The following is a 114,239-nucleotide window of genomic DNA, read 5'->3' as shown; positions in this document are numbered from 1 at the left end:
AGCCAGTATGAATCAGCAGTGAGATTAAAATCTCTAATCTCATTGGTAATTGCTTACATTACAGAACCTCCCCAAATCAAACTAATCCAGCTCCAATAGGGCTTTAGATTACTGGAGAATGGTATTAACAGAAGTCTATTAGGCCTAATTTTGTCTGAAATCTTGGGGTCGTTTCCTCCCACTGTTGGTTCACATGTTGAGTTTAGTTTAGTCTCTATCAATATACACACTTCCTGGTCAGGACATGGTGAACTTCTGAAAACATGGTGAACCTTTTATTCACCATAAGTGTTCAAGGACTCTACATGGAGATGGAGAGGAGTCAAGACGACTTCGGACGTCAGCGGAGATGGAAGGCTGACCGAACCTCAGTTGTTCATGCAACTCTGTCAAAAGCTGATGGACGTAAACGGACTTCGAACGGCAGGAGCCGAGCCGCTAGGCTGGAACTACAGCCGGAGCGCGTCAGCTGAGAAATGAGGCGGATCGTTGGCGTGATCTGAACAGGCTATGACACACTGTTGCCATACAGACTTTGCTAATTGTAAGTACTGGTTGGTCGTTGCATTAATAAGTTGTATCTTGAGCCGAATTTCGATCCGAGGAGGATAGAAAGCAGAGTTTATCCACGTTTTAGCTGCTCTTGACAAACTCCAGACATGCAGACAAACAGCTGTAAAGGATCAGACGCCCTCCCTCGTGACTGCGTCCGCGGAGAGGATGGTTATTATGTCTAATCCTCGTCACTCATTCGTGCAGCTCGACTGCAGTAACGTCTACTGGAGGAAGAGAAAAAACTCTCTGGTTAAAGTGTAAGTCTTCGTATCTGATCTAGAAGGACAGAGAAAAAAGAGAGAAAGCCAAAGAGAAAGCTGTTCTTGCTTACCTGATGGGTTAAGAAAGAACAGGTTTGCAGAGTGAGGATGAGAGAATGTCAGTGTAAAAGCTTCTGACTAAAGAAACACAGTAAAGACGAAGGGCTTTGTTAACAGAAGGCTGAGAGAGGTGAAGTGTGTGAGACTTTTAGTGTGTTAGAATGAGAAAGAAAGCTTTAGACATGTTGAAGAACGCTCTACAGGTGTAAAAGAGTCAATAGACTAGAACTTCAAAGGGGAACTCCACCGACTTTTCAAAATTTCTGCATAATTCAGTGTGTGAGATGTAAACAGAGTGATTCAGAGTGGTTTGGTGTGAAATGGTTCAGATGTCTTTACAGTGGTGGTGATAGGAACCAGGGGTCGCCATGACTACAACACAAATATAGACATTTTATTTACTATCCAGAACCACCAGTGTGAAATTTACACACCATGTAAAGGGCAACAGGCACTTTCAAACTACATCAAAAACTGAAAAACAACAAAAATGGAGATACGATGTTTTCTTCCAACAGCAGCGATATACATACATACATATGTGTGTATATATATATATATGTGTATAGAGGCATTCAACTCCTCAGACGTCTGGATTCTGTCACCACCACTGTAAACCATTTCACATCAAACCGCTCTGAATGACTTTATTTACATCTTGACCATTTAATCACACAGAAAATTAGGTGGAATTGACCTTTAAGCTGCTCTAGAGGCCGTGTACAAACTCAGAAAGAGGAGTAGATGGACTAACTCTATGTAATTACACCATATCTTAGTGAATAAGTGTGTAGTATGTAGTTTTCAATTTCAGACACAATGAAAGAAACCTGGGCAGTTGTTGCATGGATTATTTGCTTGTTTGACTAATGTAGGGTCAGTTTTGGTCAGTTTTGATTTAGTCCACCTTCATACTGACAATGGCATTAGATCAGCGCCTGCTACACAGATTAGATCCTGGGACTTTGTGTTAAATTCTGAAAATTTGGTCTGTTTTTCTTTTCCAATTGTAACTATATTAGTGTTAATTGTCAACACTGATGGGATGGAAATTCATCCTGTATATGGTGTTTTTGTTCATGAGGCTGGGGTGGGCTGTAGATGAATCTGCATAAAATGTGCAGATTCTAAACCATATTTTCAAAAACAAACACACACAAAACACATCTTAGATTCCAGTGTGGAAAATATAATACAATACATGTCAATCTTTTTTATAATAATATAATATTAATGTTCAAATCTTTCTTCAAAGCTGCACTACAGACAGATTTTTTTATTAAAATTTTGTAAAAAGTTTGTGCACTGTGGCGAGTCGCCCTATAAAGCCTAAAATAATCAAAGTCAGAGGAGCGGGGCGAGTTTTTCAGACCATGCAGTGCATTTTTACGTGTTAACATCACACAAACAGACTCGAGCACTGCAAAAAATAGTATCTTGTCCAGTGAAATTATCTTAAATCTAGTCAATATATCCAGTATTTCTCCAATTCAGATTGTTGTAAACTTTTTTTTAACTTTTTTTAACTTATTTCTAGACATTTTTGCCTGTTTTAAGTGATTTTAATAAGTAGAATTATTGAATTATATTGGCAAATAATTTTGCTTGTTTTTAAGAAATTTGAGAATTTTACTTAATAAAATTACTTTAAACAGGTCAAAAATATCTAGAAATAAGCTAAATAATCTTACAATAAGTGCATAACCATCTCAAAATAAGAAATATTAGATATATCGACTAGAATCAAGATCATATCACTTGGAAAGATACTATTTTTTGCAATGAGAAGAAGATCCGGCTCAAAATTTAGGCCTCAAATCAACATTACACTGATGATACTTGACCAAGTTTTGACTTGATCAAGTTTAGAGTTCTCTTCAAATTCTAAAATCAGAAAAAAAAAAAAATTTTCATTGTAAAATTTGAATAGTTCAATATTGCAGCATGATAATATTCCACCCGCCCACTGTACGACTATCGTATGATTGTTTATAACGCTGGTGTGCTCTGATATCTCCTATTACGTAAAGTACTGTAGGTTTGTGTTGAGCAGACGCCAAAAACTACAACAAAAAATAAGAAACGCGATTGTATGTCGTCTTTTTTAATGTACAGTATCTGTCATTTCGACGAAATTCTGTATGTATTTTCTATCCACTGTTTACAGCTGCTTTCTTTAATAACGTCACACTAATATTCACCAGATTTGAACATCTGAAATGCCATAGTTAGCTACTCGATCATTCCTCTTATTTTGTATTTTTTTATTGTTATTTATTTTAGGTACCTTAAAAGCCAACAAATGTATTTCATTTTAATTTCTAGTTTTCTTGTTTATTTTTCTACATTTAAAGAAATCTAGAATTTATTAGGCCTAAATGCTGCTTACGATACTTAGTTCTATAAATCATGGAAATGAATGCGGATATTTATTAACATTTATATTGTAGGACATATAAAATGTTGCAGTAGCAAAATCCTGTCCAAAGACGATGCGATGGGCTATTTTATGTTATTTAATTTGAGCAGGTAATAAAATAATGTACAATAAGAAATAATGTACCCCCCAAGCTGTATATACTAGATTTTCTTTCCTTTGCATTACAGTGTCTTGAGGATGAGGGGATTCCTAATGTCTTATTTTCTGTAGCTTTTTTTAAATTAAAGTTTATCATCTCTCACAATTTCAAGCATTTTTTCTGAAAAAAGAAAAGCGAATTGTCAAGTTGTACTAGGGGTGGGCGATACGGAAAAAATATAATATCGCGATACTTTTCACGATATACAAATTATCACGATATTCTTTTTTCCAGACGTCTGATCAAAGCAGATAAAAAGAACCAGTAGTGCCACATTTAAAAAAATACTATCAAAAACTGTGAACACAATGATTTTTATTCAATATTTGACACTAAATCCAGTTAAACTGGACAAATTTTGCTTTTTTATTAATACAACATGTAGTTGGTCAGTGTTCTAAGTACACAGTATGTTCAGAAAAGCATATTGTGCCATAATTCATCACGATAATGATATATATTGTCATATCGCCCAGCCTTACGTTGTACAATAGACACCATAACCTCCACTGTTTTGAATGAATCTGCATTGCAGTGTTGCTAGGCAGGAGCGATGCTGTAGATTTGCTCCAGTTTCATGCTGCTGCTCTTCATACTGAAGCTTACCGACTTGTTCAGTGCACATTTAGACTAGAAACAGTGCTGTTGTACATAGTCCGCATGTGACTGTCCTGAAATAAGCTATCACACTGTCCTTTTCTTACAGCGACCTGATTAAAGACTCAAACTGAATCATACAGAGTTGTTTCAGACTCGTTTGTTCACTTGAATTTCTGGGCGACTTTTGGACTAATTTAAGGTGTGTTTGGTCAGTTTTCCCCTTCAGACTGACCATGGGGTTAGATCAGGGCTCGCTACATGGATATACACCAACCTGGCCTAACATTATGACCGCCTCCTTGTTTCTACGCTCATTGTCCATTTTATCAGCTCCATACTTTGTTAGCCCCCTTTTACCCTGTTCTTCAGTGGTCAGGACCCCCATGGACCCCCACAGAGCAGGTACTATTTGGGTGGTGGGTCATTCTCAGCACTGCAGTAACCCTGACGTGGTGGTGGTGTGTTAGTGTGTGTTGTGCTGGTCTGAGTGGATCAGACACAGCAGTGCTGGTGGAGTTTTTAAACACCTCAGTGTCACTGCTGGACTGAGAATAGTCCACCAACCAAAAATCCAGCCAACAGCGTCCTGTGACCACTGATGAAGGACTGGAGGATGACCACACAAACTGTGCAGCAGCAGATGAGCTATCGTCTCTGACTTTACATCTATAAGGTGGACCGACAAGGTAGGAGTGTCTGATAGAGTGGACAGTGAGTGGACACAGTGTTTAAGAACTCCAGCAGCACTGCTGTGTCTGATCCACTCAGACCAGCGCAACACACACTAACACACCACCACCACGTCAGTGTTACTGCAGTGCTGAGAATGACCCACCACCCAAATGTGTTGTATATGGTTCTATATAGGACCCTTTGAAAATCGTTCTATATAGCACCAAAAAGGGTCACAAGCTTGCCATTGTAAACAACAGAGGTGCTATCTTGGTGCTATAGAACCAGTCTGAAGAACAAATTTCATCACGCCAAGAACCATTTAACCATGAAATTCTAATGGTTCTAAATAGAACCATTCCCTTTACTGAAGAACCATCTTTTTTAAGAGTGTAAGTTGCAGCTGTTGTTCAGACTACACACTTTAAAAAGATGGTTCTTCAAGGGTTCTTTAGCAAAGAAAATGGTTCTATATAGAATCATGAACGCTCAAAGAACCCTTTGCATGATTCTTTAGATTGATGTGAAATGTGTTGTCTATGGTTCTATATGGAACCTTTTTGAAAATGGTTCTATATAGCACCAAAAAGGGTCAGAAGCTTGCCAGTGTTAACAACAGAAGTGCTACTGTGGTGCTATAGAACCATATACAACCCATTCTCCATCAGTCTGAAGAACGATTTTGTCATGCAAAGGACCATTTAAGCACGGAAATCTCATGGTTCTAAATAGAACCATTCCCTTTACTGAAGAACCGTCTTTTTACGCGTGTAGGTTTGTATAAGGTGGCGAACGGCTGCTGTTCAGACTACACACCTCAAAGATGGTCCTTCAAGGTTCTTTACTTCAGTAAAGAAAATGATCCTGTGTAGAACCACGAACAGTCAAAGAACCCCTTGATTAAAGGGTTCTTTGCATGATGAAAGGGTTCTTCAGATTGATGGAGAATGTGTTGTATGTGGTTCTATATAGCACCAAAAAGGGTTCTAAACGCTTTATATTGTAACAATAGAAGAACCTTTTTGTTGCTATCTAGAACTGTTTTCAAAAAGGTTCTATATAGAACCATATCCAACACATATTCCATCAACCTGAAGAACGCTTTCACGATGCAAAGAGCCCTTCAACCATGCAAACGGTTCTTTGCTAAAGAACCTTAAAGAACCATCTTTTTTAAGAGTGCAGGTTTATAGAGATCAGGGCTGTTTGTTTTCAGCGCTGTCAGACCTGCTAGTCCTCCAAAATAGTACAAATTTTAATATTCTCTTTAAATCATGCTGGATTATGTGGGATCTTCATGAGCCCCAAAATCTACATATTTAATCGTTAAGTACGTTTGCACAGCTGACAAGAAATTTTGGGGGGTAAATAATTTTAGAACGACAGAGGATTAAAAAATAAAGAAAGATTAGTAAACGATACAGATATATAGAGAGAGAGAGTGAGGGAGGATGGGAGGGAGGGCCAGGCTGTTACTGTGGCCTGGGACTTGTTAATGTCACTCACTCGTTCATGTCTCTCTCTCTCTCTGAGAAGCACTCGAGCACTCGGGGTTCTGTTTCTTCACCCCCCGCTTTATCCAAACTTCAAAGCTGTCCCGGAGCGCGCCTTGTTCTGCTAAATGCAATGAGTGTAAATGTAATTCCTAAGGGCAGAGCTTCACAGTCCCCCTCTCTCTCTCTCTCTCTCTCTCTTTCTCTCTTTCTCTCTCTCTCTCTCTCTCTCTCTCTCTCTCTCTCTCTCTCTCCTCCTCCTCCTCCTCCTCCTCCCTCTGTATCTCCTCTGTATTCACCTCACGCTGCTTCTCCAACAGTCTGACTGGCACTCTGCAGAACGTGTGAAAAGCATGATGCTGTAAATCCAACACTGCCCGAGAAAAACTTCCCCCAGGAGTTCAGCTCAGCTCCTCTCTCTCTCTCTCTCTCTCTCTCTCTCTCTCTCTCTACATGCATCCAAAACAGGCTCACAAAGGAAAGAAATAACAGGCCGGTGTGGGTTTGTATGATTCTTTTCAAAAGCTTCTGTAATCTTTGCTCTTTTTGGACGGTGCAGTTTTGACCGGGAGCTTTTAGAGGTCATGATCACCTTCAGTTAAAATCACAATCAGGTTTCTGTTCAAAGGCCTCTTTTATGGAGTGCCTGTTCAAGTCTATACTGTGACGATGGTACGGTGAGCAATGGAGACACCCAGTGGACATTCTTAGAACTGCAACATCTTTATCTTTCTGGCTTCTATGTGGCAGAAATCTATTCAGCGTTTAGTCCATTTAAAGTGAATAATAATAACTACTACTACACTCTTAAAAAAGATGGTTCTTCAAGGGTTCTTGAGTTCTATTTAGAACCACGAGATCTACATAGTACTATCTGCATGCTTAAACGGTTCTTTGCATGGTGAAATGGTTCTTCAGATTGATGGAGAAAGTGTTGTGCATGGTTCTACACAGAGCCATTGAAAATGGTTCTAAGTAGCACCAAAAAGGTTCAATTGTTATGATGTCAAGGCTTTTTGGAAATAAAAAGAACCATATTCAACACATTCTCCATCAATCTGAAGAACCATTTCACCATGCAAGGAACCAGACATGGTTCTACATACAGTGGTGCTTGAAAGTTTGTGAACCCTTGAGAATTTTCTATATTTCTGAATAAATTTGACCTAAAGAGATCAGATTGTCCCGATAGCAGATAAAGAGAACCACATTAAACAAATGAGACAAAAATGTTAGACTTGGTCATTTATTGAGAAAAATGATCCAATATTTCTACCTGTGAGTGGCAAAAGTATGTGAACCTCTGCTTTCAGTATCTGGTGTGACCCCCTTGTGCAGCAATGACTGCAACTAAATGTTTGCGGTAACCGTTGGTTAGTCCTGCACATCAGCTTGGTGGAGTTTTAGCCCATTCCAGCATTACAGCTTCAACTCTGTTATGTTGGTGGGTTTCCTCCCATGAACTGCTGCTTCAGCTCCATCCATAATATTTCTATAGGATTAAGGTCACGACTTTGATTTGGCCGTTCCAAAACATTAACTTTATTTTTCTTTAACCATTCTTCGGTAATTTGTTGGTATAATTCAGAGTTTATTGTTCCATCAATGATGGCAAGCCGTCCTGGCCCAGATGCAGCAAAACAGGCCCAAACCATGATACTACCACCACCGTGTTTCACAGATGGGATAAGGTTTTTATGCTGGAATGCAGTGTTTTCCTGATGAAGTTAAATCTATGTAGAAATATAGAAAATTCTAAAGGGTTCACAAACCTCCAAGCACCACTGTACAAACCATTCCCTTCACTCCCTTTATTCCCTTGAAGAACCATTTTTAAGAGTGTTCTACAACTAATAATTAGTGTCAACAGAAAATCACAGAGAAGTCTCAACAACTAAATATCAGCTGTGTGAGTGTTCAGTGTGTCACGCTTTACCTTTATTCCAGCTTCCATTCTTTTCAGGAGACTTTCAGCTTCTCAAAGAATCTGCAGACACACCTCCAAAGTTCAGCCTTAGATGTTGGTTTAGCATTTTCTGCTCCTTGCCATCCAAATAATCAGTTAAAAATTTAGACTCATCTGCTCAGAAAACCTCACTCTTGGGCCCAATTCCATTTCACCCCTCGCCCCTACCACTTAGCCCTACCCCTCTGTTTTGTGCGTTCACGTCTAGGGGTAGGGTGTCCTGATTCTTGTTGAGATAGAGGGGTAGGGCGAAGTGTTAGAGCTACATGACCCTCCAAACGGAGGCTTTTCAGAGACTCCAAACAGAGTGATATAGAAAAAAAGAAAAACCTGTGTTCTGATTATTGTGCTACCTTGTCGAAAAATCCTATTATACCGCATATTTTTAGGTAGCACTCTACATAAAACTGTAGGTAGGATATTTGGATGGCCTAAATGACCCTATCAGAAAATGCTACCAGCACTGAAATCTACAGGTAAGATAATTTGATAGCTTAAGGCCCAATCCCATTTCTTATTTTTACCCCTACCCCTTGTTTTCGAGTGTCACCCTAACCCCTCGGAACTGAGTTACAGGGTAGTGGTTGAAATCTTCCCTCTGAAATGGGACCCTCAAATAAAAAGAGCATCACTTCATTAACAGCTACCAGAGCTGCTCTGTAGGCGACCCTGCCAGTCTGCAGTGACGGCAGAGGAGGGTAAAGTTCAGCTCCTCACTGCTGGGCTTTAGTTACATTTAGGGCATCATATGAGGGGGGGGCAATTATTTATTATCACCCACCCCTGATTCTTCGTGTTATGAAGCTGAAGTCAGATATTCACCAGCTTCTCGTTCAAATTTTCCCGTTCCACCTTAAATGGTGCAGCAGTTACATTCTGGCGCTTCAGGCATCAGAACTGCTGGACTATTTAAGGTGGAACAGGAAAGTTAGCTAACTAGCTACCGAGACATGATTTTTAATGCTTGTTATGAAGAAAAAGACCATAATACGCTGAAATGACATTAAACTAAGATAATAAGATGATTATCATAAATTTGTAATGGAGAAAATTCTCACATTTGTGGGTTTCTTTGGTCTCTTGCTCAGCCATCTTGCTGGTTTTTCTTTTTTTCCTCATAACACTCTGTTTGGAGTCTCTGAAAAACCTCCGTTTGGAGGGTCATGCAGCCCCAACACTTTGCTCTGCCCCTCTATCTCAACAAGAATTGGGACACCCTACCCCTAGACGTGAACTCGCAAAACAGAGGGCTAAGTGGTGGTGGCAGGGGTGAAATGGGGCTGGGCCTAAATCTCCTTATCAGAAAACGGTACCAGCATTAATAGAATAATTTTGTTCGCCTAAATCATATTATCAGGGAGTAATCATATTAAGCTAAGTACTGAATTAACAGTAAAAACACAAACGTTTGAAACATTGTTACTATGCTACAGTAATGATATGCGCATGCTCAGTAGGACCACTCGATGAGTAGGGCGATTTGTTAGCACACCAGCAAGATGGCGGCTCAAACGACTAAATAAACCCATAAATGTGAGAATTTTCTCCAGCAAAAACCTATGATAACTATCGTATGGTCTTAGTTTATGTCGGTTCAATGTATTATGGTGCTTTTCTTCATAACAAGCATGAAAACTCGCTAGTAATATCGCGTTGCCTGTTCTCTATCTGAGGCGATATGTCTGCGCGTCCGCCATGTTGGAGAGGTCAAGGTCCACATGTGAACAAATTCGCTTGTACTGAGAGACGAAGAGTCTCAGGATTAAATCAGCCACAACTTCCTTATTACTCAACCGATTTTCACCAAATCTGTTTTGTTATAATCCTCAGACACAGATTAATCCAAGCTGCACGGATCTGCTCTCGGTAGCTTTTATTACTGTAATAACTGATCGTGATAATTAGCCGTCCGGACCAGCAGGAGAGTATTCAGTCTGCACCTGACGTTAAAAACACAGTCAGTAAATCCATCAATGTGTGGATCACTTCTAATCTTTATACACCGAAGGATGAAGCTGAAGTCGGCTTCCTGTTCGCGTTTTCCCGTTCCACCTTAAATGGTGCAGCAGTCACTTTCTGATGCCTGAATCTGCACTATTTAAGGTGGAACAGGAAAAATCGAGCAAGAAACTGGCAAATAAGAAGCTAACTTAAGGTCTGTGTAAGGTGCTAACGCTAATCTATTATGAATATCTGCACGGATTAGAAAGTGCTATAACTACAAGCATTAAGTATCATTGTAAATAAATAACTTCTACATAAAGTTAAGACCCCCTGAATAGACTATTAAATGAAATGAGCTTAATATAAAACCAGAGGAAAAACAATCACATCAACAGGTTCTCTGAGCCTCATTAACCACCATATCTACATAAACACCACACAAACAATACACATCACACAAACGTGAGTGTGGATCACTGCGTTCCCTCCGTTATATAATCCTATCCCACTTTCTGAGTGTGATATTCCTTAAATAGTGTAAATGTGGACAGTATCGTTCTTAAACTGCCGCCCTGTAATGGTACTGAATGCAGTCCAGCAGCGATGTTGACCTCTCTAAAATGGCGGCAGCGTTGACGTGCCTGGCTGGACCCAACACGGCATCTAGGTATATATATATGTTCTGGCGCCTCAGGTGTCAGAACTGCTGCTCCATTTAAGGTGGAACAGAAAAATTAGCTGGTGAATATCTGATTTCAGCTTCATATCACTGAAGAATTAGTGGAGGGCGATAATAAATAATTGCCCCCCCCCCCCTCTTTGATGCCCTAAATGCTGAACTTTAGCCTCCTCTGCTGTCACTGCAGACTGGCAGGGTCGCCTACAGAGCAGCGCTGGTAGCTGTTAATGAAGTGATGCTCTTTTTATTTGAGGGTCCCATTTCAGAGGGAAGATTTCAACCACTACCCTGTAACTCAGTTAAAAGGGGCAACACTCGAAAACAAGGGGTAGGGGTAAAAGTAAGAAACGGGATTGGGCCCTAGTTTTGGTGTACCAGTCCAGCAGTCCAGGCTGAAACATTGCTTATAACTTCAGCGTGAGTGGGCGGAGCTAAACTGTATGTAAATGAGTTGGTTCTCGTGACATCACAGAAACAATTCAGAATGGTCTGTTTTTGCTGTGTTATATTCATATGGACTGAGAAGTAGACAAGAAGCAAACTTTAACAGTGTTTACATTCTGCATCAGACTCTTATTTTGAAAAAGCGATGTGGGTCATTCTCCATTTGCAGTGGGAATTCAGATTTTTAAAATACATTTGATATAAAAAATAAGTGAATGTGTTTTATGCAAATTCCTGAGTTAAACCTTTGAAAAATATTTTTTTTATATTAAAACAATTTAATTTTTTTTGATGAGCTGTTTTACAGATGCAGAGCGACTATGAAACAGGATAAAACATTAAAAATCAGAGAATCATAAGGGAAAAATGTTATTTAATCTTAGGTCAGCTGTGTAAATATACATACCTACTTTTGGAGCCGCACCTGATATTTTGAGCATCTTTTTCAGCCCTGCAACCTTTGTGGCACGGCCTCCCACTGCAAATGGAGAATGACCCATTTATTTGTCCATGATATGGGCCCTTTAAATAAATGGGGGGGGGGGTCTCTGAGTTTTGCACAGTACTGTATAAAGCTGACGCTTCACCCACAAAGCTTATGTTGCACTTATTATTATTATACTACTAATATAGCAATGATAATAATAATAGCATAGCAATAATAAATCTGAGGTTAAACATATATATTTAAAACTAATACATTGTAGTAGATTTGAGTGAAAATGATAATATTATTTAATACATCAGAAGTCCTCCCGAATTCTTTCCTGTGGTCTTTATTGAGACGTGGTGATGTAATAATTCTGATTCTAACTCATTTTGACACTCAGGTCAATGCGCGTACACGTCAGTACATCAGACACTGTAACACACCAGATATGAACGTATTGTGCGTGTATTTGAAATCAGACACTTATTAAAAAACAACATTTAAAACATTAGTGTCGTTCATGCTGATAAAGGTGCACATATGCGCGCTCTCCATACAACATTCTCATCTTTGACTAAAAAAATACAATGAAATAATAAAAAAAAAATCTTTAAATCTGCAGTTCATTCAGCAATTTTGCACATGTTGATCGGCCTTTCTGAGTCCGAGCTTCTGCAGAGGCTCTATTTACACTAGATCAGCTTAAAGCAGTTTAACACAGCGGTCAGCCTTCTGACCTAAAACCCGTTTCACCAGAAACTTTCATTGCAGACAGACAGAAATGGGTGATTCTCCCCTTTTAAAGGAAACCTTCAGATTAACCTCCATAAAACTCTGCCGTATTTATCTGGACACTGTAATGAGCAGAAAAGCTGGTCACTCAAAACTCAGAACAGAAGCCAATGAGCAGCTGCTGAAATTAGTGAAGGTTTACGAGGTGATTCATTGCTATTGTAACTAGGGGTGGGCAATACGGCGATATCTTATCGTTATTATGATAAATTATGTCACAATACGCTTTTCTGAGCATATCGTGGACATCGCCAGAGCTACGTTTCATTACAGAGTGAGCACAGTTAGGCCTGATTAACTGGATTTAGTGCAGAGCAGTTTGTAAAACATTAAATAAACACTATGGGTGTAGATTTATTATTATTATTATTATTAATATTATTATCATAACTTTGTTGTTTTTTTACTGAGGTACTACAGGTTCTACTTTGTCTGTTCCAACTCAGAAAAATGAAATGCTGTGATACATATTGCGTATCGTGAAAAAGTATCGTGATACATGTTTGCCGTATCGCCCACCCCTAATTGTAATAAAACCTCGCATCTCAGAAAGGTGCCCTCTACAGGAGAAAGAAAGAAGCTTTTTTTTGTTTTCGTTTTTAACTTTCATGTATGTTAATGTGAAGAGATTTACTATTCGTTTTGGAAAATTTCTGCGGAAGCACTGAAGGGAAAGAGGAAAAACACCCGGAAGTGCATTCCTGTGTCTCCTCCACTTTTTTTTTCCGCGACTGGAAAAAATATTGGCTAGTATTTAGCATGTTACACTCTGGCTGTTTTTGGTTTTTCCCTTACCCCTCAGGGACCAGGTGGAAAAATAAAATCCTGGGTAGCTAACAGGCTAACAGTTAGCATGCTAATGCTAAACCATTTTGTCACTTGAGTTTGGAGTGAACAGGTTTTCTGTTCCGTACAGAGAAACCTGCTGAAATGATTGTCCATTGTAATCAACAGTAAGACACAAAATGCAGCAGACTGAAAGAGGTTGGCGTCTTCCTTTAAAGGTGCAGTGTGTGAGATTTAGGAGGCTCTATGAGCAGAAATGCAATATCTATTTTTATCAGTGTAAATCACCTGTAACTATGAATCGTGTTTTCGTTAGATTAGAATGAGCTCTTCATATCTACATAGGGAGCGGCCACCATGTTGAGCCGCCTTGTTTCTGCAGTAGCCCAGAAAGGACAAACAAAACTCTGACTCTAGAGGGCGCCTTACGTTACATTTGGTGGCGCTGTAGCTCCAGTTGGAAGACGTAGAAAGAAGAATCAGTGGTTGCCGCCGGTGCCGTTGACCATTTTGTGTCATGAGAAGTTTGAGAACCCTAATTTTGACAAATGGAGGATCAGACTTATCATTTAGCACAAGAAAAAGCGAAAGAGGGTGAACCCTCGTCACCAAAGAAGCGAAAACATGAAGAAGCAAAATGAAATCGGGACAGACGACGGCAGAAAACCTGCCGGCCACCGTAGGTTCTACTACACGTTTGGAAAGGGAGGGGTGAGGGAGGGTGATTCAGTTGGTTGCAATCTCCAACCTCACCACTAGATTCCACTAAATCAATTACACACTGCACCTTTAACTTCAACACTGGTGCATCTGAAGGTGCTGATGGTCATCTTCTGGGTATCCCATGCACCTGCCAGCATGCAAGCCAGCAAAAATAAAACTAGACTGATAAGAAAAGATACTATAAAAAATAAAGCTCTTTTATATATAGTCACATAATGTCATTTTTTATGGCTAATACAAACACCTTCTCACCCATTCAGACTTAAAAAAACTGTTTTGGTTGCAGCGTTTGTGTAAAACAGCGAGAGCCAGTGTTCTCTTTGATTTGGTACATTCATTCTGCATTTACATAAAGCAGGCGGGCTTCACAAGGCACAGCTGACGGCGCTGGACAACGACACAGCAAGAATAACAGTGTTTAGCCAGATTTACATTCTCAAAAACACATTCTTTGGCTGCGAAGGATGAGCGCGCTTCTAATTTTCACTACTAGCAACAGAAAAAGACACAAGACACCAAAGAGTCGCTGTGCAGCATTCGCTAGAGGAATACTCCAGTCAAAACTTCTGCATCGCTCAATTATTAAGATGTAAACAGAGTCGCTCAGAGTGGTTTGGTGTGAAACGCTCTGTTCTAGAGAAACTTACCGAGTCAGAACTGTTCACAGTGGTGATGATAGGAACCAGACGTCCACCTCTAAAAGCTCCTCACAGAAAGTTACTACATGGTTATGAATTCACTGCCTGATGACTGAGACACTGTTTTACAATCATTCTGAGAAGGTTTTGGCCTAAAATCTCTTTTTAAAAACCCAGTCATGGTGGAGGGCAAAGAAACTTGTTTTTTCAGATTTATGTCTATTTTCCCATCATAAACGTTCCATATAAACTCAGAAGACTCGTGTAGGTTCACTGGTGGTTCTGGATAGTAAATAAAATGTCTATATTTGTGCTGTAGTCATGGTGACCCCTGGTTCCTATCACCACCACTGTAAAGACATCTGAACCATTTCACACCAAACCACTCTGAATCACTCTGATTACATCTCACACTACAAAATAGTTGTGTATCTCTTGTCAAGTCTAAATCTTGACAAGTAAAATGATCTTAACTAGTCAATATTTCTCCTGTTGAGATTGATGTAAGCTTACTTTAAATAATTTACCTTATCTTATTTTTACTTGTTTTAGGTCATTTTATCAAGTAAAATGATCTCACTATATAGGTAGATAATTTTGCTTGTTTTAAGAAATGTGCTTGGAACCACCAAAATGATCTGCCAGTATAGTGAGATAATTTTACTTAATAATATTACCTAAAACAAGTAAAAAATGTCTAGAAATGAGGTAAATAATCTTACAATAAGTGCTCAAAATTGGAAATATTACATATATTGACTAGATTTAAGATCATTTCACTTGACAAGATACTAATTTTTGCAGTGCAACCATTGATTTATGCAGAAATTTTGAAAAAAAAGGGAAATTTTGAGAAATTTTGCTTTATCTGTTGTATACAGTCAGTTAGTACGTACAATAGGAGCCAATGTACAAATTATACTATTAGCAAATTACCACTAATAATTTTCTTTGCCCACTTTTTTTGAAAGCCTGAATTATACAGAGTTAAAGCTGAATTTAAAAATACCTTTGACTGAAGTGTTTTACTCTGATAAACTTTACCTGACAGAATTGAGAAACTGCCCAAACACTTCTATTATAAGTCAGTTTCAGCTCCACAGGTTTTCTCTTCTTTTCTACAGCAAAACGTGACAAAAATATTTTCCATGATAACTGACTCTGCACAACTGATGCAGCAGATAGAGCATAAGTTGAAAAATTCTGGAGTATTCCTTTAAATTCCCAAATCCAATTTCCCAAATCTCTACATTAGGTGCAGTTTCCACATTGAACATTACTGTGCTGTTTATCATACGCAGTACAGATTATGAGTATACAGACTCTCCCCACAGTGCATAGCTGTGATTTCTTTCACAGGCGCTGTCCATCACCATCGCAGTGAGCCAGTGTGCCCACGAATCAGAACAGCCCCCTACAGTACAGCAGCGAACACTGAGGACTGGGCCACCGAGACTTTACAGAGTGTATGAAAATAATGTGCGTTATGACCGTAACGGGTCTGTTCACAAAGCCGCTCCGAAAGGCACCTAAACAAGATGCCCGACATGCAGCAAAGTGCTTCCAGTCGAGTTCTCTGAGAGTCCCACGAAACGAACCCTGGGTCGGAACGTCCTGCTGGACCAGGCACGACTCCAACTGGACTCCTCTCTCCTCGTTTCCGCAACATGTCGTCGTTACTCGTCATTCTGTCATAACGTCTTTTCTGCTTCGTCCTGCGGGAAAAAATGGAGCAAAGCTTTAAAGATGAGCGAGTGAAGTTAATATAAACTCAGTCAGTAAAGCTCTACTGGAGCTGGATTAGTTTTACCTGTGTAAGATTACCAACAAGATCTGCGATGTTAATCCAGTAGTGTGTGTAGTTTTACAGTCTGACAGTAATAATTTGAGTGATTTTAATCCAGTATGAATCTGCAGTGTGTGTAGTTTTACAGTCTGACAGTAATAATTGTGGAGTGATTTTAATCCAGTATGAATCTGCAGTGTGTAGTTTTACAGTCTGACAGTAGTAATTGTGGAGTGATTTTAATCCAGTATGAATCTGCAGTGTGTGTAGTTTTACAGTCTGACGGGAATAATTGTGGAGTGATTTTAATCCAGTATGAATCTGCAGTGTGTGTAGTTTTACAGTCTGACAGTAATAATTGTGGAGTGATTTTAATCCAGTATGAATCTGCAGTGTGTGTAGTTTTACAGTCTGACAGTAATAATTGTGGAGTGATTTTAATCCAGTATGAATCTGCAGTGTGTGTAGTTTTACAGTCTGACTGTAATAATTGTGGAGTGATTTTAATCCAGTATGAATCTGCAGTGTGTGTAGTTTTACAGTCTGACTGTAATAATTGTGGAGTGATTTTAATCCAGTATGAATCTGTGATTATATGATACAGTAAGAGATGTGAGAGAAATCTAAAATTACTGAAACTGGACAGAAAGCAGAACCTTCGTAACAGTTTCAGTGAAAAAGCTCTTCTCAATTTGAGATACTTTGAAGAAAAAGAAATGTATGACAATTTAGATTTCCCTTTTAATAATTCACATTCTGTAGTTCTCTAAACATTTCTGCTGTCATATTTCTAGTTGTTTGAGCTGGAAAATCACCAAACTGTGCTGGACTCCCTGCAGTAACCCAGCAGATGAGGAAGCTGGGCGTGTTTACCTGCCGGAGTGAGGACGAGGGCCTGGAGGATATCAGACAGTGAGATGATTCCTTCAATGCTGGAGTTTTCATCCACCACCACCAGCCGGTGCACCTGGACAACAAACAGCTCTCAGCAAACTTACAAAACATTTGTTTTCATTTCATACACTCACACCTTCCTCTAACATTGTCTTCTTTTTAAACTTAAAGGGGAACTCAACCAACTTTTCAAAATTTCTGCATAATTCAGTGTGGGAGATGTAAACAGAGAGATTCAGAGTGGTTTGGTGTGAAATGGTTCAGATGTCTTAACAGTGGTGGTGATAGGAACCAGGGGTCGCCATGACTACAACACAAATATAGACATTTTATTTACTATCCAGAACCACCAGTGAACCTACACGAGTCTTCTGAGTTTATATGGAATGTTGATGATGGAAAATAGTGTAAATCTTAAATAATATGTTTTGTTTGGGGACCACGTAATTATGCAGAAAATTTGAAAAATCAGTGGAGTTGTCCTTTAACTATTAGAACTAGGTGACAAATCTTTTAGCAAAATACTTTAATAACAATAAATGTGATGATAATAAGGAAACATCAATTACTGGTGCAGCAATAAGGGGTTCTTTGGGGTCCTCAGAATTGACCCTCCCCACCCCAACTACAGCGCCCCCTGGGATTCAGCAAAGCCTCACCTCAGCCTTGACGATTCTGTCCACGATGGTGTCCAGCGTTTCGTGCCGTTTGCACTTCATCACTCCCTCGAAGTACTGCGAGCGGTGCTGCAGAGCCTGAGTGACCGTGATGTCCAGGTTGTTGTAGGTCTTCTCTGCAGCCAGGTTCTATACACACCCACAACACTAATGAACAGAGTAACACTAAAGCCTCCGCCTCATACGCCCACTGCTTACAACATACTTATTACATGCTTACTACATACAGACCTGCACCGTTCTGAAAAATACAATCACTGCTATGACTCTGAGTGACACGGAGATACATAATAGATGGATACACAATCTAACCATCATTCTTTTCTAATAAACGTGTTTATTCTCATGCTGCTGATGGGTGATACATTGTCTGTGCCAGTATTGGGATCATACGACAATACTGATTTTTAGCTTTGGCCATTATTACAGATAATAAGCATTATATACACGTTAACATTATATTCCATAGAAATACTGGCGTTCCTGTTGCTAAGCAGTTTGTTTTTATATATATCTTTATTCTATTTTGTGCATTTTACTCATGATACACAAACTGTCATCTGCTGGGTGTTTAAAATCCATAAAAAACACTTAACTGGTTTATTAATATGTCATTAATATGCATTATGTATACATCAACCAGCCACGTCCTCCTTGTTTCTACACTCACTGTCCATCTTATCAGCTCCACTGACCATATAGTTTCACTCTGTAGTTCTACAGTTACAGACTGTAGTCCATCTGTTTCTCTGCATACTCGGGTACCCTGTTCTTCGGTGGTCAGGACCCCCACAGCACCACCACAGAGCAGGTACTATTTGGGTGGTGGATCATTCTCAGCACTGCAGTAACACTGACGTGGCGGTGGTGGCGTGTTAGTGCATGTTGCGCTGGTCTGAGTGGATCAGACACAGCAGTGCTGCTGGAGTTTTTAAACACTGTGTCCACTCACTGTCCACTCTATTAGACACTCCTACCTTGTCAGTCCACCTTGTAGATGTAAAGTCAGAGACGATAGCTCATCTGCTGCTGCAGTTTGTGTTGGTCATCCTCTAGTCCTTCATCAGTGGTCACAGGACGCTGCCCACAGGACGCTGTTGGCTGGATATTTTTGGTTGGTGGACTATTCTCAGTCCAGCAGTGACACTGAGGTGTTTAAAAACTCCAGCAGCACTGCTGTGTCTGATCCACTCAGACCAGCGCAACACACTAACACACCACCACCATGTCAGTGTTACTGCAGTGCTGAGAATGACCCACCACCCAAATAGTACCTGCTCTGTGAGGGTCCTGTGGGGGTCCTGACCACTGAAGAACAGGGTGACATAGTATGCAGAGAAACAGATGGACTACAGTCTGTAACTGTAGAACTACAGAGTGAAACTATATGGTCAGTGGACAAAGTAAGCAGTTAATGAAGTGGCTGGTCAGTGTATACGTTCGCTAACCAAAACAACAACCAAAACACTGAACTCCAGCATGTAAATAAGCAGTACAGTACAAAACCTGAAACTGGTGCTACATCTGTATTACATCACACAGGATTACAAAAATGGAAGAAAAGACTTACTATGACGTCGAATTTGGAGTAAATATCCACAACCTTTCCTGCATGAAAGAGAAGTGATATAAAATCAGTGTCGGTGCTCAAAACTGTCTAAGACTCAATAAAACTTCACATGTATTTTTGGGGCATACAGTAAAGTGCAGCTCACAAACAGCTTATTTATTGGTCTGAATTAAATGCAGAGTTTCTCTACTCAGTCTAACAGCGTTTGCTGCTAAAGTTAGCGGAGATGTTTACAGACGGATCGTGTTTTATTCTGGGGAAAGCCCTTCCCGAAGCTCTCCACACAGCTGTAGAGATAGATTACAGCTCTTTGGAGAGAGACGCGGGTTTGTTTTTAGTGCTCGTAGGCAGTCAGATCAGCCATGTGCCATAAAACTGTATCTGCTGTTGAGGAAGCTCGTTACTCCACAGCAACATTAACAAGCATTCAAGTAATTAATTGGGACTAATTGCATTATTTTGTGTAATTGTGATGAATGGCATTGGTTTTATTTGCTCAAATTTGTCCCTAATTTCTGTTTATTTAATATTTGTATTTATTTTTATTTTTTATTTAATTATTTACTTCATTTATATATTATATATTCATATATATTACAACTTGGACCACTCTATTAATTACATTACGAAATAATACTGTAAAAAAATTGTAAAAAAATCCAATCCAGGCATATTTCACTTTCATTTTTCATTTTTTTTGTAAACAACTACAAAAGTTCTGCTTTGTTCAGGGTTGTATTACCGGTGACGTCCACCACGGGCAGCGCAGACACTCTCCGCTCCACGAAGATGTTGAGGGCTTTGATGATGGGCGTGTCCGGGTGGATGAAGGCGATGTTGGAGTAGGTGCCTATGCCCAGCTCCCCCAGCGTCCGCTTCATAAAGGCCGGCTTGGGCATCTCGCACACCTGAGAGGAGCACGAGGAGGCAGTGTGAAGTGTGACCGTTCTTTTAGAACTCACAATCACAGAACAGCAGTGCAGTACTTAAGTATTCGTGACAGGTATGAAAACAACCTAAGAACCCTTGGCTGGAGAACCTCAGTGCTCTAGCATTCAAATATGGGACTATTATTATTATTATTATTATTATTATTAAGGGATGATCTGGTCTGAAAGATCCACTGTTGTAAAGGTGACACAGCTTCATCCACTTTCTGAAGTTAATAAAGTGTAAATGTCTGCAGTGAAGCTATTTTTAGTGTTGCACTGATACCAATACTGTACTGGTATCAGCACTGATACTGGCACTTAAACGCAGTATCGGTATCGTGATGGGGACACCGATACCTATGACTGATACCACAGAGCAGTTTGTGATGCATGCATTAGCGCCAGTAGCCAGAACTGAACACCACGTTGATAGTGTGGAACAACAAGCAGCAGTAAAAACACTCATGGCAGAATCTGTAACGGCAGTTTTTGGTGTTAAGAACACGCTAACGGAGCCGCTGACCTGAACGGCTGAGCTGCTTCTTTCAGTGATCGCTCGTCTGCCGCTGTGTGGTCACTTACAGTCTGCGTTAATGTTATTGAGAGAGCAGAAGGAACTGCCGGACTTTAGGTGTAATGATCCTTTAGCCTCGATTTAGCCTTTAGCATAGCAGCCCGCTAGCCGGGCCTGTGCGTCCACTAGCCCCGCCTGCAGTGCGCCTACGTCGGTCAGCTGTATCACTCAGCAGCGGCGTCTCTGAAACACTGAAAGATGCTGATACTGACAGCGAGAATGACGGTGATATTTACTGAACTGATGCTCAGAGATGCAGCGTGAGCCAATAAGACGCACGTCTGAGACAAACGACTCGAGAAATTTGGACGCGAAACATCATTCAGCTCTGTTTTCAAGCCAGAGAAGCTGCTGTGTGCTGCTGTGTAAACACCACAGGTTTAACTGTTTACTGCTCAGCTCTGTTTTTAACTCTTTTGCACAATAAAGATATTTTACTTTTACTTAAGTTGTTAAACATGGTTCTTACTACTACTTATATAATAGTAAACACTAAATATGTACAGTGAATAAACAAAAGTAAGTTTTCTAAGCATCTAATAAACATAATCCAACATGTAAATACCATCTAGTCAAGCTGAGTGTGTTTTAATTGCGATGCAAAACAGAGATTTAAGCAAAATAAAATATGTTAAAATGTAACTGTATAAATATCAGGAGTTATAGATGAGTCAGGTTAGACCGAGTTAGTATTGGTATTGGTACTTTGTATCGGCTGATAATAAAGGACCGGGTATTGTATCGGTGCAACTCTAGCTACAGTGATACAGTGTTTTTATTGCATTGATGTTTGATTAATGAAAATGATTAAAGGGAAGCTGTGATAATGGCCTTTTTAAAGCTGAGCTATTCGACTTGCTTCTCCTTGCTACCTAAACTAGACTAGTTTAGCTGATACACCTGCGCTCTGCACTGCACTGTGAATTATACATATGAATATTTCAGTATTTATCTGAAATATGGAAACAGAAATACTCAGGTTGGGATAGAGGCAAATAAAACACATGATCTGCTGTCGGGGTGCACCGAAGAACTGTTACAGTCCACTGTGATTCCTTTACAGCCAAATTAGCAAACTTAGCTTTTGTATTTACCTTCTATAAGCTCTCAGTGTGTGGGCTGAACAAGCAGAGTTACACAGATCAGCCAACGTCAGCATCACACACTGTCTGACTGATTGTTGTCAAAGCTCGTCTGGCTCTGCTAATGCAGTGTCTAGAACGTGCTCGCGCAGTGAGAGAGCGAGACAGGCTGCTCACTCCGTCATCTTCACTTACAAAGAGCTGCAGAAACTTGAGGATCCTCTTGTGGGTGAGGATGTAGAGCGCGTTCCCTGTGACCGGATCAATCACCGGCAGCCGGTGGATCTTGTTTTTGATGAGGGAGTAAACAGCATCGAACACGCTGGAAAAACAACACAAACACACACAAACACACACACACACACACACACACACACACACATCACACAAACACACACACACACACATACAGACACACACACACACAGACACACACAGCACACACACATACACACACACAGACACACACAGCACACACACACATATACAAACACACACACACACACACACATACAGACACACACATCACACAAACACATACACACACACATATACACACAGATACACACACAAACACACACACACACACATACAGACACAAACACATACACACACACATATACACCCACACACACACACATACAGACACACACATCACACATACACACAAATAGACACACACAAACACAGACACACCCACACACACGAAGGTGAGAATCTCAAGAGCATGTTATAATTTCTGCAGTGAGAGATGATAAAGAGGGAGAGAGAGATACAGACACAGAGAAAGAAACAGAGAGGGAGAGAGAGAGACATACAGACAAACAGAGACATACAGAGGGAGAGAGACATACAGAGAGAGAGAGACATACAGAGAGAGAGAGATGCAGAGACATACAAAAAGAGAGAGACATACAGAGAGAGAGAGACATACAGAGAGAGAGAGATGCAGAGACATACAAAAAGAGAGAGACATACAGAGAGAGAGAGAGAGAGAGAGATGCAGAGACATACAGAGAGAGAGAGACATACAGAGAGAGAGAGACATACAGAGAGAGAGAGATGCAGAGACATACAGAGAGAGAGAGACATACAGAGAGAGAGACATACAGAGAGAGAGAGATGCAGAGACATACAGAGGGAGAGAGATGCAGAGATATACAGAGAGAGAGAGAGAGATAGAAAGAGATACAGAGACATACAGAGAGAGAGAGATAGAAAGAGAGATACAGACAGAGAGAGAGAGATAGAAAGAGAGATACAGAGACATACAGAGAGAGAGAGATGCAGAGAGAGACATGCAGACAGAAAGAGAGAGAGAGCTCACCTGGCGTCAGGAGAGATGTTCACCAAAGGCTTGAACGTCTCCTGTAAGTAAAGTTCTGCCAAAAGGAACAAAGAAAACTCTGGTCTAGTTTTCCTGACAAACATCTTAAAACTGTTTACTCACTACTGTTAAAAAGTCTGGAATCTTTTGTCATATTAACAGTTTTTGTTATTTTACATAGAAAAATAACTTAAACAGGGGTTGGTCTAGAACCCTTAGTTCCAGTGAAGGGAATCTTAATGACTCAGCCAACCAAGACATTTTGGACAACTGTACACTTCCAACTATGTGGGAACAGTTTGGGGAAGAACCTTTCCTGTTCCAGCATGACTGAGCCCCAGTACACAAAGCAGCTCCATAAAGGCCTGACTGAGTGAGTTTGGTGTGGAAGAACTTGACTGACCCTCACAGAGCCCTGACCTCAACCCCATCTAACATCTTTGGGATGAACTAGACTGGAGACTGTGAGCCAGACCCTCTCGTCCATCATCCGTGTCTGACCTCACAAATGCACTTCTGGATTAATGGACAAAAATTCCCACAGACTCTCTCCAACATCTTCCCAGAAGAGTGGAAGCTGTTAGAGCTGCAAAGGGGGACCAACTCCATATTAATGCCTATGGATTTAGAATGGGATTCATAAAAGCTCCTGTAGGTGTAATGTGTAGGTGTCCCAATACTTTTGCCCATATAGTGTATTAAAGGGGTCCTATTATGCTTTTTTCAAAGTTCATAATGTTATTTTTGAGGTCAAGAATAGATCTGCATGTTTCAATGTTCCAAACACATTATTATCTCTATTCACCCTCCGTCTGAAATGCTCTGTTAGAGCTCCTATGTCTTTAAGCCACACCTCCTGATGAGCCCAGTGTGCTCTGAGTGGTCAGCTTGCTCACTCAGTTCTGACTGGTCAACCACCAGAGCGGTTCTGCCCCTACATGTTCCGCCCCTGTCTTGCAGTCTGCAGACCCACTGATTCCAAACTTTTGAACGGTCATGTTTATCACTATAAACTGTAATATAGTTGTCAGCAGTGACGGTTACCTCTCCACGTCTCAATCTTATGTTCCTCCAGCTCATAAATTTGTACCTGTGAAGGCCACAGTAATAATTCAGTTTTCCAAAAATTCAAAAACATTTCTTTAAACTGTGTATGAAAACGTGAAAATGTTTGAAACACCTACTAAAGGTGACTTGTAGTATCTGTGCAGTATGATGATGAAGTCTGTGATGGTCAGCATTCCTAATGCGAAAAACATATTATTTACATAATTAGTTTGCAGTGTGAATGATAAACGGGGTATCCGAAGGTCGTTATAAAGCTGTGTTAAGCAGTATTAAGATCTCCACAAGGGGGAGCTTTTAGCATTCAAATTGCTTTTGAAAGAGAGGAAACCCACACCAGCAGGATCCGACATGTTTGTAGCTACAACAGTATGTGAAGTAAAGTGTACACAGTTACAGTGTATACAAAGTGAAGTGTACACAACGTTACAGTGTATAAGGAATAAGGTGTACACAGGGTTACAGTGTATATAAAATAGTGTATACAATGTTACAGTGTATAAGAAATAAAGTGTACACAGTTACAGTGTATACAAAATAGTGTACACAATGTTAGTGTATACGAAATAAAGTGTACACAACGTTACAGTGTATATGAAGTAAAAGGTTTTGTTTAAGTAAGTCAGACAGCTAACACACTTCTCCAGTAATACGGTTGGGCTTTACTGCTGAATTCACTGTAAATCTGCAATATAAGAAGTAAAAATGCATATATGATGTTATAATCAAGCAAAATACCAAATATTTTGACGACTGACTAATCAATTTTTTTAAAAAGGCGAAAAAAATGAAAAACAATAAAAAAAATGGTCCTAATCGAGCAACAGTACTCCAAAACATACTATACAGAGCCTTCCAAAGTTATTTTTAATAATAATAAATCTTTGAGCCAGTCATTCTATGAACTTGTCAGGCTGCGAATATTGTTGTACACACTTCAAGATGGTTCTTCAAGGGTTCTTTAGTAAAGGCAATGGTTCTATTTAACACTATAACTTCTATACAGAACCATTTGCATGATTAAGTGGTTCTTTGCATGGTGAAATGGTTCTTCAGATTGAGGGAGAAAGTGGTGTATCTAGTTCTATATAGTACCATGAAGAGTTCTGCTATCGTTACGATGTCAAGGTTTTAACTATAGAAGAAGCCTTTCTGGTGCAAAAGAGAACCATTTTCAAAAAGGTTCTAGATAGAACCATGTGCAATATATTCTCCATCAATCTGAAGAACGATTTCATCATGCAAAGGACCATGTAAGCATGCAAGTGGTTCTACATACCCATCCATATGATACAGCGCATACACATTTACACACGTCTAAGGAAATTTCAATGTTATGTTAGCAAGCTGACCTGGACAGTACTAAACCCCGTGCAGGGAATATGAATGTTCCTCATGACTAGCCTGGTGCTAACATAGCATTGTAATTCTCATAGATGTGCAGATCTTTGGAGGGAGTCTTTGGCTCTGCATACATAGTATGTCATTACTGCTCAATTGGCCCCATTTTCACTGTTTTTCCTTTTAAAAATAGCACTAATTACTGCATTAACTGTCATATACTTGGTATATCACCAGATTATGTGACTGTATGAGTGTCTGTAATGTCTGGCCCACACGCCAGGCATGTAAACAAGCATGCGTGTGTGTGCATACTAAAAGTTCTTACCCACAAAGCTCTGCTTTTTCGTCTCCCACAGTGGAGCAGCTCTTACTCCATTGGCAACCAAAGCAAAGAAGGCTTTCTTTACCTGAAGGCCAGAGGAGGAGAGGAGAGGAGTCACCCTGCACTTCACGTTTAACTAAACATTTTCTACCAGTTCACAGACACAGATGCTCATGTATTCATAACGATCACATCCTCTCAGCTCTGCCTTTGTTTGTGTTTGGTAAATGAACGTATGTGTTTCTATCACTGCATTATTAAATCTGCAGGTACACAGGTTTAGCTCTGCTATCATTTAAGCACCTTTAGCTCCTCCAGATTCAGCTCGGTGGGCCGAGGGGTCAGCATTCCCTCCATCACGCACTCCAGAGTCACACGAGCTGCTTCAGAGACTGAATCACACAGTAGAAACTGAACTGGCTTATTAATACTATCTATTACTATCGAATACTATTAATACTATTAACACTATCAATACAACAGGGCTGAGTATATTTGAAGGGTTTTGTTGCAAAATGCATTCGAGAATATTTTCACAAATTTTCTGTTCTTTTTTCTTTGATATATGTTGCTGGGAGAGGACTCTATGCATATAAGCATACATATATTTTTTGACAATAATAACAAAAAACAGAAAACATTTTATTTCTCTAACAAAGGCAGTATTAATCATAATAAAGCATTAATATTTTTATATGCATAAAGCCCTCTCCCGCCAACATATATCAAAGAAAAAAGAACAGAAAACTTATGAAAATGCATTTTGCAACAAAACCCTTCAAATATACTCGGCCGCTGTGTACTGATAGTTTTAATAATATTAATAGTATCACATAGAAATAGATAGTTTTAATAAGCCAGTGCAGTTTATGCTGTGAGAGATTCAGTTTCTGAAGCAGCTCTTAAGCAATTGTGACTCTGGAGTCCATGATGTGGGGAATGTTTATATATATGCATACATGAATATTCATTATATGCATATGAATTATGCATAATGTTATTCTTTTCAAAAATTCAAAATTGCCCCAAATGGATACACAGCATTTTTGGAACAAAAGCTTTCATTTTATTATTATTAATATCTTAAGCCCTTGTTAGACTAATACTTCACCAAAATGCATTTCCGTCCTCACCCACCAGATGGTGCGGTTTCCACACTTGGTGCTGTTTTCTAAAGTTCAAATCAGAGTTTTTGTGACATTTAATCTGTTCCATTTGGTTTGGCTGGTTTCTCACTAATTACACATGTGATTGGCCAGATATGACCACTCTTACTTTCACATTAGAGCCAAAAAATGACCATGTTTAACTCTTACTAGCCCATCACTGTATAAAACCCAGATCTGTCCCTCACACGTATTTTTGATATAAATGCATCATCTCTCCTGCTTATATAAATAATAAAAAATAGACATTTAACAAGCATGAATCACAACACAAATAATAAACAATACTTTACATTTGATTGGTTTGTCAGTTTGAATTTAACCAATCAGGCTCATGGATTTTTGTGCCATATATCAGTGACCTCACTGCCTCACTGCCGTCTGCCATTATTGGCAGAAACATTGAGCGTCTTAATGCCTGTCCAACGCTACAGGACTTTAAAAAACCCAACTGATGTTGAAAACGAGAGACTCCACACACACATAACGACACTTTTCACCGAATTTGTTTGTCCCTGATCGCTGTTAGCCATCAAAGTCTCCACACTACACGATCTGCCCTGAATGAATCATCACACACTTACAGATCGCGAGATTTCTTGCAAACTAACGTGACTTTAGGTCTAAACTAACACGGCGGATGACAACGAGGTTACTGCTATGCTGGTGGTGCGTTGCCTTCTGCACAGAAAAAGCATTCAGCTTGTTTCTCATTGGTTGATGATCTTTCATGACGTCAACGTCGCATTTCTCACCAGGGAATCAGCTTCTACACACAACAGGATTCTGAGTCGTACGTACTGAACACGTTTACTGTTTACGGTTCACAATCAGGGCCCGGACTGCGCTAGGAGTGGATTGGAGGAGTAAAGACTGGATTATAGACGCCCAACACCACCACGGAATAATCTGGGAGGATCATTGTTTCGGATCACCCCGATATCTGGAGACCTTCTGAGGATGTCCGGAGGAGCAAATCGGCCTCAAAATGGACCTGATTATCCTGTAGTGAGCAGGTTTTGTTAAATATGTTAAGATAAAAGCTCTTTTGAATGACTTTTAAAATAAAGTTGCTAAATATAAGTTTTGTGAACCACCGTTAGCTTGGCACTAACTTAACACTGCATATCCAACAGAATGCTAGCTGAAATTAGCATTACTGTAGTGTAATGTAGTGATGTTACAGATTGAAGGGTTCTAGCGCTTGATGTAGAACCAGTGAGGGAACAAATTACAATGACAGCACTCTACTATCTCGCCTCTCCCTCTCCAGGCCTTCTCTCCACAGTGACTTCACGCTCAGTGTGATGTCAGAGGGGGTTCAGGGGAGGGGCTGATGGGTGAGAAAAGCTCACTGTAGCAGTAACTCTAGGCTGGACAGCCTGTCTGGAGCATCTGAATATTCAGGACTTTTTTTATTATATAATGTATAATAAACCATATTAGCTGCCAACAGTGTTTTACCCAATGTGGGAAAGTCAATGTACACCACCGTTAGCTTGGCGCTAACTTAACACTGCGTATCCAATAGAATGCTAGCAGAAATTAGCATTAGTGTAGTGATGTTAGAGTGTATGAAGTGTAATTAAGTGTAATTAATTTTTATAAAGATTTATAACCATGTTTATAATGCCTTATGAACGCATTATAAACACACTCAAACACATAAACACAAACACATTCATGACTCATAACTCAGGGGCTCATGGGTATTTGGTTTGCTGTGATGTAATGTAACATTTAAAGTGAGAGCGCTGGGTAAGAAAAGCACATTGTAGCAGTAATTCTAGGCTGGACAGCCACTTTGGAGCATCCAGGGTGTAAATAAATGTATTTGTCTTTAACTCTCCAAGCTGGGACTGACTTCTTTGGCACTGACAGCATAACATGTTATTAACACTACTTATAATGTATTATAATAACAATTCATAATGTATAATAAACATGTCTATAAAGTGTGATTCAGTGTAATGCATTTTTATAACCATATTTATAATGCCTTATGAATGCATTGTAACATGTTATAAATGTGTTTATAGATTCTTACAAACGTGACATTCACAGGAAGTGTTACCAAAATTTTTCAAGCTATTTTTCAAGATCACTGTAGAGTCGCATTGAGTGTTGTGATTTATCAAGCTGTGGGGAAAACAGCTGCGTAATAAAACTCACACTTTTTCTTTCTTTCACAATTTCTGTTTATTTGCTGAGTTTAACATGTTGGTCAAAAGAAATAAAACATAAAATATAAAATGTGTCACAACTTTCACACAAGCCACTTTTTATAGGAAGTGAAATTCAGCAAATAAACAGTAAAAACAGTTACTGTTTATTTACTGAATTAACATATGGAATGTGCAAAACTTATGGCACTCCTCACGTTGTATGTTTTATGTTAAATTCAGTAAAACAGACAGTGACTGTGCACTAAAATGTGTCTGTAGAGGATGTTTTTCAGTTATTTACACTTACAATGTGATTTGACCTTTGACGCAGAGGAAACAAATGGACTAGTACCTGCAGTGTGGTATCAAAGACCACTAGCTTTGAACTGGTGGGAATGAGGTCATAGCACTTGTGGGACTTCATAAAGCGCACGTACATATCACAGTCTGGCTCCTCTGACGCTGGAAGGACAGATGAGAACATTTTAAACTGACCATCACGACAAAGTCCTTCATAATAACTCATTTAACAGGATAGAAAAGAGTAAAAAAGGCAGGAATCTTACAAAACAGGGTTCTTTTTTTTTTGGGAAGTCCCTTCATCTGATTTAAATTATTGCATATAGTTGCTGCTGGAACAAAACCTCGTATCTCCAAGTTACCGACTTCACAGGAGAAGGAAAAACATTATTAACTTGGAATGAAAGGAAGTCATTTTGGACCGTTTCGATTGGTCAGTTCATCATGAAAATGTAACCCACGGTAAGTCAAATGGAGATAAGAGGTTTCTACACGTCAGCGTCACTCTATTTTTGTTTTCAGTCACTCACCTTCATCGTCGAGTTCAAGTTTCTCCAGCATGCCTTCAGCTACACTGCAGGACTGTGAGAGAAAAGAAAGGCAGGATATTAAACCACCAGAGGAAACATACAGGAGAGTGAGCCGACCTCCAGCTCAGCAGCGTAACGCTGAGAACCTAATAAAACAGCACCTTCCTCCTCCTGAACGCGCTCTGCTGACCACGCTAAAGGCCAGCAGAGCTCAAGGGCAGAGAGCAGGTTACCTTGTGAAGTTCTCTCACTCCTGAATTTGTCCTTGCAACTCCACATGTGGCACATACTCCACACAGCAGGTCAAACATTCACAGAGGACATGCCCACTCGGCCGGGACAAGCCTTTGATCTTAAACCACCAGCCTTGTTTAAAGAGCAAAGACGCCTGAAAAGGGGCGACTTTGATTCCCGTCTCTCAAATCAAAGGTCTGCGTTTAAGAGCCAATATTGAGAAAAACATTGCTTGAATTGAGTTTTTGTGATGTCACAAAAACCAACACATTTACACATTTGCCTAACCCATCTACAGCAGTGTAGCTCCGCCCACTCACATTGAAGTTATAAGGAGTGTTTCAGCCTGGACTGCTTTTTGAATGATGCACAATGCAGGACAGCCAATCAGAGCAGAGCTCATTTACATACATCAGTCTTAAAGGCACAGTAAGAAAAACACCCTATTTAATACTAAGAGATACAAAGAGGGCGGAAAACGGTCATCCAGTAATAAATTAAGCGTGTTTCTGGTACAAAAAAAAACAAAGAAACCTTATAAGTGAAGCTCAGAAAAAAAAAAAAATATTTCTAATTCATAAGCACATTAATTCAAATATACACAGATCAGGCATAACATTCTGACCACCTCCTTGTTTCTACGCTCATTGTCCATTTTATCAGCTCCACTTACTATATAGGAGCACTTTGTAGTTCTACAGTTACAGACTGTAGTCCATCTGTTTCTCTGATACTTTGTTACCCTGTTCTTCAGTGGTCAGGACCCCCATGGACCCTCACAGAGCAGGTACTATTTGGGTGGTGGGTCATTCTCAGCACTACAGTAACACTGACGTGGTGGTGGTGTGTTAGTGTGTGTTGCGCTGGTCTGAGTGGATCAGACACAGCAGTGCTGCTGGAGTTTAGGGGGACTACAGTCTGTAACTGTAGAACTACAAAGTGCACCTATATAGTAAGTGGAGCTGATAAAATGGACAATGAGCACAGAAAGAAGGAGGTGCTCATAATGTTATGCCTGATCGGTGTATGTAAAAAGTAGGAGCTGTGTAAGGAAATGCTCTCCGGCTCGTGTTCATGGAGGCTTGTCAGAAACAAATTTACAGAGAAGAGAAGCTGCTGACGATAATTCAATTCTCTCTCCACATGTTTAGCGTTATTGTCCAGGCGATTTGAATTGTCACCCTGAGCAGCCGGTGCTAATCAAATGTATTGATGTTGAACTACTGGGCTTCTTCAAGCTGATATGGTATCACACTGATCCAGGGGCAAAAAACATCCTATCATGATACTTAAAGCAGCACTATGTAAGATTTGGGGATTTGGAGACCTCTCTGGTGGAAATGTGTAACTGCACACAGCATGAAGAAGTACATTTTATAATGCGAGTTGTGCTTTGGCCCCCTTCCCCGAGCGGATGAATCTAATGATTGAAAGAGGACTCAGTCTAAACTTTGTGAAGCATGTGTTTCTGAGGATGTGAGTGAATTTTTTTCTATTGTAATCATCAGTTTATTGTATATATAGTATGTTGATTTAGAGATTATTTGAAGCCTAAACTTTCTTCTTTTTGAGGCTGTGAGTGAAACCAGACACCTCTGATTTTTAAATGATCATTTCAGGTTTTACAGGGCGACGTGCAGCAGTGCACACTCAGCATAAATTGGCCTGTTTTTATTCTCCTCACTTAGTAGTGCTACACTGAGTATGTTTACATGCACTCAATAATCCGATCATAATCAGATTTCTGCAGTTATCTGAATATTCGAATGGTCATGTAAACAGTATTTTCAGATTTCTTAGATCTGGAAATCTGATTAAGAAATCCGATAAAGAGAGCTGGATTTTAGTGTGAACTCTGAACTCTTACTCTGATTTCTTTCAGATTTCTCAGTCTGTGCATGTGCGAAAACAGACAGTGGTACCAGAAATAAGTGAGCAGCGTCGCTGCGAGACGCAGCAAAACGTTTTTGGAGCGACTCTGAAACCAAATACATGCTTGACAAAATGAAGGGTTTAAATATTCTTCATCTTCTAGATGATCTCATGTAGCCTCGGAGTTTCCTTGTTATCTGATTAATCAAGTGCATGTAAATGCATTGATCGCATTACTGACAAAATCTGATTTTCTGCAGCTATCAGATTATTAAGTGCATGCAAACGCACTAAGTCTCGTTAATTACCCGTTAATCAACAGTAAAAGCATGATTTCTCAGACGGTAAAAGCCTATAAAATAACGCTCATTTAATTCCTTAAAAAAACTGCCTAAACAGTTTTATTAGTTCAAGTAGTTTTTTGAAATACAGAATTTTACTACAATAATCACATTAACAACCAATAAAATAAAGGCAAATGTCTGTGAAATAAAGGTGCTCATTTTGTGAATTTACATTCTGTTACTGTAAATGAACAGTGTCAGTGTTACAATAAGCTATACATATGCGTTATTTACCTTTTAAAAAAAAACGAGTACTGATCGTTCAATTTTACGTTTTTTGGACAGGTATTTATTTATTTTTAAAAGAGTGAACCTTTATTAACAACCACAAAAACGATTTGAACTTAAAAAAAAAAAAACTCTTATCCAGAGCGACTTATAATTTAATCAATTTACACAGGTAGGCGAAGGTAGTGTTGGGAGTCTTGCCCAAGGACTCTTATTGGTATAGTGTAGGGTGGTTACCCAGGCGGGGCACTGAACCCCAGTCTACAGCGTAGAAGTTACCCACTACACTACAACAACCATATACTGCAGATACAGCCCTGCAGGTGGATAAAAAAACCAAGCAAAACAGATGAAAATGATTTAGCTAGACGCTTTACCTAGACAGGTGGACTGGATCTGTATAACCTGCGTTTCTCCAAAACTGCCAAAGCTCTTAAATAATAAACTCATGAAACTCAATTGAAACAAGCACAATGATCTGCCTATATAGTGAGATAATTTTACTTCATAGAATTACTTTAAACAAGTAAAAAACATCTAGAAATAAGTTATAATTTATATAATATGTAATATAATCTTATAATATTTGTACAACTATCTTAAAAAGAGAAATATTAGATATTTAGACTATTTAGATGTTCAAATGATTTCTCTTTTTAAGATATACATTTTTGCAGTGTTCCTCAATATAGCATCAACGTACCTCAACAATTGCTTCTTAATCAACAAATGCCTCAAACTTTCTCTTAGAGATGTTTAATGAGCAGCTAATGAGCAGCATGTCTCACTGGCTGATCTAACACGGTGTCCCTTAACATGTTTTACAATTGGATTTAAAAAGTGATATAAAAAACACGTTTTACTGCATTTGCTGGATCGGTTATGGCTTTATTATCACAAACAGCCACAGCACTGCTGAATGAACCTGATGTTGCCTACCAAACTGGTAGCAGTGCAACCGTGATATCATCGGTCAATCCACGGTCCTTCAGAACGTTCCAATCCATCGGAACTACGGTACATGAAAATTCTTTACGATATCACAGAGCTTACACCACATTCTAATCTACATCACTGGCCCTGTGCAGATCTTTTTAGAGAGAACGCTCAAGAGAATAACACACTGATTAGTTTAATCTGAAGCTCTGCTAGCAGCAATATTTGAAATCTTTCAAAAATTAGTGGCGGAATGAGGTTCTCCAGACAACATAAATGATCCAGGCAGACTTGTTAAAGTCAGTGTCATGGACAGAGATCTACAGCCTGCTAAGTTCAAGTCTGGAGGCCTTGTCCTTGGATAAGAAAATCTTAGAGATTGATGAACATCACGGCCTGGATGAGCCCAAGAAGGCTGATGAACATCAAGACCTAGGCAAGCCCATGAAGGCCAACCCACAGCCAGACCTGATTGAGCCCATGGAGTCCAACGTTCAGCCAGACCTGGGTGAGCCCAAGAAGGCTGATGAACATCAAGACCTGGGCAAGCCCATGGATGCCAATCTACAGCATGACCTGGTGAGCCCATGGAGGTTGAGCTATAGCTATGCCTGGATCAGCCAATGGAGGTGAACCAGGCAGACTTGTCACAGTCAGCATCATGGACAGAGATATACAGCCAGCTAATTTCAAGTCTGGAGGCCTGGTCTTAGGACGAGAAGATCTTAGAGACTGATGAACATCACGCCCTGGATGAGCCCAAGAAGGCTGATGAACATCAAGACCTAGGCAAGCCCATGAAGGATAACCCACAGCCAGACCTGGTTGAGCCCATGGAGTCCAATGTTCAGCCAGACCTGGGTGAGTCCATGGAGGCTGGCTGAGGCCAACCCACAGCCAGACCTGGGAGAGCCCATGCAAGCCAACCTACAGCCAGACCTGGGAGAGCCCATGGAGGCCAACCTACAGCCAGACCTGGGAGAGCCCATGCAAGCCAACCTACAGCCAGACCTGGGAGAGCCCATGGGGGCCAACCTACAGCCAGACCTGGGAGAGCCCATGGAGGCCAACGTTCAGCCAGACCTGGGTGAGCCCATGGAGGCCAATCTACAGCCAGACCTGGGTGAGCCCATGGAGGCCAATCTACAGCCAGACCTGGGAGAGCCCATGGAGGCCAAGCTACAGCCATTTATAATAAATAATATTGCCTATTATAATAATTATTCTCTATTATTACTAAATGTGTGTGTGACTGTTTATGTCTGTGTATCTGCCCTGCAATGGACTAGCAACCTGTCCAGTAGGATAAGCGGCTTAGATAATGTGTGTGTGTGTGTGTGTGTGTGTGTTACTACTAAACATCTACTAAAAATCATGTAATTGTAATTTTTCACTAAATTATTCCTTTAAATCCACTAAATCAAGTGTTAGCTTGATGCTAACGTAACATAATAATTACACAGCAGTGCTACCCAAAATTAGCATTAGCATTACAGAAAAGGGTTATATGCACTCACCAGATGGGAGGCAGAGCTGAAGGTAGAGGAGGCGGGGCTGAGTGTGGCAGGGGCGGGGCTGAACGCAGAGGACGAGGAGCTGGAGGTGAAGATTGGGGGTTTGCTGTAGCTGGACACTAAGCTGAAGCGCTGGCCAGTGTCTGGAGGAGAGGAGAGTGAGCGAGCGCGTCTTTCCTCCAGCCGCTCCGCAGCACTGCAGGGGGCGTCCAGGGAAAAAACGGGGGGGCTGGAGCTCTGCGTTGGTGTGCTGGGGGGAGACGAGAGCCCAGAGGCTAAACGGAGGGGAAGAAAGGAGAAACAGGACATGATGAATCACAGAAAAAGCTAACTAGCACAGCATGGTGGACACTAACTGGACAAAGACTGGCACTGCAGTTACTTTTAATGAAATCCAGTTTCACACTTTTCAGTGTTATCTTAATCTTATCAGGCATTATTATGATAATTCCAATGTATTCCTGGATTAACGGCAGCAAATGCATTGTCTGTTCACCAAACAGGCCAAAAAACATTGTTAACTTTGTATAAACATACAGCTTTTTAGAGATAATGTATTTATTAACTCTTCTTTCTGACATTTATTGCAATTCTTTTTCAAATGCTACATCAGGGATCCACCTGATTCCCCCATTCAGATCAAATTCACCCACTTCCACCAATCAAATCAAGTACACCTGATTCCTACATTCAGAAGATCCTAAAGGCTCTTCAAATCCAGACCTTGGACCTGTTTTCCGCTCCTGGATTTTGTAATCACTGGTAGGTCCTGATTTAAAGACCTTTGCAGAAGAGCAAGAGTAAAGAACTGCAATCCAGTGGAAAAACCTTAAGCATGCACTGATGTGGAAATTGTGGTTCCAGAGCTGAATCATCATCATTTTTCATCTAGCAGGATTAGAAATTTACCATTTATTTCTTAAGGGGTTCATATGCAGCAAAAAAGCCCACTGCCACCTGAACATTGTCTTAATAAACACACAACAAAATATCAGTCAAATCTAAACATATAAGCGGTTATCTGTCAATACTGAGATTCCAATATAATCACGCATCCCCAAAAACATCTTTGAGAAAATTGGGGGGAAAAAAAACTAAACCTAAAACTGTTACTTTTAATGTCACTGTTTACTGTTACTAATAAACTGAAACTAAACTGAAATCAAAAACCAAAATCTAATGATAATTTTAAAACGACACCGACTTCGATATAAACTAACTAGTTTATTTATTTAGATTTCATTTATCCAGTCAGACTTTGGCTTCTGGATTAAAACTCAAAGTGCAGCCTGATAATCCTTTAATAATCCGTTAATAAAACTAATAGCTCAGTCACGAAAAAACACGTCCATGTAAACACCTCAATCTGAATAGTCTAGTCTGATTGAGGCCATTCGGAATACAGTTTCTATCCGACTGATCGAGGTGGGTAATCCTGTAAATAATCCGTTAAATAGAAGAATAATATCCGTGTAAACGCCTGTATCTGATTACATTCCCTATCGGAAAGTTTAAGTCCGTTCTGATCATGTTCGTCGCGTCATAGTGAAAGTTTATACCGTTCAACATGGCGGAGCAGAAACTGGTCTGCAGAGGAGACGAAGTTTATGCTCTGATCTTTAAAAGACGACGGTGGGACGGACGTCCAGCTTATGTGTCTCAGAACACGACGTCTTCCTCTCGGCCTTCTTTAATAAGGACATGTGAAGGACGTTTTCCTGAGTCTGACATCATTTTAAAGCAATTAAAAACACAAGCACTGCTCACTGCTGCTCATCTCACTCTGACTGGACTCACATGATGCTGGTTGTCATGGTAACGTCTACACTAAGCGGTTCTTTATATATCTGTGTAATTTTGGATCGGATTACTTGTGGTGAGCATGTAAACAGAGATTTTCATCAGATTGTTGAGCAGAGTGAGAATAAACACCTCAGTCTGAATCTGTAATCGGAATGAATTCAATTGGATCGGCAAAAATCTGCATGTAAGCACAGACAGAGGAGCTGATCACTGAGGGCAGCTCAGCTCAGCACTGAGTGCAGCAGATCAGTGATGCTGATGTAAATAAACAAGACTCCTCCTTCCAGCCCTCTGCACTGGAAATATCACAGAAAACAAGTGCAGATCACATGACAGTCGTCACAAACGCCGCCCCCGGCACCGGCTGACACATGACCTTCTCACCCCCCGCTGACATAGCTGCCCTACTGACATATTACTGTACTCACCCTGAGGACACAGTTACACCACTGACCGCCTTCACATATAGAACAGAGCACGGAAAACATGGCTGACCTGCTGCCCGGCTTTAAGAGGAACACATTGTTCAAATTTTCTGCACAGTTAAACGGTTAAGAGGTAAACAAAGTGTCCTTTAACGTACTTAACAGCTTAAAATCCCACACTTACTACATTATTCAGTAACTACAGGGACTCCATTGCAAACCGGATGAGTAATTCTTAGGTTATTGAAGTGTGTAATAAACTTTGGGCCATTTAGGGGGTTAAAGCAAGGCAAAGGTCACAATACTTACAGAAATACAGGACAGAAGACAAACCGTAATTGTAAACAGGTTTAAATACACTGTTAGAAACAAAGGTACAGTGCAGGTACATTTTCCGTTCATCAAGGTACAAACAGTGTAAATGTTCCCTTAAAGGTACAACAGTGGTTTTAAGGTCTGATTGTGAACCTTAAATAAGTTTTTCCAGGTGAAAAGTTCGTATTTGTACCTTTTCATAACCGAATGTTTTAAAACAGAACAGTAGAATAAAAGCCTGGAGACGAGACGGGGTGTGTGGAGTCAGTACAGCTTAGAACATATCATTTCAGTGGATTATGGTTCAGTTATGTTCCCTGACTAAAGGTACTGAGATGAACCCTTGAGGGTTCCACCCCAGTGATGAGAGGGGAACTGACCCAGTGACAGATTAGTACCTTTATTTCTGAGAGTGTCTGCAGTTCCTTACATAAATCCAGAATCCACACATAATTCAACTATCAAACCAGGACACATGCTTACCTTATTATGTAAATGGGTCAAAAATGTGTTGTGGTACTGACTGGTCAGTGGCTCTTAAACACTCTGCAGTACCTACAACTGTGTCTGCATTACCAATCATTAAAAAATGACCGTTTTAGCTAAACTTGATGTTACTGAATACTGTGCTAACTTAATAAGCCCCAATATTACGCAAATTCTTATTCTTTTGTTCTCTTTCATGTGCCACATGATCACTTTTCATCGTTTCGCCTTTATTTAGCCACTGCACTGGTATAACCATCCACACATAAAGTGCCATAACTTTTGCACAAGTCAAAATTTATGTTTTATATTTCCCCCAATTTGATGAATTCAGCAAATCAATATTAATTGTGTATTAAAATGTACAGAAGTTTTTTCCCTGTAGAGGATGTGTTCACTTTTAATCCATGTTTACATACTACACGAACACTCAAAGAACCTCTTTCATGATTACAGGGTTCTTCGCTAAATGGTTCTTCAGATTGATGGAGATGGTTCTTTCTAGAATCTTTTTGAAAAGTGTTCTATATAGCACCTAAAAAGGGTTCTTCTATTATTACGATGTCAAGCCTTGTCAAGAACCCTTTTTGGTGCTATACAGAAGCCTTTTTTAAAAAGGCTCTATGTAGAACCATGTAAAACATGCTCTCCATCAATCTGAAGAACTCTTTCATAATGCAAAGAACCATTAATCATGCAAAGGGTTCTCTGACTGTTCACAGTTCCATATAGAACCCTTAAAGAACCACCTTTTTTAAGTGTGAACATCACATGTTTTTGTATTCCGAGACAGGGGGGGAAAATTCAGGTTTCCATGAAAAGGACCTTTAAACAATCTCAGGATCTCAGAGACGACAGCTGACGCGGTTCCCTCAGAGTGGTCTCGGTTCTCCTGCTGAAAGTATATATCGGTATATTAGAAGAAAACTAGTTATGAGAACCGCGCTGTGCTGAGTGTGAAAGGTCTGCGCCTCTCTGGAATCCCTGCTATCTCCTGACATTTAGCTTCATTCTGCCAGCTGGCCGTGGCCTGTTTGGTGTGTCACCGTGTTAACTTCTTATTTTAGCCTTGCCGCTGCTACACATTCCACAGGAGCAGATAAGCCGGCCAGGCCAGCACTCGGCGCTAAGCTGCTCTGAACTACTACCGTTTCTTCTGTGTAAAATTCTGCGCTTGTGTTTATTTACCAGACCTGGCCCTTCCACTGCTCTTAATTTGATTATAAGGTATTATTCCTAGGGATGCACAATGATATTGCAATCTAGATCTGCAAGTAACAATGATTTCCATAATTGGTTAATTCGTTCATTGTGACTTTCATTAATATGTTCCAATTAATCGACTAATCAGCTCATTGTGATGTCGATGAATCAATTAATCAATAACATAACGAAAAGATTAATCGAAGCTATTATGAGCTGATCAAATGACGCCACAAATGAACCGACTAATCAACCCCACAAAGAACCGATTAATCGACTATTCTAAGTACTAATAAAAAGATTAATTGAAACCACAATGATAAATTGGTGCATTATGACTTTGATTAATATGCTTGATGTGGTTTCAATTTATTGATTAATCAGCTCATTGTGATGTCAATTAATCAGTTTACTATAACTTTGCTTAATCGATTAACCAATGACATAAGGAACTAAGCTATTATGAGCTGATTAATTGACACTGAAATTAACCGATTAATCGATTATTCGAAGCACTAATGAACAGATTAATTGAAGCCACAAAGATAAATCGGTCCATTATGACTTCGATTAATATGTTTGATGTGGCTTCATTTAATCGATTAATCAGCTCACTGTGATGTCGATTAATCGGTTGACTATAACTACGATTAGTCAATTAACCAATGACATAATGAAAAGATGAATTAAAGCTATTACGAGCTGATTAACACCAAAATGAACCGATTAATCGATTATTCGAAGCACTAATGAACAGATTAATTGAAGCCACAAAGATAAATCGGTTCATTATGACTTCGATTAATATGTTTGATGTGGCTTCATTTAATCGATTAATCAGCTCACTGTGATGTCGATTAATCGGTTCACTATAACTACGATTAGTCAATTAAAGCTAATTAAAGCTACTATGAGCCGATCAACTGATACCACAAATAAACTATAATAAGCTAATAAACCATCCTGAATCTTTTGGGTCAATTTGGGTCCTTTGTCACTTTAACCCCTTAAAATCTCAGCCTTACTACATACTAAGGCTTATTACTCAGTAACTACACGGACAGCAATGCAAACTGGCTGAGCTATTCTTAGGTTATAGAGGTGTGTAATAGAACTGTGCGCAGGCTGGCGGGCCCTGACTACGTTAGGCTGAGCGTAGAGATCCTGGAGGCAGGCCTATTCGTCTCCTAAACCAGCAACTCCCGCTGAAATCTCATCTTTCCTTTTCTCTGGAACTCTGCTGCACTAAGTGTGAACACTGGTTGGTGTAAAAATAGCTGATCTGGCTGAGTTGCTCTTACGTTGTGTAACACCAGTGTCAGAGAGTTCTGATGATGATCATTAGAAGGTCGACGGTGTCTAAAGTGGCACTCGATGTACCAGGCAACAACGATCGTAACGCCACGGTGCCTTCCGGGAAAGGTGGTCCTCCACCTCTGCCCACACCCTGATATGTCGGCAGTGGCCGTTTCCACTCTTCAGGAAAGTTCAACACCTCCAGCTCCAGATTTTTGAACCGCAGCCATGACGACGTGTCCTGAGCCTGAGTTACACTCTGAGAAAGAGTCTAGATGTTGACTGATGTGAACTGATATATGCAGTAACGTCCGAGGAACAGTGTCTAAAACTGACACTCACTGTATTTCTTCTTCAGCAGTTGGTGAGGCAGGGCAGCCATGACGGCTGCGTATATAAACACATACGATGTAAATACGGGTGGGAAAAATAACAGATTCTTCGATGCATCACACCGAGTTTGAGTTCAGCTTAAGCAAGAATGTGCACAATCTACACTCTTAAAAAAGATGACTCTTCAAGGGTTCTTCAGTAAAGAAAATGGTTCTATGTAGAACCATGAACACTCAAAGAACCCTTTGCATGATTAAACGATACTTTGCATCGTCAGTGGTCTTCAGACTGATGAAAAAGGTTCTGCTATTGTTACAGTGTCAAGCTTTTTACAATAGAAGTACCTTTTTTGGTGCTATACAGAGCCCTTTTCAAAAAGGTTCTATACAGAACCGTCTACAGCACATTCTCCATCAGTCTGAAGAACGTTTTGATGATGCAAAGAACCATTTAATCATGCAAAGAGTTCTATATAGAACCATTTTCTTCACTAAAAAACCTTTGAGGAACCATCTTTTTTAAATGTGTAGGTTGCCCAGAGGACCTGTTTGAGAACTGATGACCTAGAATGTGGTTGGCAACGTGCAGCTCCGGAGCCACATGCGGCTCTTTGACTGCCCCGTTTTGGGCCTCAGGCACCATTTAAGGTGGAATGGGAAAGTTCGAATTCGAAAAGTCGAACATTGAGAGACTTTTACAAGAAACTGTTCTACTTTTGCGGAAAAGTTTCCTGCTGGAGATGCGAGAAAAGCAGCTGTAGCTGAGCTAAAGCTTAAAGCAGAGCAAAGCAAGTCTGTGTTTTCATTTATATTATATTTTTAGTCTATACCAGAACATCAGCACACACTGAGACAGATTTACAGCCAAGATGGTGAAATGTTACTTCAATAGTCACGCTTCCCGGTTCTCAGTGTGACTCACAATGTCTTACCAACTCCAATTCCCAAGATGCCTCAGTTTGTCATGTAACTCCACCAACCAATCACCCATCAACCAGCAGATCCCAGTCACCTGAGTACTGATATCACCTGTTTCACTCCGTCTTTACGAAGTACTGCCTGTCTTGTCAGCGTGTCCCGAGCCGTTCTCCTGTTTTGCTAGATATCCTGTTATGACCTTGTTTTGTTTCTCGCTGCCGACTCTCGGATTTCCCCTTTTGGCTAAGATTACCTGCGTATTGGCTCATTGGTTTCAAGCCTCGCTTGTTTATCTGCTTCAGTTATTGCCTTCCCTCCCACGTATCATGTTTTGCTGTTCCGGTTTTTGACCTGGTTTGGTGTAAACTCTGTCCATTTGGTCAATTTGGTCAATAATAGCCTTTTAATCAACCTCATGGTTTGTTTTATATCCACAAGCGTCAGTCCTGGTTCGTCAGTCCTGCGTTACACCAAAAAAACAGACATAAAATGTTGTGGCTCCCAAGGTGGTTTGTTTTGTTTGTTCAAAGGACAAATTGGCTCTTCTTACCATTTGGGTTGCGACCCCTGACCTAAAGTATTGCTCAGAAACAAAAACATAAGACAGAAACATGTAAAACGTCCCTCATAAACATCAGCAGCTCACCTAAGAAGTCAGGTGACTGAAACACTCTCCTGGTTTCCCCTTAGAGAAAGCTTGTGGTCCGTGCTGCCTGAGTCAGCTGAGAGGGTCGGGGTCAGTCCTGTTCCAAATCAGGACCTGAGCCAGTCTCTCTTACAGTACAGCTCAGAGCACTCCACACAGCCTACTGTAGGCGCCTGCTCCTCTGCAGGGCTGTGACTAGGCCATCTATTTTAATAAAGTTTGACCTACAAAAATAGACTGCTGGAGGGTGAACAGAGGCTAAATGGCACTGTCCTAACAGCAACAGACCAGCAGGCAGGCCTCAACACCAACTACACAGTCAAACACAGCTATATCATTTCTGTACAGCGGAACTAAAGGGGAATTTCTAATTCTAATTCTACTTTCTAATGTTTCCAAATTTCTACATAATTAAAGGATTAAGATGTAAACAGAGTCATTCAGAGCTGTTTGGTGTGAAACGCTCCGTTCTAGAGAAACTTACTGAGTCAAAATTGTTCACAGTGGTGGTGATAGGAACCAGACGTCCACCTCTAAAAGCTCCCACATAGCAAGTTATTACATAACATGGTTATGAATTCACTGCCAGATGTCTGAGACTTTGTTTTACGCTAATTTTGAGTTTTTTTTTTCCTAAAATGTATTTTTAAAATGCATTCAGGGCACTGGAGGCTAAAAAGCCCCTAAGAAAACATATTACTTTTTCAGATTTTCCACTATTTTATCATCAACATTCCATATAAAACTTGTGTAGGTTCACTGGTGGTTTTGGACAGTAAATAAAATGGCTATATTTGCATCGTAGACATTGCAAATCCTGCTTCCTTTTAGATATACATGAAAGGTCAATGTTTTTTGTCACATCTGCTTAGTTAAAAAAGACAAAGTAAAGCCACGTTGAAAAAATACTATCAAGAACTATAAATGCAAAAATTTGTGTTCAACATTTCACATCAAATCAAATCAAACAGGACTAATTACGATCTCTTTTAACCACACATGCATTAAGGAAGTGTCATAGTACTGACGATATCCATGACCTGATTAGAAAAGCACAGAGTGACATACTGTGATGTTATTTATCATGATAATGATGAATATTGTCATATTGTTAAGTCCTAACTTAGATCACCACCACTGTAAAGAAATCAGAGTTATGTTTTTTGGGGACGATTTTGTCTCATAACTAACCTTTAACCTTCTCCAAACAAGCGCAATACAATATCTCAGTGAATACATAACCATTTCATGTAGTAACTTTCTGTGAGGGAGTTTTTTAGAGGTGGGCGTCTGGTTCCTATCACCACCAGTGTGAACGGTTCTGACTCAGTAAAGAACTGTGGTGTGAAATGCTCCATTCTAGAGAAACTTATCATTTCACACCAAACCACGTTGTTTACATCGTAAACATTTCATTACGCACGTTTAGAACAACTGGTAAAACAGACTTATACAACTCTATTGCTGATGTTCTCCATTAGCCAAAGGAGGCCAAAGGTCCAGCAGCATGGCCTGCTTTGTGCTGAGCACGACGTTTTGAGTCTTTACAAGCTTCTCAAAGGAAGGGAATGCATATCTGCAAGGTCTAAAGAGCTTGAGAAAACTCAAAGAAGCAGGACATTGAATCATGGGAGAATTCAAAGACATGTAGAGGATTGCTAATGCTCCACCGAGACCTGGGAGGTGCTGCCAGGGCACTCTGGCAATGTTTTACACCAGATGGAATTGATTTCTCTCAGTATTTGTAGTGCATTCTTTGAGCGTTTACTGGCAGAGCTGAATGCAACAGACCTACATGCACAACACACACTGTTCTGTGCATCACAGAGCTGTGCAAAAGTCATAGAACCCCTTTTACTTATTTAATTTCTAGTCAAAATTGTCATTAAGTTCAAGTTATCGTTGTTGGAGCTATTTCTAAGTAGATCAGACATGAGATAATTCACTTGCACTTAAAAAAAGGGGTTTCCAAAACTGGAGTTCAAAAAAAAGATAAAAAGCTACAGAGAATATGTGCCTCCTAACAACCACCTGGAAGACCTGGTAGACCCCAAAACTGCCCCCATCAGATAAACAGCACTTAAAGCTTTCATTTCTGAGAGAGAGGAGAAAATCAAGCTGCTTCAGATCTGAAAACATCCACAGGTGTTTCTGTCCATCCTTCCACTGTGAGAAGACGACTCAGCGCTGTGGGTCTGAAAGGATGTGTAGCTGATCAAGTAGAACCTCACTGAGAAAAGGAGACGGACACATCAAACAAAGAAGCTGAACAATGGACTGACCACCCCAGAGTCCAGACCTCAACACCACTGAATGTGTTTGATTACTTCAGAAAATGATCAACCAGCTTCTAAGACTGAACTTTGGAGGCGTGTCTGCAGATTCTTTGAGGAACTGAAAGTGACTCTCCTTAAAAGACTGGAAGCTGTAATGAAGGTAAAGAGTGGACACTCTAAAGCAGGGGCGCACAGCTCTGGTCCTGGTTAGGTGATTCACTCATCTATTAATTGCCAGGTTTAGTGGGTGTGTTTGAGTAGAGAAACTACCAAACCCTGCAGGCCACCAGCCCTCCAGGACCAGAGTTGTGCACCCCTGCTCTAACACAAAAAAATTTGAAGGAAACGCCAAAGCTACAGTACCAGGGAGACACCGGGGCTCGGACTGCCGCCTCCTGCTCAGCTGCTCCTGGTCCTTGCGCTTCTTGCTCCTCCGGAGACTGCCGAACCTCTTCAAAGGGAACGACATGCCTCACCCGGGGACGGCTGATAGCGCATGCCCCTTAGACTGGAGACTGCGAGGCGGTGGGATCCTGCTCTGCTGCTGTTTGAGGATCATGCAAACTCGAGAAAGGTCAGAAAGCTCGACTCTCTGACGAAGGAGATGATGACGGTCTTAACCCTGAGTCCCGGAGCAAAAGGAGTTTTGGGATGTCCAGTTTCTTGGAAAATGAAGACTCTTTACTCTGGCATCCTCCTCTAATTCTTTGTTGAACAATGTCTGGGTAACCACTGTCCCACTCCAGTAGGTGCCAGAGGATGCCCGCTGCTTTGTTTCTGAACCCACAGGAAGGGAAGGACTCTCCGTTTCTCCAGGCGGGCGGTCACATACTGCCCCTGCCAGCGGAAGAGTTACTCATGCAAATTCCACACATTGTGCCTGAGGAACCGCTCTCAGAGCTGATGCCGGCCTGGCCTGCACTCATCCAACTGATACAACTCCCTCCCTCCGTCAGCTGAAGCTGAAGGGCAGCGATCTCCTGCCCTTTCTGCGGTAAACTGCCAGGTGCCACTGCATGCCTTTTTAAAATAGCCCATATGGCAGGATTGTGTAAAAGGAGACCAACCAACAGGAGCCAGCTCCGCCCAGCCACCCCCCTCATGTGGTCCAGCCTCCTGCTTGGCCACTCCCCCCATTCTTCATGGTCCTATCACCGACTGCCGGCCACACTTTTCCAGCCTCTGATTCTAGAAAATTATATTCAATATAACTAGTACTCAATGGCTGCACTGACTGGAAATGAAATAAACGATGGGACTCTTTCACAGCCCTGTTGTTCCTCTTCCAATACTAGCAGAAAAAGACAGTGAAGCTCCAAAGACAAGTCAAGAAAAAGAGTTTTACTTTCAAGCAAAGAAACAAGCTGGCCGAGGTGGTCAACCTGGCCAGTAAGATCACCGGAGACAAACAACTGTCACTCCAGAACCTATACATCCGATCCATAACCAAAAAGGCAACCCAGGGCTACAAGGACCCTACTCATTCATTATTCCAGTTGCTGCCATTGGGCAGGAGATTCAAGGTCCCACTAGCCAGAAAGAATGGGTACAAAAAAATCATTTGTTCCCTCTGCTGTGACCGTTCTGACTAAGGACACAATAAATAACCTCCCTACATGGTTCATGTGCATTGTTGCTATAATTGTTTTAAGTGTTTTAAGTATTTCTCTATGCATTTATGTGCCAGATTGCCGAGGACAAATTTCCATTTCATGCAAATCTAATGGACTATAAGGTTTTTCTTATCTCATCTTGTATTATCTTATCTTAAAACAGGTCAAGTAATGCAGAGAGAACAGCCTGAACTATAAGAAGTGTCATGTTATCACTTGTAAAACCAATTCGGTGAAGCTGAATCACTTACAAAAGCAAACAGGAGCTGGTTTAAAACTACAGATCCTACTATAAAATGACTTTTACTTAAAGCACCACTGCCTGTTTTGCATGCCAGCGCTACACTACAAAAAGATGGTTCTTCAAGGGTTCGTTAGTGAAGACAATGGTTCTATATAGAGCCATGAATATTCAAATAACCACTCGCATGCTAGAAGGGTTCTTTGCATGGTGACATCATTCTTCAGATTGATGGTGACTGTGTTGTACATGGTTCTATGCAGAACCTTTTTGAAAATGGTGCTATATAGCACCAAAAAGGGCTCTGCTACTGCCACAAACTTGGCATCGGAACAATAACAGACCCCTTTTTGGTGCTATATGGAGTCATACACAATACATTCTCCATCAAGCTCAAAACCACTTCACCATGCAAATAGTTATTTAAGTGCTCATGGTTCTACACAGAACCATCTTTAAGAGTGTACAGTACCAGGGACACATGGGGGCTGCTCTAATTCTTTCAGGGTTGCTAAACCATTTTAAAAATCAAACTCAATGCTTTTAAGACGGCAATGTTGGAAATATAACCATTTCCACTGCACACAAGCTCAACTACAGCACGCACCAACACAGCGGACTGACCGCCCCAGAGTCTAGACCTCAACATCACTGAACTGGAGGTGTGTCTGCAGATTCTTTGAGAAACTGAAAGTGAGTCTCCTGAAAAGAATAGAAGCTGGAATGAAGGTAAAGAGTGACTCACTCAATAAAGAAAAATTAAATTTTACATTTAGTTGTGTAATTTTCATTAACACAATGGCAGAGGACATGAAGATGCATATAATGTTCCCTTGGAATTATATGGTTCTGACATTTTTGGCAAAATGGAGTTTTTCACATCTTAATCTGTTTTTTTAAGTTGTCTGCATTTTTGGACTCTTTATCTGGAAAACAAAAAAAATCTCCAAAATCAAACTCTAACTAAGGTGCCATAATGTTCCACTGACCGGCTACACTGACCTGCTGGGAGGGTTTATTGCAGTACAAAATATTTAGCACTAACCTTTATACTTAAAGGAAAAAGATGATTTGTCCTAAAACAAGAAATGAATGTCTTAATAAATAAATACATGATAAAAATTAATGTCATAAAATGTCACAGAAGGCGTCAAGTTTAACTTTCGGATAATGTAGACACTGTTACACTCTTTTTAATTTTAAAAACAAATGAAGTGTGTAAACTGTTTGTGTTCCTTGAAAATCGTTGCTTATTTTAATGTTTTGTCACATAGAACCGTATAACTCCAAGCCGAAAGTGAGTTCTTAGGATTAGAAGGTTCTCTCAGCATTTGGCCTGTTCCAAAAACCCTCATTTACAAATATGATAGGATTTTGATATTGTACATTTAGAAAACATTTAGTGTGTCTGTCATTGTCATGTATGAATGAGGCGTGTTCCACATATCAGTTTTGCTATATGAAATACAAAATCTTTGAAGCTCAATATCTCAAATCTGCCCAGAACGCAGACAGAACCTTATTATTCCAAGGGGATGATATACCTGCTGCTCTTTACATTGTGTCAGAATTTCATGAAGAATGGACTGAAAGAAACGGCCCAAAAGTACTTGGTAAAAACTCTGGTTCCATTGACTTACATTAAAAGTAAAGTAGGTTTTTTCCTTCTCCTGTAAAGTTACCATTTTGGAGATAAAAGGTTTTGTTCCAACAGCAGTGATATATATATATATATATATATATATATATATATATATATATATATATATATATATATATATGTTCTTTTTTTGCCATAAATGGAGGGCTGTCTTGCATGGTGAGATGGTGAGACGTGTTCAGATAAGGGCAGATATTCATGCTCCTCTATAAGGGCAAGAATTCCTTAGATAACAGTCGGGAAGAAACAGAGAACGCAGACATGATGTCACGCCGCCCCCCACTCATCACATGATCACGCTGAGGTCCTCACTTGTGGCTGACGGGTCGCAGCAGCACCTTATAGCCCACAGCAGATAAGACAGACGCAGTAGAGACGTCTGGAAGGGTATACACACAACCTAAAGTCCGTTCTGTGTACAGCATTAGTACCTGAGGCTGAACAGTGCAGCTTCACTGAGTGAGACTGGTGGTTTGAGTCACAGTGCCTCCTAGTGTGCAATGAAGGCAGTTGCCCAATGTAGGAAAGTTCAGTACTGGAATGTTCAAAACACTCTTTCAGTACTTTCATCTCTTTATTTATGAAGAACCTCTTTATAATGAAGAACCTCCAGTGCAACAGGCAACAAAACTGAATCTATACACTGATCATGTATGATATCATTACTCATGTTAATACTATTATTTGTTCTTGTATTGTCATATAAAGCAAGTCATATTAATATGATAACTGTAATTGTGGGTGAGCTTTGTTTACACAGTTTTATGTTTGAATTGCTGCATGAAAGCTCGAGGCTCCTGATGCTGGTTCCCCTCCAGAATTTGTCAGACCAAATTTGCACACCCGTTCCACATAATGTAATGGTTCTACACCAATTACCAGAACTGTATTTCCAAGCCGTCAAGTCGGTTCTGTTAAATGACCTGAGTGGCCAAAGCTGTCCACCATTTCTACATTATCTCCATCAGTGGTAAATTTGACGGCCTTTCCCATCATCATCGCTTTTGTTTCCTTCATGCTGATGTGCTCCATCTTCACACTCTGCTCTTCAACTTCCTTCATTATGTCCTATCATCCGCAAATCGAAGGTTATTGATGTTTATAAAATGGATCGTTCCGGTCCTAAAATCTGATTGGCTGAGCCGCGTTCGAAGCCATTACAAAATCCACGATATACCACGGCTATGACCGCCTCGCAGCAACTGAACACTGTATTACTGCGCTACGGCATGGAAAACCCTTCTGCTGTTAATGGATTAATATTTGACTCTAATGCTGATCGCACGGAGCACCGAGTGCACTGATAAAATAAGAACCCGGTTCTGTTTAAACTGAGGAACTGAAAATGTATTTTCTTATCTAGAACTGGGCTGGTCAGCTAGCCAACAGGATAAAAGAGCCAACAGCCTAAACAGCTCCAACATTAATATCACAGGCTTGAATTAAAGTACTCACAATATGATTCACTGTAAAACGGCAGAATAAAAGTCTAAAGAATGTCACCTGAATGTCCTACACGCTTCAAATGTCCGTGTTTCAGTCAGAAACAGCGTCAAACCCAGGCTGAGTCCCAAACAGCTCCGTTCTCCCTAGCTAAATAGTGCGCTGTGTAACATTAAGTCCAGAAATTCTAGCTTCTGCTGTCAGATAGTGACTGCCTGTCGAGTCTCAATGTGTCTGAGTCCCAAAAGACCATTTTTAGTGATATTTTGCTCTGTTGGGCTGCAGTCAGTATTTACATTCCTACGTAGTGCACTATGTAGGGAGCAGGGAGCCATTTGAGATTCAGCCCCAGCGTGAGAAAAGTGGCGTCTCAGACTGGCAGAAGAGTCGCGGTGGTAATTTGGTGACCAAAAAGTACTTATAAACTGAAAGTTTTTGCATTAAACAGTGCTGTGACATCATATGATTACTGTTATATGAAAAACGTTTTAAAAAATAATGTCCAACAAATGTCTGCGGTTTACCGTGACTGGCGACTGATTCTGTGGTCAATGGTTGCTTAGCAACGATACCGTACTCTAAAGGAACTACATTTCTTGGCAGAATACTTGTTTATGTTGATTATTATTAATAATAACTTAAATAACTATCTAAAACACTGTGTATCTTAATATATTTTATGTTGGCCGCCGTTTTATAAAAGCAATAAGCCACTCGAGGCAGTGAGTTGCTGCGATTTTACCACAGGGAAGAGGGTTTCACTCCGCTTCATGTCGTGCCAAAGAACACCCTTCCCCGTGATAAAATCGCAGTAACCCAGGACATTCCATGGCTTACTGCTTTATTCTTCCACCAATCCTGAATCCTTGATCATCTTCCTCCAGTCCTGCTTCTCTTATGATGCTTAGCATTCAAGGTGAATAAGAATGGAGACAGTGGGCAGCCTTGCCTGACTCCTTTGCTGATGTGGAAGTATTTAGGAACATGGGTTCGCTACTTCAAGCACCGTCATACTGAACTTAGTACTCAAATCAAAATACTGGTATTGCGACAATCAACACCTACACTGGAAGATGGCACGTTATGTGATGCCAAGAGAGGCCTAGAAAGCTCAATGAGGAAGACGAGAGAGGCAAAAAAGATTTTTAACGGCTGGAAATTGTTCTAGAATGCCTAGCAAGCATCTTCTGAGGCGGACCAGACAAACCACTGGACGCTGTTAGATAAACGTCCTGCTACTGTTATGACTCTGAGCGTTCCGCTGGTATATCCAAGCGCAGCGGGTATCACGCCGGCACATGGAAAGTATTAGAATGCTGTCAGAAATGGCACTGAAATTATCATGGAAAACACACAACAAAACAGTTACCAGTGGCCCCTGAAGATGACTGGACAGGGCAAACCCCCATCCGCTCCTGGAACAAGGCTTCGACCAAAACAGGCTGGAGAAGAGTGAGTTTCCAGAAACAAGGCCCATCCATTCCTAGAGCCCATCCGTTTTAGACTGGCGAAGGCTGCCTGAGTACAGGAGGAACAGCGGTTTCACCAAACCAGAGGTCACTGTGGCTGGCCCGAACTTCGGAATATTCCTCTCATTAAAAGAGAACAGTCCTCCTCTCAGCAGCGGGGAAGAGTGACTCACCTTTCTGCTTTGGCTGAAATCTCTGTTACATATTTTATGCCTTTCATGCTGTTTGTGTTTCTTGTTTGTGTCTCAGAGATGAATCCCTGCAGGGATAATTGAGGTTCAACTGCACTGAAGTCAGAACGCTTCACCCTCAGACAGGAAGCAACCCAAAAGCAAGGCTTTCAGGAAAACAGGACAGAAACCTTTTTGAGTGTTTAGACTTTTTCAAATACTTTTCTTTTACGCTGTTGTAAATAAAGGTTCTGTTCAGGTACGTTTTTCGTTCATCAAGGCACAAACAGTGTAAATGTTCCCTTAAAGGTACAACAGTGGTTTTAAGGTCTGATTGTGAACCTTAAATAAGTGTTTCCAGGTGAAAAGTTCGTATTTGTACCTTTTCATAACCGAATGTTTTAAACAGAACAGTAAAATAAAAGCCTGGAGACGAGACGGGGTGTGTGGAGTCAGTACAGCTTAGAACATATCATTTCAGTGGATTATGGTTCAGTTATGTTCCCTGACTAAAGGTACTGAGATGGATCCTTGAGGGGACCACCCCAGTGACGAGAGGGGGACTGACCCAGCGACAGTTTAGTACCTTTATTTCTGAGAGTGAAGTTGAACTCTTCGTATCATTTGCATCAAACAGGAATATGACTGTGCGCTGTGACACGAGACACTACGCACGTCTGACCGCTGGCGCTCACTCTGCACACTTTCTCTCACTGTAGACAAACTTTATGCAAATAAGCTTTGCATAAAGCTTAGTGACCAATCAGATTGCTGATATGTGGCACGCAACACTTCTGCGCTGCCCACAGTCTGAGAGAAGCAGCACTGAAACACACGCAGGGAAATATAATGGTTGAAAAACCTACTGCATTAAAAAAGTGGAACATTAATGTTGGATGAGTTTTAAAAAACAATATTAAGATTACAAAACCTGTGTTGTCAGGTTGGAGGTACAAAATGGTTCTATACAGAACACTCAAAGAACCTTGGCATGATTAAAAGGTTCTCTGCATCATGAAAGGGTTCTTCAGACTGATGGAGAATGTGCTGTAGAGGGTTCTGTATAGAACCTTTTCTTTAAGAGTGTTGTAACAATAGAAGAAACATTTTGGTGTCATGTAGAACCCTTTTCAAAAAGGTTCTACATAGAACCATCTACAGTACATTCTCCATCAGTCTGAAGAACCCTGTAAATCATGCAAAGGGTTCTTTGGGTGTTCATGGTTCTATATAGAACCATTTTATTTACTAAAGAACCCTTGAAGAACCATCATTTTTATGTGTGTTTTAACAATAAAAGAACTTTTAATCATGCAAAGGGTTCTTTGGGTGTTCATGGTTCTATATAGAACCATTTTATTTACTAAGGAACCCTTGAAGAACCATCGTTTTTTAAAGTGTACTGAAGGCATCCATGACAAACTCATAATACGATGCAATGAAATATTGTTTATGACAACAACAAGCAATATTGTCATAATTCTCATTCCTGAGTAAAATTAGCATCAATAATGATAATAATTACAAACACAGACGGTGCAGCGGTTCCATAAAAGCCAAATCCAATGGTGAACATGAGCCGTGCTACCATAGCACTCGCTCCCTGACCCACTCTGGAGCTGCAGAGTATGATGGACTCCTTTATGAGGCTAATTTGCTGTACTGTAAGTGTCCATTACACCGTGACGCGGCACTTTCCTGCACTGTAGCAACAAAGCAGGACAGCAGCCCCCTCTGTCCCCTCACTGCCCCCTTTTCATCAGTAATATAACAGTAATGAGACTGAACTCTGTTTTTAGGCCAGGACAGAAATGCGATATCCCAAGGCCTGCAGCGCACAGCCAAACAAAGCAGCCTGTCCATCTGCACTCTCGTTAGTGGACGGCAGGGGGAAGCTGCTGAAACCGAAACCAGGAGGAAAGAGGAAATGAGAAGCGTCCCCACTTCACTAATGCTCGACTGTCTGCTATAATGAAGCAAAGCCGGCCCGTAATCCAGACGGAGACAGGAGGCCTCGGCCTGAGACCGCACACGCCTCCTCCTCTGTCTGGGTTACGGTGTTCCAGAAGCTTCTGTTATCATACTGAAATATGCATGTTTTAAGCTGAGGCTTGTTTAAAGACATACGAGTGTTCCTGAATCTCATTCAGCGGCAATAACTGACCCTGACGAGGACAAAGCACGTCGGAATGGTCACAACAAACTGACCACTGAGCAAGTAATAATCTGAAATCAGCTAAAATCATCTTAACACTGCAGTGCACTCTTAAAAAGGGGTGCTAATGGTACTTCAAGAGGTTCTATATAGAACCATGAACACTCAAAGAACCCTTTGCATGATTACAGGGTTCTTTGCGTCATGAAAGGGTTCTTCAGATCGATGGAGAATGTACTGTAGATAGTTCTATATAAAACCTTTTTGAAAAGGGTTCTACATAGTACCCAAACGGGTTCTTCCGTTGTTACAACACACTTAAAAATGACGGTTCTTCAAGAGTTCTTTAGTAAATAAAATGGTTCTATATAGAATCATGAGCGCTCATAAAACCCTTTGCATGATTACAGGGTTCTTTGCGTCATGAAAGGGTTCTTCAGATTGATGGAGAATGTACTGTAGATGGTTCTATAAAGAATCTTTTTGATAAGGGTTCTATGTAGCACTCATAGGGGTACACCTAAAAATGACTGTTCTTCAAGGGTTCTTTAGTAAAGAAAACGGTTCTATACAGAATCATGAGCACTCAAAGATTACATGATTACAGGGTTCTTTGTGTCATTAAAGCGTTCTTCAGATTGATGGAGAGTGTGTTTTATATGGTTCTATAGAGAACCTTTTTGGTTAAAAATGGTGCATCAAGGGTTCTTTAGTAAAGGAAATGAACACTCAAACAACGCTTTACATGATTAAAAGGTTCTTTGTATGATGAAAGGATTCTTAAAAATGTGCTACAGATGGCTCTATTTCCAACATTTTGAATAAGGTTTCTATATAGCACCCAAACAGGTTCTTCTATTGTTACCATGTCAAGCAATCAGAAGAACCCTTTTTGGTGCTATATAGAACCCTTTTCATAAAGGTTCTATACTGAAATTTCAACCTGAAGAATGCTTTCACCATGCAAAGGGTTTCTGGAGTGTTCATGGTTCTGTACAGACCTATTTTCTTTACTAAAGAACACTTGAAGAACCGAGTTTAGTTTTTGTTGCAACATTTCAGGTATTCGCTGTTGTTCCCCCGCACCACAAACAACTCCACTCCAAAACTCTTCCCTCATTGTTCCGCATGTGAACTGCTGTGTTTCTCAACTTTTCAAACAGGAAGCATTTATTCTGTGGCCTGTGTGACTAGATTTTTAAAGGTGGGCTGTGATTGAGATTAGCACTGTATAACAGAGAGGGAGACAGAGAGAGAGAGAGAGAAAGAGAGAGAGAGATAGAATAGAGAGTTCTATTATAATCTATTATATCATCTTTTTCTTATTTTTTATGTGTTTCTTATTAACTGCTTTGGCAACAGTGTATTTCATTACATTCATGCCAATAAAGCACTACTGAACTTGAACTTGAGAGAGAGAGAGAGGGGGGGGCAGACAGAGAGAGACACAGAGACAAAGAGAGACAGAGAGAGGAAGGGAGGGAGAGGGAGAGAGAGAGAGACAGAGAGAGAGAGGGAGACAGAGAGAGAGGGAGACAGACAGAGAAAGAGAGAGAGAGACAGAGACAAAGAGAGAGAGAGACAGAGAAAGATAGACAGAGAGAGACAAAGAGAGAGAGAGAGAGAGAGAGACAGAGAGGGACAGAGACAGAGAGAAAGAGAGACGGAGAGACAGAGAGAGAGAAGGGGACAGAGACAGAGAGAGAGAGACAGAGAGAGAGGCAGAGACAGAGAGAGGGAGAAAGAGACAGAGAGAGAGAGAGGGAGAGAGATAGACAGAGAGGGCGAGAGAGACAGAGAGAGAGAGACAGAGAGAGAGGGAGAGAGAGAGACAGAGAGAGAGAGAGAGAGAGAGAGACAGAGAGACAGAGAGAGAGAGAGAGAGCTTATTAATGTCAGATATGGTGTTGAATGTTTGGACTGTTTGTCGTCTCCAGATAAGCGTTAGTCTAAGCAGCGCTCTGGCACACAGCGCACAGTGAGACTGGGAAACATGACCGTTTCATAAACGTCTGTGAGTCCTTGACTGAAACACAGGGTGACTTATGTATATAATGATAATCATAATGATAAGCAGATGAGCTATCGTCTCTGACTTTACATCTACAAGGTGGACCAATGAGGTAGGAGTGTCTAATAGAGTGGACAGTGAGTAGACACAGTGTTCAAAAACTCCAGCAGCACTGCTGTGTCTGATCCACTTGCGCCAGCGCAACATACACTAACACACCACCACCACGTCAGCGTTACTGCAGTGCTGAGAATGATCCACCACCCAAATAGTACCTGCTCTGTGAGGGTCCATGGGGGTCCTGACCACTGAAGAACAAGATAACAAAGTATGCAGAGAAACAGATGGACTACAGTCTGTAACTGTAGAATACTAAGTGCTTCTACATGGTCAGTGGAGCTGATAGAATGGACAGTGAGTGTAGATGGCAATGATAATGGCAGCAATTTAAATTTGTATAATTCAAAAAAACCTTTTTGATGATTGTTGTTTTCAAAGGTTATGAGTGAAAAAGTCAGTTTCATATTTATTTTAAAACTATTTTTCTAGTGTTATAAAGAAACATGAGGTTCAATCAAGTCTATCAATATAACAGTTGTGATAAAACATAAAATGCAAGGGGAACTCCACTGATTTTGCAAACGTATTTAATTACGCAGTGGTTTGGATGTAAACAAACTCATTCAGAGTGGTTTTGGTGTGAAATGCAACTTTCCAAAGAAATTTCGTCAGAACTGTTCACCATTATAGTACTAGGAACCAGACGTCCGAAGCATTCAGTGGCTCTGAAAGCTACATCCTGCTCAGTTATCACACAAAACGTTTATGAATGTGTTTCTTGATACCTGAGACATTGTTTTGTGATAGTTTTGTTACGAAGTTTTGGCCTAAAACGTATTTTTAGTATGAAGTTTTTCTGCAGGATTATTTCCGTGTTTCCTCTCAAAACCACGTTGTTATTAGCCTGTAGCTACAGCCTTTCAGCACGGCTAACGCCGGCAGCAGCTTTTGTTTACAGTTTATTTACAGTTTTCTTACCTATTTTGGGAGATGGCAGAGCATGCGGAGGTCTTCAAGGAGGTCTGTTTCCAAAATGTCGCAGAGCCAGATCGATTTGAACCGGAACCAAAAGGGAGAGCGAGAGAGACTGGACCCGCCGTCACCGACGCAGAACAACCCAGGGCGAATGGACACTGGTGGTGTCAACTACAAACCACCTGCTACTCCGCTCACCAGTTTATGAGGTCGGACAGCGAGGTAGTTATTTTATTGCATGACCCACTTTAGGCGGTCTGTTGTAAGCTAACGGCTAACAGTGATACATGCACAGTGGATAACGATGACGGCACTATTTTACCATTATCAGCGTGACATCATCATCATCATCATTCAGCAGTTGGGAGAGCAGAGAATCCCAAACAGGCCCCTGCAAGCAACATCCTCCAGTTCATTCCGGGGGACCCTGAGACGCTCCCAGGCCAACTTGGAGATATAATCCCACCAGTGGGTCCTGGGATGACCCCGGGGTCTCGTCTCAGTAGGCCGTGCCTGGTAAAGCGCCACCGGGAAGCGACCTCAACTGGACCCTCTCAATGTGGAGGAGTAGCGGCTCTACTCTGAGCTCCTACCAGATGACCGAGCTTCTCACTCTGTATTATCAACATGACATATAAAACCTTATAGGTCACACATAAGTTCACTGGTCATTTGGGGCAGCAGATAAAGTGGTGATATGTGTAGTGTAGACATGGTTCCTGGTACTACAATGGTGAACAATTCTGACTCGGTAAGTTTCTCTAATAAGGTGCATTTCACACCAAACCACTCTGAATGATTTTGTTTACATCAACCATCGAAATGATTAATTAATTTTGCAAAATCGATGGAGTTCCCCTTTAATGCTTTCAAATCATTTCATCACACTTCAGCACTAATTTGATGATAATAACCAAAGACAGTTATAGTTTTGGTCACTGATTTGATGACGGGAAGATTTCGCATTGACCCGTCCCCACTAACCCCCCTCCACTAATGCGCTTCCACTAGTGATCCGCTTCAAATCTTCCAAATTTGTACAAGTTTCTCACTGCACTGTTTCAGCCATACTGAATTATCAAAGGCTCACTAACCACACACAAGATCACAGCACTTCCTGCTCAGGGTTTCGAGAGTCACAAACAACAGGAAGCCGCACTCCGGATGGCTGTTTGCGCTGATCTAGAGCCAGTTTCTCATACCTGAATGTTAACCTAGGCCTTCCAAGAGCTGCACAGCGAGCTCTGATCTCAGATAAGCACAGAGGACGTGCTCTATCAACAAAGCTGACCACATCAAGCCGTACAATCGAACTGAAATCGTGTTTTGGTGATGACACAGCTTCATGCGGTGGGGCTGAGTTACTGTGGTCGTAAAAAACTGCTTAGACAGCTTCTGGCACTGGATCGATGCACTGCACTCATCCAGACAGGCAGACAGACAGACAGACAGATGGAGGGATGAAATGCATTAGCTGGAGCCAGACTGTACAGCCACATCCAGCTATATTAGTGCTGAGAGGAGAACACAGCACCTGCTGTATCCCTTCAGTTCAACTAGCCCTTCAGCTAATGCGGTTTTCCCTATAACTGAGATACCAATGGACCATCACTCCATTAATCTACTAATAGAATTACTGTTTAAGGGTGTAACAGTACAACATGTACAATGGCCAAAAACAAGGCAAAAATAATGCAGATTTCCAAGTGCCAATCAAGAACACTGCTAACTTAAGCCCTATTTGAGCTGGATTAGTCTGATCCGAGTAGGTCCGGTTGCTTAATTTGACTGGCCGATTAATATGGGATAAAGGTTCTGTGTAATTTCCACAAATTACCCCAAAAATAGCCTGGATCAAAAGATGATCTGGCTATTTACGTCAGCATTATGCGACAGGCGCCACACTTCTGAACAATAACCACACACTATGTAGCTAAATAGCCCTGCGATGGACTGGCAACCTGTCCAGGGTGTATCCTGCCTTTCACCCAATGACAGCTGGGATAGGCTCCAGCACCCCACTGCAACCCAGAAGGATAAGCAGTTTAGATGATGTATGTATGTATGTATGTATGTAGCTAAATAGCATATAGACTAGCACTAGGCTAGCACAGTGGGTTCATTTAACTTACCAAACGCCTCAATAGAGGTGTTTTTCAAGATATTTAATTTTTCTCCTTGTAATTAGGCCATCATCAAAAATGATGTGCCTCGTCATGATCTTGAGGATTAAGGGTCAAATCAAGGTCCATTTTAGCTGCTAGCCTCTTCAGATTGCAACAAAAGAAGAAAAATGGCGCCGTTTTCTATAAGCCGGTTTTGTGGATTCAAGCAGGACTGATATTACTGAGGAGCTCAGAGTTCAGCCAGTTATAGGAAGTAATTTACTCTGGAATTATTACTCAGCAGACTTGTAAAAACTGCGGACACGGCAGATTCGTACTGAATTAAAATCACAAACCTTGCCGGTAATCACTCAAAAAACAGCACGTCCCCAACTATTATAAACTATTCCATCTCCATTAGTGCTTCACTCATACAGTACAGTGGTGCTGCAGTGGTGTCTGAAGTGGGACTGCAGAGAAGACGCATAAAAATGCAGAGAAAATCAGGAACCACAAAACTAGCAGAAAAAAGTCCAGGAACTCAAAGACAGGCTTAGCCGCTAAACATACATATAATAACCAAACAGCAACCCAAAGTCATGTTTATCCCACCGGGGTGACAAAAGTAAAAAGAGGTGGGCTAAAGGTGGAGCCGGAGATCAGTATGCTGGCAAAGCTGAGCGCTGGAGCATGGAGGTGGGAGTGGGAAGGGCATAACATATATCATGTATTGTGAAAAGTATCACAATATTATATTTTGTCATATCAGTCAACTCTAGCTAAAAGGCAAATTCATGCAAATAAAAAGCAAAACAAAACACTCAAACTTCTAACTTCTGACCTGCTGCTGTAACACCTTTAGAGGGCAGCGGTGAGTAATGTTTGTTTATTTGAGCACTAGATATCGACAGCTATGAACCGAGAGAGCTAAGCAGATCAACTGGCCAATTTAGGCCTACACTGTAGGATTTGCACTTGGTAAACTGTTCATCGCAATTATTTATATGGCAATTAATCATCAGCTTAAATTTATGATAACTGTTTTTTTTTCAAAACTAACACCATTAACTTTTCCTGGCCCCAATAAAGTGCTGATATTTGATCAGCAGAATCAACCGTGTTGTAAAATAAGTGCACTTCACCTCTTCTGTCTTGTCTTGGCGACTGAAGGCCTGAGGCACGAGACACGGCAGTAAATAACATTCTCTACTGAGCATGCTCAGTACTCTCTTACCTTTGCGAGCCCTGGAGAAGAGCTTGATGCTGGCGGGGGCGGAGCTAGAGGAGGTGCGGAAGATACCACTGAAGCTGAGGCGACGGGGGGATTTGGGAGGGGACTCCTGGTGGGATGGAGGGTACGGGAACACGGTCTTTTGCGAGTTTGGACTGGTCCTGGGCCGTATGGGGGCGGACATGGGGCTGGAGGGCGGCACCCCGGGACCCCTGACGAAGAAGCCTTTGGTTGGGCTGGCTGAGTAGCTCTCTTCAACCTGGAGGAAAGTGCAGACAATGTTTAGGAGATAACCAAAAGCACTGCTGACTTCAATGGAAAAGAATGAAAAGTAACCATCGCTACAGTTGTTCACAACAGACCTACTGTACAGCGGTGCTGCAGTAGAGCGGGATTTTCCGGTTTAAAGACAAGGAAAACCACTTTTGATGGTGTATCTTGAAAGTGGGAGGAACTGATGAAAAACCACATCTGCTTTGGGTGGATTTTGGGGGCTGTTTTAACTTTTTTTTCATTAGCTGGCAAAAGCAGAAGGACAATAGATTAGGCCAAAAATCTTCCTGCAGCTGAAAAACTGACTTCAAATCATCCTTACAGTGGAGAGAACGGATCACTGAAACCAGGGAAATGACTCGTCAGATGAGGAGGACAACAGGCTAAAAGCTAAGGTTAGCAAGGTAGCTGGCTAGCTAGACACCTTATCTCAGTGTGGCTACTTTTCTCTGACTACAAGGGTTAAAAATCTCTCTCTAGTGTCCATTTTGTGCCGAATAAAGGTAAAATTGTTGTTTTCTTCACAATTTTGTTCAACAACTGAGGTAAGAGTTACACTCATGCTAGCTTGGTAGCATTTGTTAGCCTTTTTGAGTGGCTAGGCTAGCAGTCAGGATTGGATCACACCATAGGGATTACCAGTGGTTGTATGACGAATGGTGTCCCATAATGTTTAAATTTGTAGTCAAACAATACATATCTGGGGTAAGTACACATTCTTAGATTATACATATATGTATTAATTTTACCATGTAGAAATGGTACATTTTAAGACACCCTAATGTTTGTGACATTATAGCTTCATTAATTGCTTAATGAGCGCAGAGCTTTCAGGCATTCATGCTGGTTTGTGCTTTTTTTCAGCAAAGAAACAAATACAAATAATATTAATATACTAAGTAGTGAGCTTTTGCATGTCAATGTGTTCCTTTAACCCTTTCCATACCTCTCTCAGGTTCAGCCCAGCATCATATAGTACCAGTTTTGGCTAATCTATACTTTATTAAATTTAATCATTAATGTGATGGCTGGAGGCTCTGCCTTTCTAACCAGCTCCCAAGATATTAACTACAAGAAAATCTTTTTACTTTTTACTGTAATCATGTTTATTTGTATTTATTCTAATCATATCTTGTGATTTTACAAGCAGAAACACATTTACTGCCTTGATGAATGGTTTTAAATAATGTGCTTAGGTGCCTAAGACTTTCGCACAGCACTGTACTTTTTCCCATGGTTCTCTGGGCTGAGGACCAAAGGCTTAACGGTTAAAGTTCAAACCTCAAAGCAGTGACCTTCATGCGCTTGGAATGCACTCAGGTAGTTTACGTGGTCATGTGCTCAGGCTTTTACAACCCTTGTTTTTTTCACACGCTGTTTTTATTGGCCTGGATTATATCTGCCCTCTGATTATGATGCAGTGTGTAAGTATGCAGGGCGCAGATCTACAACAAGTGTAAACAGTGTGATTCAGAACTTGTGCACCCCTGTACAGAAAACATGTTGTTGATTTTTTTGGCTGCGTTCACATTACCAGGTTGAAGTGGCACAAATCTGATTTGTTGCCCTAATGGGACTCAGATCTGATGTTTTCAGAGCTGTATGAACACACAAATCTGATCTTTTCATATGTGGTCCTAGATCGGATACGTATCCGATTCACGGCTGTGCGACCTTAATGTGACGCTCAGATCGGAATTCATGTGCTTTTCTCCCACTGCGCTGCGCTATCATTCAGCGTTACCATGGCAGCAGCGCCGAACAGAAGTTAAATCCTGTAAACGGTGGAAAAGCAGCTCATCTCACCTTTTTCTCCTTCGTCTCGCTCTAATAATGAAGCTGAGAGCTGATCAGAGTTAATGATCTTCTCAGCGAAGCTCGTTCTGCTCGTTAGTTTGTGCTGATGATGAACGTGATTCATTCACGTGACGTTACTGAGTAGGATGAGCTCATGAGGGTCATTTCAGGACGCCGGTTCGTCACATTAATGACAGATTTGAGTCACTTAACTAAACGAGTGTGAACCATCATGTCAGAGAGATCGGATTTGAGCAAAAAATCGGATTTGAGCAACAAGGCTTGTAATGTGAACGTAGCTTATAAGCCTCATTGCTCAAATCCGATCTCTCTAACATGGGCTACGTTCACATTACCAGGTTGAAGTGGCACAAATCTGATTTTTTGCCATAATGTGACTCAAATCTGATGTTTTTAGAGCTGTGTGAACAAACAAATCTGATCTGTTTCAAATCAAACCTGAGACACTTTGGCTGCGTTCACATTACAAGCCTCATCGCTCTGATTTTTTGCTCAGATCTGATCTTTCGAACTTGACAATTCACACTTGTGCAGGTGAGTCAAATCTGTCATTAATGTGAACAAACTCATGTCCTGAAACGACCTGCACACGCACACCCTAATCAACAACGTCACACGAATGAACCACGTGTGCCACCGGAGACCAGCAAACAAGATCAGATCAGAGCAAAAACTGGATTTGAGCAATGAGGCTTGTAACGTGCACGCTGCCTTTCATACGTGGTTCTAGATCTGATATGCATCTGATTCAAAGCCATGCAACCTTAATGAGAACGCTCAGATAAGAATTCATGTGTTTGTTTCATTGCACAGAATTACTGTTTATTTGCTGACTTTATCATTTTGTGGGAAAAATAAAAAATAAAATGTGGCCTGTGCAAAACAGCACATTTTACATTTAGATTTTTTTTTTCCAACATGTTAAAAACTCAGCCAATAAACAGAAAGTGTGCACTAAGATTAGCAGAAAAATGCCATATTTGAGTGTGTTCTCTGTGGAGGATGTGTCCTTATAACTTCAGTGTGAGTGGGTGGGGCTAAACGGCTATAGGCTGAATAGGCAGATATATGTATATGAGCTGTTTGACATCACGCAAAAAGTGAATTTAAAATAGGCAAATTAGTTTTCTTATATGAACTGTATGGACTGATTTTTGAAAATTAATAATGTTTACATAGTGCATTGAACTCCACGTCAAAAAACTGGCCATTTTTAAAGTAGCTTCATAGAGAAAGAAAACCTTTTTTCAGATTTTCCACTATTTTACCATCATCAACACTCCACATAAAACTCAGTAGACTCGTGTAGGTTCACTGGTGGTTATAAAATGTAAATAAAATGTCTATATTTGTGTTGTAGTCATGGTGACCCCTGGTTCCCATCACCACCTCAGAACCATTTCACTCTGGATGACCTTTTTTGACAGTGTAATAATGCCTGACATCACTGAACTTCTCGTCTTGATTCCAGCGTCACTAAGAACGTAAATAAACCTCAAATCATTGCTTACAGTGTTCTGGTCACCACCACAGACAATTACAGGACAATCAGTGTCTGTACTATAATTTGGGTAAAAGCAGAGGGACGATATTATTAGTGCATCATTTCTCTTTTTCCAAAACACCTCTGTTTGGAACACAAACACAGAAGAGGATCCAGAACAAACAGGAAATGTGTACCCATTAAACTGAGTTACGCACTGGGACTCCAGGCCCAGCACACATTCTCATCACCTCATGGTCTCGAATTTAACGCACCAGATCTAATCAGGGTTAGTATCGTTTTTAAAATGTACACTATATATGTAGTTTTTAAATTTTTGTTTAGTCTCAGTGAGTTTTAAGAGTTAAATTAATATTTTTAATATTGATTTTTCAAAAGGGGAGTTCTTAGTTTCAGTTTTACGTCGTTTTTTTGTTATTGTGGTGAATATTTAGTCAGGAATCAGGGCATAAATTGAAGCCGTTTCACTGTTTCATCCTGATGAGTTTCACAGTGCTAAATTAGCACAACAGAAGACTTTGCTACTGTGCTGTATTGCGTCTCGTTTATTAAGCTGTCTGGGCTGAAACACTCCTTATAACTTCAGTGCGAGTGGGCGGGACTAAACTGCTATAGACTCAATAGGTGAGAATACGTAAATGCACTGGCTTCCATGACAAAACAAAAACAAGGAATTGATATCATGCGGTATGTTTTGAAACTTTGTCAGCGATTATAAACTACGACAGTCCTCAGTTTCAAAAATGTAAGGAAAGCTCAGTTTCCCATGATACGAACCCCTTAAACTCACTGACCCTTAATCAGCTGCGTCAAATCTGATCATAAAATGATCGCAAGCATATTTCACAGACAATTTCGTTATTCCTCAATTCCTCCTGTATGTGTAATTTGAGTGTAATATTTTAACAGCCTGAAAAATGCCTGATTTGCGGTTAAATAATCCAAATTATTGTCAGCAACGTCAATAATATAAGCAAAACAGTAAAAATATAGAAAATTATGATTACTAATACCTGTGCACACAGCAATCCCTGTACTAAAGTGGATGTACTTCTTTCTTACATTGCTCACGTAAGACTAACTGTTTGCTCCATTTAAAAACGATCACTTTATAGTACTGATACAGTAAACAACCACCACCCTAAAATAGTAAACATAGCTCACCTCGTACAGTAGAAGCTTACATACTGCAGTATTACATACTGCAATCGCAATGCAATCACATCACTGCACCATCTTAAAAAGGCATTTTGTTAATTTCACATTTTATTCTTTTTCAACAGCTGTAATTTTAACACTTTAAAGCTATTTCATCTCTAGCCAGTAGTGAGCGCAGTAGACCTCCCGCTCGACCCCAAACCCCACCTACGAGCACAAACACTGGCTAATGACCTGCTGAATTCTTCTTTTAGTGGCTCAAAACAACTGCATGAATTAGAGTGAGTGAATCATCGTCAGCGCACTTGTTTTCACGCACTCAAACCGATTCATCAGTTGTGCTCAAATCATGGATCGTACGATATTCAAGATTCTTGAAAATGCACTTATTTCCACACAACTTCGATGAATAAGAGCCAAAACAGTAAATGTGTCAGTCCAGAGTCACATTATTCACACACTCAAAATGAAGTGAGTTCACTGTAGCCTGGCATGTGCGGCTGTATTTTCTTTAAATACATCAAATAGGATCGCTAGTGGTCAGTACTCAGTGTTACAGTACTCGGATGGGGGACAAAAGACTGGACTGAGACATCCCTACGGTTCACTGTCAAGTATTTTTGAATATCTGAACACCTACGTGTGGTCTGTTATCATTCAGTTGAGTCTATTTTTATTGGGTAACACTTTATAATAACAACAGTTTATAAAAGATCTGTCAGCTTTTACTTCATAATCAACTAATCTCAAACTAAACATGTATTTAAAGTTATTAAAAAGGTATAGGAAGTTATCATTAATTAACACATTTACATCACTTTATAACAGACATATAAACTACTACTTTACAATGAGGTTAGTGAGCTTCTACTTCATAATTAATTAATAGTTTACATATGATAATACGTCTACATTTCTTTTTATTCTTTTATAATTAATTAATAATGAACAAATCATAAATCCAGATGATCTTCACAACTAGTGAATCATTTGAGTATTTACAAATGATGTAAAAAATAATAATAATAATAATAATAATCTTGGCCGCTAATGCAACGTGTCTTTTTTAAAGCCCAATAAAAAGAAAGGACTTTAGGCCTTCAAATGATTTGTTCAATATTCACTAATGTCAACATCTATATTTTTTGTTAAGTTATATGTAAAATATCTGACATTTTTGTAGCCCTTCATCTAAAGTGAAAGCATTTCAGTTTATATAAATATCTATCAACTTTTTTACACGACAACAGTCTAAAGCAGGGCTTCTCAACCACAAAGCAACCTTTGGTGGGCCAATACTGAAGGGGGCCCATGGTCCATAGTGCGTTGGTGAGGCACTCAAAATTCCCTGCCAACAAAAAATGTGTTCGTAGAACATTATACTTAATTTGCTACCATTCCGTTGATATTTTATGTTCACTGACATGCGTCGCACCCAAACATAGCTGTGTTGAAAATTTCCCAAAAATGAAACCTTTTAACAAAAAGCCTGACTTTTTCTGTGGGCCTTCATGCTTTCTAGTGAAACACAGGTGGGCCTTGAAATGGAAAAGACTGAGAACCCCTGGTCTGAAGAATAAACTCTCGTATCCATCCTGCCTCGACGCCTCCTTAGGTGACAGAAGGTCAGAACAGTGTTAAGGATGTAGGTGTGAGTGACCGTTCAGTTTTATTTAACTTATGCCAAAAACAAACATGAAGTAAAAGACGGCAGACAAAAGCAAGAGCTACTTACACCAAAGACAAAAATAGTAACCACCTGGGACAGGAGGGTGACAAACTGGTGGAAACAGTAATGAAAAGGCGGGGCTACATGGGAGGAGGCAGGAGGGGGCGGAGCCAGGAACAGGGCACTGTGACATCGCTTTAGATTAAGGGCTGCAAAAATGACCTATAAGTTCATTTGTAAACTAAAGTATCAAATATGTCTTACAAAATAATGTTAATGTATTAATTTATGATGAATAACACTAAATACCTGACGATCAATTATGACATGACAGCTAATAGATGTCTTACTCTGAATTCTGATTACTTGTCAAAATAAACATCAAAATAATTGGTAGATTACCAATCAGAGTGTTTATCGCCAAGTACCAGAGGTACAATGAATTTCTCGTGGTGCTCAATCAATAATCCAATAAACAAATACAGAAAAAATAAACTATATATATGTATATATATATATATATATATATATATATATATATATACATATATATATATATATATATATATATATATAAAACAGACAGTAAACAAACAACCCAATATAATAGAAAGGATAGCAATGGGAGTCACAAACAGATACAAACAATCAAGAGCTGAAAAGCAAGCAGTTCCGCTCATAAGTTTACATACCCTGGCAGAATTTGTGAAATATTGGCCAAAGACTGATCATGAAGAAAACCTGGTCAGATGAAGCCGTTTATTATCACATAACTGTGTTTGCCCTATTTAAATCACAGTGATACCTGAAATCACCCGACTGACCCTGATCAACAGTTTACAGACTCTTGGGTGTTTTGTCTGATAATATAAACACACACATGTTGACACACACAGGTTTAAATGGCTATTAAGGGTAAGTTTCCACACCTGTGACTATAATTAGTGTCTGTGTATAAATAGTCAAAGTTTCTCTCAATGAGCTCTTGAGAGACCCTTGGATGTTTCACCCAGGGCTGCCCTGGCTTTGCTGGACACTGAGTAATGGGGAAAGTGAAAGAAATGTGAAAGTAGTTGAACTTTATAAAAGAAGATAAAAAGATATCCAAAGATTTGAAAATGCCAATCAGTAGTGTTCAAAGAAGTAAAATTTAGCGTAGTGTAGTTCTGTTACCAAGATGCGGTCAGGTAGACCAACAAAGATTTCAGCCGCAACTGCCTGGAAAATCCTACAGGCTGCTTTAACTGAAACACAGGCTTCTCTGCAAAAAAGTGGAGTGTTTTAAAGGTGCAGTGTACGATTTCAATCCAATACACATGGGAAACAAAGTGGTTTGGGACGTGTTCAGGTCTATGTGCTGTAGTCCATGTAGCGTCAAGAAGGAGAGATGGCAGAGAAATAGCCAAAGAGGAGAAAATCTGAAGAACCAAGATTGAGAAAGAAGTTCTTAGATCAGGCGAGGGCAGTTCAGCAGTGGAGAGACTTCTGAGAGCTGGCAAGGCTGAACTTGGCTCCTATTTGCATTTTCCACTTCCACCTTAAGTTTGCTAGCCCAGTGTCGTCACCTTGGCAATGCGCTTTCCGAAATTCGGAAGGGCAGAGCTTCCGAAGGAGCACTCAAGGGAGGAGTATATTTGTTTTGCTGATGAGTTCAAAAATCAACAACTGTTCTCCAGAATCGTATATTGCACCTTTAAGATGGACAATAAGGAGGTACTTGAACAAAAACGGTCTGAAAAAAAAAACATTACTGCGACAACGACACAAAACAGCCCGCTTACAATAAGACAAACAGCACTTAGACAAGCCTCAAACTCCAAAAGTCATTTGGAGTGATGAGACCAAAATTGAGCTTCATGGTCTGAACCATAAACGCTATGTTTGGCACCAAGGCCTACGACGAAAAGTACACCATCCCCACAGAGGTGGATCTCTAATGTTTCGGGGGGGTTTGAGAGCCACAGCGGCACAGGGAGTTTAGTCAAAACTGATGCAGCATGTTGTCAGAAAATACTGGAGGACGATTTGCATTCATCAGCCTGGATGTTGCACAAGACAATGATCCACAACACAAGGCCAAGTCAACCCCTCAGTGGCGAGAGCAGAAAAAAGTGAAGGGTCTGCGGTGGCCATCACACTCTCCGGACCTATCATTGAGCCACTTTGGGGAGATCTCAAATTTGCAAGACAACCCAAGAATTTACGGGACCTGGAAGATTTCGGCCAAGAAGAATGGGCAGCTTCACCGCCTGAGAAAATAAGGGCCGTATCTACAGCTATCACCAAAGACTGCCAGCCTTCACTGATGCTAAAGGGGTCAATACACAGTATTAAGAACTAAGGGTAGGCAAACTTCTAAAAGGGGACCACCTCAGCATTTTCTACATTGCTGTGTTTTGTTTAATGATTGCGCAATTCTGTCCCATTAAAATAAATGTGTTTTGCCTGATCACTCATGTTTTATTTAAAGAACGGTACACATCTTAGGTAGGTAAACTATATATATATATATTATATATATATATATATATATATAAAATGTTATAAAATGTATATTTTGTATGCATAATCCCTAATCACAGTCCTAAATAAGAGTACTGTGTACACTTAGGTTTCCCAGTCCTTTGTCCTTATGCTTTAATGCCTTAAAGAGAAATCTCAGTTAAGGTAAAAGGCTGAATTTACACCCTTTACTTTAAACCAGTCGTACTGAAAGAGCAACAAAGCCAGTAAACACGTCCACGCTTCGACACCTCCCACCCCGTCTGCACTACATGGCATGTTTGGACAGGCCACATGTTTATGTGTGAAATACGCCCTTACAGAAACATAACCGGCACCAACTGATCAGGAGAAAAATCTCAGACGCAGTGCACTAATCAGCTGGCTGCTGTTGTGACAGACCTGCAGCAAACAAACACCGTCCACTAAAAGCTGTCCATACAGCAGTGGTCACCAACCCTGGCCCTGGAGACCCACCTTCCTGCAGAGTCTAGTTCCAACCACAACCTGCCACACCTGCTCCAGTTAATCAACCTGGATCAGACGCTTTAGTGCAGGTAGGCAGGATGTTAGATACAGGCTGGAACTAAACTCTGCAGGAGCGTCGATCATCCAGGAGGACGGCTGGTGACCACTGGACTGCAGTGAATGTAAAGCTATGTCCCTTGCTCGCTTCCCAGCATCTCTCATTTACTGTCTTTCATGGAAACCAGTCATCAGAACTACACACTTAAGAAAGGCGGTTCTTCAAGGGTTCTTTAGTAAAGAAAATGGTCTATATAGAACCACGAACACTCTGGATGATTAAAGGGTTCTTTGCGTGGTGAAATGGTTCTTCAGATAGATGGAGAATGTGCTGAAGATGGTGCTATATAGAACCTTTTTGAAAATGGTCCTGTATAGCACCAAAAAGGGTTCTTCTATTGTTATGATGTCAAGCTTCACTCTTGAAAAGATGGTTCTTCAAGGGTTCTTTAGTAAAGGAAATGGTTCCATATAGAACCGTGAACACTCCAAGAACCCTCTGCGTGATTAAAGGTTTCTCTGCATCATGAAATGGTTCTTCAGTTTGATGGAGAACAAGCTGTAGATGGTTCTATATAAAACCTTTTTGAAAAGGGTTCTATATAGCACCAAAAAGGGTTGGGTTCCACTACTGTTACAAGCCAAAGAACCCTTCTATGGGACTACATAGAACCCTTTCTCCTCATTCTCCATCTATCTGAAGAACCATTTCATCATGCAAAGAGCCATTTAGTCATGCAGAGGGTTCTTTGAGTGTTCAAGATTCTATACAGAACCATTTACTTTACTAAAGAACCCTTGAAGAACCGTCTTTTCTAAATGTGTAGGTGTTGGTGCAGCCTTTCAGAGTAAAGTGGGTGGAGAGGGGGCGTGGCTTCCACGATGTTCACAACCACACAGGCACTGAAAAAGTGCTAGATAAGAACTTTCTATTCCTATATTTTTATTTTTATTAAGCCCAACTTTATTAAGCCCAACTAACAATGTGAGTAGAATACAATTAAACTGTGGAACATGGAGAACCTCCCAGATTTATCTCCAAAATAAAAACCAAACGTGAATCATCTTTCATAAACAGGGCATCTTTACCTTCGGTGTCCTGACTCTATCCGGTCCCTTACTCTCTCCATCCACAAGAGGAGACGCACAAGGACTCAGATCCTGCGGAGAAACGACAGAACGATGCCATCAGTTAAGTAACCATGCTACGTTCATCATCATCATCACCATCATCATCACTGAGTTCAACATTAACCTGCTGGTCAGGCGAATGGACTGAAAGTCTACCATATAAATTCCTACTTTTTTTAATGCTATTTCAAATATGAATAAGCACATACATACAAACCTCTTTTCTATTCATTTATTCTTAAAATAAAAGCTGTTATCATTTTTTAAATATTAATGTTTAATGCACGGACTATTTTACAGAATGAACTCAAACTGCGCTCCCACAGTAAAACTACTCAAAAAACAACTAAACACTCAGACCTCAGACATTCACAAGGATTCTGTTGGGATCTATTTAAACTCGAGACATTTATAGACATAGTAATAAGCTAAATATACACAAAATCATCATTTATATGGGGCTTTCTATCGGGAGGTGTCTCAAAACCCAAACCTTAACCTCTAAATTTACACCTATGGAAATAACACTTACATTTAAAGCACAAGTTTTATTAAAAGATCTTCGTTATTTTTGTTAAAGTTTAGATTTATCATAGGTTTCTTTTATACATTTAAAACAAATGTATTGAAAAATGCCATTCCACGTTTTCATGTCACTACCGAAACACAGAGTTTTAGTATGTAGGTGGTGCCTTATTTTAGCCACGCCCCTGCATTTTAGCAGTTAGATCAGTGAGCAGTTAGATCCCAGTGTTTTGAAGAAAATGTGTCCCAAAGTCTGAAAATCAGTGTGAAACATTAAGTCACTACCGAAACACAGATTTTCTGCAATTAAGTACTTTTTTGTGTTCTGATAAAAATATGATGATTTTCTGTGTGAACAGCTGTTCAAAGCTGTGTTTGCTGGTCATGAACTGGCTGCGTTTCTGAGCTGAACATGAGCTAAAATTGTCATCACCAAAACAGTCACTACTGAAACATTTGGTAGGTTTCAGTAGCGTTATGATTGTTTTGTCCAAAAACGGGTTTTCCACTTTGTTTTTGAATCAATTCTGTGGGACGATCCATCACTGGACCTTAAAGGGGAAGCTGATTTTTCAGAATGTGCACATTATTAAATGGTTTAGATGTAAACAGAGTCTTTCAGAGTGGTTTGGTGTGAAACACTCCGTTATAGAGAAACTTGCTGAGTCAGAACTGTTCACAGTGGTGGTGATAGGAACCAGACGTCCACCTCTAAAAGCTCCCTCACAGAAAGTTACTACATGAAATGTTCAGATATACGCTGCCTGATATCTGACACTGTCTTACAATAGTTTGTGATAAAGGTTTGGTTTTAATTGTATTTCAATGTATTTTAATCCATTCATGGTGGAGGGATACACGCAGGGCACTGTGAGGCAAAGTAGTCCCCAAAGAAAATGTACTTTTTTCAGATTTACGTCTGTTTTACCATCATCATGCCATAAAAAATTCAGAAGACTCGTGTAGGTTCACTGGTGGTTAATAAAATGTCTATATTTGTGTTGTAGTCATGGAGACCCTTGGTTCCTATCACCACCACTGTAAAGACATCTGAACCATTTCACACCAAACCACTCTGAATCACTCTGTTTACATCTGAAACGCTCAATTATGCAGAAATTCTGAAAAATGATGGAATTCTCCTTTACCTTTACTAATCCACCACCTTCTTGCTTCACATTATGTCATCCAGTCCTGCCCTTACTTGCCTTACACAGATCTGCCAGCTTGTTTTGTCAAGTATGATCAAATTCTCACATTCGTTCAACCTTTCACGTTTTTTTAACCCTAAAGCAACACAGTCAAGAGCTGTTTTCCCTGCTTTATGCCTGAGACAGGAGGTGCGGCAAGACAGCACTGCTATCTGCATTACTGCGCATCTGCATGACAGACATGAGGATAGCAGCATTTCACTACTCACTGCAGATACCAGTGAAATCACACCATTCTCAGTACCTGACTCAATGGTTTAAAAACATATATATATATAAATTACATTCCACAGTCACTCCTCTGCTAAAAAGAAATCTGTGTGAACATTATTAAAACATACAGCAGTGTGCAAAAGTTTAGGCACCCTCTACAGAGAACACCAGCACATTTTAATGCACAATTACTGTTTATTTACTGAATTTAACATACTGGAAAAACATAAAACAAACAATCCCATCTCCAAAGAATTTGGGATGCTGTGCAAAATGTTAATAAAAACAAAATGCAATGATGTGCAAATCATTAAAACCCTATATTTAATTGAAAACAGTACGAAGACAACAAATCAAATGTTGAAAAAATGTATTGTTTTTTGAATCCATATTGAATTGGGCATACACTGAATTGGGGTTGTACAATATGTGCCATAACTTTTGCACAGGCCACATGTTATACTTTATTTCTCCTCCAATATGTTAAATTCAGCAAATAAACAGTAATGGTCTAAGTCAAAGTGACCTTTATTGTCACTCAGGCTATACAACAAGGAGTGCGCAGATGGATGAGACTGCAGTTCTCCAGCTCTGATGTGCAAACATAACATGAATATAACATAATGGCCAATTCACACAGACTAGACTGCATAAACAGACATAAAATCTATACGTATAGGAAAAAAATGCATTTTAAAAAACTGCACGTTGTTCTCAGCGATGGTATTACTGCACAGTGTAACAGGAAGTGAAAACTTGACACTTGTGAATAGTGATATGAACACTGAAGTGCTCAAGTGATATGAACACTGAAATTGTTGCACACAAAATAGCTGCGTTTTTAAGACGGTATGAGCTCCAATAAATGTGTTCAGACAGTCTGTGTGTATGTTCAGGAGTCCTGATAGGCCAGCAAGCTGTAGAGCATTACAGTGTGTCTCTGTAGAGGAAGTGTTCACTTATTTACACCTACAGAATCAACAAAAACATGGAATTTGACCAATTTGACAAAGAAAGTGTGCCCAAACTTTTGCATATGCATAGTCTTAATAAAACTGATGTGTCTTATTATTCATATGATTATTACTGCTATTGTTTGTTTACAATAAGCAAGCAAACAACCATGTTTCAGTAATACAGTGTAAATATACAACTACTTAAGATTCACACATACTGAGTCTGCCTGGCGTTAGCAACGCAACAGTGTTAGCGCTACAGCTTGAACGCACTGGCCTTTCACACATAGAGCGTTTGTGCTGTGGAGCGGAGCAGCAAGAACGTTACACAGATATTCCTCTTTCCAGACGGATAAACGGTCACATCACTCGCTCTGCTCAATTAGAATATAGTTTATAATTAAGTGCATAGTACATTTGTTTATCCTCAACAGCTTTCTGACTTCTGGTTAGGCATAAGTTTCAAGTAGACCAACCGGGAAAACCTGTATGCAGCACTGAACGTTTAACTAGTACTTTGTCATTAATTAAATTAAATAAAAAATAGTGTTTTAAAGTTTGTTTATGGTTTTCCGTTTATTTTTGAATTGATTTTCATGGCTTATTTAGTGTATTTTGCTGTGTGACATGCACAGAAAAAATCGGTGCCAGGTTCTCAAAATACTGCGCCGCTTCAGTGCGGCGTCTAGAACGCTCTGCCGCGGAGCCTGTGTGAAAGTGCTGAGCAGTTACCATGGGCGCAAAATGGAAAACAAGACTTTCGCATCGCTCACACAGACGCAGTATGTGTGAATCAGGCCTAACAGTAGCAGCAAAACATAAAAAAACTAAAGTCTACCAAAAGGCTGAGGTTGTTTTGCTCAAAAATGAAGGACATTACAATAAAGAATAGCTTAGCCTCTTTTCACAGGAGCCATGAAGTGCAAAATTTTAATTTTCAGTGATGTTAAAGGAAAATATTGTTGCTGTGGTGCCGAACCTTGTTTCTCCACTTCTCTCTGAATTTTGCTTTTTGTATAACTGGAAAACTCCAGCCGCCCCTTACATTGTGTTAAAATGCTAAGATGAACAGACCAACAAAAATGTTTTGTTCCAACAGCACTGATATTTACTGGAAATGTGTCTGGTTTACAAAACTGGACCACTTCCGTCTTCGTAAGTGAGCAAGTCAGCATGTCTAAAAGAGTTTTAAACGTGTTAAAGTATTGTTTGTATATTGAGTCAGTTGTACAGGATTGTTTGACATGAAGAAAGCTGCAGTTGTCTGTTTTACATCAGCACGGCCAGTTTTGTGGAGGGGTATGAACTGTTTTTCACAGCAGGTTTCTCATCTCCCCCACTTTGCCCCTCATTGCTCACTAGCAGCTCAACACAGAATCACACAGAGAGACAACAGCGTCCTAGTTCATCTGATAACAGGAGTTATTTGAGGAACTTGATTATATTATAAAAAACTTCTACGTTGATTTCCATTCTGTCGAATGGCCACTAGGGGGCACTGCAGAAAGACACTAGACTGGCTAATTATTTATAAGTAGGCAATATTAAACTTCGTATGCTGTAATTTCACACTAAAATATACAGCGATGTCAGAAAAGTCAAAGATAATCGTAATACAGTTGTTATCATAATCGTCAGACTAAATTGAGCTCCTTTAGATCAAGACGCCGATCTTTCACTACAGTCTTGAAGAGCAGGAGCTGCCTGGCTAATAAATAATACTTTTAATATGAACATTGTGCATTTAAAGCGTTCTGTCTCTGAGTCCAGCATTAGCAGACAATACTCTCTACTCTCTACACAAGGAGAGAGAGGTCGTTGTGTTTTTATAGATTATATACAAACGTAGAAACATAATTCCATCTGTTCTGATGTACTTCATACTGTATATTCCTTTTATACATTCTCACAGCTGAGTATTTCTGTACATTACACCACAATACACCTTTCAGCTTCTTCAAGCCTCAAAATAATATCCAGTTCAATCTGAGCATTTTGGAATGCAAGGAATTAATTACGGAGAATTATCGATGTTAAATGATACAGAACAACAGACTGTGATCGGCCTAAAGGCATCAACCAGCTGTGCTCAGACCTGTGGAGCTCACGCACTCAAAGCTTTTCAACAGTACAGCAGGCAAGCGAACAGTGGCAGGGCATCTGATCACCAGTCATTCAAGAACAAGCTCAGGATTACTGGAAGGAACAGCGAACAGATTCCTGTAAGAGAGCTGGAGAACTCGCCCAAAGAGTTTATACATACACCGATCAACTTCAGCAGCACTGCTGTGTCTGATCCACTCACACCAGCGCAACACACACTAACACACCACCACCACGTCAGTGTTGCTGCAGTGCTGAGAATGACCCACCACCCAAATAGTACCTGCTCTGTGAGGGTCCATGGAGGTCCTGACCACTGAAGAACAGAGTAAAAGGGGGCTAACAAAGTATCAGAGAAACAGATGGACTACAGTCTGTAACTGTAGAACTACAAAGTGCACCTATATAGTAAGTGGAGCTGATAAAATGGACAATGAGCGTAGAAACAAGGAGGTGGTCAGAATGTTATTCCTGATTGGTGTATATTAATGATGCACCTAAATGAGCGTTTTTGGCCTGGGCCAAAAAAGCGAACTGAAAACCGAAAGTCGGCAATAAATACAAACATATTAAAATTATTACAGTAAGCAGCGACAGAAAGTGTCCAGCAGAGAGCTTTGGTCATCCAAGGCAGTGAACTCTATTATTCTGCAGTTGTACTTTGTTAGGTGTGTCAGTTATTTGAGATGAACGTAATTATTTAAGCTAATTACAATCATGTCCACAGTCGATGGTTTCAGTCTTATTATGCTGCAGGATGTGAACTGGTTGTGTTGGATTAAGACAAATAAATGTAAACAAAAGAAAGCAGGAGGTGCATTCAGAGACGCTACGGGGATTCTGATAAATCAAGAAGGCCTAACTTGTTGATGTGAGTTCTGACTAATGTTTGTTTGATAGTTTTGAAGCTACCGCTAACCTTTCAGCATGTCAGCTGGGTGGATGAGCGTTTTTTTTTTTTGCTTATATTTTCACTCTTTCAGTTTCGCTCAACTCTACACATAACACTGTAAGTGTAGACGTTTGGGTGAGGGACAGTTAGCTAGCAGGGCTGGGCAAACTTTTTGCTGAGCTTATCATGGATATCATCAGTACTTACAGAACACTGACTGACTACAAAGTGAGCATAATTAGGCCTGTTCGATTAGATTTAGTGCAGTGCAGTTTGTATTGAAATTGCAGGGCTCCCAAGTGGCGCAACCATCTAAGCCCTGTCATCAGGAGGTTGGGAGTTCGATCCCCGGTGATGCTATAGCCGTCCGTGGCCAGGAGTCCAAGAGAGCACAATAGGCTTCGCTCTCTCTGGGTGGGTAGGATGGCCCCCCGTCTCCCCCACATCACTCAGCGTGATGCTAGCCAACGCAGGCATCTGTTAGCTGACATAACAGATCTGGCGGTTAGCGTTCTCCTCCGAGCGTGTTCGGCTGTTCAGTTGCATTAGCAGCGGTTCGAAAAGATGCAGTGGTGCTTCACAGGTCTCAGACGAAGCCTGTGTCTGCCTTCACCCTCCGAGCGCTCGTGGTATCGCATGATTGGGGGAGTTCTAACTAGTGGGTGGAACTAAATTTAGGACAAAATTGGAAAAAAATATTGTAATTGCAGCTTTGTTATCATTATTTTTATATGTGGCACTTCAGATTCTGTTTTGTCTGCTCCAACTTGTTAAATCTCAGAAAAACTAAATCTGTGATGCATATTGTGAATTGTGAAAATGTACGGAGCCCGGCTGGTGACATCCTGTAGAATTAAAAATAATGTGGCCACGATTTAGTAATGCATGGGAACAAGATAACTAAATCGTGGCCACGACTTAGTAAGGCATGGGAATGAGATAATTAAGTTGTGGCCACAACTTAATAAGGCGTGGGAATGAGATCATGCCTTATTAAGTTGTGGCCACAACTTAATTATCTCATTCCCATGCCTTACTAAGTCATTGCCACGTATTAGAATCTCGTTTCCACGGATTAATAAGTCGTGGCCACGCATTATTTTTATTTATACAGGATGTCACCAGCAGGGATCTGCAAAAATACAAGATACTAGCAAGTCAGGCGGCTAATCAGCTAATTTGGCTCCTTTACGCTCACACTGCAAACAATGAACAAGAACAGAACAATTAATCGTCAGCTAAAATGTCGTGATCATGACAGCCCTGTGCTTTTTCACTGCTTCTCATTTCACTAAAATGATCTGCAAACTCTTAGATTCCGTATGAATGGATTCATTTTTTATTGACTCCATTTTTCTGTGATAATGAGATCTTTTCATTTGTTCTTCAGATCTTGTGATATTTACATCAGTATCATGGCAAAATAATGTTGTTTTCTCCAGATCTCAAGATTATCACCTCATTGTTTTATCCAGATAACTTTAACCATGTCGTTATAATGATATAAATAAAAATAAATTTGTATCATGGTAAACAGTAAATCCACGGCCTTTTGGGGCTTCAGTCGGTCAAAACTTTCAGTGTTTTTCTTTTTCTGACAAAAGCCAAAAGTGCCACTTCTGATCGAAAACTTTTTGTGGCCAAATATAATTTAATAATTTCCTGCCCTTAAAATTCTTAAAATGTTGAATAAAACATCTAAAAAACAGTAATAAATTGTTACTGAATATAAAATACCATAAATATGTACATTAATATACTCATTAACGACTAAAGAATCCAAAGTCAGTTCTAAAAATTTGATCGCGATTATAAATTTTCTTTAATCACTTTAATGTCCACCCTTTGTACTAAAAACATCCTCCAGCCTGTTTGGGTGCCATTCTAGGATCTTCTGGATCCTCTCAGCTGTAACCTTCACTCATTTTACTGACTGTATCAGTATTGCTGGGTCATCTGTCATGCACTGCTGTCACCAGGTCAGTCCAGAGACGGTTAATGTGTAACTCAGTTATGTGCACAAGCACAGTTTGTGATTGTATCATTATGTTATTAGTAAAGGTCTTAATAATGACTATTTATTATCCTGTACTTGAGCCTGTGGGTCATTAGGTCTCTTTTACAGCCCTTTCCTGAACTGTGGCCCGTAAACACTCCTCACGCTGGCCTTCAGAGGAACACGGGGGGGACAGAAGGAGGCCAGCGTTATCTGTAGGCTAAAGTACGATATGTTTTAACCAACAGGGCAGAGCATAAATGTAAACACCGTTTTATGGTTGCTGTAATTTCACTTTGAAAAAAAACTCTTCTTCAGGTGCCAAAAAGGGGCTGTTTGTGCGGCTGATAGTTCCTCTTTGCAGAAGATCTGGTGCAGCGTTTCAGACTGACAGGAAATGATCAGCGTTATCACTGCTCCAGACGATCTGTGCAGCACTATCAGCAGCGCTCTTCATGATTCATGAATGAGCGCAGACAGAGCTGAGCAAAAGCCTCTTATTCAGCCCCTCATCATTCAGTGACAGGAGAAAACGGCATTTAGTGTATCCACGCTTTACCTCCAGTACAGCTTCCATTCTGTTCAGGAGACTCACTTTCAGTTCCTCAAAGAATCTGCAGACACACCTCCAAAGTTCAGTCTTAGAAGCTGGTTGATCATTTTCTAAAGTAATCAGACACATTCAGTGGTGTTGAGGTCTGGACTCTGGGGTGGTCAGTCCATCGTTCAGCTTTTTTGTTTGATGTGTCCGTCTCCTTTTCTCAGTGAGGTTCTTCTTGATCAGCTACACATCCTTTCAGACCCACAGCGCTAAGTCGTCTTCTCACAGTGGAAGGATGGACAGAAGCACCTGTGGATGTTTTCAGATCTGAAGCAGCTTGATTTTCTCCTCTCTCTCAGAGATGAAAGCTTTAAGTGCTGTTTATCTGATGTGGGCAGTTTTGGGGTCGGCCAGCTCTTCCAGGTGGTTGTTAGGAGACTCATTTTCTCTGTAGCTTTTAATCTTTTTTTTTTTTACTCCAGTTTTGGTAATTCTTGTTATTTTCACTTTTATTTTCCTTCTGTATGCAGGTGGATTATCTTACATCTAACTTCCTCAGAAATATCTTCTCAAAACCGCATTGCGCACTTGTCCAGTAATGAAGGTTTGCAGGTTCAATTTCAGCCCACTAAAGAAAACAGGAGTGTTCATCTAATAAGTCTTCCTGACAAGGTCATGTGATGTTTTAACCCCTTAACCCTTAGAACCCTAAAATTTTTCGAATCTTTTTGGTATTTTGGGTCAATTTCAATTACAATTTTAAAGTATTAATTTGTGACAGTCACACATGCCACATGTTGTTATTTTCAGGAGACCCTGGGCTGCTCAGATATGCCATTGTTTGACATGTAAACGCTGACAGAAATTTGATAACTTTATGAATTTGGCTAATTTTTGATCAAAAATTTATCTGGCACATGCAAAACTTTGAATTATAGAGATCTTGAAAACAAGTGAAATTGTAGATACATTTTCAGAAATGGTTAGTCTGGAGTGTCTGTGAGCTGAAAGTGTAAGAAATTTGATGGTGATTCATTCTGTTGGTTATTATGAGTAAAAACGAACAACTGGGAATTAACAAATAACAAGGCGGCCATGTTTTTATTGGTTTTCTGTCCTCTTGGATTCAGGCTGAGCGCTAAAACTGATACACAGCAACACAGGTTTCATTTTTAATTACAAATTGAGTTGCATATTTAATATCAGATATTTTTAATACTCAAAATCAAGGTAAACTGAAAGACAGAACTAAATATTATTAACTTTATAATAATATTAGTCAAATTTATTGTCATTTATCTGTTAAAACGTGCTTTAGGGCCTGTTTGTGTAATTATGAGGGAAAGTGCACTCACTATGTTGAATGGGACAGTTTTATCGCCTTTTTTCACCTTTTTACTGCCCCTCCACTCAACTATATGAGCTCGGCAGCATGTACACTCCGCATGGCTAGCCTTTAGCCTCAGTTTTATAAATGTAACTTTTTTTTATGTGTAATTATCTGCAGATTTCTGATTATTAGCACTAAATTCAGAGTCTGAGTCAGTTAAAGGACTGTTTGAGACACGAGGGAAACTTATAGGTCATACATGAGCAGCCAGCCATTGAAATGGGGCATTTAAATGGATGTAAACGCAGGATCTGAACGGTGGTTTACTGAACTGGATTATTGACTTAATCATCACGACAATCTCCACAAAGTCACTCTGGACACACAGGGTAAGTCCTGATGGTCAACATGATGTGTGAATTGCGTCGCTGTTTTAAACGGCCGGGGCCCACCAGCAGTCCCAAAGTTTTATTACACACCTCTATAACCTAAGAATAGCTCAGCCAGTTTGCATTGAAGTCCATGTTGTTACTGAATAATAAACCTTAGCATGTAATAATCCTGAGATTTTAAGCTTCCAAATAAGCCTTTCACGCATTCGTCTGCTGTCTTTTGGCCAAGTGACGGCTCATATCTCTCTGGAAGCTGTCCAAAGAAAATCTCTGGAATGAAACGAGGCTCTTCAGTAACATTTGGAGTCAAAGTCGCTCACAAATCGCCTGCGCTAAACAAATTACTGAGCAAAAACGCAGCAACAACACTGAGCCGTTTAACTAGCAGCCAGTCGGTGGACTGAGTGTAGCGACTAGTCGCAGTAACAGCGTTCAAACACAGAAGTTCCAGCATCCTAGGAAGTTTTCTCAGTTCCCCTCTCGATCTGCTGAATCAGTTCAAAATGAACTGACTTGTGTGCCAATACATGCCGACTGTTTCATAACGGACTGCGAAAGTCATGCCAACTGTTTCATAACCTTATTCCTGCTGATAGCACTGTTATTAACTCTTAATACAGCTGAATGTGGAGAATGCAGCTGCCCAGGGCAGCCAGTCCAGGATATCTACGAAATACTTTCACTCTTTGACTCTACAGGAATTCAGCGCTTTAGGGAAGTACACAGATCAAAACACATGCTCCACGTGTCTAGAGAAAGCTTACAATCCTGACAGCCTATAGTGCAATAAACCCATCAGCCTTTGTCCATTTTATCAGCTCCACTGACCGTATAGGAGCACTTAGTAGTTCTACAGTTACAGACTGTAGTCCATCTGTTTCTCTGCATACTTTGTTACCTTGTTCTTCAGTGGTCAGGACCCCCACAGAGCAGGTGGGTCATTCTCAGCACTGCAGTAACACTGACGTGGTGGTGGTGTGTTAGTGTGTGTTGCGCTGGTACGAGTGGATCAGACACAGCAGTGCTGCTGGAGTTTTTAAACACTGTGTCCACTGACTGTCCACTCTATTAGACACTCCTACCTTGTCAGTCCACCATGTAGATGTAAAGTCAGAGACGATAGCTCATCTGCTGCTGCACAGTTTGTGTTGGTCATCCTCTAGTCCTTCATCAGTGGTCACAGGACGCTGCCCACAGGACGCTGTCGGCTGGATGTTTTTGGCTCTCAGTCCAGCAGCGACACTGAGGTGTTTACCTCACAGAAAGGACCCTGGCTGCCCGGCTGGGGAATCGAACCCAGACCCTTCTTGTTGTGAGGCTACAGTGCTAAGCGCTTACGATCAACACTTAAGACGTTTTATGTTGGCAGCCTGACTTTTTGGCCAAGAAGGCCGACAACTTCTTGAGGCTTTTTGAACACGTCAATCACGCGACCAGTCCATTTGTTGTCCAGTCAGCACAGATCCATCCAGATCAGTCGGGACTGCACGTTTACATGATCAGTAGTGTAACCAGGATCGTAAGGGCTCCAGTACAAAAACGTCATGCAAAAATGACTTTCAATAAATAAATAGAAGACAATGTGATTTGCTTGTTTACTGGCTGTTATAATGTCTCAAACAAGTTAACGTTCTTGAGGCATTCCACTCCATCCAGTGGCATCTGAAATTAATCCAAATGTTTACATTAGAATACTTATTGAAGATGTTAGAGCTCCAATGGGACAGTCGGACGAGAGGCGTCCTAGTAAAGAGAGCAGTTTCCTACACGTCATTTAACCCGAGTTTGTCTTAGCTGAAAAAATGGGAAATCAAACTTCATGCACTTTTTAGACGCTCCCATAATGACTACAGTGTCGGTGATCTGCAGTTCTAAAACAATATGTTCAGCAAATTTTAACAGCTGATATTTTTAAATATATTTGGCCATTTTTGTTCTCTCAGAAGTGAGAACAAGCAGGTTTGATCATTTTTGGACGTTTATTTCAAGTGAAGTTCAGGAGAGACAGTCGAATATTGATTGAATGTCCAACGTAATGTCCAGTAATGACCATCCAGAAATGATCAAACCTACACTCTTAAAAAATACGGTTCTACAAGGGTTCTTTAGTAAAGAGGTTCTATATAGAACCATGAACACTCAAAGAACCATTTGCATGCTTAAATGGTTCTCTGCATCATGAAATGATTCTTCAGACTGATGGAGAATGTGCTGCAGATGGTTCTATATAAAACCTTTTCTTTATGAGTGTTGTAACAATAGAAGAAACGTTTTGGTGCCATGTAGAACCCTTTTCAAAAACGTTCTACATAGAACCATCTACAGTACATTCTCCATCTGAAGAACGCTTCCACGATGCAAAGAACCATTTAATCATGCAAATGTTTTTTTGAGTGTTCGTGGTTCTATATCAACCATTTTCTTTATTAAAGAACCCTTGAGGAACCATCTTTTGTAGCTTGACACTGCAACAATAGAGTGGGTAGATTCCTGACACTGCAACAATAGATAATGGGTAGTGCTGTCGCCTCACAGCAAGAACGGTCTGGGTTCGATTCCCGGCCGGGTGACCAGGGTCCTTTCTGTGTGGAGTCTGCGTGGGTTTCCTCCGGGTACTCCGGTTTCCTCCCACAGTCCAAAAACATGCACTCAGGCTGATTGGACATGGTAAATTGCCCCTAGGTGTGAATGTGTGTGTGAATGTGTATGTCTGTCTGTCTGGCCTGCGAGGGACTGGCGACCTGTCCAGGGTGCCTTCCGTCCAATGACAGCTGCGATAGGCTCCAGCACCCCGCCGCGACCCAGAAGGATAAGCGGTTTAGATGATGTATGTATTAAAAACTGGGAACACAGTGATTTCTATTCAATATCTGGCACGAAATCCAGTTAAACGGGACTAATTTTGCACTCTTTATAATGTAACGTCCAGTTGGTCAGAGTTAACCAAGTCCTGATGATATACAGGATACGTTCAGAAAAGCATACTGTATTGTAGCATTGCAATTTATCACGATAACGATGTACGTACTCTCATATTGCCCAGCTCCAGTGACAGGTCACCGGTGATTTTAGCCCATCAGGAAAAGCAGGAACACACAAAACAACCAGGAGCCAACAGAAACCTGGGGGGGGGGCTGTTACACAAAGCAGGATTTCTTAGATTAGCCAGATAACGTAAGCCCAAACATGAGGATCGGCCAATAGGAACGTCCCTCAGCTCGTTTCCTATTGGACAGGCTTGGCTTAAATTATCTGGCTAAACTGTAGGGCTGAACAACTTGGGCAAAACATCCAGCTGCAGTTTTTCTCACCACTACTGCAATAACGATAAAATTTAAACGGTGACTGTTTTCTATAAATTGAGGTCAGCAGGATTTCTCAACCAAGTTTTGGACAGATTCAGACAACTATTGGACAGTTCTAACGTTTGGGCTTAAGTTATCTGGCTAACTGAGAGGTTTTGTTTTGGTTTCTCTGGAGGGGTAGGGGGGGTGGGGGTTCTCTTAAAGCAGGATTTCTCAGTTAGCCAGATAACTCAAGACCAGAGATGAGGATTGGCTGATAAAAATGTCCCTCAGCTGTTTTCCTATTGGACAGGCCTGACTTTGGGCTTAAGTTATCTGGCTAAACTGTAGGGCTGAGTGATTTGGGCAAAATATCTAACTGCATTTTTTCTAACCACTACTGTGATTTAAATTGCGGTTGTTTTTTTATAAATTGAGAGCCATAGTTTAGCCAGATAACTTAAGTCCAAAGTCAAGCCTGTCCAGCTGAGGGACATTCCTTTTGGACAATCCTCATATTTGGGCTAAAGGTATCTGGCTAAACTGATAAACTGAGAAATCCTGCATCTTGTGAAGTAGCCCCACTAGCTTGTGTTTGGTTGCCTCTGATTGGTCTAAATCACATACAAGCAGTTCACTCTCTGTGTTATTAGGCTACATTTTACTGTCACTCATTAAAACCTGTAATTAAACTGCAGCTCCTGTGATTTAAAATCGGCTCTTTTAAATCGCGATTCTGATATAACAGCGATTATATCAGCCCAGCGGAGCCCAACCTGCCGCTCAGCTCAGCTCCGTCTGCCCAGCACTGAGAGAGAACAGATGAGCTGAGCTGGAGAGAAAAGAGGCTGGACGGCCTGGACCAAAACAACAACACAACAACAACAACAACAACAACAACTACAGCAGCTCACCGGCATGTAGAGTCGGAGCGCTTTCTTCTTTTTCGGGTTCTTCTTTGAAGCGTCTCTTTTCTTCGAGTCCATCACGGTGCTTCCCATCTTCTCTCCTCTTCTCTTTTCTTCTCTTCCTTTATTCTCTCCACTTCTATTCTCTTCTTGCCTCTCCTCTATTCTTTTTTCCTCTCCTCTTTTCTTCTCTTCTTGCCTCTTTTCCTCTCCTTTTCTCTTCTTTTTCTTCTCTTCTATTCTGTCCTCTTTTCTTCTCTTCTATTCTGTCCTCTCCTCTTTTCTTCTATTCTCTTCTCTCCTCTTTTCTCTCGTTTACTTTTACACTTCCCCCTCTCTTCCTGTCGTGCGGACCACCGCGGTGCTGCGCACGAGCTCGAAAACTCTTTCTCAGGTAAATTAAACGGCTGCGTGCAGCGGCGCGCGAGGCGAACTTTCTTTACGGAAGCGCGAGCGAAACGGGCCACATAGCGAAGCTCCTCGTGCCGCGGGTAAACATCCGCATTCCCGCCGCGCGCAGCGGGCTCGACTCGGGGCTCCTATCCATCACGAGAGCGACGCGCGGGCACGTGCTGCATCACGAGCCCCGAAACTGCAAAACAAAAACAAAACCAAGCCCAGCAGCGGCGCTCCGGGCCGAACCGACGGCGCTGACGCAGCTTTAGCTTTAGCCGAGTCCGCAGCTCCAACAGGTTCAGCGCGAGACCAGCTCAGAGAGCGTGCGCACGCCTGTTTAGGAGCTGCGCGCTGTGTGGGCGTGTCCGCGAGGAGGAGGCGGAAGCTTAAAGGGTAATTCCACCCATTTTTTTTTAGAATTTCTCCATTGTTAACTGGTTAAGATGTAAACAGAGTCATTCAGAGTGGTTTGGTGTGAAACGCTCTGTTCTAGAGAAACTTACAGAGTCAGAACTGTTCACAGTGGTGGTGATAGGAACCAGACGTCCACCTCTAAAAGCTCCCTCACAGAAAGTTACTACATGAAATGGTTATGAATTCACTGCCTGATGACTGAGACGCTGTTTTATGATAGTTTAGAGAAGATTTTGGCTTCAAAATCCGCTCATGGTGGAGGGATACGTTGTGCAGGGCGTTATGAGGCAAAATAGTCCCCAAACAAAGCTTTTTGTTTTCAGATTTATGTCTATTTTCCATCATCAACATTCCATATAAACTCAGAAGACTCGTGTAGGTTCACTGGTGGTTCTGGATAGTAAATAAAATGTCTATATCTGTGTTGTAGTCATGGCGACCCCTTGTTCCTATCACCTCCACTGTAAAGACGTCTGAACCATTTCACACCAAACCACTCCGAATGACTGAACTGTGCATTTTGAAAAACCACCCTTTAAAGGAGAATCCACTGATTTACAGAGCTACTACAGTGGTTCAGATGTAAACAAAGTCGTTCAGAATGATCTGACATGTATTATTATTGTCATTGTTACTATTTAAAATAGATAAATAAATGAATAAATCTGATATCTGGATTATTTATTAAAAAGAACTATTTATTAACTAATTAATAATTGACACTACTAATAATTTTTTAAGTAATTACCCCCCCAATACCCCCTGCTAATTTAGTCGAGTTCAATTCCCACTCTGCCCAGCTAGACTTCTTTTGTTTGTTTGTTTGTTTGTTTGTTTGTGTGTTTTGTTGTTCCCTGAATGTTCTCCTGGGAATGTTCTCTAAAAAATCATCATGTAACATACCCTGTGGCCTTGATGACATCCTCAAAACATCCTCCGAATGTTCCTTTGTCCTAGTTAACATGGAACATATCAACCAAATACTATATATTGCTGCTCTGGCTGCTTCCTCAGTGACCGCTATGCTCATAGCTCTCTGATAATCTGCTAATACGTCATTTTATCTTCCATCCTCCTTTGCACAGCTGCACACACTCTCGGTACCGTGTGCCGCCTGTGTTCTGTTCTGTATTTATTGTCCGTCTTTCGTATTTATTTATTGCGCTGTATTGTCAAGGTGACACTCGAAAACAGGGGGTAGGGTAAAACTAAGAAATGGGATTGAGCCTTAAGGAAAGGGAAAAACTGGAAAAGCATAGCGTGTCCTCTTTAAGCTGTGCTCTTAATAAAGTGTGTGTAGCCACTCAAAAGAGGTAGCCAGATGGGGACCCACCAAATATTTGTGCCCAGTATCTGATGACCCGGTGACCCGGGCCTGCCTACATGTGATGCACCGCAGGGTCAGACTTTGTGGAGAGACTGTGTTTAAAGGGCTGGAATACGAAGGCCTCATGTTGGATTAGCCTCTAAAGGAACGAGAGGGCTGTCCAAACTCACCCTGAGCATGACTCACACTCACACACACACACTCACACTCACACGTACCAGCGCGCCATCTGGCGCATGCGGACGCTGCATACAGCATGAGTCATCATCTCCTTCCGCTCAGCCTGCAGCCGACTGATGTTCGTTTAGCTGCCATTACGCCCTCATCTTCCCCTTCAGCGTCCGACACCAGCTTCCCCATTTCTGCTCCTTTCTGCACGCTGGCCTGCTGCTCCTGTAAAGGGGAACTCCACCCATTTCCAAATTTTCTGCATGATTAAGGCCTTACAGGGCCTATATAACTGAAAAACTTTGTAACACTGAGTGAGTTTGACGTAGTGTATCAACATGGTTGACTCTCCAGCCCATACGGTCCATCCATATGGAAACAAATGCGCAAAAACAGATGTTTTTGTGATGTCATACATCTACCCGCCTATTCGGCCTACAGCAGTTTAGCCCCGCCCACTCGCACTGAAGCTATCAGGAGTGTTTTGGCCTGGACTGCTTTTTGAATGAGGCATAGCCAATCAGAACTAATTTACATACATATATCAGTCTTAAAGGCACAGCACCAAAACAGCCTGCTTAATTCTCAGAGACTAAACCTCTTTAACTCCTTGGAATCACCGGTGGTTCCAAAACGCACTTCGTCATATTCTGTACTTCATAACTTTCATATTTCATAAGCTACATTCTAAAGGTGGGGGTCGTATGAGGCTGTAACTGTCTTCTTTCCAGTCAAATAGATGGGTGATTTAATTTTAAACCCTTATAATAAAAGAAGCTGAACTCAGTTTTATTTTCTACTGAAAGTCGACCCATTTTTCCACAAATCTGGGCTATAAACTATAAACAGATGGCGCCTCTTCAGTGATCTGCTCTGTAAAAACTTTTATAAAATAATACAAAGAGTGTCTCAGATTTTTGGCTTTCAGCAGTAAATTGTAAGCATATGACATTATGTTTTTGATTATAAAACACATTTTCTCTTAATTTGAGGGGAGCTTTTACAAAAAAACCCAAAAATTTACATTTATTTCATGCAGTTACTGAATAATTTGCCTTAAGATTTGGGCCTGTAAATTCAGATGGACAAACCAAAATATACCCACGAGCATAAAAGGTTAAAAGTGTTTGAAGGTCAAGTCGAAATGACCTCTGGCTGACGTGTTTTAAGTGGAACAAAAACAAGATTTAAGATCCAGAGTGGTTTGATGTGTTTCTGCAGTCAGAACTGTTCACAGTGGTGCTGATAGGAACCAGACGTCTGGAGAGTTTAATGCCTGTAAACATTAAGAATTATGTGGAAATTTTGATAAATTGATGGACTTCCCCTTACTTTCACTTTTTGTTTGTGTTTCTAAACCACACAATTGTCACATCCCCCCCCTCTGGGGAGACTCGACTTGGACTCTCCCTGGCTCCGCCCCCTCTCCTCCTCTTCCACACACCTGCAGCTCCTCATTAAGGCTGCTTTATATGCTCCTTTGCTTCCGCTGTGTTTACGAAGTCTCTGTGTTGGTCACTTCACTTCAAAACGACATTTTCTTTCAAATTTAAGGCCCAATTTCGGTTCATTTGCTGAAAAAAAAAACATAAAACATAAAATGTGCTGTAACTTAATTGCACATGCACATAATTGTGCATTAAATATGCAGAAGTGTACGGAGCCCTGCTGGTGACACACCGTATAAATAATACTGAAGTGTGGCCATGACTTAGTAAAGCATGGGAACAAGATAATTAAGTCGTGGCCACGTAGTAAGGCCTGGGAACGAGATCCTAATGCATTTCCATGACTTAGTAGGGATGTGAATGAGATAATTAAGCCTTGGCCACAGCCTAATAAGGCATGATCTTGTTCCCGTGCCGTACTAAGGCGTAGCCATGACTTCATTATCTCATTCCCATGCAAAGTCGTGACCACGACTTAATTATCTCGTTCCCATGCCTTACTAAGTCATGACCATGACTTAATTATCTTGTTCCCACACCTTGCTAAGTTGTGGCCACACGTTATTTTTATGTATACAGGATGTCACCAGCAGTGACATCACCAGGCTCCGTAGTAGTGTGCTCTCTGTAGAGGATGTGTTCACTTATTTTCACTTAGAAAATCAACAAAACAAGGAATTTGTCCAGAAAAGCCCAAACCTTTGAGTGCACAGACACATTTTGCCTCATCCTGAGTCTGAGAAACTACAGACAGACCACATGTGCTGATAATGTCACTCCTTTAACTGACGCTACCGGCCAGAGTGACACACATAAAGCAGCTGTAAGGCTCTCTCAGGCCTGTTATGAGCTCACTTTGCTCTACAAGAAAAAGGCTTTTGATCATTCGTAACAAAAATATGCGAACCTGCTTTAAAGTTAAGCACGAGGTTCAATTAAACCACTTTTTGACCATCCCAGCTGACCTCTCCAATGCTTGGCAATGCATTAAAATGACCTTGAAAGGGGTCATGCCTTAAAGTGACTTGAAGCTCTGGACCTGCATTTGCACTTTCTCACCAGCAGGTGGAGCCAATGTGATGCTCATTTAGTGCTACATCAGACGTGAGTGTCCACCAGGAAACAATGGCCTTTCATTTGAGAGGTGTGTATTATTACTTATTGAAAATGAATGAGGTTTACCATTACAACTGTGAGGTTCATCCAGGTGTGCACTAGCATTCAAACTCCTTCCTGTGGTGGTCCACAGGTGGGTGGTCAGCCGCAGGCCGCTGTAGACAAAGAACAGAGGCGCTTCTCCCAGCACAAAGAGGCAAGAAAGAGCAGGACTCTAACGGCCACCGGGCTTTCTCTGATTTATGATGAACTCACTTTGTTTTTGCTTTGAATTTCTTGGGGCGACTTCTTTTTTCTGGTGGGCTTTGAGGTGCAACAAATACAACGACTTCACTGCTGTACTTACAGTTGTGTGCAGAGGTTTGGGCAGCTCTGGTCAAATGACATTTGGCTGATTTTTAACATGAAAAGAAGTAAAAATGACCTCTACATGACTAGCTTTTAAAAAATAACTGCCCTGAAATATTAATGTGATAATGTTACTTTACATTTGATTATCTTGACAAAAAAAGAAGTAGATAAAATTATAATTGTGTAAAATAATTGGACACCCTTCCAGAACTTAATTGACTCGTTAGGGTTGGTTAGGCAGGTCAGGAATTCTCATTAGAAACTGGAATGGATAAATTCTTTGGCTCTTCAAACCTTGTGTGAACACTCAACAACCATGAGCTCCTCTAAGCAGCTGGCTGAGGATCTGAAAATGAAGCTAACTGATGCCTCCAAAGCAGCGTAAGGCACTGTCTGAAGTGCCACTCAGAAATGGCAGTTAAGGAACTGTGGAAGTGGAGAAAAGATCTGGAAGAGTAAGAAAACTCTCAGATAAAGCTGCTTGTTTGCTGGACAGAAAGGCAAAGCAAAACCCCCACATGGCAGCAAAGGAATCCGTAATAAAGTTTGCTGACACTGGAGTGGTGATGCATCGTTTTACTGGACAGTGCTGCTTACACAAAAAAGAAGCAGCATTTGATGAAAGGAACACCTTGCCAACTGTTAAGCATGGGGTGAATCGGTCATGCTTTGGGGTTTTGTTGCAGCCAGTGCACATGAAACATTGCACGGGGAAACGGAAAACTGGATTCCACTAAATATCAGCGAATTCTGGAAGCAAACATGACAAAGTTAATGAGGAAACTGAAGCTGAAACGAGGCTGGCATCTACAAGAAGACCATGATTATAAAACACCTCAAAACCTACCATCAACTACTTCAAGGAACACAGGCTGAAGCTTTTGGATTGGCTCTCAGTGCCTGACTTGAAGATAACTGAAAATCTGAGTGTAGATCTTGGTTAGGTCGGCATTCTCTGTGTGTGTATATACATATATACATATATGTATGCTGGAGTTTTTAAACACCTCAGTGTCACTGCTGGACTGAGAATAGTCCAACAACCAAAAACATCCAGCCAACAGCGTCCTGTGGGCAGCGTCCTGTGACCACTGATGAAGGACTAGAGGATGACCAACACAAACTGTGCAGCAGCAGGTGAGCTATCGTCTCTGACTTTACACCTACAAGGTGGACTGACAAGGTAGGAGTGTCTAATGGAGTGGACAGTGAGTGGACACAGTGTTTAAAAACTCCAGCAGCACTGCTGTGTCTGATCCACTCGCATCAGCACAACACACACTAACACACCACCACCACGTCAGTGTTACTGCAGTGCTGAGAATGATCCACCACCCAAATAGTACCTGCTCTGTGAGGGTCCATGGGGGTCCTGACCACTGAAGAACAGGGTAAAAGGGGGCTAACAAAGTATCAGAGAAACAGATGGACTACAGTCTGTAACTGTAGAACTACAAAGTGCACCTATATAGTAAGTGGAGCTGATAAAATGGACAATGAGTGTAGAAACAAGGAGGTGGTCAGAATGTTATGCCTGATCGGTGTATGTATGGGTATATATATATATATATATATTACAGATTCAGATCAGTATAATTTCTAAATCTGACCTGTCCTAACCAATGAGAGAGCAGCTCAGCTGTATCTACCTAGATACCGCAAAGAAAACGATCCTGATTGGATAGTTTTGTTGGCTTTTTCAAGAATTGAACGCTTTTGTTTACAACCAAAACTTAACGATGAATTAAGCGCATTACTAAACTAAGAAATAATTACTAAAATGCTGAGAGTGACTATGTTAAATGAAAATGAACTAAAATTACTGACATATTATTTTTTCAGTTCCCAGAAATCTTTGTTCTCCTCTGAAGGCCTGGAAGGTTCTGAGGGTTCTCCACTATTAGAAATAAGCCACAGCGCTGAGTCTCTGAGAGCTCCTCAGGATTCAGATACCATTGTGTGTGTGTGTGTGTGCGTGTGCACCCACCCATCCACTAAACACCAGGTTTCCATGGTGATGCACAAAGGCTCTCCACACCCTCTATCCCTGACTCCGCCCCTGCTGCACGTCCAGGCTCTATTATTGTCTATGAAGGTCCCTCAGTCGTCCACAGCCTTGTGTTTTGTTCCAGTCTACAGTTATATAGACTGAGACTTTGCTCAGTTTTCCCCAAACGTAGACGATCAGCTAAGACAGGTTTGGTGTCAAAGTTTGCTTCTATCGTTTTGCACTGGAGCTCTGAGGCCTAATGATCTCTAAAACCTTAAAAAAATACATATCTGTAATTTTTCATTCATCAAATTTAATAGAATCATCATACTTGCTGTATTTAATAATTGTAGTAATGCTCTTATTTCAGTCTTAAACTTTGGTTGGAAACAAAAGGGTTACATATTTGGAAGAGCCAAAGGAAAACAGACTAATCAGGATTGTTTTTGTCTCTTATCTATGCAGATAAGGCCGAGCGAGCTCTTCCATTGGCTGATGTTTTGATTTCCAGTAGGCGGGACCAATTTAGGGAGGGAAAATGTCACTCTAGGCCTCTAAGTTCTAGATCCGTGACTGATTGAACACAAACTGCAGTCTGACCAATAGGGCCGATCGATTCCAGATTTCGGGGGGTCCACTCTGATCCAGACTCCATATAATGGGTATCGGAGTCAATTCCAAGAGTTAATTGTACAAAATAATTTTTCAATTCGCAATTTCAAAAATGAAGACAAAGAATAAAATCCAGTGAAACGAAAAACTGCCATCAACTTCAGCTCCCACATCAAGGATACAAGAGGATGGATGTGACCTCAAAGATCTTAGCGAGACATCGAGTGTGTTTACATGCACTCAATTATCCCATCATAATCGGATTTCTGCCGTTATACGATTATTCAAATGGTCATGTAAACAGCACACTGATCTAGAAATACAAGGAAGCTGGATTTTAGCTCAGTAATCAGATTTCTCAGTGCATGTGAACTCTTACTCTGATTTCTTTCGGATTTCTCAGTCTGAGCATGTGCGAAAACAGACCCCAGTACCGGAAATAAGTGAGCAGCTTTGCTGCGAGACGCAGTAGAACACTTTCGGAGTGATGCTGAAACCAAATACATGCTTGACGAAATGAAGAATTTAAATATTCTTCGTCTTCTAGATGACGTATGTTCATATTTTCAGGTAAAGCAGCGCAATGTTTTAAAAAAGCCGCAGCCTTAAGTTTGGGTTTTACATTACGTTTACGTTGCGTATTCTTTTGTGAGTTTATTGGCTGGTTGTAAAGCAGAAATCTGATTACTGTCTGACTCATGTAGACCCAGAGTTCCCCATTATCTGATTACTCAAGCATGTAAACACGATTAGATTACTCACTGATTTTCTGCAGTTATCGGATTATTAAGTGCATGTAAACGCACTCACTCTAAAGAGCTCCAGCTAAACTAACTAACCTTCCTCAAAGTGGAATAACTAAACTACAACGTTTCTACTGTGGGCAGTTTCAGCACCGGCAACCACATTTCAATCGTGAGCCACTTTTTACATTTTACTTTGTTTTCCACTTCGTCCAAAGTGAAACACAGCTGATGTGTTTGTGTGTAGCTGTGAAGGACGTGATTTTCAGACAGGCTGTTCCCAACAGCAGCAGCAGAATATCTCACACTACTATGTGTGCATGTGAGCTGGAACGTCTCCAGTCCTAAGCTTTGGCATTGACTCTCAATGTCCCAAATGCCTAGAACCTGAAAATCGACTCTTTTGGGACTCCGAGTCCTACTAACCAGGGCTCAGCTAGCTGTTCAAGACAGTCATCACTGTAAAGCTGAAACATATCATCGCTGTCCAAAGAAAATCTTCTTCAAAAATCTTCATTTTTGACGACTTTTTGTTTCTACATCATTTCAACACACGAGCTGTCCTTTAAATTGTGTGAAAATGTCACGATGAATGGACCAATAGAAATGCTCTAAAATGACGTAATAAAATCTCTCTACATTAACTTAAACTGAAAGTGTTTTTGCTCTCTCCTGTAAAGTTACCATTTGGGAGAAACTTATTTTTCTTTGGACAGCGATGATATGTTAATGATACAAGTATTAAATGTCCACATTAAATATAAAACAGCAAAAGAACAAAAAATTTGCTTAGTGCTTATGTAACATTGGAAACCCCTCTGGGGTGCTAGCTGAAAATAAGCAGGTTTTTCCTCATTGTTTTGACCAAGTTTTGACTCTGAAGGCTCAGCACTGCTGTTACCTATGAAAATCTGCAGAAGAACGTACAGCTGAAAACAGTGGACGTCACCTTGAAGCCTAAATTTTGTGTCCATTTGCACATTTTTACAGATAACAGTGTCATACAGTTTCACTGACCTTTAACATTCAATAATTACATTATTAACCACACTACTGTTATCATAACATACAAAAAAGCACATTTACACAGAATAAAAAGAAAAAAAAAAAAAGTATCTTTCAGGACACAGTTTACAAAAAAACAAACGAATAAGGTGCTACGACAAATAATGATGTAAAATATTTTATTTTCTGTAAATGTTCCTAAATTCAGTTCCTTGAATACCAAACCCTATAATCGCTCTGTGTACTTCAAAAGGCTTCATTTTCCAAAACATTTGACGCTACTTTACAGGGCAAAAACACCACCAGGAAAAATGTCAATGTATTTTACAAGACAAGAAAAATATTCATGAAACAATTTTGTTACAGCTGTTCATCGGAGAAAAAAAATATATACAACTGACTTTTTTTTTTTTTTGAAAAAAATTCCTGCCCTGTACAACTGGACTGACCTTTTTATCATTTATTGTGATGTTGTGTACAAGAGAAACGTGAAAAGAAAAAAAAAAAGCTAGTTCTGAAAGAAGGCGTGTGAAATGTGAGTAGCAGGTAGGAGATTTATTTCGGCTACAAAATGAATCGTGTTCTTCCAACAAACACCAATAAAATTATTCAAAGCTCAGTTTGTATGTACATATTTTTTTCCTAAAAGCGCTGCAACGTTCATGATTTCTGCAACCAGCTAAAGCTTATCGACTGAATCGTTTTCAATTCTTCTAATCCAGTAATTAAATCGGACACAAAAGTTATTAAAAAACAGGAAAAAAACAAAAACACAAACGTTTCTACTTGTGCCTATTTCTGCATGGTACATTTTCTGTGGGTGGTTTAAAATTCGTTTAGTTCGTTATGCTGCCCATTTTTTTTTCAATGAGTTTGTTTTTGCATAAAACTAAACGTGATGCACATTTAATAATAATAATAATAATAAAAAATACAGAGTTTCAAGTGGTCAGAATGAATGTGTCAATCACAAAGAGTCACTACAATACCATCATCTAAAGTACAGAGAAAATACTTTCTTGTGAATTATTGAAATTACTTTGCAATTCTGTACAGAATAGTAATTTAAAATAACCTCTGAAACAGATATCATGGCGCCTCCTTATTAAATAATTTTTAAAAGAAAGAAAAAAGAAAACTAAAAAAAAAAAAAATCATCAAAACAAGCACATCTAAACATCCAAAACATCAAATATGAATAAGGTAGTATTTGGTCAATCATTCCAATATTTTTCCTTATTTACATTTTATTTACAGACGTAACAGAATCTCTTCAGACCGCGGCCGACGTTCACAGTCTGGCATCCTTTTTTTTTGTATGTTTGCTTTTTTTTTTTTGTTTTTAATCTGCATCACATCATTTTTATTTAAAAAATAGGCCCACACATCCACTCACACAGTAATAAATACAAAACACCTTTTCTTTTCTTACACAAAACAACAAGAGAAACCCAGGATAAAACTGACTCATGGAATCAAGTATTTTTAAGCTTTTCTTTTCGTGAGTTCGTCCGTTTCCTTTTTTCTTTTCTTTTTTTTTTTGTTTTTCGTTTTTAGTGCAAGTTACTTTTCCCTTTGCGGAAGTCAATTCCGTACATTCTTCATTCAGTGATGTTCTACATTGATTACTACTGTACAGTCTCCACCAATCACGGCAAAACAAAAACAAAACAAAAACAAAAATAAAAAAACAAAAACGAATGGGCCCGCCCTCCTCTCTTTCAACCAATAAGGCATATCCGGCACAGTGCTCGCTCTCTCTCTCCTTTTTCGCTGGTGAAATCTGCCCAGGGTCTCACACACACACACACACACACACACACACACACACACACACACACACACACTCTCATGGCACATGCAGGTTAATCGAACCTCCTTTCAAGTCCAGAGAACGATGCAAATGGCTGTAACACAACGGCACATCAGCGTTTGTGTTTTCCTCTTGATTTTGCACATTTAAGAAAAAAAAAAAACGTTTAAAAAAATCAATCAGAACAGTTCCGTTAACAGGCCGACGAAGCTACAGGCCTCCTGCTACCCTCGGACTTCAGTTTCGTTTGTATCTTCAGTCTTCAGCACCTGTGAGTTAAGGGAATGCTTGGTTTTCATTGAGCTCCTCGTCCGTTTTCAGTTCATCCACTTGCGGCAGTTGACCGCGCCGCACAGGCACGGCATCTTCAGGTTCTGGCTCCTCACCAGGCCCAGCTTGTAATCGTAGCACAGCTAGAAGGAAAGAAAACACCAGGACAGTGTTAAAGAGATGGCTAAACGAGGAGGAGGTCACTGAGAAGCAGCCAGCAGGCGAATGTTACCTCTTCTCCTTTCTCGATCCTGCGGCTGGAGCTGATGATGATTTTGTACCCTCGTTCAAAGGTCACGACTTCTGCCACGCAATTCGGTGAGCAGGAATGATTGATGTACCTAAACACACACACACATACACACACACACACACACACAATCATTTATATCAACAGCTCTCTGCTCATCAACATCACTCAGCAGCCTTTTCTAAATCATTAATTCATATATTACTCATCTCACTCTGCAATTCCAATTTTAAGGCATTTTAGGCAAAATTACTATTTCAGTTTTCAAGGTAATATTCAAAATAATTTCTTTCAAAACTAAACTTTGTATCTCCATATTTGTCGTTTAGTTTGGAGAGTTGTCACGATTTAAAGAGGTAACAATGAATGGCATTATACTTCGTAGTTAATCGCAATTAATCACACTCATTTGCTCAAATCTGTACTTGATTTTTACCCCCATTTATAAACCAGTTAATTCTGTCAAAGCTGTATGAGTGGGCAAAATAAGCTTCATCAGAATGTATATATCACTGTTAATAATTCAGTAACAACATTTTCACAGTGTGAATGCAGTTCTTAAAATCATGTAATTTCCACAGAGTGAATGCAGCTCCCAGTTTTCATCACTGGCGTCCAGTGAGAGCAACAGTAGCTGCACGTCTAAATCAATGAGTGCATATATCATATATACAGTCAGCGTTTCAACTCCTCTGTGATTGTAGCCTTGTGGATTCTTGTTAGGCTGGGCGTCACTACACGACTTTTAAAACCGTAACAGATTTCGAAAAATATTGAGCACCACAAACTTAATGTCAGTTTGTCACAGAATGTCTTGTCTTGTTGTTGTGAGGGGGTGAGAGAGAGAATAACACACAACGAGTTTAAAAAGAACTCAAACTCCCAGGTCTCCTCAGATTACATGACACAAACAGAGCTGAACTCACTGGACCTGTTTGTGCTTTTATGAGTAGCGAAAGTGGAAACTGGGGATTAATATGTGGTGAGAAACGTTGAAATTACAGTGAGAGCTGGAGAAATATTTCACTACAAACTGGCAGCTGAGCTGAAACTATACAGTGACCTGATCTGGATGCTGTTCATGCACGTCTGTTCTCCTGTTTCTCCGCTCTTCCAGCTCTCTGAGTGGCTGTTGTTTGAATCACTTGTTGAGTAAATCTCTGACCGTCTCATGCTGCAGGACGCGTGAACGTTTTGAGTCGTAAATATTAAACATGTTTGATAATATTGGAGGGTCTCTGGTCACTTCAGAGTTCAATTGGAGGGCTAAGATTCACTCGTTTCTCCTCTCACACTAGATAATCCTGGCAGTCAGTCGCTTCTGATCGAGCTCCCGTCCTGGGAAAAACGCTTTAGAATGCGAAAATTTGTCGCAAGGGGCAAATCAGGCTTACAATCGGGCAAAAAAAAAATGACAGGGTGCATTAAAAAATTGTGATGTTAATAATTTAACATGTTATCATGTTAATAATGTGTTCACAGGTGAACGTTCATGAAGAACGGACAGTGTTACACTAACTTACCCTGAAAGTTCATATATATATCTATATCTATATATATATATATATATATATCTATATATATATATATATATATATATATATATATATACACACACACATATAAAAGCTGTAGCTATAAGTCCCATCCCAGTCTCCCCGCTGTGTGACTCTGAACTGATATTTTACCTTGCAGGGCTTCCAGAACAGGTAGCGTCGATCACATACTCGCCGTCGATGTGGAACATGAAGGCTTTCCGGTTCTGAGAGAGAAATCAGTTGAGGTGGGTTTAGGATCGGTAGGCTGATGAACACTTTTAGCGTCACTTAATACAGTTAAGCCAACAGCAATTCATCAATACCTTCGCCTTGTAGTGCAGCTCCTTCCTCATGGCCACCTCGGTCCGGAGGATTTCACCCAGGTACTCAATGACCATGGTCTGCTTCTCGATGTCTCGAGCGGCAAAGAGCCCAAGGCCCTGCAGAAACACACTGCGTTACACACACAACAGCACACTACTCCTCATCAAGAGCATGAAAAAAAAAAAACACATCTATAATGTTTGCTCATTGCAGCTACTCGCTTTCTATTCACCACACTGCCCTTCATTTCCTCTCATCAACTTCTTCATTATGTTCAGCAGAAACGTTAAAAGACCTTATTCAACAGGTTTTTCCACCACACAGTGGAAACGCCAGTCATAGAATGCTGGCCTTTGCTTCGCTCCATGCTCCACTCTAACACCTCACGACTAGTCTTTGTACCTGTTTTCCCCTTTAAGCTCATTTGCATGTATAAACCTTTGTTTGTTAATTACACCAGAAAAGAGAAGCGTATTGTCACTGTTCAGCGGGGGTGGAGGGGGGGGACTTTTTTTTAACCAACCGCTGCTCTTTACACTGTGAAGGCTTTGTGACAAATGGGCCAAAAGAAATGGACCAAATTTGCTTTCTAATATAATCTTTTTTTCAATTCATTTCCATTTTTTTCCTCATCTCCTATAAATTTGCCATTTTTGAGAAAAGGTTTTGTTTAGACAGCGATGATATACAATTAAAAAATGAAGGTCCCAGGAGTGAGCCTTGAGGGACACCGCAAAATGCCACATTACACTTCGATGTACGGTACAGTCCATGGTACAACAAAAATCACATCCACTTAAGTAGTGAGTCAAAAAAGCAACCAATTAATTTAGTACAAACATTTGCCTGGAGTTTGTAATAATATGTAATTTTAGCAGCTGTTTCTGTCGGTCTGCATTTTGCACTGGTTATGGCTATGGATAAGCCCATCCTTCTAACCACTGGTCAGCTCCTGCTAAGAACTGCCTAGAGAAATGGATTCCTGGAGGGGGGCATCTAATAAACTAACTCAGCACATACATCTGTTTACTGCTCCTCTGCTCCAGTCATAAGACTTGTGAGCAGCCGCCCACCACAGTGGCTGAGTGAGACATTAGATACGTCTCTGTGACTGGCTGGCTTGGCGGCTGAGTGGGTTTAACAAGCGTGGCAGGGAACTGGAAGTACTGCAAGGCCAGCTGTGTCTCTCTGAGATCACTGATCAGGATGCCAGAGCAGAGGAGCGCCAGCAGAACTGGCTCAGAAAGCACTGTATCCTATTTAGCTGCTCTGACAGTAACTCACGTCATTCACAGGCCATAGAGGACAGTGACAGAAAGCAGAACTCTGTGCAGCTTGTTTGCAGGTGTTAAGTAATAACTATGCTATAAAAAAGTGACTTGCAGTTAATAATAATACAGATAATGGGGTCCAACAAATTTCACATAGTTTACCTAAGTCAGAAACAGAAACAGAAAGTAAAGCGCCTTTAGCCTGAACTATTAAGGCTAAAGGCACAACTTTAGAAGATTTACTATATCTTTCATAAAGTCCTACTGTTCTATTGCGCAGGTGTGATATGCAGTTTGGACTGAAGAAGAAGCAGATCTTACACTGTATGTTTAAATGTTTCCTTGCAATCAAATATATTAATAGGGAGTCTGCCTCCCTATAAAGTAGCTGAATTCACTAATTATAAGAGGTGTCTGGATATTTTTGAACATCCTATGTTTGATGATTATACAAGCATACGCTATATGTCCAAATGTAAGAAAGAGAAGCATATACAAATAAAAAAGAAGCATTTACAAATAAAAAACGAAGGGCCCAGAATTGAGCCTTGAGGGACACCATAAGACATCAAAAACATCCATGTGGCACTTGGATATTTAAGTACCCAGTGCAACAAAGTAGCCATGACCATGTAAGTATGAACTGAAAAGGTAACTTAGACAAGCTGTCCTAGTTCTGCTACCAGTCAAGAATCCTGTAGAGAACCGAGACACAGGCTGCTTGAGTCCATGTAGATTGCTAGAGTATTTGCATATTACATGTCCAGGGTTGCCAACTCCATCTGACAGCAAATGGAAGCACTCACCCTTCTGATCATCAGCATCTTGGCTCAGTACTATGGCTATGAATTTTTTAAAAAAATTTTATTACACGTTTCAAGCAATCATTTATACACTGTATATTCAAATATATAGCTCAGACACACAAACACTTTAGGGATCACGTAGAAGGAGGCAGTGATTTAGCACACCTGGATGCGGGAGTGGGCCAGGTAGACGTTGCTTTTCCATTCACTGGTCAGTCGGCGGTACTGAGATGATTTGGAGTGCACAAAGTGCTTACTGTGAGATGGCCCGGTCTCCGCCAGGGCAGAGTTCTGCATGACGCAGGAGGTACGGTTCCACACAGAGAGGATCTTTAACCTGAGTGTGGGTGTGTGTGAGAGAGAGAGAGAGAGAGAGTGTGGTGACAGGAATAGAACAAAGAAAACAGAAAATACATTAACTTTGATCTAGTATGATATAGCATTGATATAGTATTACACGGTGAGAAGTAAATGAACGAACTCAGTTTTCTTTGAGGAATGGACAGACTGGGCGAATGAGTGGAAATCATTTTATATCCAAAGTATCATTAACCTACTAACCTTACATCTACTGTGCACATCTGTTAACAATGCAAACAATGAGGACCACCATTCCAGAACAAAGAACATCAGTTTTGTCTAACAGACTAAATCTGTTAATCCAGTAGCTATCTATTCCTCACTCGCGCTATTATAAATGGGCATTTCTTAATTATGTTTTATTATTATTATGTTAGTATTATGAACACCTGCACTGACAAAACCAATGTGCTAAGGAAGATACACAGAAATGGACGAAACCATGTTGCTTTGCTAAAACCAGTAATCTTGAATGTTTTGTCCATTTTTATAAATAACAGCATCATACAGCATCAGAAGCCACATATGCAAGTCTACTTGAGATTATTTAACAACTAATTTCTTAAATTTACAATTCTATTCAGAGTTTGGACTGATGAAAGCTAATGTTATGTTAATTATTCCAGTGAGAGTCAGCATATAAAAATGAAATAAAATTGAGCCCAAACTTGAGCCTTGAGGAACGCCGAAAGGTACTTCTAGACACTTAAATGTATAAGTGAAGGGTTTGTGCCAAAACACATTATAGACCACTTTCAAAAATTTTTTTTTTTCATGAAATACATTATTATGAATGAGCTTTACACATACAAAAAATATCAATGCCATATTATAATTAATATCACTTTTTAAAAATTAACTTATATATTCAGCATATTGGAATGAAACTTTTCAAGTAGCCACATAATACTGACAACCACTTATGTAGGGATCTGAACCACTCTAGCACTGAGCCAGTGAGTGAACCCAACCCAGTTCTACAGTTAGTCAAGCAGAATCCCGACACTGACCTTTGATTCTGCGGGTAGCTCCTTAGCTCTGACCGGGCACTGCCCGATGGGTTGATGCACAGAGGAAGCTCCAACAAGGGGTTCCGCCCATAACGGAACCGGTACCTCGAACAAGCCTCCACACCCGGCAGCTAGAATGCAATCATAAAACATCAGTAATGAATAAAAGGAAGCATGTACTGTGCATTCAGAGAGATGTATGTATGTATTTACCGATTCAGCAATGCGGGCGACCACTGACACGGTCAGTCCGAACAGGTCCTCTCCCTTCAGGTAGAGTGGGAACAGCCTCAGCATGCCTGTTTCTGCTCGCCGCTCTGCTACTGACCCCAGGACCTTATCCCATACGCCTACACAAGCAAAGAGCAAGTGAGACAGAACAGACGCTACAAGTCAGTTCACAATAAGCTTTTAACATTTTACTACAAGCTGCTCCATTTTTCTGGTAGGAAGGTCTCAATCAGATCTGAACGACTGAACTGATCGAGGCATATTTTAATGGATTGGTACCAGCTAAATCCAATTACGAACCTTCCTTTTTAACAAATTACACAGATACGGATTCGTGGGCAAAATTTTTCCCAAATATCCGTCTTGTTGCATGACAACTCGTATAACTATATCCTTATCCGTATGACTATCCTTATTTTTAATTATTATAAACATCAGTTATTAACCAGTACAAATCTGTGCTACGGTCAACACTACAAATCTGTATTACAGTGGTCCCAGCTTTCAGGTGCAACACAGAAGACCACCACACAACCTTGTGAAGAAAACAAGACAACAGACAAAAGAGTGCACACAACAAAAAAACACCAGACTGAGGCGCGTACCTTTAGCTGTGGTGTCAGTCAGCACCAGGTCCTCGTACCCTCGCTCCAGCACGCGGATACTGAACTCAGGCCGTCCCTGTCGCTCCTCCACGGAGCAGACGTAGCGGCAGCGGCGCCGACCATTCCTCATGCTCCAGTAGAGACGGCTGGCCTCGTAGCCTGGTGGGAAGATGGCACTGGCCGAGTGGAAATGAGGCAGCAGGGCTGGGGGCAGCTGACCCATGGCGTGAAAAATCAGGCTGCCCACACGGAAGGTGTGGCCCAGCTCAGGGCGCTGCACGGCAGACGCCAGCTGCCGCAGCTCGTCCCGCTGCACGTAGACGCGACGGAAAACGGAGAAGCAACGTAGCACCTGCTGGTCCAGGTGCAAGCCAGCTGCACTGGTGCTAGAGCCCCCTCGTGGCCGGTGCTGGTGGCACAGCATGGTCTTGTCCTTGAAGAAGGTACAGCCGGCTTGCAGGGCGCAGGTGAAGTGGTAGACGTTGAGGCAGCGCAGCCGGTGGCAGCCACTGGTGGCTCCCAGACGCTGACAGAAGGCGCATGAGATAGTCTGGCCCCTCTGCCGTGCGACTTCCACGTTGATGAGTGCGCCAGCCTGCGTCTCGTAAACCTCCGACGACCACAACGCGCAATTCAGGTGCACCCAGGTGTCCAGGTCAAGGTTGAGGAGGCGGGCAGCACCATCTGTCAACCCATCACCTTCCTGCTGGCAGAAGCAGCAGCGACGCCGGTCTCGGGATGACGAGCATGGGCGTAGGGATGAGCGCAGCTCCTGTCGAAGATCCTTCACAGCGGATACCGGATGCAAATGAAAAGTAACCAAAGGTCGTTACGTGACTGTAATATTTTCACAGAACAGCTGTTTTCATCTCCAGCACCATTTCTAAATCCTGATTGATTCCTGATATTACGACAATAATTACTAAAAAAAAAAAAACCATTATCCAGACTGTACGCACCTCTTCGGGCTCCTGCAGTCCAGCCTTAGATGAAGCAATCTGGATCGTCCACTTGCGCCAGTGGAGGCCCTTCCAGCGCTTGCCGTGGTGCCAGGGCTTGTCATTAGGTCTATATAATTAATAATTATCAAAATCAGACATCAATAAAACCACAGTTACCTCAGAAGAAGTCTAGCCATTCACTTCACAACAGCACAAACCAGCAAGACCGTTAGCCAGGTACTGTCAAATTATGGAGAGTAAGAAAGGCAGCAAAAAAAGTGGAAAATGTCTTAGTTTTCTTAAAGTGTAATGTACATCAACCAGAATAGGCTTTTTGTTTTGTTCAGGGTTCAGAATACTATTCAATGTAACGGTATGGCATAATAGTACTGCACGTAATATATGGATATAAAAAAACTTTAGAAAAACATGTATCCTGATAAAACTTTTGGGCATATTGCTCAGCCATACTTGTCATCCGTGTGGCTCTGGGAACGAGGTTTCAGCTTCACAGTCATTTTGAGGTGAGACTCGGCATTTGACTCTGTCTTCACAGACTCCGTCTTTACAGGCTCTAAGGAGGCCGGTAAGGCAGGACCTAGGGGGTTGGGCGAGGGGGATGAGGGTTTGGACTGGAGCTGGGCCAGACAGTGCACGTCCAGAGAGGACATGTTGTTGTTGTACTGATGCTGGGCCTTGGACGGACTCCCTTTCACAGCTTTGTCTTCAAGCAGGGCCACTGATGCCTGGAAACATAAGGCAAGAAGAACTTCAGTCATGAAGTGGCCTCTCTTTACCATATACCATAAATATAACAGCGTTACATTACAAACATTAAGACAACATTGCCCTTACGCCTTAATGTAGTAGATCAGCCGAGACAAGTTTGGAGGTTTGCTTCTTTACTATATCACCAAACTATCACTTTCAGTATACTGTATTTTTTTTTAACTTGTATAGGAGAACCAAATCAGCAAAGATGATATTTTTATTCCCCAGGTTTAAAAACACTGGAGGAAGGTAACCAGTGCTTGGTTATCTGCAGTCTTTGACTATCTGCAACAGGTGTGCTGGAGGAACTAAAATAGAAAAGCTGGAGGAACGGAACAGACTGAAAATGTGGACTGGCTACAGGTTGGGACTGGACTGCCACAAGCAACTCAGGGCAGGGGTTGACGATGCCTATTGCTGCCCCCTGCCCCCAACAATTCACAGTCTGGCCCCTAAAAATGCAGAGATTGTGGCCCAAATGGCCACCTACCACGTTGTTTCCCTTTGTTACGTTATTCCCAAACCAGCTGAACTTTCACACATTAACAAACATTCATGAATTGAAAACAAAACAACTACAGTTCACTTTCCCACACGATTGGAATTTTGAGAAGGATATCATGTTCTGTCGAGCACGTTCTCTGTTTTCTACAAGATCGTTTTTTTTACTGGGAGTAAACCGTTTAGAACACAGAATATTCAACAGCATGGCTGCACCTTTCAACATGAGCACTGTTATAATGCAATGAGCAAGCAAAGCAATGAACCTGCAGGGCTGACTCATTACAGCCTGATTAAGGCGGAGGTGTGTCAGCAGAAATAAATGATAAAAATCTTAACTTCGGCTGAGTAAATTGTGATTTGACTGGTTTAATGCAAAAAAAAAAACAAAAAAAAAAACAGTAGACTTTGGGAACTCACCGCAGTGTATATCTCGCTGCTGTCGGAACAAAACCTCGTATCTATTTTTCAGTTTTTGACATTATTTGAAAATGCTTGTTGTCATTTATATTGTGTGTAAATTTCATGATGAATGGGCCAAAAGAAACGGCCCAAAAAGACAAAAACTCTGGTTCCATTGACTTACACTGAACGTAAAGTACGTTTTTTCCTTCTCCTGTAAAGTTACCGTTGTGGAGACTTGAGGTTTTGTTCTGACAGCAGTGATACGATAATCATAATGCAATATGATAATCTCAATAATTCTGGTGAATCAGTGCTAATTTTTATATCAGTCTACTCTTTCACAGTGAAAATGCTTTAGAACTTCTTACTCTAGTGACGGCTGCAGAGGGAGAGACTAACCTTAGTGTCCATGGTGGCTTTGGCCTGTGCAGAGGAGTGCAGGATGAGGCAGCTGTGGCTGCAGAACACCAGGTCTCCATCTGAACTCGACTGGGATTCCTGCAGGAGAAAGTACAGAAAGAGAGAGAGGGTCGGAAACTAGTCTTAAAAATAATAAGAGATTAGAGTTCATTATGGTTTCTTCCTCAATATTTCCTTCTATATTCATCATCCACTTCACCCAATGTTAAAGAATAAACGTCAAACACCGTTTACAGTAAACTGGAGCCTTAAAAAGGTTTGTGATCTATGAAATCTCTCAAAATCATGTGTAAACTAGCTAAGCATATGACTGAGCGTCCTGAGAAGGCAACAAATAAAGACTAGTCATATTTTCAGAACTGAGAAATAACAACATCCTCATACTTGTGCTTTGCTTTGTTGATCTTTGGTGGGTTTCTTTACTCCATTGCCCAGGACGACCACTTTACACTGGCGGCACCACTGTGGCTTCGGGCCTGGGCTCCCGGGCCCCTCTTGATACTGCTCTCTGCCTCCTATAGGACCTGAGGGCAAAAAACAGCACCATAAAAATTATATTTTCTATTAATAACTCATCCGTAATTCTTAACGATATGTTAGAAAAGTTCAAGTCTTAACTTTCGCCGTCTCCTTCAGCATCATAGCACAGACTTCTAATTAAGATGAGATCAATTAGCGCGGAAACAGCAGTTACACTGATAGGAATGGCATTCCCTCTGAAACACACTGACATGCTCCCATTTTTAAGGCTTTTAATCTGACACGGCACAGCGATTAACTGAATATCTGACACTGTGACACAGATAAACAGGCTGAAGCAGGCCAAGATCGTTACTCCGTTTCATTAGCTTCTCTAATCGCTGGCTGAATCAATAACGACTCTCTGTCAGCACCTGAGCCACACTGAGCGCTCACACAAAGAAATAATGATGCACATCGTTAGTAAACATCGTTAAAGTGGATAATCGTCTGTGTGAATGACTATGGGAAACAATTAGAGCCAGCCTGCTGTCCCCCACTGTTTTGAGAGCAATCACATCGTATGGTCTCTCAGTCAGAAAGACGACGGTAAAAGATGCATTATCCTGACAATGACCTGTTCGTTTGCTATGCTAATTTTGCTGTCTCTGTAATCAACACCATCAAATTTCTGGATCTGGTGCAAATGTTTAATCTACAAGCTTTTCAAACGTTCTGGAACAATTAATACATTGAGCTCGGCGCTTCTGGAAACAAATACATTTGCAGCCAGATTCCCAGACATGGATTAAGTCTTGGACTAGACTACAATGGCAACGGAGATTCACATTTGGAAAACTCTTTTTAGCCTGAGCTTTATCTTGGTAATCTCTCTCTTAAAACCTCCACCATTTTTATGTTTTTATGTACCAAATTTAGCCGTAACTCATTTTTGGACCATTTTTTAGCCTCTCCTTGTGCTTAGAATTAAACAGGCTGTTTTTGTTGCTGTGCCTTTAAGGCTGAAATATGTAAATTAACTGTTCTGACTGGTTGTCCTGCTTGTCTTTTTCAAAAAAGCAGCACAGGCTGAAACGTGGAACAAACTGTTAAGTTTGGACTGAAATCCTAAGGGATGCAGAACTTCAGCCGCAGCTTTTGGATGTGTGAATCCTTTGGAGAACTGCAACGATCCGTTTGCTTCCCGTCAGACAGGAACAGCACATCGTTTCATTGTTTCCCCACATTCTTCCAAAAGCTCTGCTACAGACTGTCTGCCTGCAGTAACAAACCTCTGCATCACTTCAGTAGGAATGGGCGGCTGAATGGGCACTCTTATGTAAACAACTTCACTAAGAACGGACCAAAAAAACTGGCCCAAAATGACTTGGAAAGATGTCTGGTTCCATCGACTTACATTAAAAGTAAAGTAGTTTTTTCTTTTTCCTGTAAAGTTACTATTTTGGAGATACAAGATTTTGTTCCGACAACAGTGATATATATATATATATATATGTATATATATATATATATATATATATATATATATATATATATGTATATATATATATATATATATATATATATATACACACACTACATAGTATGTATTACCGTGCATCTGAATTTAATTCCCAATGGTAAAACTGAGAGGACAGAGCTGTAACTCACTCTTGTCAGGGGTAAGGTGGCTGTGCTGATGAGGTTTCAGAGGCCCCTGTGCTCCTGTGGCTTTCCCCAGCCGTTCTAGCTCCGCTGCCCCGTGTCCGTGCAGCAGGCCAGAGGCCGAGGGCCGTGCCTCCATGCCCTTATGGGCCCCCAGGGCGGCGTGGGGCCACGGTCCACTGCTCACCTCATAACTGCTGGGGATCTTCACCTGGATGAGGTCAGCGATAGCCGCCACCACGTCTGTAATGTTCTGAAACAGTAAAGAGACAGTTTATGCATTGCCCTCTCCTGAAATCTGACATTTCACACTATCATTTTTAATTTAGGCAAGAAAAAAGGCTACATTCACACAGCAGGTAAAAGTGGCCCAAATCTGATTTTCCTCACCAAAACCGATTTTTTGGTTTGGCAGATTACAGTATCTTTTTAAATGTGGTCTGTATGCGACATCAGTCTGAACGGATCAGCTCCTAAACTGACCCGCATGCGCAAAAGAACAGAGCGTCATGTTGCTTCATGTGGCTCATCCAGAGGTAAACAATCACAACTGCCAACATCACAGGAGCCATCATGAAGCTTCACTGACTGACAGCTGGGCTCATCACCCAGAATGTGTTCAGGCTCACCGTAAAAAGGGCGCGGTCACTTCTTTGGTTCGTGTCCTCGGATTCTTTAAACGTTCTTTTTTTTGACGCTGCAGGCTTGTTCTACGGCTGCGTTCGGAAACGTATCGGATTTCAGTACCACACATGAAAGCGTCTCAAATCGGAATTGAAAATGTCAGATTCAGTGTGTTTATCTGTTCACACAGACACACATCTGTGTCACGTATGAAGAAAAAGATCAGATTTGGGCCTCTTTTACCTGCTGTGTGAACAAAGCCTAAGAAACTTGCAGTGTAAACCTTAAGGTATATTTAGCTTCAACAGCTTCATGTTCAATGTTTTCTCCTTGGTGTGAAGATCAGGTTTTGTCTAAATAATGATTTGACAGTTTTGTTCTCCAAACTACTGACACTGTTTCGGTCCAAAGGTGGTTTAAACACCTGTGAGATTTGAGCGCTGATGAGAGCCGGCATCACAAGTGTGTGGTCCTTATTCACAAGGTAGCACTGATGCTAACAGTTTTAGTGTTTCCTCTAAATAAACCTGCGCAGTCTTAAAGTCAGGCTAAAATCAGAATTAACCTCATGTTAGTTTGTGTCCCTAGTCATATCACCTATGATTTTTCATATCCTACCCTTCAAAAAAAAAAAATTCCCCCATCTTCCATCAAAATGTAAAGAGATCTTCTTGCCTCTGATTTGTGATGATGTCACCATTCATCAGTGGGTTTGAAAAATCACATTAACTAATAATATAATGTTTCACCCCCCCCTGCCACACCTGCCTCCGCCCTCTAACCTCCCTCCTCACCTCAGCTGCAGCTGGTTTCAGGGTGATCGCTATGGAGACGAGGCCTGAGCCGGATCCATTCTGTGCCGCTCCGAACGAAGAGCCGAAGAAAACAGATGAAGGTTCGGTCTTGATGTTGCACAGCTTTGCCTCAGAGCCTACAGAGCCAAGAAAATAAACGAAAGCTGTCACACGATAAACAAAGAAGTTCTTTCAAAAAATGAAACAAAAAAGACTTTTTATAAAGTCATTCATGAAAGAATTCTGACACATTTTAGTTTAAAGTGTTCATAAGATTAAAAATAAGCAGTTCAGTCAAATTTACACAATTTTTTTGTAGTCAATCAGCCAAACATGGTCAGTGTCAGAAGTTTGCTTCTTTATTTTTGAACTGGAGCTACAAAATTTAGGGCTTGGGCTATTATCTTCCATTACTTGTCAGCTACATCAGCCTTAGTGTCAATTCAAAACCAAAGAACACTGGATACCAAACAAGGCTGAATGACTACATTTGGGATGAGGGGGAAAAACACGTAAATTTTTATGCTGGAGTCAAAGTTCCTACCTTTCCCCCTGGAGGGAAACATGGGCATGACTGGAGAAAGAGCCGGTGACGGAGGCTCCTGTTTGACCCGCGAGAGGTCTGGATAGCGGCTAATTTCCATTCCCACCACACTCTCTGGAGAGGAGGAGGGGACAAAACTGTCCGGAGTGTCTCTGTCCTCACAGTGCTCCTGACCCCTGAATAAAAATAGATGCAATACAAGCAGAGAAAATGGTGAGGAGGGACTGGAGCTACATTAGCGGAAAATGGTCATTCTATTAATATTTCCACATATGTGAATTATCAGGCTTGTACTTTTAGTGGCTCACTTCTGTCAGTGTGCTCTGTTATCTCTTACAGAACACGGCTTTGAATTTATAGCCATACAGCCCAGCCACTCTGCATCAGACATGAGACATAAGAGCACAAAACTGTGTGGCTCTTCTGCTCTGAGCGAGAGTGGAACACAATGGTTGAAGTGGTCAGATCTAGAAACAACTATTAAAGGAAGAGGTTTTAACAAAACAAAAGCTATTTTGTATTTTATTACTGTTAAAAAATGCCTGCACCCAAAATCTAACAGCAAATGGTTGAAAAAATAAAGGATATTTGTCCAACGAGTTCTGTCCACAGGCTGTTTGTTTGGTGATGGACTGACCTGATCTCTTCCTGGTTGTTGTGGGGGGGCGTGGGTAGTGATGCAGGAACGTCCACGGTTTTGGGACCATGAGCGAGAGCCCGTGCAAAAAGCTCCTCCTCTGTCTTAAACGGGACGTGCAGCGGCCGTGGAGGAAGCCCTTTGGTCACTGCAGGGGGAGAAGCCAAAGCACTGAGAGCAGAACTTTATCCCACTTTATCTTCTCTCTTTAAATTAAACTTAGATATAAGACAGCTGAGCAGTTACTATAGCGACACTGTATGCGCAAAAATCTGAATAAAAGTGTTTTAGCACTATTTAAGCCAAACAATACAATATATTTATGCTGTTTTCGTTAAATTTTATCAGAGATTTCGAATATGTTTTTTTAGAAGATTAGTTTGGCGTTTAGTTTTGAGTTTATAGATCTCTCCCCTTTCAAAGAGACAATGCCTGGCCTGCAAGTGGACAGACTTTCCTAAAGGATTTTGGCTTAACTGAAAATGAACAGTGCTAAATAGTGCCTTTTGCAATAGAGAGATGTTTATTTTTATAAATTTTATGGAGAACCTTTACACTTTTTTCTTTGTATCTGATTAAAATCAGCAGTGTAAACGCATAAACAATATAAGCTTATAAAAATGCTATGATCTAAAAGACACTGTGTCAGTATCGTGCAGACCACTGGTGTGTCTGAGAGAACATCTCAGAATCACAGCTGATTGTGATGCACATTCATAAATGAGTCAGTATATAACCGGACCCTGTCCCTCACCATCGTGACCGCTGATGACGGCCGCTTTGCTGGCCAGCTCCTCCGTGGTGGCGAAGCCGTTGAGTAGTTTCTGACGAGCAACGGGGGGCGGGGTGGGGGGTAGCGAGGCCGGAGGGGTGGGGGGGTTACTCAGATTATTCTGCTGTGGAGAGAGAGAGGAAAACATGAGTCACAAGGCTTCCTGGCTGAATCGAGTCTGTGCTGAAAGAAGCAATTTGCGTCTGTGAAAAGTGCTTTGCCCCCGGTGACTCCAGCCTTGATGTGAGTAATAATACATAATAACTCTTTATAATAAAAACGCCCTGAATTCAGCCGCTCTTGCCACTCGTTGCTGCTGCTGCTGCATTGTGAAGGACACATTAATACCTGCGGTTCTGACTTACTTTGTAAATGAGCTGGGAGTAATAATCCGACATTCCGTCCAATGAGGCGCTCCCGAACGCCCCCGACAGGCGGCTCTCTCCGTCCAGCTGCCCGCTGCCATAGGGCACAAAGTGGGCAAAGTTTACCCCAACCAGAGGCTCCATCAGGGGCAAGAGAGTGAGCTGCTGCTGCTGGGTACAGAGAGAGAGAGAGAGAGAGAGAGAGAGAGAGAGAGAGAAAAACCTTTACTATGCTTTAACAACACTGTACATTATGCAGTCAGACCAATAAAGCAAAAAAAAACAAGGGGGAAAGATTGAAAGAAAGTGAGGGGGAGAGATCTTCAGAGCAGAAGGAGTACTGAGGGGTGGGGGGGGGGTAAAGGAGGGAGAGAAGCAGGGGGCAAGGGAGGGGGAGGGGATGGGGTGAGAAAGTGAGAAAGAGCAAAGGAGAGAGTGAGGGAAAGAAACAATGGGAGAGAAAATGCATGAGGAGGGGAAGGGAAAGACAAAGAGGGAGAGAGGCGATATTCGGTGAGAATGGGGCAGAAAGAGTGACAGAGAGAAGGAGAGACATGGACAAGGAAAGAGAGACAAAGACAGAGCATGAGGGAGGGGCTGAGAGAGAGAGACAGGTGAAAAACAGATAAATAACTTCAGGATGTTGAGAGACAAAGATAAATTATTGATTATATTAGGAGAGGGTCCATCAGTGTCCACTGCAGTCAGATAGGTGTACAAGTGTCATTTACTCCGGGACAGTGAGTGACCACCACACCACAGCCTTTTCTTTTACTCAATGTTATATATGTATATATTCAATATAGGTGTCCTTTATTCCTCTTCTACTCTTTTTTTCCCTTCTTAATTACATAAACACATTTGATAATTCTGACGTATCAAATAGATTTTGTTTCATCATTGTATATACTTTTATATTATTAATTGATAACACTTTCTTTTCTTAATTGCTGTATTGTTATAATTGTTACATATAAATTAATCTTGGTTTTGTATTTTTTTATTTTACTTTTATTATATAGGTAATACTTGTAGTGCTTTGACAATACAAATGTAAATCTGTCATGTCAATAAAGCAAACTTAAACCAACCTCAACTGAACTGAGAGAGAGACAGAGAGAGGCATTTGGGGACAGAGAGATCGAGAGAGAGTGAGGAAGAAAAACAATGGGAGAGAAAATGCATGAGGAAGCATGAGGAAGAGAGAGAGAGAGGGAGGACATGAGGAACAGGGAGAGAGAAAGGGGGGGAGAGAGAAAAGGAGGGGGGATGGGGGAGAAAGGAAGGGGTGGAATGAGAAAGAGAGAGAGAGAGAGAGAGAGAGGCATTTGAGGACAGAGAACCCGAGATAGAGTGAGGGACAGAAACTGCGTGAGGAAGCATTAGGAAAGGAAGGAGAGAGAGCGAGCGAGCGAGAGAGAGAGTGTGAAAGAGAGACAGACAGATAAAGACGTGAGGGTGAGATAAAGAGCACAATAAGAAACGAGAAGAGGATCAGGAGTCTGGAGAGATGGGCTCTAGAGGTCCCAAGTCTCTGTAATTAATCTGGAGACAGGACGTCTTCATCTGCTCAACATGAGCATCTCAATCATACTGTTATCAAATATCTACCGGCAAGAAACCTTAAAAAACACTGCACAGGTACGAGCAACTTCAAACAAAAGTCTTATTTAATCAAGCGCCCCAGAGTTTAATCATACCCCACTGTCATCACTAACACCTAATCATCTCATCACAAACGACAGGGGAAATTTAGAGAAGCATCACTCTTCTTAAGAACTAAAAATCCTGTGAATTCAAATGTACCACAGCTTGATCAGGTATATGTTTCACCGCAAAATATTCAGATTACTGCAGTGAAACACTACAGGCTGCTACTACGAGCCTGCTTGTATTCCTCATTCATTACCTGCATTAAATAGTGATGATTTATAATGTGGGAGAATGGCGTCTCTGTCGTTGCACTCTGGGCCCACAACACCTGCTATAGCGCTATGTAACTTTGGAGGAGCAGGATCAAGACCTCTTGCGAGAACTGTGTAAAGC

The 114,239-nt window shown here is 40.8% G+C and overlaps 2 protein-coding genes across 7 annotated transcripts in view; both read right to left on the bottom strand.

Moving 5' to 3' along the window:
* Positions 1-15,364: 15,364 nt before the first annotated feature.
* On the bottom strand, positions 15,365-85,437 carry prkag2b (protein kinase, AMP-activated, gamma 2 non-catalytic subunit b). Of its 4 annotated transcripts, XM_036596222.1 has the most exons (16): positions 85,254-85,437; positions 70,855-70,926; positions 60,320-60,575; positions 35,487-35,758; positions 30,356-30,407; positions 29,878-29,987; positions 26,198-26,279; positions 24,648-24,706; positions 24,508-24,553; positions 23,464-23,518; positions 22,332-22,458; positions 20,291-20,456; positions 19,549-19,586; positions 17,961-18,107; positions 17,281-17,374; positions 15,368-16,336 (listed from the first exon to the last, which is right to left on the bottom strand). In XM_036596222.1, the coding sequence occupies exons 1-16, from the start codon at positions 85,338-85,340 to the stop codon at positions 16,305-16,307; spliced, it is 1,695 nt and encodes a 564-aa protein (XP_036452115.1). In that variant the 5' UTR covers positions 85,341-85,437; the 3' UTR covers positions 15,368-16,304. The 4 variants fall into 4 exon arrangements, with proteins under 4 accessions (XP_036452116.1, XP_036452117.1, XP_036452119.1 ...); XM_036596223.1 differs by lacking the exons at positions 60,320-60,575; positions 70,855-70,926; positions 85,254-85,437 and adding an exon at positions 45,547-46,163 and having other exon boundaries at positions 15,365-16,336; XM_036596224.1 differs by lacking the exons at positions 35,487-35,758; positions 60,320-60,575; positions 70,855-70,926; positions 85,254-85,437 and adding an exon at positions 30,589-30,642 and having other exon boundaries at positions 15,366-16,336.
* A 9,542-nt stretch (positions 85,438-94,979) lies between these two features.
* Positions 94,980-114,239, bottom strand: part of kmt2cb (lysine (K)-specific methyltransferase 2Cb) — a 151,759-nt gene continuing 132,499 nt past the window's right edge. For 2 of the 3 annotated variants that reach the window (XM_036597087.1, XM_036597088.1), the window contains exons 46-63: positions 112,194-112,364; positions 111,811-111,952; positions 111,057-111,204; positions 110,420-110,595; positions 109,876-110,012; positions 108,464-108,710; positions 106,718-106,857; positions 106,313-106,411; positions 104,708-104,982; positions 104,255-104,363; positions 103,296-104,079; positions 102,673-102,809; positions 102,460-102,590; positions 101,255-101,426; positions 99,012-99,128; positions 98,839-98,912; positions 97,133-97,241; positions 94,980-97,043 (exon numbers count right to left, since the gene is read on the bottom strand). In XM_036597087.1, coding sequence (XP_036452980.1) covers positions 96,948-97,043; positions 97,133-97,241; positions 98,839-98,912; positions 99,012-99,128; positions 101,255-101,426; positions 102,460-102,590; positions 102,673-102,809; positions 103,296-104,079; positions 104,255-104,363; positions 104,708-104,982; positions 106,313-106,411; positions 106,718-106,857; positions 108,464-108,710; positions 109,876-110,012; positions 110,420-110,595; positions 111,057-111,204; positions 111,811-111,952; positions 112,194-112,364 — 3,264 coding nt within the window. In that variant the 3' untranslated portion in view covers positions 94,980-96,947. The remainder of the gene's footprint in view (positions 97,044-97,132; positions 97,242-98,838; positions 98,913-99,011; positions 99,129-101,254; positions 101,427-102,459; positions 102,591-102,672; positions 102,810-103,295; positions 104,080-104,254; positions 104,364-104,707; positions 104,983-106,312; positions 106,412-106,717; positions 106,858-108,463; positions 108,711-109,875; positions 110,013-110,419; positions 110,596-111,056; positions 111,205-111,810; positions 111,953-112,193; positions 112,365-114,239) is intronic. The other variant, XM_036597089.1, reaches the window with a different exon arrangement.

Source organism: Colossoma macropomum, unplaced genomic scaffold, assembly GCF_904425465.1.
Source record: "Colossoma macropomum unplaced genomic scaffold, Colossoma_macropomum, whole genome shotgun sequence".
In the NCBI taxonomy this organism is placed as follows: Eukaryota; Metazoa; Chordata; class Actinopteri; order Characiformes; family Serrasalmidae; genus Colossoma; species Colossoma macropomum.
This window is presented reverse-complemented; position numbering and strand designations above follow the sequence as displayed.

Bases quoted from the DNA above. Each gene is read 5' to 3' on its own strand.
- prkag2b (XM_036596222.1), bottom strand. From the start codon at position 85,340: ATGGGAAGCACCGTGATGGACTCGAAGAAAAGAGACGCTTCAAAGAAG. The intron at 22,459-23,463 runs GTGAGCTCTCTC...TTGTTTTTCCAG, and splicing joins AACATCTCTCCTGACGCCAG to CGTGTTCGATGCTGTTTACT. The intron at 18,108-19,548 runs GTAAGTCTTTTC...GGGTGTGTATAG, and splicing joins ACTCCAAATTCGACGTCATA to AACCTGGCTGCAGAGAAGAC.